The 132,579-nt window shown below is 60.7% G+C and overlaps 11 protein-coding genes across 27 annotated transcripts in view; 5 read left to right on the top strand and 6 right to left on the bottom strand.

Moving 5' to 3' along the window:
* The window catches only part of TM9SF4 (transmembrane 9 superfamily member 4), a 15,820-nt gene extending 3,299 nt beyond the window's left edge, over positions 1–12,521 (bottom strand). The window contains exons 1-12 of the mRNA XM_033002265.2: positions 12,432–12,521; positions 6,770–6,883; positions 5,055–5,154; positions 4,499–4,667; positions 4,289–4,418; positions 3,120–3,243; positions 2,169–2,287; positions 1,943–2,054; positions 1,382–1,452; positions 824–956; positions 187–268; positions 8–83 (exon numbers count right to left, since the gene is read on the bottom strand). Coding sequence (XP_032858156.2) covers positions 8–83; positions 187–268; positions 824–956; positions 1,382–1,452; positions 1,943–2,054; positions 2,169–2,287; positions 3,120–3,243; positions 4,289–4,418; positions 4,499–4,667; positions 5,055–5,154; positions 6,770–6,883; positions 12,432–12,521 — 1,320 coding nt within the window. The remainder of the gene's footprint in view (positions 1–7; positions 84–186; positions 269–823; positions 957–1,381; positions 1,453–1,942; positions 2,055–2,168; positions 2,288–3,119; positions 3,244–4,288; positions 4,419–4,498; positions 4,668–5,054; positions 5,155–6,769; positions 6,884–12,431) is intronic.
* Positions 12,522–13,793: 1,272 nt separating this feature from the next.
* On the bottom strand, positions 13,794–23,474 carry HCK (HCK proto-oncogene, Src family tyrosine kinase). Of its 2 annotated transcripts, XM_042800972.1 has the most exons (14): positions 23,389–23,472; positions 21,892–21,957; positions 21,697–21,811; positions 21,271–21,313; positions 20,913–21,012; positions 20,687–20,785; positions 20,427–20,530; positions 20,048–20,197; positions 19,456–19,608; positions 18,943–19,125; positions 18,537–18,613; positions 16,085–16,238; positions 15,683–15,814; positions 13,794–14,354 (listed from the first exon to the last, which is right to left on the bottom strand). In XM_042800972.1, the coding sequence occupies exons 3-14, from the start codon at positions 21,808–21,810 to the stop codon at positions 14,152–14,154; spliced, it is 1,512 nt and encodes a 503-aa protein (XP_042656906.1). In that variant the 5' UTR covers position 21,811; positions 21,892–21,957; positions 23,389–23,472; the 3' UTR covers positions 13,794–14,151. The 2 variants fall into 2 exon arrangements, with proteins under 2 accessions (XP_042656906.1, XP_042656907.1); XM_042800973.1 differs by lacking the exon at positions 21,892–21,957 and having other exon boundaries at positions 23,389–23,474.
* A 2,333-nt stretch (positions 23,475–25,807) lies between these two features.
* CCM2L (CCM2 like scaffold protein) lies at positions 25,808–30,508 on the bottom strand. 2 transcript variants are annotated; one of them, XM_042800965.1, is made up of 10 exons: positions 30,371–30,508; positions 29,378–29,545; positions 28,932–29,015; positions 28,626–28,809; positions 27,549–27,973; positions 27,314–27,449; positions 27,157–27,220; positions 26,813–26,960; positions 26,516–26,654; positions 25,808–26,363 (listed from the first exon to the last, which is right to left on the bottom strand). In XM_042800965.1, the coding sequence occupies exons 1-10, from the start codon at positions 30,398–30,400 to the stop codon at positions 26,080–26,082; spliced, it is 1,662 nt and encodes a 553-aa protein (XP_042656899.1). In that variant the 5' UTR covers positions 30,401–30,508; the 3' UTR covers positions 25,808–26,079. The 2 variants fall into 2 exon arrangements, with proteins under 2 accessions (XP_042656899.1, XP_042656900.1); XM_042800966.1 differs by having other exon boundaries at positions 27,314–27,404.
* Positions 30,509–33,844: 3,336 nt separating this feature from the next.
* On the bottom strand, positions 33,845–43,724 carry XKR7 (XK related 7). The gene is made up of 3 exons (XM_042800969.1): positions 43,290–43,724; positions 35,287–35,486; positions 33,845–35,192 (listed from the first exon to the last, which is right to left on the bottom strand). The coding sequence occupies exons 1-3, from the start codon at positions 43,718–43,720 to the stop codon at positions 34,240–34,242; spliced, it is 1,584 nt and encodes a 527-aa protein (XP_042656903.1). The 5' UTR covers positions 43,721–43,724; the 3' UTR covers positions 33,845–34,239.
* Positions 43,725–48,092: 4,368 nt separating this feature from the next.
* Positions 48,093–49,755, top strand: PDRG1 (p53 and DNA damage regulated 1). The gene is made up of 5 exons (XM_032997876.2): positions 48,093–48,250; positions 48,357–48,432; positions 48,557–48,631; positions 48,957–49,037; positions 49,366–49,755. Exons 1-5 carry the CDS (start codon positions 48,167–48,169, stop codon positions 49,446–49,448), a joined length of 399 nt encoding a protein of 132 aa, XP_032853767.2. The 5' UTR covers positions 48,093–48,166; the 3' UTR covers positions 49,449–49,755.
* A 10,987-nt stretch (positions 49,756–60,742) lies between these two features.
* DUSP15 (dual specificity phosphatase 15) lies at positions 60,743–68,136 on the top strand. Its single transcript, XM_042800979.1, has 7 exons — positions 60,743–61,269; positions 62,949–62,982; positions 65,108–65,190; positions 65,609–65,658; positions 66,297–66,371; positions 66,844–67,015; positions 67,178–68,136. Exons 1-7 carry the CDS (start codon positions 61,249–61,251, stop codon positions 67,388–67,390), a joined length of 648 nt encoding a protein of 215 aa, XP_042656913.1. The 5' UTR covers positions 60,743–61,248; the 3' UTR covers positions 67,391–68,136.
* A 3,889-nt stretch (positions 68,137–72,025) lies between these two features.
* Positions 72,026–75,427, top strand: LOC116962836 (interferon regulatory factor 4-like). 3 transcript variants are annotated; one of them, XM_042800968.1, is made up of 8 exons: positions 72,026–72,296; positions 73,110–73,299; positions 73,470–73,513; positions 73,672–73,772; positions 74,084–74,185; positions 74,305–74,700; positions 74,819–74,937; positions 75,038–75,427. In XM_042800968.1, exons 1-8 carry the CDS (start codon positions 72,123–72,125, stop codon positions 75,409–75,411), a joined length of 1,500 nt encoding a protein of 499 aa, XP_042656902.1. In that variant the 5' UTR covers positions 72,026–72,122; the 3' UTR covers positions 75,412–75,427. The 3 variants fall into 3 exon arrangements, with proteins under 3 accessions (XP_042656902.1, XP_032853769.2, XP_042656901.1); XM_032997878.2 differs by having other exon boundaries at positions 73,667–73,772; positions 75,038–75,277; XM_042800967.1 differs by having other exon boundaries at positions 73,667–73,772; positions 74,305–74,937.
* Positions 75,428–76,242: 815 nt separating this feature from the next.
* FOXS1 (forkhead box S1) lies at positions 76,243–77,639 on the top strand. The gene has a single exon (XM_032987441.2). It carries the CDS (start codon positions 76,243–76,245, stop codon positions 77,584–77,586), a length of 1,344 nt encoding a protein of 447 aa, XP_032843332.2. The 3' UTR covers positions 77,587–77,639.
* Positions 77,640–81,853: 4,214 nt separating this feature from the next.
* On the bottom strand, positions 81,854–95,520 carry MYLK2 (myosin light chain kinase 2). The gene is made up of 13 exons (XM_042800750.1): positions 95,347–95,520; positions 88,895–89,995; positions 88,311–88,828; positions 87,905–88,179; positions 86,927–87,032; positions 86,618–86,711; positions 86,355–86,464; positions 85,619–85,760; positions 85,271–85,341; positions 84,888–85,016; positions 84,392–84,544; positions 83,925–84,057; positions 81,854–83,413 (listed from the first exon to the last, which is right to left on the bottom strand). The coding sequence occupies exons 1-13, from the start codon at positions 95,518–95,520 to the stop codon at positions 83,333–83,335; spliced, it is 3,087 nt and encodes a 1,028-aa protein (XP_042656684.1). The 3' UTR covers positions 81,854–83,332.
* Positions 95,521–98,065: 2,545 nt separating this feature from the next.
* TPX2 (TPX2 microtubule nucleation factor) lies at positions 98,066–114,093 on the bottom strand. 6 transcript variants are annotated; one of them, XM_042800958.1, is made up of 17 exons: positions 114,075–114,093; positions 106,913–107,063; positions 106,527–106,652; positions 106,190–106,310; positions 105,512–105,643; positions 104,706–104,828; positions 104,144–104,277; positions 103,693–103,850; positions 103,088–103,259; positions 102,802–102,940; positions 102,053–102,269; positions 101,730–101,828; positions 100,816–100,992; positions 100,528–100,674; positions 99,863–99,974; positions 99,020–99,207; positions 98,066–98,469 (listed from the first exon to the last, which is right to left on the bottom strand). In XM_042800958.1, exons 2-17 carry the CDS (start codon positions 107,013–107,015, stop codon positions 98,359–98,361), a joined length of 2,259 nt encoding a protein of 752 aa, XP_042656892.1. In that variant the 5' UTR covers positions 107,016–107,063; positions 114,075–114,093; the 3' UTR covers positions 98,066–98,358. The 6 variants fall into 6 exon arrangements, with proteins under 6 accessions (XP_042656892.1, XP_042656890.1, XP_042656889.1 ...); XM_042800956.1 differs by lacking the exon at positions 114,075–114,093 and adding an exon at positions 113,665–113,720; XM_042800955.1 differs by lacking the exon at positions 114,075–114,093 and adding an exon at positions 113,665–113,711 and having other exon boundaries at positions 106,913–107,087.
* BCL2L1 (BCL2 like 1) lies at positions 113,077–131,421 on the top strand. 8 transcript variants are annotated; one of them, XM_032997891.2, is made up of 3 exons: positions 113,077–113,260; positions 114,181–114,838; positions 130,866–131,421. In XM_032997891.2, the coding sequence occupies exons 2-3, from the start codon at positions 114,284–114,286 to the stop codon at positions 131,001–131,003; spliced, it is 693 nt and encodes a 230-aa protein (XP_032853782.1). In that variant the 5' UTR covers positions 113,077–113,260; positions 114,181–114,283; the 3' UTR covers positions 131,004–131,421. The 8 variants fall into 8 exon arrangements, with proteins under 8 accessions (XP_032853782.1, XP_032853778.1, XP_032853779.1 ...); XM_032997887.2 differs by having other exon boundaries at positions 114,176–114,838; XM_032997888.2 differs by lacking the exon at positions 113,077–113,260 and adding an exon at positions 113,390–113,512 and having other exon boundaries at positions 114,176–114,838.
* The last annotated feature ends 1,158 nt before the right edge of the window (positions 131,422–132,579 follow it).

Raw genomic sequence — 132,579 nt, 5'->3', positions numbered from 1 at the left:
GACTCACACAAAAGGCTCCCTTCTTCCATCGATGTCCTTTCAGAGTCCGGTACAAGCGGCCAGCAAAGAATCCACCAAAAACCCTGGACAGAGACAAGTCAAGAGAAAAAAAAATTAGCTTTAGTTGTCGGGGAGATAAGGGGCGGGCAGGCCAGCAGTGCTGGGGGGAGCAGTGGAGACACCTACCCCATGAACATGAAGAGAAAGCAGGCCGTAGTCATCAGCGCACCCCGGCTAGAAGGTGAGAGCATCCCCAGCATCGCAACGACTGCAAGGGAGAAAAAGGACAAAAGAGCAGCTCTGATGGGTGTGTGCTAGCCAGCTTCTGCAGAGCAGGGGCCTGTCCCACCTGCCTGCCACGGCTGGGCTGCCTGGAATCTGCCTTTGGCACAGGCCTCATCTCCTTCGAAGCGTAACGCACCCACGGCCTCCAGCACTGGCCAGAGGGAGGAAGCCACAGCTTTGATCTCAAGCCACAGACCGGGCTTCAGCCTCAATCTCCCCAGAGGTCTGAGCGGGTCCAGCTCAGAAGGCGAGGCACACACCTGCCACAGTCTCCCAGCCCACTATCACCCACGTCTCCTAGCTTGGTAAGAGGAAATACAAATCCAAAAAGATGCCGTCAGCTGGGAAATGCTATCTAGAAACTCAGAACTGCTGAGCACAGGCCTGTCGCCTTGATCAGCCCCGCAACAGGAGGCAGCCTTAGGCGGCTTCACTCGAGCCAAGGTGAGCACAGGCTGAAGTCAACGGGAGCTACAGGTGCCCTTGAGCATCGTTCCTCCTCTTGCTACAGCCACCCCACGCAGCACGTGCCACTCACAGATGACGATCAGGATCATACAGAAGAGCTGAATTCCAGAACCCAGGAGGGAGCTCAGGATCATAGGATACTGCGGCGGCCTGAAGACATCTCCGTGCACAAGTTTCCAACCAGATTCCTCCATAGTATCTTCCTGCAGGAACAACAGGAAAACAAGGTATTTAGGTACGGTCTGACGGTGGGAATGAACATCCCACCACAGCCAGCCTAAGAGGTCAATCTCCCTGTATCCAGTTCTTCTACAGAATTTTATCATTCTCGTTAAACTTCTTTCCTCTTGGGGTTAAAACAGTTCAGGCCTGAACTGTCAGTGCTGGGGCACAAATTTATGGAACTGTCTGCAGTCATTACTTGGGTCTGAAGACATCTGAACCAGTGATCTGCCAGTGCAGAGAGAGCCAAAGGTGTTGTGACAGCACATGCCAGAACTGCCCTTCCCATCTTCGGGGCTCAAAGCAAAGCAGTGGCAAGGATATAGCCAATCCACCTGCGTCTTCAGACTAGATCCCTCCTCATCTGTGCTTCCCTCCCTCTCTCATCCCAGCTCCAAGAACATACGATGTCATCTTCCTTGTTGTAGTTAGCAATGTCCTTCCGGAGAGTCCGGATGATGATCATGCTGAGGATACCTGAAAACAAGCACAAACCAAGTTTATTTCAGAGGCTCCTACATGGCTGTGCTGCTCTCACGCTGTGCAAGCCCATGGCTCCCACCACCACCACTCAGTTCTGGCTAGCAGAGGAAGCCTTGAGTCCTCAGCCACATCCCCCGGCCTTCAGCAGAGCCAGAAACAAAACCCCAGGCAGTATTCCAGCAGGAACGGGGCACTGGGGATTTCCTGTGTTTTGTTTTTCCCTTAAATATAGACCTGCAAGATGTGTTAACCACATTCTACTGCCTCAACTCCCCCCACTCAGAGAGCAGAAGTGAGTAATTGTCTGATCCCGTGGGGCGCTGCCTGAACTGGGAGGTTTGAAGGGCTAATGTTTGTTTCCTGCCCCTTCTGGTCAGGTTCAGCCATGGCCACATCCCTCCTCGAGCCACCTCCAGCTGAGGCTTAAAGAAAGTTCCCTGCAGGTTAATGGCAAAGCCTTCTCCACCTCACACATCTCACTCACCTGAAAGGAAAAAGACGACCACAACAGAGTTAATGATGGAAAACCAATGAATCTGCACGTCACTCATGGTGAGGTAGGTGTCCCAGCGGGAAGCCCATTTAATGTCACTTTCCTGAAAGAACAGGAAAGTTCTTATCATACCAGCACATTCCCAGTGTCTTCCACAACACCTCTGTGACAGACACGGGAGCACCACCTGCCAGCCAGCTTCCCATCACTCCCTCACCTCCCAGTGGACAGAGTAGGTGAAGAGCAACTGGTTCTCTCTGGAGGGATCTATTTCCTGAGGGGCAGAGCCTGTAGCTTCAGGCAGGGTGCACATGCTCTTCTCATCAGCCTTCAAGTCTGTAAGGGAAAGCAGGGCAGGCACCAGGTGAGCCCTTCCCTCGGGCACCTCCTCTCCCACTGCCCACCCCCGAGGCACCGGGCTGCAATCCCTCCAAATTCCCCAGGGGAAGCACTCCGGCCCCTCTCACCCGCGCTGCACTTCGCACAGCTATTATCACAGGCAGCAGTGGAGCACCGTTAACAAACTTTAAGGAAAGCTAGGCACAGGGTTCTCCTTAACTGGAAGGGTAAAAGCCAGAGGCTCTGACTCCAAGGACTGAGACCATGAACAAATCCTCAGTTCCACATGATACACTGAGAAACAAGAGCTCTCCAGCAGAGCCTGCTGCCGCCAGGGGACAGTTGCACGGGACGATACACACGACGAGCAACTTGCCTTCAAGACACCTGTTTCATGTTGGGCTCACTGAGGTAGGAGTGCTTTCCCCCTCATCGTTATTTTTAAAATTCAACCCCCCTAGAACAGTTCCAAACATTCGGTGGGTCTCTAGACTAGCCAGTAGTGTCCCAGCCGGCGAGATCTGGGCCCCAACAAGAGATAGATGCCACACAAACCTCATGCTAGATGACACAGTGCAAAAAAAATCCAACCCCCAAACCTCAAACTCAGATCTTTTTATATGAATTAATTTTCCATGGATTGCACTTCTCCTGTTGGTACTTCCTTAATAACAAAGGGGTTTATTGTTTTTCTAATTTGGACCCTCTCATTTCTGTGCCCCGAAACCATAACGGAAGCAACAACTGGCACCCTGACACATCAGTGACATTCAACTTTTGGCCCTACAAGAGATTTTTCTCCTTTGTTCCCCCCCTAAGAGTCTCTCACCTTCTAGTTTAATACTTTGGGGAATCACTTCAAAGCGCACAACCCTGTAGGTGGGCTCCTGGTTCTCTTCCACATCCTCTCTGTGGTAGTAAAGGATGAAGGAGAGGTGGTTGTGCAGGTAGAACTAAAACAGATTGACATTAAATAAAACGTTAGCACCCCAAGGGAGGAACAGGCAACGTTCAGAAGCAACAACTGCAGAAAGCAGCTTCGGTGCAGAGAACTAAAGACTCCAACTGTTCCCAGATGCATTGTGCTACAGAGCAAGATCAGGCTAACGCCTTCCAAGGCTACAAGAACAAGAGGAGAGAACAGAGATGTTGAAAAGGTAACACCTCAACCACTCCAGGCACCAGGGACAATGTTTCAGTCTATTTCTGGCCTGGAAAATGTCATTATCTCTCACATCTCAACCACGACTCCAGTGGCAGCAGAATCACCAAATCTAGGTTGGAGAGACCTCAGTAGCTACAACCCCGAGCCTCTTGCCTGCTTTTTCTACCAGGCAGATGTACATTACCCAGATTCCGGGGGGGCCCACAGCTGTCCTGAGCTCGTGCTTTCAGAAGGCTCTTACAACACCTATCACATGAAGAAAGCACCACGAGCCCAAGCTGGAGCAGCAGGCTCACTCACCCGCAGGAACTTCGGCTCGAGCGCTCAGCGCTGCGTGTGCAACTGAACACTGAGCAGGACAGGCCCGTCTGTTAAGTCAAACAGCTAATCTGAGGGCACGCAGCCATGGAAAACATCTGCAGGAATACACATGCTAAGTTTCCATTTGCAAACTTAAGCAGCTGTTCCTCCCACAGACGCTTGACTGTTTTTTGGGGTTGATTTTTTTTTTTTTTTTTTAAATAGAAGATGCTCCAAGACCATCGAAGATTTGCCCGCCTTTGGGGTGCGCTGCCTTGGTTCTGCTGAGGGGAAACCACTGCCTGAGTTTGTCCAGCGTTACACAGCGAGACGACGCTAAGGCTCCTGGCTCTAGTACCAGTAGCCCAGCACCCACCCCCTTCTTCCAGTAAGAGACCCCTCTCATATATCCACTCTCTAAAACCTTTTGGTTGCATTCCTGATTCTGATATTCTCTGCTAGACTTCTAACGCCTTCTGACAGACACCCAGATCTCCTCCAGGCACCCCTCAGACAGCACCTGGATTCTCTACCTTGTTACCGTCCATAAACCCAAGCCTGTATCCATGCTCGAACTGCACATCCTTCTCCTTCTTCTTCTCTTCTTCCTCACGATTGGAATAAAACTCCAGCCGTGTTGCCACAGGGAGGTTATCAGCAATGCTGAAAACACAGATCTCACATCAAATTTGTCCACAACACAGAATCCCCACTGACACAAACCCACGCTCGAGGTGACTCACAGATGGACATAGTAATCCTCCCTGATCCGCTCGGCGATCAACTTGCTCTGCTCCACTGTCAGAGTGACCGGCTTATTGGGAAAGTTGCACAGAACTTCACATTTCTTCTCCATGTTCATGGAAACCTGGAAAGGTGTATTTACAATTCGGTCCCCCCGAAGAACCTCACCTGGAAAATAAGAAAATAGGGGCAGGGTTGAAGACTGCCAGGCTTCTCGGCACCGATCCCGCTGCTGGCAGCGCACCGTACAGCCGGAACGGCGACAGCAAGTCTCCCTTGTGACCACAGATGCAAGGGCAGGACTGAAGGGCAGTTTAGCTATTTTGCTGGAAGAAGCAAGCACCACTTATGAAGCAAGTAAGGCGTTTCCTCTTTCCAATAGATGGACATCCTAGCTTGCAAACAGCCAGCATATAAATTAGAGGAAGCAGGCTCTCCACAGTTTGTTAGAGATGACATTTGCAATTGCTTTTACTCCTGTAAACACACCCTCACGCAGCTCCTAAACAGCAGCCCACTTACTGCTGGGGAACACGCTGCTCAACAGATACGTACCGAGATTCTCAGCCTTGTATGTTATCTTGGTGGGCTGGCAGAAGGGCAGTGAGTAGTACTCATATGGTAGCTGGGTTCGCGAGCTGGTTAGCTTCACAGCCTGGAGGAAGAACAGAAGGATTATCCCCATGAAAGAACTCAGACAGTTTCCTATCCTCTCAACAGCAGGCAGAAGCTGAGCTTCCTTCGTGACTTCTCCCATAGAGCTCACTTTTGGAAGCTGCTGAATTTAAAAAAAAAAAAAAAAAAAAAAAAGACAGCTGTTCCTGGAAGAGCTCCGGCTTTCTGTTGTACATTCTCTACACTATGATTTAGTAGCAATTCATTTACAAACTGAGAAACGCTTGAAGAAAGCAGCATAGTGGATTGGTTTCACCAGTTTATGACTGAGTGGAGTCCTAAGAAACAACAAAGAGCTCAAAAGAGACTCAAGAGTCACATTTGTCACATTTCATACAAGACTGCAGGTTATTTTCTCAAAAAATAACTCATGTCACACTGGACCTAGAGGTCTGGCCTCTAGTGATATGAAGAGTTCAGCAATTTTTAGGTCTGTAGGGAAAGCCAGAGAGCCATCAGATCGGGAAGACAATGGGTGGTGACAAAACCCAAACTCTTCTGGGGTTCCCACAAATCACATGGCACAAGGGAAGTGCAGAGACATACCACGATAGCCAAGGCCACAGTTGCTCCGAAAACCAAGAGTGTTCTGCAATCCGCCAAGGTCATTTATTGGAAGAGCCCTGGCAAACACGCTGACTTGCCTTATCGCTTGAGGAAGCGTTTGGCTCATGAAATCCCTTTGAGAACAGCCATTCCAATACCCCCTGCTTCTGGGAAGCTCACTGTAGCCACAGGCAAGTCTCATTTGCTTAAAAATAGCCTACGTCTGGCAGCCTGTGGCCAAAGAGAAAATTGTGTTGTGCTTCATATGGGAGCAGCCAGCCTCGGCATCCCCAAGGGTGCTGGATTTTGCTGAGACAGAGGCCACAGCTTTAGAAAAATAAATTAAATGGGCTACAAATTGCTGATGTCTGGAAACAAAACCTGGCTTCTTCTGTATGGGTGAAGCAGTTCCATCATTCACTACCAGCAATACTGCACAGGAACAGCTCTTCAGCAAGCCTGGGCTGTAAGATCTACAGTGCTTAAGGACAAATGCCTGCACCAAACTGACACCAAAAGGCTTATCGAGGGTTTCTCTTGACCTGAAGACACAACATGAGCAAACTGGGTAGAAGAGAAAATTGAAAAGGTCTGATTCAAACCACTTCTTTATTCAACCATTCACCTACCACCTAAAGGCCCACGTTCTATAAGCTCTTTGAGAGTCAGTATAACGCTGGAGAAAAATCTCTGATTAAATTCACTTCAAAGCTACAGTGAGAAAGAAAGCCCTTTTCCCAACCAGAGCAACATCTTGAGGACTTTAGTGCAACTGCTGAAGGAATTTGGTAGAAGATAGCAGAAGCAAGAAAGAGAGTCCTGTTGGGAACCACAGGATAAGATGACGACAGTGACCACCTGAGGGCTTATCCCCAACACCCTACACAGATGTTGTGAAAAAGAGAAAATATCTGCCCCCCAAGTTTTAATAACAGGACCCTCAAATTTGACTTCCTACTCCCACTTAGCTGCTATAAGGAAGGAAAAAAAACAAACCACAAGAAAACCCAAAACAAACAGACCAACAGTTCCATCTAAGTTCATCCTACCTTTATTTCTACAGGATCATTGTGGTGGAAGTTGATAGGAGCCACACCAGGCACATAGAAAGACTCTGTACCGTGCAGCAACAACAGCAAAACCAGCATATACCTTAGCCTTTCCTGCAAAGAGAAGAAACATTAAAATACAACAGAAACACGGGAACAACATAGAGATGGGCAACAACACTGAAAGTGTTCACCCCAGACATTAGAAAGGCTGTACAGTCAGGTGATTAACCACAAACTAAATTCAGAAAAGCTAGTCTTAACTTTGTTTTGTGACTCTCATCAAGTCACTTTGCATTGTGTGTCTCGGTCTCTTCATCTACAATTAGGAAAACAGTCGCTTTGCTCAACCACAAGGAAAATGCACTTATCTAACACGCTTCCTCTGGCAGGCTGTCATCTGACTTTTCTCCTCCCACCCGTCTAACACCCCTGTGTCAGAAAGCTCCATGGATTACTTCTCTAGAGGGCCGTAGCCCTGACACTGGATCTGTCAGCTCTGCTCATCAGGAGCCACTTACAGACCAAAGCTCACGCGCCGCCACCTGCAGTGGAGTAGTTAGTGTAGGGTAAGGTCTGACACCAACCGAGCCGCTCGCTGCATCCCAAGGGATGGTCCCTCCTATCCCACTCTTCTTTCCTCCCCGCTCCGGGCCACAACACAGCTCAGTAACAAGACAAAAGAAGTTTTCACCCCTTTTTCAGGGAGTGGGGAGACGAGTCAGGCTGGGAGGTTCAGTCAGTGCCGCAGAGGCTCCAGCACAAACCAGACCCTGTACACCAGCGTGGCTGCAAACCCTTTAACGGACTTTGCTGCTTCCTCAGGTAACAGAGCCCAGTGCAAGCGCGAGCAGGAAGGCTGTGTGAAAACTGAGCTTTAGAGAGTATTAGACAGCAGCAGCTTGGCTGGGTTAGAGCATCGACTCTGGTATAATCTCACTGTGTTACTAGCTCCAGCCCGTTCTCCTAAACTCCCCGTGTGTATGGCACCACTGGAAAAATAAAAACAAACAAACCAACCCCAGAGTCTGGTCTGGGACAACTCTTGAGCTAATGCTGCAGCCATAATAAACCCAACTGCTGCCTTCCCCTGCATGTCCTCGGCAGGGCAGGCAGAGCCAGCCTCCGTGACTGACCACCCGTCCACCCGCACGCAGGAGTTCTGCAGCCAGGGGTGGGGAGACAAATATAGAAGGGAAAGGCAAGGGAAACAGCCTGGCCAAGCAAGACCGGCTCGGGCTGAAAGGAGCCAGCACCAGGCTGGTGCCTGCTCTGGCTCAGCAGGGCCTGGGGTTCAGCACTACCCTCCCACCAATCATCAGGTTGAGGGGTGGGAAGATAATCTGTATTTATTGCCCCCACACCCCCTTCCTCTTCATCACCTTCCTTTTGGCTTATTCTGAAGCTAGTAGGGTGCATTTGGCCCAGGCACCACTGAGGGTCAAGAGAGCATTCAGAATTACTGGCACTGAGCAGGATGGAGAAATAAAAAGTCATAAAGATTGGAGGGGTTTAAATCTAAACTGTATTTAAGATGCAAATGCTAGGCATCTACATGAAATCTGTTAATACTAAATTATCAGCCATATCATTTTTGCTTACAAGGGAGATTTTCAGATCCATTCTAAGCACATCTTAATGCAGCTAGAGCAGACAAAAATCCTCATCTGAAAAGCTACTGGGAAGCACTCTTACAATTGCTTGGGCTTCAATACTATCTTGAAACAACGTGGGGTTTGTGTTCTGTGCTCCACTAAATTTTGCCTTCTCTGATCTTGTAAGAGAATGCTCTGTGACTCTCCGACCAAGGAGGAAAAGGTCTCCCGGCCAGGTGAAGCACTGGAAGGAAACAGCACTCTTGTCCTACATATCACACTCCACAGCAGCCAGCGACCTGTAGCAATTATCTCGCTTCATTCGTCACTGAAGTGTCAGACATACACAGCACTATTACTTAACAAACACCAAAACCACACCACTGCCATCCTTGCCCTGAAGAGCTTACCAGATGACAAGGACAGAACACTGGAAGGTGCTCAGGAGACAGGCAAGCATGTAGAAGATGACATTTTTGATGACACCTTTGGCAGAAATCAGGCTCTTTGCATACAGATGATGATGACTCAGGCAGCACCAGGCAACAGAAAAGACAAGAGGGGGACTATGGAAAGCCTTTCCAGGAAAAAACATTTGGTAGCAAGAAGTGGGAACGCTGCTATGCAACAGGTGGGGGAGCTCTGGAAGTCGAATTTGAAGGAAAAGCCCAGTACACGTTCCTAAGGCAGCAGCTCACTCCTGGCAGAGCCCCTGCAGGATGAAACCAGCTTATCAGGATCTTTGCTTCCGTCCTGACAGATCTGCTTTGTCTTCCCCAAACGAAGGTAGCAGTTTAGCAATAACAACACGGATATGTGCCAAAACATCTGCAGAACTCACAGGCCTGGCCAGGAAATCGTCTTATCTGGGAGATGCCTCCAAGCTAAGTTATCTCCTCCGCAAGGTCAAAACATGCAGGATGGAGCTCTGCTTTAGTTCAGTCACAGAAGCCCCCAGACTTTCAGCAGACAGGAGAAACAGCCTTTGTGGCCTTTACCAACTATTTATATTGCAGAACACATGCATAAAAAAAAAAATATAAATCTCTCAGGTGACAACCTTGCATCTGAGGTGTCAGGAAATTGTACAACAAAGCAACAAGTAGCAAAACAAATATGCACGACTCCAGATGAAGCAAAACCCAGCTGCAAACCGACAAAAATAATTTGGATTGACTAAGCCTTATTATTTTACTATATGCATGCATGCAGACACACCCTTGCGAGACACCCTTTCTCGGGGGAGTACAACCTAAATGAGAGAAGTAACTGCAGAAGCACAATCAGCCCCTCCTGCCCCTGTCCCCCAAATCACAGCGCCCGGTGAGAAGCACTACTCACGCTGAAGCGATCTATCACAGGCAAAAAGCCTGCTGAAGGAAAGCAAACCTCCTGCTCTCAAAAAAGAAAAATCTCTTTCAGATGTCACTACATTCCTTTTGCCCACCGGGCCCTGACAGAAGTCACGCTCAGACCTCTCTCTCACACCAGCAGAAAGCAGCCCCGGGAGGTCAGGGCCCCAGACGAGGCGGAGCGGCGCGCCGGGACCCCGGCAGGGTGCTGCCAGCGCAGCCACACGAACAACCGCGCTGCCCGCCCGTCCTCTGCGGGCGACGGCAGCTACCCTGAAGTCTGGGCGATCTCTCTCGAAAGGTTTTGAAAATCCGTTCCTGTAATTAACTTTAGAATAAAGTACTTAGCTGTACGAATAAATTAACTCAAATCTTCCTTGCAGCCATTCTAACGGTATTTCTTGTCCTGTGCGCAGCAACGAGAACAGAACTTCACACACAAACCCCCTCCAAGAAGTTACTTCTGGATAATTATCACTAGACTAGATATTTGCAGACGATTCCAGGACACATTTTCTCTGATTTATCTCATTTAGACAGGCTTAAACAATATTGCCATTCGCTGTGAATTCACCAAAGGTTTACAAAACACGCTGCCAAAAGAGAGGAATTGTTTAGCTGAATCCCAGCATGACGAGACCCTACAATGTGCATTTATGCCACTGCCACACACACACGTGTGTCCCCCTACGGCTTGTGGTCCCTGAAGCTACCACTGCCAGAGTCTGAGCTCCAACATTTATTTAAGGGAAGGGGGAAACAGAAGCTGACAAGAAGCTTTTCCCTGTGGCACTCTGCCAACATGCTCTCACGTAGCCCAGGGGGCCTGTGGCCAGACCGTTCGCATCTGGGACATCCCTGCCTGGGCTACTGGCAAGTTTTCTACAGACTGACAACTTGAAGAAACCTTCGAGCAATTTCAAGCATTCTGCAAGCATTTTATTAGGGCTGGTACTGTATCAGGGCTGGTTTAGGTCTTACAGTTTCATAATCCACATAAGAATTTAAGAACACAATATAGTATTTGCTCAAAGGGAGGAAAAGGAAGTAAGAAGAAACAATGATGGGTATCATATGACACAATGGACATGGTCCCATTTCTCTTCATCAGAGAAAGGCACGAGGGGCATCCAATGGCCATAACCAAGAGCTTTTCATTTTCAAACACAGTTGAAAAAAAAAACAAACTGGAAAAAGACAACCTATGCAGAGCCATTTGTCCAGCCAGATTCACAAAGCTCTGATATCTCGTTCCACTTACCGAAACTCTTTAATACGGTGACAGAAAGGAAAGAAAGACATAACCTACTGCTTTGTGGGAGGAAACAAAAATTCCACATGTAACAGGGCAAACTGACATGTAACATTTATTCTGCCCTCAGGCACATTAGCAGGACACGCACCGGGCTAATGGCACCTGCTCTTCACCCCCTCTGAGGTGCCAGCCTGACACTTGCTCCCCTTTTTCCAGGGCTCCCTCATTAGATGTCCCTGACAACTGTTTGGACAAGCTCATCTTTATTGCATCTCTGCCCAGCTCACCCTTGCACTCAAAGGAGTCACAGAAAGCCTTTCGAAAAGAGACAAGTGCTGCATTCACATTGATTTCAGAGAGCTCCTTTGACACCAGGAGAGCTGTTAGCAGTCTTCTCTGCCTTTCATAAAAGAGAAGGCTACAAGGAAATTCCCAGTAGGACCATCTTCAGCTCTCAAAGCCAGCTCAGACTTTCCCTCCTCCCTGGCTGGGAGAAAGCAGCAGAGTATGAAGATGCTTAAAGCAAAATAAATTAAAACCTCCGCTCTTCCCATCTCCCTTCCAGGGTCTGCTGATCTTTATGCTACATGAGTCACCTCACATCCTCTACCCTGGCCAACAGCGACCTTTGTATCAGCACACATCATTTATTCATACAACTATTCTTCCAACACATTATCGAGGAAATATCCTTCTACGAAAGAAGGGAGGCAAATCCATTCTTCTACTACAAGACTTCAGGCAGGTAATTTACATTGCAGCAGCTCGTTTTCTCTTCTGGGAGGTGGCACGGATGCTTGCCTACCTTAGCAAACCCCCACCAGAAACGTCTTCAGTTCTGAAGGCCTCAGGGAATAACTCAACATTAACAATAGCGACACGGAGGCGTGGGGCGGTAAGTGGCTTTTCGCGCCCCAAGCCGATAACCGCTGCCAAAAACACTTGGGAAAACCGCACGCAAGGCAACAGCCTCTACCCCCGGCATGAGCACCGGGCTCGGGCCACGGCTGCCCTGCAAGAGAACGGCGAGGGGGGGAAGAGGGGAGGCCGGTTCTCTTCACAGCCGAGAGCACCCAAAGTCTCCTCCGGGCCGTGGCCGTGCCCCCCGGCCCGGCGCCGCGTCCCTCCCGCCCGGACAACGCCAGAAATCCCGCCAACGGAGCCAGTTTTGCTGCCGAGGGGGCGCGGGGCTGGCCAGGGCAGGGACCCGCTCCGTGTCCCCGGGCCCCGGGGACAGGCCGGACGGCTGCGAGGCCTCGGGAGGAACCGGGGAGCCCGGCGCGGGGACCGGCGGGGCTGAGGCCGGGGCGCCGCGTCCCTCCAGCACGGTGCAGACCAGACCCGGAGCCCCCTCACCGCCCCCCCGGGCCGCCCCGCCTGCCCGGCCCCACCGAGGCCGAGCGGGCGGCGGGCGGGACGCGGGGCCGCACCGGGCCGGGCCCCGGGGCCGCCGCACTCACCATCGCCGCCGACGCCGCCATCTTGGATCCACGTGTCGGGACGGACGTCAGCGGAAGCGGCGCGCGGTTGGCTGCGAGGCTTGTCGCCATGGCGACAGCGGCCTCGGCCCGGCCGGGCAGCGGGGCTCGGTGCTGCCGGTGCTGCCGGGGCCGAGGCCACGCCGAGCCCAGCCCAGCCCTGCAGCCGGGCGGGGCGGACCGAGGGCCGCCGCTCGGGTCTTTTAGGGGGTCTCCGGCCCCGCGGAGCCGGGGGGGGGGGGCGCGGTGGTGTCGGCCCCCGCCGCCATCTTTGCTGAGGGCAGAGACCTTCGCGCGGAGGGCGGGCGCGACGCCGTGGGCGCCATGTTGGTTGCGGGCGCCGAGGCGGCGGGGCTGGCAGGGCCCGGAGCGGCCCCGGCCGGTCCCGCCGCTCCCACCCCCCGCGGTCCCGGGACCGCCCGGCCCGCGCCCTCCGTTCCGACCCGGCCCCGGCGCCCGCCCGGGCTTCCGGGCCCGCTCCAAGGGGTGCAGCGGCGTTCCTCTCCCCCCCGCCTGCGGAACGTGAGGAAAGGCCGAAAGGCGAGAGGTTTATAAATACTTTACTGATTATAAAAAGCAGCTTCCAAAGCTGATATAAAAGCGTATCAAAGCGAAGTGTCTGCCTCGTTGCACGAGGAAGACGTAATCACGCGGGCCCAGAAGCTCCCTGCTGTAAGACATACAGGGCAATTTAAAAAAAAAAAAACACAAACAAAAAAAAAAAAAACAAAAAAAACCTACTTCCTCCTTTTCCCCAAAATAACCCATCGTTAAATACTAAAAATAAACGGCGTAAAATGAGTGTGTCAGGACAGGCAGGCTCGTTGCCAGCGCTGCAGATGCCCCCAAAATCACTGAGTGATGCCCACGAGCGCGGCGGTGGGGCGGCCCTTGGCCCCCCCCCAAGTTCCACGGCGGGCGAGCCGGGGGGCAGCGGCCCTGGGCTACCGAGCAGAGCAGCGTCTACGCCCGGCCATTGCCCACCTCCCCCCCAAAACTCGCCCTCCGCACCCGCGGCACCGCAAAAAAATACTTAGGAAGGAAACCCGGGAGGGCGAGGGGTGGCTTGTGGTTCTGCAACGTTTCACGGTCCGAACCCGGGATCCTGCGTCGAGGATGAGCCAACGTGTGGCATCGCAGCGTTCCCCGGGTGGGGATTCACTGGGATTTCCCCGACACGCAGGGACCGGGGGGACGTGGGCGTCTGGAGCATAACAGCATTTTGCCAAGGCCAGCGCAGCTAAAGCTACTTCTGCAAAACAACATGATAAGATCTTGGAAGGATTAAAAAAAAAAAAAAAAAAAAATCAGATTTTTTTTTTTTTTTTTTTCCTTTGTAGCTGAAACAGGCCTGGCCCCGTCCTTCTTTGCATGGTGCTTCCACCGTGGGCAACCACCGTCCAGCCAGCGCTTCAGGGAGCAGCTGCCTCGTGGGCACTCGGGCACGTGTGAAAGGCACAAGGTCTGGCCCCGCATCGCTTCTCCCCCCGTCCGGGGGGCTGGCCTCAGAGGGGCTTCCTCCGGCCGCTGCTGCCAGCCCAGGCCCAGCGGGAAGGCTCTGGCTCCTGGGCCAGGCTGGCAGAGGAAGGCGTGCGCCGGCAGATCGCGAGCGGGACAGGGAAGAGCAGGGTGCGTGTGCTCGCTGCCGCTAACACGGCAGGCAGAGCGCGGGGTCTCCGCTCTCTTCACCAAGCTTCCCGAGTTACGGCTGGTGCTGATACTGGCTCTCTGTCGCAGTAAAGAAATCCTCCAGAATGCTCTGCATGTACTCGAAGGTGGGACGATCCTCCGGTTTGGTTTTCCAGCATCTCATCATAATGTCATACAACTCCTCGGGGCAGTTCTCTGTGCGGGGCATCCGGTACCCGTGCTCCAGGGCCCTGATCACCTCCACGCTCGACATCCCTGGAGAAACAGGGCAGGAGAGGTGAACATTTCATGGTTTATCACTGCTTTCTTTAAAAGGCGAGAAACACCCAAAACCCAAAACTGCCCACCCTTGGGGCAATGGCACTAGGAAGAGAAAAGACAGGTTAGAGGGGTAGGGAAGGGGGAACTGCTCAGGGAAACATGCAGGCAGCTGAGATGCTGAGTTAGTTGTAGCATGCAGTTTTGTACACCATGTGAGGAGATCAAATAGGAATTATAATTGTTTTGTATGAATTTCAAAAAAATAAAGGCTATGCTGCTCCATCTGCTGAGTCTTTAATGAGCCATTCCTTCCCATAAAACGAAGTTAGTGTGATGACAGAATTGGTCGTCCAGAGGAACCCTTTATGCCTCACCAGATCCTTCATGGTCAGTTTGTGGCAACATTTACTTTTCTTACACAGCATAATTTCCCATTGAAAAAAGGTACCAAAGTAACAATTAGTATAAAACACAGGGGAGGTCCTGATGACGATTCACAGGTTGCTCAAGCCTTCCCAAAAATACCTGGCCCAGCTATCGGCCCTGAATTGATGCGCTACTTCCAAACATACTTAATCTGCAGGAGGCAGAAAACCCCGGGTTAGTGCTGTGACACAAATCCACGAGCCAGGAACCTGTGGTGTACGATACCCGCTCTCCGGGGGCCCTAGTACAGCCTGGGGCAAGGCAGTTATCCTCTCGTGTTAAAAACATGATTATTTTAGAAACAGAGAGACCAGATCTTTTAGACACCCTGACTACTGTTGGTTTCCCACGGCGCTGGAGGAGCTCAGGACCTTGCAGGCTCAGCCCCAAGGCAGTATATAGAGTAGCTGCCCTTCTCCCCAAAGCAGCGGGCACGCTGAAGTCATCACTACCTGCACCCATTTTGGGGGGTCCCGAGAGGAGATGTCCCAGCTCTGCTTTGTGGAAGCTGGGAAGTGGGGGGCCCATGTCACATCGGCGTGGATTTCGGGTCGGTGGAAACAGCCGGTGTCCACTGAGGACTCCCAGGGAGAAAATCCTCCTCATGCTCCACCCTAGGTGAGCGCTTGGCCAAAGAGTGGATGTACCTAAATGAGCAGTGCAGACCGCTCGGAGACTGCCTCGTGCTCTGGGCTCCTCTCCAGGGCTCACAGGCAGAATCGCCGCCGTGAGACCTCACGCCACCCTGCTCTGCTCCCAGCGTGAGGTTCAGATTGCTCACCATTCCCTCTGTTTTCAGCAATCTAACTTCGTGGAGAAACGATCCCATGGATGGGGCCCAGAAGGTGGAGCATGTCCTTTGGAACCAGAGCGGAGGAGGCATTTCACCTCCTTACCTGGGTATGGGATGCGCCCGTAGGTAATGATCTCGGTCAGGAGGATCCCAAAGGACCAAACGTCTGATTTTATAGTGAAAGATCCATAGTTGATGGCTTCTGGTGCAGTCCATTTAATGGGAAACTTGGCACCTGGACAAAGAGATCCAATGGGAAACGAGCTCTAACGCAAATGCTGAGAAACTGGTGATGAAATATGGGGAACAAGACGCAAATGAACAGAGGAGGAAGATGTGAGGCGATGCAAATGAGAGGAGCTTCCCTCATCTGCCCCTTTACACATCACGCCCCTCCCAGGGTCCCCACCACAGAGGTTACACATTGGGAAGCGGCTCCTAAGGGAATCCCACACCCCCTCCACCATCTCAGAAAGCAGCCAGCCACCCCCAGCAGCTCCCGCACCTTCCCGGGCCGTGTACTCATCGTCTTCAATGACTCTGGCCAGGCCAAAGTCTGCGATCTTGCACACCAGTATTGCTGAGACCAGAATATTGGCAGCTCTCAGGTCTCTGTGGATGTAGTTCCTCTTCTCAATAAAAGCCATTCCTTCTGCAATCTGTAAAAAGGGGAAAGAGAAAAATGCAAAGAGGCTGTTTGAAATAACGCAACCTCCCTGACACAACTGTTACCAGGAATGGAAAGAAATTATCTGCTGCTGGCTGGCGCTTGGGAAGGGGTGAAAGGAGCCTGAGTCACAGCAGGAGACGGGACTGACTTTCTTGAGTGGGAGTCACCCCCCGTGCAGGGAATCCCTTGCAGAAGAGGTCAGCACCTGGGTGACCACCCAACACAACTCTTTTAAGCCCACGTGTGAGAAGAGCAGCAGGAACTGGAACCCGAGGAGCTGACGTGCTCACGGCAAGTGTCCGTGGATGTCCACAGGGCAAGGTGTAACTGCTTCCTCCGGAGCCGTGCAGATGTGGAGTAGATCATTCTCCGTGCAGAGAAGATGTGAGACCGGTCTCCAAATACATCAACAACAGCTTGAGAGAAGCGGGGAGTGAACTAAACTATCCTCTCTCCCTACTAAGGGAACAACAAATGGACTTTAATTGCTGCCATGCAGAGCTTCCTTGGTGAGGATGGAAAAGCGCGGTGGTGGGTCTCCCAAGGAGGAGGGTGGGGAGGTTCTTCGAGAACAGTTTGTGAAGAGTGAGGCCTGCCTGGGGGCAGGATGGCCGTGACAACCCTGGGAGACCCCCCCGCCCCGGCTCCATCTTCAGAAGTCTCTGCACCAAGTAGCTGTACCAATGCAGAAACGACCTGGTGTGTGCACAACCGACCCCCAAACCTGTGCCAAATTATCCCATGCCTGGAGGGGACGCTCCCCCCACCCCCGTCACACCCGCAACCCCCCGGGGCCGGGGTAAGGTGCAGTTGCTCACAGAGCTCTCCACACAAAATACAGAAGTAAACAAGCGCTGCAAGAGCGGAAGGATTATTTCCACGGCCACAGACGCAGTTTTGCTCGCAGTGACTCAGCCTCAGCACGAGCCTGGGTGCCGGGCTCGCTGCCTGCCGAAACACCGAAGCGCTTCAGCCTTTGCTGCTCGGTGCTGCAGCAAAAAGCCCCTGGGAGCGAGGGAGGCGAGCCGGGCGGTTTGCAGGAGCCAGCTTGCTGGGAACAGATGGTGTGCAGGAGCGCACGGCGGGTCGGCAGACCCCGGCGCGGCCGGCTCCAGTAACCAGTGGTCTAAGCCCCCAGGGTCTGGGCTCCCATCCTGGCTTTCCTGTTGCTCGGGTGCCTCTATGAATTATTTCATCGTGGTACCAAGCTTGGCTCAAAGGGTCCCTGGATTTGGCCAGCATCTGGGGACACTGCAGAAGCAGCAAATGATTGCACAGACGAAGCTAGGTGTGTAACAGCGTGGTCGGATGGACTCAAAAATCTGCTCCTGAAAATATCCCCCCAAATGATTTTTACCACGTCCTCCTGCCTCTGCAGTTGCCTGTGCCCAGCCCGTGACAGCCCTTTGGCAGGCAGATGATTTTAATGAACCACAAACCTCCCGTAGGCATTGCTGTGGGGCAACATAACACTCTACGCTCCCTTCTAGAAACCCTGCCCAGCTCGATCTCCGAGGCACCGTGAATGCATCAAGACCGTGCTGTGGATTTCCTACAAAACCCACGAAACTTAACGCGGCCAGAGCCGTGGGTGGGTCCTGCCCAGGGGCACGGCCCCAGTGGGTGTGAGAGCTGGTGCTGGGGTGGCACGGGGTGTGTGGCTGCGCGGGATTTCGTGGGGCTTTGGCAAATTTTGCAGCCAAGGCTGTGTCGCACGGAGCATGGTGTCTGCGGGTGGCTGTCACGGCAGCAGCAACGGATGGAAATCGCCGGCTGTGCCATGGGGAGCCCCGGGCTCGGACCGGCCGTGCCGCCCAGCTCCTGCACGTCCTGGAGAAGGGACCGTGCAAATGTGAGCAACAAAAAAAAAAAAAAGCTCCAACCCTCGCCCCTGTAACTTCCACAAAGCACAGCGGCACCGCGGGCTGCGGCCGTGGGGCAGAAACCACGGTGTCTTAGAAAACATGAGTTTCCCAGCTCCTTGGGGGGAGCAGCCTGGCCAAACCCCCCGGGTTCCGTGCAGCTCCGGGCTAGCCGGCTCCGTGCTGCAGTTAACGGGCCAACACGGAGGAAGCCGCCACTTCTCCTTTTGCACCCCTGGGTCCCGTACAGGCAGCTGGCCGGGGGTGGCATCCCCACCACCCCCAGGCTTGGCCTGTTCAAACCAGGCTCCTGGCTGGCACTGCCCAAGCCCCAGGTAAGTTCTTGGGCTCCCCAATCCCCTCGCTCACCCTTCTTGGGGGCAAGAGGCAGCGGGGCGCTGCGGGAGGCCTGCTCCCCTCCTCACCTGGGCAGAGAAGTCGATCAGCTTCGGGAGCGGCTGCTTGTTCCCCTCGTCACTCTTCAGGAAATCCAGCAAGCTCCCTGCGGACAGGGAAGGGTGCGGGGGGGCTGACGGCTCAGCCGGAGCCTGCGCCCACCCTCGGGGTGACACGGGTCCCGTGGGCGCCACAGGGTCTGGGGAAGGGGGCTGAGCACGATGTGGGGACTCGGTCAGAAAACACACCTGAACCCCCCACCCCGCTCCCGGGGACCGGGCAGAGGGGCGAGCGCCGCTGCGGGCTCCCTCCTGCTTTGCAGAGCGCCCCTTCTCGTCTGCCCCCCATTCCCCATCCCTCTGCCAGGGCTGTCACCGCGTCCCCCCGCCCAGCACCCTGCCCCCGAGTGCTCAGACACGCAGCGGCGGGCGTCACCTTTCTCCATGAACTCGGTGATGATGAAGATGGGCTCCTCCTTGGTGACGACCGCGTGCAGCTTCACCAGCTTGGCGTGCTGCAGCGTCTTCATCAGGTTCGCCTCCTCCAGGAAGGCGTCCGCGGACATGCTGCCCGGCTTCATCGTCTTCACCGCCACCTTGGTGTGCTTGTTGTAGGTAGCTGCGGGGGCGGCACGACAGACCGGTCCCAGGCTGCCCAGTGCACTGGGAGCACTGGATTTTGGAGCCAAAGCACCCAGTCCTGCAGACGGAGCTGCTGTGCGAGGGCCGGAGACCTTACACAGCCCAGGGCTGTCCCCAGGCACCCTGCCTCAAGCCGTCCCTGCGTTACGGCCGGGGCCACCTCCCCTCCCCTGTGCTCCTCTCCCGCGGGTCGCTCCCTCCCTGCCTCTCCCCCCACTCCATCCCTCCACCTCCTCTCCCATCCCTCACCCTTCCTCCTTCACCGTCACCTTCACCATCCTCCCAGCTGCCTCCCGCTCGCTCTCACCCATCCACACTTCTCCGAACTGCCCGGCTCCCAGCTTCCTCTCCAGCTTCAGCGATTCCCGAGGGATCTCCCAGGCATCTTTCTCCCAGGGCTTCTGCGGTTTGGGCACGCAGCAGGGCTGGGTGAGCTTCTGGCACAGCCCGTCGCTCTGCCCTGCAGGGAGCAGCCAGAGCCATCAGCCGCCTTGTCTCACCGGCCGCTTCGTGCCTCCAAGTGGAGCCCACGGGAGCCTCCGTGGCCGTGGGGCACGTCCTGGCACCACACACCCCACTGGGGGACGCGTCGAACGCCGGCTGTCACAGCCTGGCCCCACCAGCATCGCTCTGCCCTGCCCGGCGTTACAGCACCGTGCCGGCGCAGCCAGGGCACCGGCCCGCCTGGGGAAGGGGGAGCCCCGGGCACCGTGGGCGTTTGGGGACACCCACACCACAGCTGTGACAGCCAGCAAGCCAGGCACCGTGCCACAGGAAGGTCTGGGAGCCACTGCACGTCACAGCGGGAGCCCAGTGGTGATGGGCAGGAGCCCCTTGGTCGCTTGGCTCGGGGACAAACCCCCTCTGGGATGGGGGGTCCGGGCACCCCCGGGGCTCACCCTTGTAGTGCTGGACCAGCTCCTGCAGCGTTTCGAAGCTGCTGCGCGGGGAGATGTAGAAGCCGCCACTATCCAGCGTCCGGATCTTGTAATGCTTCACGGTGCCGCCTTGCAGGTCGTCCCTGTCCCGCACCGACAGCGAGTAGCAGCCTGTTTGGGGAGGGGGTGAGCCGCCAGCACCCCCGCCCCCCCACCCACACACACAGAGCCCACCTCCCCAAACCATCCCGCGCGGTGCCATCGCTCGCAGCGGGAGTACAGACCCCCAATCCCTGCCCCAAAGCAAAGCAGACCCCCGGGCTGGGGACGCGTCTCCTGAGCTCCTCCACCAGCAAGCGAGGGCAGCCGCTCCCCCCGCGCCGCGGGAACCCCCCCGGACCTTTCGTTGTCTCGCTGTCCCGTATCATGAAGGACCCGATGGCGTTCCCAGGGCCAAGGAGCTGCCTCTCCGCGTCCTTCCGGCTGATGCCCTTGAAAAACCACCTGCAGCAGAAACCAATAAACCGACGAACGCTACCGGGGCTGGGAGGGCTAGCGGGGGCGTGGGGCAGGGCTGGGGGGCAGGCCGTGGGGCAGGAGCGGGGACAGCCGTGGTGGGGGAGCACGGGGCTGGGATGTGCCACAGAGGGATGGACTCACTCCTCTGTCTCCAGCGAGTCGGCTCGGGCAACGTAGTTGCTGGGGATGAAGCCTTCGCGCCCCGTTGCCAGCGACCGCGCTTGCCACCACTCCCCTGCCCTGTGACAGAAATGGCATCGGGTCGGCCCCTGGCACTACCAGCTCCTCTGGGATCAAAATCCAGAAAAAAAACCCAGCAGGGCCACGCAAGCCTGTGGGAGATGAGGGGAGCTCCATCAGCACTTACTCTTCCAGCACCTTCAGCCGCTCGCCTTTCTGGAAGCTCAGGTCCCCAGCGTGCATCGCCTCGTAGTCGTAGAGAGCCAGCACCACGCTGTCCCCCGAGTCTGCAACAGGGGAGCTCCCTGGGCACCCCCCCTCCCCGTGCTGGGACGGGCTGCCCGGCCCCCCCTGCCACGCGCAGCCAGGACACCGGCCAGGACCTACCCACAGCACCCAGTGCCTTCATCCTGCCGCGGCCACCTCTGGCCTTCGAGGAAGCCCAGAGCTGCTGGGACCGGCGGCGTTTGACCCAGGTTGGAGAGGACCCGGCCACGCTCCCACCTCGTGCACCATTTTGCAGCCCCCCCGCTCCCTGTACCTACCATCCTCAGGCGGGGACACGGCCACGCTGGGGACGTTACTGGTCTGGAAAGAGGGACAGAAACCAGAGAGTGATGTTGTGGGTGGCAGAGATCCGTACCCTACAGGGGTCTCAGCCCCACCAATTCCCCAGCCCCCAGCAGCTTGGCAGGGGCAGGATGGCACCCGAGGGGCAGCACCCGACTCGCCCAGCACCAGCATCTCCGCCCCCTCCCAAACACCTTCACTTTTCTCTCTCTTTTTCCATAATTCCTTGATTCCCATCAGGTTTGCTCTGTGCCTTCCCCAACACAAGCTGGGCCAGACTGTGCTCCCGTCCCACAGCCAAGCCCCCTGCTCGGGGGCTGGCAGCTCTGGCGAGGAGGGGGCTGAGCCCCCCACCATGGCTCACCCCGCCATCCCCAGCTCACTCGACGGCTCCCACTCACCTTGTTGGTGGCTGTGGGGTCCTTCACGTAGTGGCCCTGCTGGAGGTTGGGGCCGGGGTCAGTTTTTATCATCTTCTCTTGGACGTCAGCTTCCTTCGACTTCACGCAACCCATCCTGCAGCCAAGGGAGGGGAAGTGAATGCGTTGCAACCGAGGTGAAAGCCCCACTCCAGCCCCGCTCCCAGCAGCTCCCACCCGGCGCGGGGTGCGGGGGTGCCCAGCAAGGTGCACGGTGCTGTGCTGGCGAAGAGAAGGGGTCTCCTGTTGCAGAGAAAGGAAAAGTCACAGGAGGCAAATTTTGAGCAGGTGGCAGCGGCTGCTGTGAAGCAGCTTCACAGCCCTTCCCCGAAAAAGCCTTTCTGGGACGGGGGTGCAGGCTCTGAGCATCGCTCGGTGCCTTCTGCAAAGGGGGACCCTTGTCACAGGGCAGGGGGGGGTTCCCCCGCAGCTCGGGGCTCCCCACCCAGCACCGCTGCTGCTTGTGGCCCCCCCTCCAGTCCCTCGGCACGGCCGTGGCCCCCACACTGCCGTGGGTCACCGCTCCTCGCCACGCTCCCCAGCTGCTGGGCCAGGGTGGAGCTGCCTCGAACAGCCACCGGCCCAGGGCGAATGCAAATGCTCAATTTTCTCCAGCTCCCCGAGAAACAGCAGCAGGAGAATGTGGTGCAAGAAGCAGCGAGCGCGGGGGAAACCCCCCGCAAAGGCACTTCCCTTGGCCGGGGGAGACCTCGGCGCAGAGAAAGGAGAAGGTGCCGGCGGTGACAGCGAAGGAGGAAGCTCAGGGCTGAGCGAGGCCCCACGACGTGCACAGCACCACCTCGCTCCCACGGCCCTCGAGGGACATCGCTGTCACCTCCCAGCCACCCCCCCGGTCACTCCTCGTCCTTCCCAGCGTGCCAACGCCTCGGGTGGCCCCGCTCCCCAGGGCGGAGCAGGGGCAGCAGCGGTGGCCCCAGACAGCTCGTCCCCCTCGCAGGGATGCCCCGAGCTCAGGCTGGCAGAGCCCAGTGCCGGATCCCCTGGGCCGGGACTCAGCCACGGCCCGTGCTGGCACCGCAGCAGGGATTTGCTCTGCCCGTCCCGCAGCGGGTCGGGAGCATCTGGCCCTACAAAATACAAACCCCTCTGGGGGGTCCAAGCACCCCACAGCCACCCATTCCCAGCCCCACAGCATCCCAGCCCCACAGCATCCCAGCCCCACAGCATCCCAGCCCCACAGCATCCCGGCACACTACCGCACGCAGGGACCGGGTGGCCATGGCACAGCGCCGAGGCTCGCCGGCCCAGGGGACACGGGTGGGAGCAGCCGCTCCCAGTGCGTCCCACCCCGGAGAGCCGTGTCCTGCAGCCCACCTGGCTGTCCCCAGCCCTGGTGACCAGGCGGGGGCCGCGGTGGGACGGGGGGAGCCCGTCGCCCCCGAGAGCACAGCCACCCGTGCCCTCGCTGCCCGGGCAGGCGGTGGCAGGTCCCCGACGGCCACCGGCAGGCATCGCCTTCCCGGGACCGCATCGTGCTCCCCCCCGGGACACCCCGGCACCGCCTTCCCGCCCCCCCGGGCATCACCCCCCCCCCCCGGGGCACCCAGCGGGGCCAGCACGGAGATGAACTGGGGCAGCGGCGGCTGCCCGGGACCGGCCCCGGGGCTCCCCCCGCCCGGCCCCGCCGCTCTCGGGGCTCCGTTCCGCTCTCACCTCCTCCGCCGGCCCGGGGCCTGGCCCGGTCCCAGCGCCGGTCCCGGGGCTGCCGCTGCCGCTGTGCTCTGCCCCGCTGCGCTCCCGCCGCCCGCCCCGGTAAGGCCCCGCCCCACCCCGGTAAGGCCCCGCCCCTCCCCGGTAAGGCCCCGCCCCCCGGGACCCACCCCGGGGCCGCGGGACCCCCCGACCCCGCCGGTGCTGCCCGCCGGGGTGGGCGCGGCCGATCCCTCCCTGTACCGGCCCCGGGGGGGCCCAAACCGGGATGGGAGTGGGGACCCCCATCACGGACCGAACGGGCCCCCCCCCCCCGGTCCACGCGGGACCCCCGTGGACCGAAGGCGACAGAAGCAGCTTTCAAGGGCACTCGTGCTGCCCGCAGGGACATCCCGGCCCCGCGGGGACCCCGCTGCCGTCGGGGTGGCTTTTATGATGTCCCAGTGGGTGCCAGCACCCTTCAGTGCGCCCGCGGCCCCCGGGAGCTCTGGGGGGGGGGCAGGATTGGGGACCCGGCACCCCAGAGCGGCCCCCGGGCTGTTTTCTCACCCGCTGCGGAGCCGTGGGCGGCACTGGGGGGCACGGGGCGAGTGAGGGCTGGTGTGAGCCTGGTGTCCGTCCCCACGGAGGAGGAAAGAGGAAATCCCTGAGTGGGGTGCAGGGCGGGGGGGTGCAGGGTAGGGGGTGCAGGGCAAGGGGGTGCAAGACATGGTGGGGTGCAGGGCAGTGGGGTGCAGGGCGGGGGGGTGCAGGGCACGGTGGGGTGCAGAGCTGGGGGGTGCAGGGCAGTGGGGTGAAGAGCATGGTGGGGTGCAGGGCATGGTGGGGTGCAGGGCAGTGGGGTGCAGAGCATGGTGGGGTGCAGGGCGGGGGGGTGCAGGGTAGGTGGGTGCAGGGCATGGTGGGGTGCAGGGGGGTTGCAGAGCTGGGGGGTGCAGGGCACGGTGGGGTGAAGGGCATGGTGGGGTGCAGGGTGGGTGGGTGCAGGGTAGGTGGGTGCAGGGCATGGTGGGGTGCAGGGCGGGGGGGTGCAGGGTAGGTAGGTGCAGGGCGGGTGGGTGCAGGGCATGGTGGGGTGCAGGGCATGGTGGGGTGCAGGGCAGGGGGTGCAGGGTAGGTGGGTGCAGGGTGGGGGGGTGCAGGGCATGGTGGGGTGCAGGGCGGGGGGGTGCAGGGCATGGTGGGGTGCAGGGCGGGGGGTGCAGGGTAGGTGGGTGCAGGGTGGGGGGGTGCAGGGCATGGTGGGGTGCAGGGCGGGGGGGTGCAGGGCATGGTGGGGTGCAGGGCACGGCAGGGTGCTGCGCAGCCCAGCTCAGAGGGGCTGGGGGGAGGCCGTGGGCTTTGCTGTGTCTCTCCTGGCCCTGGTGTTCCCATACTAAAAGTCAGCCCGGGCCCCCTCCCCGCCCCCCGGCGCTCCAGCCCAGAGCACCCCTGAAGTTGGGACGGGGCCGGCGGCAGCGAAGGGACCTGCGGCTGCTCGGTGACACCGGCAGGCAGGCCCGGACCCAGCCCCTGCGCTGGAGGAAGCGATGGGATGGCAAGCGCCTCGCCTGCATGAAGATTTACATATGTAAATATTTTCATTAAAAAAAAAAAAAAAAAAATAAATTGCTGGAGGTAGCCCCAGCATCTGCCTGCCCAGGCTCTGCCCAGGGGCTGCAGCACATCCCCACAGCCCCCGCCAAGGGACGGTGACCACGGGCCATCGGCCAGGGCACGTCGGCCACGGGACATGGGCCGGGGGCTAACGGGCCGGCGGGGAGCGCGGCCCCCCCCCCCCCCCCCGTCCCTCGGCAGCAGGAGGGCTGCAGGGCAGCGCTGCAGGAAGCCGGGTCCCGGGGCAGGAACCTCCTTTGGTGAAACACCCGCGGCCCCGCAGCTGGCCGGGTGTCGCAGGGACGTCGCGCCCTGGGGACGGCTGCCCGCGGCTCAGCGACCCCCCCAGACCCCAGCACTGCCCTCACGTCGGGGCGCAGGACGCAGCCCCTCCCCAGAGCATCCCCGGGGCTGCGGGGGCTCACGGGTGCTTTCCTAGCCCAAACAGCCTTCCAACCTCTCCCTCCACTTTAAAAGGCTTTATCGGGGTGCGCCCAGACCGGCAGCACAGGCAGCAGCGGGTCAGCTGTGGCCACCAGCCCTCCCCTCCCCCCCCCATCCCCACATACCCTCGCTGGCCCCCCCCCACTTTGTTCTGAGCCCCCCCAGGATCTCACGCTGCCAGGAGTGTCCCCCGGGGCCAGCCCGGCACAGCCGGGAGCACCCCAACTCGGAGTGAGCTGCGTGTGGCACTGGGGTGGACAGGGTGCCCCAGCCCAGCAGCAGCGTGGTGCCTGCTGAGCAGCACCCCTCCCAACTCCCCCCCCACTGCAGCAGCCCCCCCCCCCCTCAGCACGGCCTTTCCCCAGGGAAGAATCTGCTCCACTCCCAGCCCCGGCATTTAATTGCAATCTGCAGAAATTATAGCACATGGCGTTGCCATCCGGGGGCTCCCCCGCTGCCACGGCTGCCCCGTGACGCCGTCAGCCCTGCCGAGAGTTGCCAGGGCGGTGCAGACCCCCTGTCCCCTCCCACGGTGACAACAGGGGGGACAACGTCCCCCCTCCCAGGCACTGGGGCAGAGCTAGGCAATGTGGGCTGGGAGGTGCAGCACCGCGTCGGTGAGAGGGGAAGGGACGGCTGGGTTTCAGCATTCCCTCACAGGTAGTTGTCCTCTTCCTCCTCCTCCTCCTCCTCTTCCTCGTCCCGCGCCAGCGCCTCGATGTCGTGGGTGATGTCCGTGATCATGCGGTTGAAGGACTCGGACTCGGAGCGCAGGGACCAGCTGTCGTAGCTGCGCACGGCTGAGGCCGAGGTGTTGCTCATGCTGCGCTTGATGCGGCCGAAGCTGTCGGTGAGGATCCCGCCCTCCCGGATCCCGATGCTCTCCAGGAAGGTCTCGAAGTACCCGATGTCTTGGTCGGGGATGAAGGGCCTCATTCCTGCCACGGGCACCGTGAGGCTCGGGGGGACCCTTCCCGGGGGGGAGCAGCTCATCCCATCCCCAGCGAGCAGAGGGGTCCCAAACCCCTCGGAGCACACCCGGCACCCCCATCCCCAAGGGGTGCGCGGACATCCCCGGGGTGACGCTCACCCAGGAGGAGGAATTTCCTGCGGTCCCCGTAGAGGCGCAGGAGCTCGGCGCAGTACTCCCGCACCGGCGTGCCCAGGCGGTACTCGCGGAGCAGGACGGCGAACTGCTGGATCTCCTGCGGCGACAGCTTGTTGCGCAGCTGCAGTGACACAGGGACAAGGTGGGCTTGGGGGCACCAGCACCACACAGCCCCGGCCCCCCTACTGTCTTCTCTCTGGCGTGGGGGGCTCAGACCTGCCCACTGCCCCCCCTCCCAAGCTGCCAGTGCCAAACAGGGCCCTGTCCCTGTCCCCGCACCGTCACCATGTAGTCCTGCAGCTGCTCCAGCCCCGCGCCGCTCTGGTCGCTGCCGCTGCAGGCGGTGGCCAGGCTGTGGTGGGACCGGTGGAAGGAGGGCGAGGAGGTGCCGCTGTAATACGCTTCGAAGGTCTCGTGGGAGCCGTTGCTGCAGAGTTGGGGTGGGGGGTCAGCGGGTCCCGGTGCCCCTCGTGTGCCCGGCTGCCTCCCCCCCCCCCCCCACACACACCCCAGCACCCACCATCGGGCAGGGCTGGGGCGTCTCTGCAGCTGGGACAAGCACCCACCCGGGGGTGGGGGCACCCACCTTGGGGCAGGGGCACCCCGGGGGAACCCAGACTCACCAGGAGCTGCAGCAGCTGAAGTCGGCATCGTAGCCGTACGTCCCGTCGGTGCGGCAGCTCTCACCTGGGGAGGGAGAACCGAGGTCTCAGCCTGCGCCCGAGCCCCCGCCATGCCCGGGTGTCACCCCGCGCCGTGTCCCTGCCCACGGCCACTCACTCCTGCTGGCGAGCCACGGCCGCGTGGGCGTGGAGGTGTAGTGGTACCCGGCGCGGTCCACGCACTCGATGCTCTGGTCCCCGTAGATGATCTGGAAGACCTGGCAGATGAGCGCGCAGGACTCCTCGGCGGCATCCTGCAAGCGGGAGGGAGCGCGAGCGGGCGGGAGGGTGGGTGGGTGGGTGCCGGCGGGCACCCGTGTGCCGGCGGCTGGGCACCCACGGGGGCCGCTCACCCTGTTGGGCACGGCGAGGATGATGAGGTTGGAGTAGGCGTCGGGGCAGGGCTCCTGGGGGTCCAGGGGGTTGCTGCCGGCGTGCCGCCGCTCCCAGCTGCCGAAGCCGGTGCCGCGCTCCCAGCTGCCGCCCGCCGTACCCGCCCGCCGCCGTTCCCAGCTCCCCGAGGGCCGCCCGCGCTGCCGCCGTTCCCAGCTGCCGCCCCGTCGACGCTCCAGGCTGCCGCCCCGCCGCCCCTCCTGCCCACCCCGGGCCGCCCGCCAGTCCAGGCTGCAGATGGTGTGCCGCCGCTCCATCGGGCCCCCCAACCGCCCGCTCTCCGGCCACGAACCCCCCGGACGCTTCTCGGCGGGGAAAAACTCCGGCACACCGGCCGGGGACGCTTCGGGGTGCGCTCCGGCGGGGACCGGGTCCACTCCCAGGCCTGGGGCAGCGAGGGGGGAGACTGGGCATCAAGACTTGGGGGGGGGGGGGGCGCTGCCCAACCTGCCCGGCCCCCCCAGACCCTGCCCTGGCTGCCCTGTCCCACCGGCCAGGCAGGATGCAGAGGGATGGGGGGTGGTAGGGTGGGGGATCCCCGGTGGGCTGGGGGACAGTGGGGCTGGGGCAGGGGGATTAGGGGACAGCTCCGCGGGCAGGCTGGAGCTCAGCCCCCCGCTCCCCGGGGACTGTGCCTGCGGCTGGCAGCTGAGCTCAAGTTTGCTGATCAAAGCGCCAGAGCCCCTCGGGGGCTCCAGAGAGGACGGGGGGTGCCACGGGGGTCACTTACATCCTCCTCTCCTCCTGCCATTAAGGGCAATTGGGGCTGGTAGCGCAGCTGGGACCCGCCTGTTGGGGCGGTGGGCACCCCCAGGCAGTTCCCCCCTCCAGCCCCAGGGCAGCAGACCCCCACCGAGCTTGGGCGGGGGGCAACACAGGTTTTTGTGCTCAGCCCCTGCTGCCACCCCGTCCGGACCCAGCACCTCCCCATCACCCCCCCACCCCCCCCAGGCTCCATCCCCTCGTGCCCCCGGGGGACGCGGGGCGCTCGGGGGCCAGCCGTGCCGTGACCAGTGGCCCCGGCCGGCCCCCCGCACCGGTTTTGAGGATGAGGAGGTGCAGGGCGTCGTCGCGCAGGTAGGACGCGGCGGCGATCTCGTGGGTGGGGATGCGCAGGATCAGCTCCTCGTTGTCGCGCCAGGTGAGCAGGAGGCAGCGCGCGGAGAGGCTGAGGATGCTGTCCTGCTCCGGCGTCGTCTGCAGCGGCAGCTCCTTCAGCCGCTGCGGGGACAGAGCGGGTGACAGGGGCGTGGGGCACCCAGCAGCGTGGGGCACCCGGCGCCCACCCTCTGGGCAGCGCTGGGGGGGGGGCACCCCGAGGGAGGAGTGGGGACCCCTCTTACCCTGGCCGTGTCCAACAGTTGCAGCACCTCATCCCGGCTGGAGGGATTCAGGGAGGCTGTCACCCATGTCAGGTGGCCTAAAAACTGAAGGGGGGGGGGGTCACCCACAAAACCCAGGGCAGCTTGGGGGGGCTGGGGCCAGGGGGATGGGGCACGCATCCTCCCCACCCCATGGCCCAGAGCCTCCCCCGGAGCACCCACGTCCCCAAGGGGAGGATGTATCTGCCTGGGGTGCAGGGAGGTCCTGCAATGGGGGCGTCCTCCCTGCACCCCCAGCCCTCCCTCCCCCTCCTTGGGTGTTTGCCTGAGCAAGGAGGGGACCAGGACCCCCCCCCAGCCACTGCAGGTGGTGGCTCTCAGCGTGGTACGGTGGCCTCACATCCCACCCCCAGAGGAGGCAGGGACCCTGGGCAACCCTGGGGACCACCCCCCCCGCCCCCCCTTACCTTCACCTCCTTCTCCACGTAGTCGTGCAGCAGGATCTGGGGGTCGATCAGGTAGTCGGGGGGGTAGAGGGGCACCGAGTGCAGCGGCCGCCGGTAGACGCTGCTGCGGGGTGCCGGCCTCCGGGCCGCCTTGGGGAAAACCAGCCGCTTGATGGGCGACACGAAGCCCTGGCAGGGAGAACGGGCACGGGGACGTGTCAGCACCGGGCACCCGACCCCAGCACCCACGGAGGCACTGGGCACCCGACCCCAGCACCCAGGGAGGCACCGGGCACCTGACCCCAGCACCCACGGAGGCACCGGGCACTCGACCCCAGCACCCAGGGAGGCACCGGGCACCTGACCCCAGCACCCAGGGAGGCACCGGGCACCTGACCCCAGCACCCACGGAGGCACCGGGCACCCGACCCCAGCACCCAGGGAGGCACCGGGCACCCAACCCCAGCACCCACGGAGGCACTGGGCACCCGACCCCAGCACCCACGGAGGCACCGGGCACTCGACCCCAGCACCCAGGGAGGCACCGGGCACTCGACCCCAGCACCCAGGGAGGCACTGGGCACCCGACCCCAGCACCCACGGAGGCACCGGGCACCCGACCCCAGCACCCAGGGAGGCACTGGGCACCCGACCCCAGCACCCAGGGAGGCACCGGGCACCTGACCCCAGCACCCACGGAGGCACCGGGCACTCGACCCCAGCACCCACGGAGGCACCGGGCACCTGACCCCAGCACCCACGGAGGCACCGGGCACCCGACCCCAGCACCCACGGAGACACCGGGCACCTGACCCCAGCACCCACGGAGGCACCGGGCACCTCTCTGCTCGCTGACCCCAAATTTGCACCGTTTGGGGACCCCACCTCTCTCTGCCGTGCTGTGGGAGGGGGCCCCAGGCCCCTTGTCCCAATGTCCCCGTGCGTTTCGCTGACTCCCACCCTCCTGCCAGTGCTCCCCCCCCCACCCGGGACACCAGCCCCAAGCCCACGCACCTTCTTCCCCTTCTTGGTCTCGCAGTCCATGGTGGGGCCGTGGTGCTGCCTCCCGGCACGGCCGCCCCCACCGCCCCGCTCGGCGCCGCGGTGTTTTCCTGTGTCGGAAACTCCACCAGCACAGCTGGGATGCGAGTTCCTGCCTCTGCTCGGGGGGGGGTGCTGGGACTGGGCTGGGCTGGGACTGGAACTAGGATTAGAACTGGGGTTGAGACTAGGAGTGGGGCTGGTACTTGGGCAGAAGCAGGGGCTGAAGTAGGCTGGGATGGGACTGGAGCAGGGGCTGGGCCTAGGACTGGTGCTGGGGCTGAACTGGAGCTAGGACTGGGACTGGGGCTGGGGGTGACATCTAGACTGGGGCTGAGCTGGGACCGGGACAGAAGCAGGGGCTGAAATAGGCTGGGATGGGGTCAGAGCTGGGGCTGGGACTGGGACTGGGGCCAGAACTGGGGCTGGGACTGGGGATGCCCGCAGGACCCAGCTCCAGAGCAGCCCTTGCCCCCCGCTGCCACGGGGCTCCCCGCCGGGCCTGGGGCCGGTCCCACTGCCCTGTGACCCCCCCGTCAGCCCCGTCCCCGTGGGGCAGCACAGGGGGCTCCCACCCTCGCTGCCCCCCGTCCTGCCCTCCCCGCACAGGGCCCTGGCACGGGGAACGGCACCAGCAGCACCCCGCGCAGCTGCACCCACACCCTGTCCCCATGGCCGCCCGTGGGGCCCGAGCCCCCCGTGGGTCTGGGGGTGGCCGGGGATCCCGCTGGCAGGGAGGAGGTCGGCCTGGCAGCCGGCCTTGTCCGGCGGTTTCCTCCCACGCCGCATCCTGCCCGCACACCCCTTCCCTGCCGGCCACCACAGCGGGGCCAGCACCGGCCAGGGCCACCGACAGACACTGGCCAGGCAGCCCCCCCTGCACCCATCCTGCTCCGTCCCCCAGCATCCCCCAAGCACCCTGGGACAGAGGAGCCGCGTCCTGCCCCGCTGCGGAGCCCAGGGCGTGAGCTAGAGGTGCTGGCAAGGACAGGTTTCCGCAGGCAGGGCTTATTGAAATGAATTTAATATCTCATGTTGCAGCAAAATTAAAAATATACAAAAAGTTTGTGGTATACAAAAAAGTCTCGGTACGGACCCCGGCCTCCCGCTTGCCCCCCCCTGCCCGCGCCGAGGGTCCCAGAGAAGGTGGCACACAGAGTATTTACAGTACGTGACAGTGGCTGCCAGGTCCCGGCGCTGGGGGGGGGGAGGGGGCTCAGGGACGTGGCCGAGACCCCCCCGAGCAGCCCCCGCCGGGAACAAACAGCCCCGGCCGAGAGCCAACGGGGCTGGGCCCTCGCCCAAACCTCTTCCCTCTCCCTGAAGCCAGGGCAGCCCCGCTGCCACCCCCGGGGGGGGACACCCCCAGGGACCCCCCCCATGTCCCCAGCGGGAGCTCAAGCACCCCCGGAGCTGCCCCCCCCAGTCCCGTAGCACCCGGCTTGGCCCCGGTTGTGTCCCCACGCCGTGGTCCCGGTGGGCAGAGCCGCCAGCCCGGTGCTGCCGCTGGCACCGGGGTGCCGGGTTTGGCTTCCCCTGCGGCACAGCCTGGGTGGGGGGTCCCAGGGCTGCCCCCTCACCTGAGCCCCACGCGTGGCCGGGCTCCCCACGCCGCGTGGGCAGGGGCTCGCCGCCGCCCGGAGCAGCCCAGGGCTGAGGGTACCGTGGCTTGAGTGCATAGAAAAATGTCCCCCCCGCCCCGCCGGCGCGGCCCCGGGGTCCCCACGCAAAGCCTGGGGGTGAAGGGCACGGCGGGGGGGGGGGGGGGTTGCAGATCGCCCCGACCAGCCGCTCCTCGCTGCCCTGGGAGGGGGGGGGGGGGGACACGGGGAGAGGGACCGGGGCAGGGGGGACAGAGCAGGACCCGGCGAGGGGCCACCACCCTTGGGCACGGTGCGGGGGCTGCGGCGACTCCTTCCAGGGTGACCCCCCAGCCCGGCTCCCCCAGCCGCTGCCCCCCAACCTTCCCTGAGGAAAAGAGACATCCCCCCCCCCATCCGCCCAGAGCCGCCCCCGCGCCCGGCGCTGCCCCCAGCACGGGGGTCTGCTCGTTATCGGCGGTGAAGGAGGGGCGTGGGGGGGGGGGGGGCCAGCCCCTGCCACGCCCTGCACCCTCCCCCAAAAGGGTTTCCGAGGCTTCCAGTTAGCACCAGTGACCCCCGCGGCCGCCCGCCCCAGCTCGCCGCCACCCCGGCCTTCCAGCTACAGAGAAACGGGAAACAAAAGCAACGGGATGGCACCCACGCCGCGCGCCCACCCGCCCCGGCCGTGCCACGGGGACCCCCGCGCCCCACCGCAGTGGGTGACAGCCAGGGCCGTTGCCAGGCGCGGGCCACCCCCCCACACCAGCCCACCCCACGAGGGTGCCTCGTGGCCCAGGGGGGGCCCGGTGGGGCTGCCCACGCTCTCGGCACCGCGGCCCGGGGCAGCCGGCGGCCGGGCCCCTGTGGGACTGTTGTGGGGGGGCACGAGGGGCACAGGGAAGGCACGGGAGCCATGGGTGCTGGGGGGGGCCGGGGGGAGCGAGGGGTTGGGGTGATGCACGGCAGTGGGGTCCCCTGCCCTGCAAAGCCCTGCCAGCCCCCCCTGTGCGCACACGCACCCCCCCTGGGGACACGCCTGGCTCTGGGGGACATGGGGTACATTCAGCACAGCCCTTTTTTTTGGGGGGGTGGACACGCCAACGGACCCACACAGGACCAGGGACACATTCAGACCCAGAGCCTGGGGCAGTCCCACTCCTCTGGGCAGGCTGGGGGCAGGCAGGATCCCAGTTCAGGTTTATACTGGGGAGCTGGAGGGGGGCTGATGCCAATGGGGGGGGGGGTCAATGGAAACGCTCCCGGGCGGGAAGCGATGCCAAACCCAGGAGGGGAGAACGGCTGGGGGTGAATCCAGCTTTGAGGAGCCCCAGGAATGCCGGTGGCCCCACATGCCCCCCCTCAGGGGTGCCAGCTAGGCACCCTCCCCCCCACCCCCCGGCCACAGTGGAGGTAGAAAATGTCACACAAAATGTCACCGTTCAGGTGAAAACAAACCCAATGAGATGAAGCGGTTCCCATGGGGACAGGGGGGGATAATGGGGTGCAGTTGTCCTGGCCAGAGCCAGGGGACCCCACCCACCCCAGGCCAGGGTCTGCACCCCACGGGGCAGCGGGGATCCCTGTGGGATTGGGGACATGGCTCGACCCCCGAGTCCTGGGGACGGAGGATGGAGGTGAAGGGGCTCCCCTGGGGCCGGCACTGTGGGGTGTGGGGGAAGTGGGAGACATGGGGGGGGGGCTGGTCGGACCCTGGTTGTGTGTGCCCCCCCCCCCAGCTCCCGGAGGGTGACAAGCCCCACGCACACACTGGCGCAGCCGCGCTCCAGCCCCACGGCGTGCCACGGCACCGGCACCCGTGTCCCCGTGGGCTGCCCACCCGTGCCCCACTGTGCCCCAAGCCCCTCGCAGCTGCCGGCCCCCCCAGCCCAGGCTGCCCCCGGGCCCCATCCTGCACCACTGACATGGTTGAGTGCTGAGGGGCCGCAGCACCCTCCGCCTTGGGCTCAGGCACCGGTGAGGTATTTTGGCAAGGACGAGCCCCGGGGGAACTGGGGCGGCCACTGCAGAGTGGGGCAGGGGTCTTGGCTGCAGGAGGGTGGCGCGGAGTGAGCGGGGTGGGGGGATAGCACCAAGAGACCTCCCCGGCCCCCCGCCCGCGGGGCGCTCGGCACGGCGGCACCGGCAAACCCAACGGAAAGGCAAATGGCTGCGAAGACGCAGGGTGGCCGGGATGGCACCGGGGTGGGGAGGGGGTGGAGGGGGGTGGAGGGGAGCCCCGCCGCGGCCACCCCCCCCGCCCTACACGGTGGTCTCATACTCCAGCACCTCCTGGGGAGCCCCGGGGGTGCGGTACTGCAGGCGCGGGGTGGTGGGCGAGGCGTATTCCAGTGCCAGGATGGTTTTCCGCAGGCGCCGGTCGATGAAGTGGGCGTCCCAGGCCGGGTACTTCTTCCTGGGCAGGTCAATGCGGATGACGGGTCCCTCTGTCCGCGGGGCGCGGGCGGCCGGCGCCGGCGGGGCGCAGGGTCTCACCTGGAAGACGGGCACGCAGCTGTCCCGCTCCCCCGGCGCCCCGTCTCGCTCCCCCCCTGTAGTCCGCGGCAGCGAGCGGGGGGGGCTGGTGACGGCGTCCGCGGGGGACCCCGGCGCCGGGGCTGGGGGCTGCCGGAAAATGCAGCCCCCGCCGCGGGGGCTGAACATGGGGCCGTTGGGGTGCAAGAGGCAGTAGTAGATGAACATGAAGAAGATGCCGAGGGCGAAGCTGGAGCTGACCACGCAGACGAGGATTAAGGCGTCGAAGTCGGAGGTGGTCTTGCGGTCGTAGTAGAGGAACCAGAGGATGGTGAGGGCGGCGTTCTCCGACAGCGTGATGATGTAGTAGATGCACATGCGGTAGCGGCTCCGTCCCTCCTTGACGTTGAACCAGCAGAAGATGTAGATGATGCCCACCACCATGTTGTAGATGATCTCCTCCCACTTGGACATGCAGAAGTCCGTCTCACCCTGGATGATCCAGAAGGTCATGATGCACCAGTGGGTGACGATGAAGATGCCGAAGTAGAGCTGGAACACAGAGGCGAAGAGGGCGAAGGCGATGGCGCGGGCGGCGATGGTGAAGAGGTGCCACAGGATCTGCACCACGGCCCCCTTGTAGGACATGGGCATCTTGTCCTCCCGCGAGTCCCGCAGCACCTTCTGGTAGGAGGCAATCATCCACGCCAGGGAGAGCAGCGAGGCCGAGGCCGAGAGCCCTGCGGGCGCGAAGCGGGGAAGGGCCGTGAGAGCCTGCGGCGGGCCGGGGTCCCCCCCCTCCAGCCGGCCCCGTCCCCCCACCCCGTCCCTTACCCTGCAGGGGCTCGATGCTGTTCTGCTGCACCATGATGCTGAGCTGCAGCACGAGCTGGGGCGCGCTCTTCAGGAAGGTCTCCAGCAGCCGCAGCATGCTGATGTCCGCGCTCTCGAACATCATCCGCCAGTAGAAGTGGCGGCGGCGGTGCTCGGCCTGCCACCGGCTCTGCAGCCCCAGGTACAGCGTGCGGAGGTACCTGCGTGAGGGGCGGGGGGGGGGGGGGGGCGGTCAGAGGAACCCCCGCCTGGGCTCACCTCCCCCCCCCCCCGTGAGCACATCTCCCCACCCCACCCCCGATTTGGGGCCACGGAAAGCGCCCCCCCCCCCCCCCCCCCCCCCCCCCCCCCCCCCCCCCCCCAAAACACCGAGGGTGCAGGGCGGCAGCGGTGCTGAGCACCACCCTGTCCCACCCCGGTGCCCCGAGGTGCTGAGAAGGGATGCCTTGTGCCATCACAGTGCCCACCCAGCCATTCCCCCCTCCCAGAGCTGCCCCTGCGCCCCCCACAATGCGCAGGGTCTGTCCCCCGCCCCCCCCCGCCAGCCGGGGATCCCATCTTTAGCCCCACTCTCCAGCCACTCATGGGTTCAGGGTGCCCCGACCCCAGCTCAGCACCACGTCCGGCTGCTTCTCAAAGGGGATATTTTTGTGCCGGTCGGTGCGGAGCCCCCCCTGCCTCCCCCTGCCCCGGCCAGGACGAGGCACCAGCTGGTCGTGCCGTGCTGCCGGCGGGAAGCTCCCGGGCGCTCGTGCCTCGGCTCTTGGCACATGCCGGCACATGCCGGCCCCGGCCATCTGGTCGCCGGCCGGGGGGCAGCGGAGGTGTGCGTGGCACCGACGCAGGCGCCGGCTGAGTCACCGCCACGAGGGACCCTTCCCCGCGGCACGGGGCCAGATCCGGGCACCGCAGGAGGGGCCGCGGGGCCGGGCGGGCAGGGCATCCCCGGGCAGCCCTGACGGCACCGCGGGCTGTGGCTCCGCTGCCCCGGGGGCAGCCGGGCGAGGAGAAAAAGAGAAAGATGAAGAGGGAGGACGTCAGGCCGTAAAACTTCCTCCCAGGCGAGTAAAACCCTCATGCGGAGCGACAGCCTCTCCATCAGCTCCAGAAAGCGCTTCCAGCTGACTCCATTAGCCCGGAGCGCTGGAGGAACCCTGATCCCAGCACTTTTGGCTCATCCATCAGCGGGGGGAGGCAGGAGCCAGCCCTGCTCCTGCTGCAGGGACAAGCGGGTGCTCCCACCCCTGGGCTGCACAGCCCCCAGACCACAGCCGGGGCCACCAAGGGCCCTGTGCCACCCCGCTGCCATCTGCTCCCACCCTGGGCAGCCTCGCTGGCTCCCTCGGCGAGCAGGAGGGCAGGGTGGGCACGTTGGTCCCACGGGGCTCCCGTGGTCCTCCCCAGCGAGGCCACTGACACCCCGGTAGCCCCATCACCGCCTGCCCCATCCCCTCCTGCCTGCCCTGCTGGGAGCCTTGAAAAGCCCCCCGAGACCTGGCCGCCAGGTCAGAAAATAACATAATTTTAGTAGCTCCACCCCAGTTTTGGCAGGTGCCAGTGGCTGCGGGGGCCAGCCCACAGCCTCACAGCCAGCCCAGCCCCCGGCCCCCGCCGGCTTCTTTGTGCCAGTATCAAAATGACATTTGAATGTCCACTTGGGCAGAGCAGCTAATTTTAGCCTTTGCTGAGGCTCATTCCTCTCTGCGCGGGGGGAGAGGCTGCGGCCACCCGCCTCCCAGTACAGATTTGCACCCCGATGCCACCCGGTCATGGGCAGCCAGGACAGACCCCCCCCACACACACACACACTCGGGGGGACAGAGGGACCGACACGGCGGGGAAACAACCGGCCCGGGATGCTGCAGGACATCACTGCTGTGCCCAGGGTGCCCACGCGCAAGCGAGACCTGGATGCCGGCGACCTCGTCCTCTCCCTGTAATCAACCTCGCTAATTGGGCTCGTCAGCGCCGCGATCCCACCGTCTGCGGCGCACAGCAGCCCCCTCCCCAGCACAGACCCCAGAGCCGCGCCGTCCCCAGCTCCTCGGCCGCGCGACGAGTGACCCGTGGCCTCCGCCAGCCTTCGGCAGGGGCACGATCACTCTCCCGTCTTCCCGTCAGCTCCATAGATCTCATTAAAACGAGATTTCATCTCCCATCAACTTGCCAGAATGAAATGTTGATTCTTATTTGTTATGCATTTGATCATCCCGTGGTGTTTCAGCCCAGAGAAACAGCCCCGCGCTGACAGCGCACGGCGGGTGCTTACCAACCCAGCGCCGCGGCAGCTGCATGGGAAATATGGAATCAATCACTTGAAAAAAAAAATCATTTAATTTTCAAAAAAACCTGATGATGAGGCAGAAACCGACCGCGAGAGCTCTCAGAGCTAATTGCTCCCTCCTTTGTATTACAAAGAGTAATCCAGCGAAATCCCCGCAGCGGGAAGGTGGTGGGCTCGGGTGGGCGCTGGGTTTGGCAAAGCCCTGCCACGGGTGGGTTTGCCACCAGTATCACTATTTGCCCCCAACTCCCAGCTGCTGACACTGGTTTTCAAGTGTTGGGAAAAAAAAAAAAAAAAAAAGAAAAGAGTGTGAGGAAAAAAGCCCGGCCCTAGTTATAACCAAATCCGCTAATTGTTATCCTTGGATGCAAAAGGACAAGGGACCCCCTGGTCTAAGAGCGAGCGATATGGAGTGTGATTTTCCTAGAAGGTAATTTGGGATAGCATCCCTTAATCCTTTATTTAAGAAAGGAGAAAATCGCTTCCCTGTTGCAGCCATTTTAAGCCCTGACACATCCCGCCAAGTCAGGTCATCGGGGAGAGCTGCACGTGCGCCCGGCTGGCACGGCACCGCGCTGACCACAGCCGCTGTGTCCCGCCGTTCCCCCCGCCCACGCCCTGCGTCCCCAGGGCGGGTGGGAGCAGCCAAGGCCCCTCGTGCTCAGGGAAAGGTTTGGCCCAGCCCTAAAAAGCTCTCCTTGCCCTGCGCACCGAGGCCAGGCGGGGACCCCCAGTGAGTGACAGACCCCGGGGCTGGGCGCTGCAGCGGGACAGGCTGACGCCCCGAAACTGGGTGCTCCCAGAGCTGAGAGGGCTCCTGAGCAGGCAGAGCAAAGCCCCGGGGAGCAGAGGGGCTGGGGAGGGGGGAAACCTGGGGGTCCCAGCTCTGCCACCCCTGCGGGGCTGCCACCAGACTGGCACCAGGACGGAGGGGTGGCCCCGGGTCCCCAGGCCAGCAGAGGATGGGGGGACGTGGGCTGACGGGGGCTTTCGGGGAGGAGAGGGCACCCTGGGTCTGGCCTCAGTGACCCCCAGGCAGCCAAACCAAGAGTGACCCTGGGCTAAGGCAGACACGGGGACACGGGCAGGGCTGTCCCCAGCGCAGAGGGACCCCCAGAGACAGAGCAGCCAGCGGCCAGCCCACGGAGGTGTGGCTGGGGCTCACGCGAGCACAGGGTCACGCAACCGGCCCCGTCTCCGGAGAGGACCCGTGGCGGAGGATTTGCATGCGCGCCGCGAGCGCGCTGATGAGTAACTTCAGCAGCTTCTCGCAGCAGCTCGAGTTCAAGATAATCTCCGAGCTGGCGCTCAGAGCTGCCTTTGCAGCTGGGAAGCAGCTGTATTTTTGTGATTTGGGAGGGTCTTTGTCCCAGCTGGGGCTCGGGGCTGCGCAGTGATGGATTTGGTAGGGGTGAGACCTGCAAGGCAGGGAGGAGGCAGGTAAAGCGGGGAAGGAGGAGATGTTTGGCAAAGGCCAGAGTGCCCTGGCCAGGGAAGAGCCTTCCTTTCACATGCAGCATTTATTCAAGACTTATTTAACTGCCACATCCACCTGCACCGGATCCAGCCTCACTAATGGGTTTAGCAAACTGCATTTAACTGGTCATCCAAGCTAATCCCAAATCCCGAGATTAGAAAGAGCCTCAGCTGCAGCTTGAGACCAGCGTGTCCTGGAGGGTCAGCATGGAGAGTTATCGCTTTAATTGGCTTCAGAGCTTCCGTGGTGCAGCAGATCAGGAGAGCGCGGCTGACACCACTGGGAGCAAAGCCCCAGACTGCAGCCTGGCCCCAGCTCAAGCCAGGATCAGGTAATTGCCCGCAGGGCACGAGGGTCAGGGCCGGCTGCAAGCAGGCTCAGCAGCCAGTGGGCCAGAGAACTCCTGTCCTCTCCCTCACCAGCTCCTGCAGCACACCAAGGCAGGGTTTGCACCCACCCTGCAGCCAGCGTACCCCGAGAGCTGCCCCGGGAACGGGTGGGATCGGGGAGGGGCAGGCGGTGGCTGTGTTGGGAGGGAAGGGGCAGGAGCCCCTCTAGCAGGGTGCACGCTGCACTGTGAGACAAAGTTAGAAATCCCAGGAGCATCCCAGGAAAAGCAGCAGATGAAGCATGCAAACAGGGAGCAGAGGAGCCTCTGGACTATGGTAACTCAGGAGGGGAAACAGCACCGAAACCCGAGCCGGGAGCGCTGCCTGCTCGGTGCATTATTCCGGGAATTTGCCATTGTCTCCACACCCCTCCCAGCACCAGCCTTCCCGGGAAGCAGCTCCCTGCCCGAGCCACAGCTCTTCCCCAGCGCCCCGAGGATGGAGCTCAGTGGAGCTGGGAGGAAGCTGGGTCGGCTCCACGGCACAGGGGAGGAAGGTGCCAATAAACTCTCAGCTTGGGCTTCTGGAGGGTCTGCGGGGACGCAGGCAAAGGGCCACGAGCTGTCGCCCACCCTGCCTGCACAGGCCCAGGAAGGGGCAGGCAGCGGCGCCTGGACGGGCGGGGATGAAGGGCACCTCCTCACCCGGGACCCCACGGGCTACAGCGAGCTCCGAGCAGGAGCACGGGGACACGCGTGGGAGGAGGACACGAGACCGAGGCAGAAGCACTTTATACACCCCAGGACCTGGCTGCCATGGCCAGGCGGGCCCCCCCAGCAGTCCCAGCACCACCGGCCATGGGGACAGCAGGCCCATGCCACCCAGCTGGGCTGCGGGCTCCTCACACCGGCTCCTGCCCACTCCCACCCGCACCCACAGCTCCTGCCCACTCCCACCCGCACCCACAGCTGGGCTCTGCTGGGGGCTCTCCCCGCTGTGCCCACCCTGATGTGGCTGCAGAGGGATTGATCCCCATGTGCCCCCCAGCCGCCTGGGCCCCTGTTACACCTCGCCATCCCCACCCGCTTCCCCTCAGGTCCTGCTGTCCCCACCCGTGTCCTCTATCCTACACCCTGTTATCCCCACCCATGGCCCTGCTGCTCCCTCCAGCCCCAGTGGGGCTCCACATCCCCCCGTACCCCCAGACCTGCCCCAGCTGCAGGAGGTGGATGAGGCCCTGCAACAGCCCCATCCCCACCCCTCAGTCCCCCCCTGTCCCCCCACATCCCCCCGTACCTCCAGACCTGCCCCAGCTGCAGGAGGTGGATGAGGCCCTGCAGCAGCCCCATCCCCACCCCTCAGTCCCCCCCTGTCCCCCCACATCCCCCCGTACCCCCAGACCTGCCCCAGCTGCAGGAGGTGGATGAGGCCCTGCAGCAGCCCCATCCCCACCCTTCAGTCCCCCCCGTGCCCCCCACATCCCCCCGTACCCCCAGACCTGCCCCAGCTGCAGGAGGTGGCTGAGGCCCTGCAGCAGCCCCATCCCCACCCCTCAGTCCCCCCACATCCCCCCGTACCCCCAGACCTGCCCCAGCTGCAGGAGGTGGATGAGGCCCTGCAGCAGCCCCATCCCCACCCCTCAGTCCCCCCCGTGCCCCCCACATCCCCCCGTACCTCCAGACCTGCCCCAGCTGCAGGAGGTGGATGAGGCCCTGCAGCAGCCCCATCCCCACCCCTCAGTCCCCCCCTGTCCCCCCGTACCTCCAGACCTGCCCCAGCTGCAGGACGTGGCTGAGGCCCTGCAGCAGCCCCATCCCCACCCCTCAGTCCCCCCACATCCCCCCGTACCCCCAGACCTGCCCCAGCTGCAGGAGGTGGATGAGGCCCTGCAGCAGCCCCATCCCGACCCGCCTGTCCCCCCCTGTCCCCCCACATCCCCCCGTACCCCCAGACCTGCCCCAGCTGCAGGAGGTGGCTGAGGCCCTGCAGCAGCCCCATCCCCACCCCTCAGTCCCCCCCTGTCCCCCCCTGTCCCCCCGTACCCCCAGACCTGCCCCAGCTGCAGGAGGTGGATGAGGCCCTGCAGCAGCCCCATCCCCACCCCTCAGTCCCCCCACATCCCCCCGTACCTCCAGACCTGCCCCAGCAGCAGGAGGTGGCTGAGGCCCTGCAGCAGCCCCATCCCCACCCCTCAGTCCCCCCCGTCCCCCCCCTGTCCCCCCGTACCCCCAGACCTGCCCCAGCTGCAGGAGGTGGATGAGGCCCTGCAGCAGCCCCATCCCCACCCCTCAGTCCCCCCACATCCCCCCGTACCTCCAGACCTGCCCCAGCTGCAGGAGGTGGCTGAGGCCCTGCAGCAGCCCCATCCCCACCCCTCAGTCCCCCCACATCCCCCCGTACCCCCAGACCTGCCCCAGCTGCAGGAGGTGGATGAGGCCCTGCAGCAGCCCCATCCCGACCCGCCTGTCCCCCCCTGTCCCCCCCCTGTCCCCCCGTACCCCCAGACCTGCCCCAGCTGCAGGAGGTGGCTGAGGCCCTGCAGCAGCCCCATCCCCACCCCTCAGTCCCCCCCGTGCCCCCCACATCCCCCTGTACCTCCAGACCTGCCCCAGCTGCAGGAGGTGGCTGAGGCCCTGCAGCAGCCCCATCCCCACCCCTCAGTCCCCCCCTGTCCCCCCACATCCCCCCGTACCTCCAGACCTGCCCCAGCTGCAGGAGGTGGCTGAGGCCCTGCAGCAGCCCCATCCCCACCCCTCAGTCCCCCCACATCCCCCCGTACCTCCAGACCTGCCCCAGCTGCAGGAGGTGGATGAGGCCCTGCAGCAGCCCCATCCCCACCCCTCAGTCCCCCCCTGTCCCCCCGTACCCCCAGACCTGCCCCAGCTGCAGGAGGTGGATGAGGCCCTGCAGCAGCCCCATCCCCACCCCTCAGTCCCCCCCTGTCCCCCCGTACCCCCAGACCTGCCCCAGCTGCAGGAGGTGGATGAGGCCCTGCAGCAGCCCCATCCCCACCCCTCAGTCCCCCCACATCCCCCTGTACCTCCAGACCTGCCCCAGCTGCAGGAGGTGGATGAGGCCCTGCAGCAGCCCCATCCCCACCCCTCAGTCCCCCCCTGTCCCCCCACATCCCCCTGTACCTCCAGACCTGCCCCAGCTGCAGGAGGTGGATGAGGCCCTGCAGCAGCCCCATCCCCACCCCTCAGTCCCCCCCGTGCCCCCCACATCCCCCCGTACCTCCAGACCTGCCCCAGCTGCAGGAGGTGGCTGAGGCCCTGCGGCAGCCCCATCCCCACCCCTCAGTCCCCCCACATCCCCCCACATCCCCCCGTACCTCCAGACCTGCCCCAGCTGCAGGAGGTGGATGAGGCCCTGCAGCAGCCCCATCCCCACCCCTCAGTCCCCCCCGTGCCCCCCACATCCCCCCGTACCCCCAGACCTGCCCCAGCTGCAGGACGTGGATGAGGCCCTGCAGCAGCCCCATCCCCACCCCTCAGTCCCCCCCTGTCCCCCCCTGTCCCCCCGTACCCCCAGACCTGCCCCAGCTGCAGGAGGTGGATGAGGCCCTGCAGCAGCCCCATCCCCACCCCTCAGTCCCCCCACATCCCCCCACATCCCCCCGTACCTCCAGACCTGCCCCAGCTGCAGGAGGTGGCTGAGGCCCTGCAGCAGCCCCATCCCCACCCCTCAGTCCCCCCCTGTCCCCCCCTGTCCCCCCGTACCCCCAGACCTGCCCCAGCTGCAGGAGGTGGCTGAGGCCCTGCAGCAGCCCCATCCCCACCCCTCAGTCCCCCCTCATCCCCCCACATCCCCCCGTACCCCCAGACCTGCCCCAGCTGCAGGAGGTGGATGAGGCCCTGCAGCAGCCCCATCCCCACCCCTCAGTCCCCCCCGTGCCCCCCACATCCCCCCGTACCTCCAGACCTGCCCCAGCTGCAGGAGGTGGATGAGGCCCTGCAGCAGCCAGACGCAGAGGCGGCAGCAGCCGCGGGGGCCGCGGGCGCTGTCCTTGGTGCCGCCGGCGCTGTCCTTGGTGCCGGCGGCGAAGTCGTACACGAACCACCTGAAGCTGAGCAGCTGCACCACGAGCGAGGGCAGCAGCACGAAGAGCAGCGTCAGCCCGAACCACCACCGCTGCCCCCGCACGTAGTAGTGGGCCGCCAGCCACAGGTCCGAGGCGCCGTCCGCGAAGCAAACCAGGAGGGCGCAGAGCACCCAGCAGCCGTCCCGCAGCCGGTACCGCCGCGCCGGGGGGGCCGCGCCGCCCCCCCGCCTCCCGCCGCCGCCGCCGCCCGCCGGGCTTTCCAGCCGCACGGCCGGGCCGCCGCCGTCCGACTTCGCGGCCATGTTGCCGGGGGAGAGGAGGAGAAAGGAGGGAGCGGGAGAGACTTCCGGAGCCGGCGAGCCCGCCCCGGCAGAGCCCGCCCCTGCCGGCCTCGCCCCGCGCCCGCCGGGCCGGTGCCCGCCGGGACCCCCGCCCACGCTCGGTCCCGGGAGCGCCCCCCCCCCCCCCCCCCCCCACCTCCCTAAACGCCGCCGCTCCCCTTCCGGAAAGGGCAACCGCCGCCGCGGGGTCCCCCGGGGGAGCGCTCGGTGCCGGGTGGGCGCGCTTCCCCGCGCCACCGCCCGTCGGGATGAGCAACCGACACCCCCCCCCCCCCCCCGCCTCTCTCCCCCGGGGCTTCTCACCGGCAAGGGTGGCCCGGGCCCCTCCGAGCCCCCCCCCCCGCCCGGAGCCAAGGGGTCCTCCCCGCATCCTGGCCCGGTCCCGCTGGGCCCCCCCCCCGCCCCCGGGGGCAGCGGCCACGCTGTCCGGCTGCCCCCCATCCAGCCTGTTAGGGACCGGAGCTCCCTTGGGGTCCCCCTGACCCCCAGGCTCAGCCCAGGGCGAGACCCCTGCCCGTGGGTCCAGCCCTGGAGAGGGCCAGGGTGATGTGAGCCCCCCCCCCCCCCGCCCCGGGCCTGGGGGGGTGGAGATGCTGCAGGTGCCTCTGCTCCCCAGGGGCCAGGCGGGGGTCACAAGCCACCGGGCTCCTGCCCAGAGGGATCCCAGCAGGGACCTGCAGGGCTGGACCTAAGCCCTGCTTTGGGGGGAGACCCCCCCAGCCGTGGGGAAGCCCCCGAGGAGCCGCACGAGGAGGTGAAGTGCCAAGGTCTCTGGGTGGCCCCGGGGCGCCGAGGTTTGGGTGGGCATGTGCCCAGATGCTGCCCCGCTCCTCGGCTCTGCCCCACCACCTCTCTGCCCACCCGGGGCATCGGCTGCGGCGTGTCTGGCAGAGCCGGGCTGCGAGGGGCCGGCAACCCCCCCCCCCGGGACACATGCTGGCACGAGGAGCAGCACCGTGCCGGCACCCCCAGCGCTGCTGGGAGGGAAAGGGCTTTTTCCTCCTTTGCAGCACGTCTCCAGGGAGGGTGATGGCATGCAGGCAGCTGCCTCGTGAAAGCGGTTTCAGCCCCCCCCAGCCCCGAGGGACGGACTCGGGCTCGCTGCTTCTCATCCCCCAAGGCTCAAGCCCTGCGCGCCTGCCTGCGGAGGAGCCACGCGCGTGGCTGGAGCCCAGCCCACGGCGAGCCCTCCGCAGCGAGGGGGGGAGCGGGGTTTATCCCGGGAAACACGGCCAACTTCCAAACTCCGCCTTGCAGAGCAGAGCAGAGCAGCGCAGGGGGAGCCGCACAGCCCCAGCGTGAGTCTGGGTCCCCGGTGCACAAACCCGAGGGGGCAGGCGGGGGGCAAAGCGGGGGGGAAGGCGTTAGTCAGCACAAGGGAGCAGAGTCAGGGCCCTGGCGAGGCTCTCCCAGTGCTGCATCTATTAGCATGGGTAATGAGACTTGCAGACCTAACCTTGAGATGCTCCTGACAGATCCCCTCAACAAATGCCTGCCTGGGGGAGGGGATGCTCCCAGCATCCCAGAGCCTGAAGAAAGGAGCCTTTCATCACCACCGGGCAGGGCCAGGGCCCCTTCTGAGGACAAGGACGGGCTCCGCTGGCCAGAGCCCCTGCCGACGCCTGGCCAGCCCCAGCCCTGCTTCGGCTCAGTCCCTGGAGATTCTCTGTCCTGGCTGGGAAATGCAGCAGAGCTGGCGGTGGGCACAGCAGTAGGGAGAGGGGACCTGGAGACCAGGGAGAGACGGACCCACCTTCCCTCACAGACCCTGAAACGCCCCTTCCGAAAGCGGAGTTAAACATCCACACCCTGAGACTGTGGGGACTGCTGTTTGAAGTCTGATTTATCTGAACAACAGACCCCAGCCGCCACAGGAAAAAATGAGAGAGGAAAAAAACCTATAAACATCCCTGAAGTCTTCCCGTGCAGCTGTCAGCAGGCAGGGAGGGCTTCTAGCTGCATACATAAAAGTGCTGCAAGGAAAAAAAAAAGGAACGTGCTGAAACCAAACCCCGCTCTTTCCACAGTAGAATACACAGCAAAGCGAAGCAGCCCTTGGCAGCGGGCGGGCGGCTGGGCCCTCTGACTGCCGGGTTCCCAGCAGGGCAGAAAAACATGCAACTGGTCCAAAGGGACCTCTGGTCCCTGGGCTGAGTCCAGCTTCCAGGCAAAAGGTCTGATGCTGGTGCCGGTTCCAGGAGGAGAAATCTTTGATTTACAGCTGGCTCAGAGCTGGGGAGAGGCCGCAGAGCGCAGCCCCCGCCGCCGCTCGCTGCCCTGCACCTCGTTTTCCTGGTGCCCGTGGCTTTGCGATCCCCTCCTGCCACAGCAGCTGCTGCTGCAGCTTCCCCCTCCCCGGGGGGAGCAGCCCCTGCCCCTCCGTGCAGCCCGACGTCCCTGGCACAACCCTGCCTTCACCGCAGCGTCACTGCCCACCCCGCACGCTCACTGTGCTTCCTCCTGCACGAGAACCAGGCGCTCTTCCCTCCTGATCCCATCAAAGCCACAAGGATCCAACGCTGCCTTTGCGCCCGGCGGAAAGCTGAAGCCGATCACTCCGTGGTGGATGCTCTGGCGTGAGGCTGCAGGAGAAAGGCAGAGCCACGTCCCGCACCCTGCGTCCCACATCCATCCCCATGTCCTACATCCCACCCTGAGGCCCACCCCGTGTCCTGCTGTGGGGCTCCGTGGGAGCCAACCCTGAGACGGTGGACGGGAAGCAGCCGGCCCCCACCCCGATCCGGCCTGTAGATCTCCAGCCAGCCGCCCCCACCAAAAAGAAAAAAGAGCATTTTCCAGCATTGGCATCCAACCCCAATCCTGCTGCCTCCTTTGGTTGATGTCAGGAAAAAATCCAAGCTGAGTGTGAATCACTGCCCGCCCGGCCAGGATGAAGTGCTCGCCCCCAGCGTGCCCCCGAGCACACGCTGTCGCAGACTGAGGAGACCTCCCCAGGTCGCTGTAACGAATGACCTTACGGGATTAGGGCCAGTAATCTTCCAAACGGGGTAATCTCTTCTAAGGGATTATTTGCCCACGGAAGTGTGGTGACCACCGGCCAGCCGCTCCCTCCACCCCTATCCCCCGCAGTCCCCGTGCAGCCACCCAAATCTCCGGCAGCCCGGAGGTGCCGCAGCGCTCGGGGTCACCACGCACTTTTTGGGGAGCTCCTCGCCAAGGGCACGAGCCAACAGGCCAGGTCCCCCGCCACCGCCGGTGTTTCTCCACTCCCCCAGCCCACGCTCGGTGCCTCGGGGATGTCACCGGGGCTTCTTCCCTAAAAGCGCCGAGCCAAGACAGACCGGAGGCCCCTCCACCATCAACGGGGAAGCAGCGGTGTCACCGTCCTGGCACGACACCGGGCGGCACTGCCGGGGAGGCAGCACCGGCCGGCGGTTACGAGCGGGGAGCTGCCCCGGCTGAAGCTCGGTGGGTGTTTTTGGGGCAATTTGAGAGCGCAGAGCCCCGGGGAAGCAGAACCGGCGGCTCCGAGCTGGGAACCGGGCAGTTTCACCGCGGAGGAGCAGCGCTGTTTCGGGGCTCTTTCCGAAGAGGGGACCCCCGACACAAAACCCCGCATCCCCTGTCCCCTGCCAGCCCCGGGTGGGCTCCCTGCACCCTTCTCCTCACCCAGCGAGGGTCTCCCAGCCCTTGCCATCAGTGCTGGGTCCCCCTGCACCCCCGACACCCCATTTCTGTGTCTCCTCTTGCTCACGGGATGGGGGGGGGGTGGTTACCTAAGGGGATAAACCCCGTTTTGTGGGGCAATAGTTCCCCCTCCCCACAGGCCGGGTCATTGACGCAGCCGCCTGGCAGAGCCTCCCGGCTGCTCCGAGCTTCCCCGGGGCTGGTCCCCGCCCAGCGCAGACTGGGGGGGCACGGGGGCTGGCCGAGGGTGAGCCGAGCCTTCTGCCGGGCCGTGGGGCCCCGTGGGGCCACCCCGTGGACGCGGAGCCGGCGCTGGGGTCCCCCACTCCTCGCCAATCCACACCCGTGGACCCGCTCACTCTGCTGTGCCGTCACTGCCGCGGGCGGGCGCCTCCCTCCCTGCCCACGCCCACTCCCTGCGAGGTCGCCCGCGCGTGGGGTCTTTTTGTTTTACATATATATCTTTTTTTTTTTTTTTTTTTTTTTTTTTTTTTCTCAGACGCGCAGCCGGCGCTAACCACCCCGCCCCGCGCCCCCTGTTCCGTCCCCACGAGCTCGCTCCTCAGCGGGGTGACCGCGGCCCCGTGGGCCTCCGACCCCCACGCGTGGGGCCGCGGCCCGTGGCGGCCGCCAGGGGGCGCGCTCCACCCCACCCCCACCCCCACCCCCCCCCCGCCCTTCCCGTGGCGGAACTCGCCTGCGCGGCTGCGGCTGCGGCCCGGCGGGGAGCGGCGGCGGACACGGCCCCACGGCCACGCCATGGCGCGGGACCCGGCCTTCGTGCTGCGCTACCTGGCCGAGGTGGAGGAGCTGGCTGAGGACGTGCTGGCGGCGCGGCAGCAGGTACGGCCGGGCCCGGGCCCCGGTGGGCTCCGCACCACCCCCCCCCACCCCGGTCCCGGTCCCGGTCCCGGTCCCGGTCGCCCCACGCGCCTCTCTCCCGCTGCAGATCGTGGACCTGGACGTGAAGCGGAACCGGAACCGCGAGGCCCTGCGGGCGCTGCAAAAGGAGCCGGAGCCCGACGGTGAGGCCGAGCTCCCCCGGTGCCGCCTCCCCCGGGGCCCCGGGAGCCGAGCGGCTGCCTGGCCGGGCAGGGAACTTCCTCTGATAAAACCTCTTCCTCTTCCTCTTCCTCCTCTCCCCGCCAGGCAAGGCCATGGTCTGCTTCGGGAACATGTTCATCGAGCTCCCCCACGCCCAGACCAAGGAGATGCTGCAGAAGGGTACGGCGGGCCGCCCCCGGGCTCTGCCCACGCGCGGGGAATGACATTTTAGCCAAATAAACAGGGTTCTGACCAGCGCCGGGCTCCCAAGGGCCCAAAGCCGAGAGAGAGAGAGAGAGAAGCCACAGGCAGATTCTGGCCGTCGCTCGGCTGTCCCCGGGCATGGAGCAACGTGGGGCTCAGCCCCGTGGGCAGGGTGGGACCCCGAGGCAGCTGGGGAAGGCCCTGGGGCTGGGCTCCCCCCCAACCCCGAGCACCCCACGGGAGGGTCTGCCCACACCCCGCGGTCCCGAAGTCCTCCTCACTCCTGTCCCGCTTCTCTCAGACCAGGAACATCTGGATGAGGAGATAAACAACCTCCGGAAAGAGCTGCGCGTGAAGGTCAACCGCCTCTTTGAAGCTCAAGGTAAACGCTCCTCTTCTGGAACCTTCTCGGTCTGTGGGAGCAGATGGTGTGTGGCGGGAGGGTCCAGAAACTCCTGAGCTCTGCGTGTTCCTGCAGATGCTTCCCCCACTGGATTGGCAATTCCTTCCTGCTCCAGGGAGCTGCACGGTTCCTGGTGCGGAGCCGTCACCCGCCAGCACACTAAACAGGCTCCCACATCACAGCGCGGTGACCCCACGTCAGCTGCCAGGGCTGTCCCTGCCCTCCCCGCAGCTCCTCTGCAGTTTAACGTGGATTGCTTCGCGTATTTCGTAGCGAAAAATCCTGATTTTTCCGTGTGTTTTCTCAGGTAAAGCTGAGCTGAAGGGATTTAACCTGAACCCCATGACCGCAGAGGAAATGAAGCTAATCAACCGCATCCTGGAGGGCTGAGGTGGCCGGGCCATCGCCACGGCACGGATTCGGGCTGTCACCCGTGGAGCTCGCGCTGCCACAGCCGCAGCCTTCGGGGTTTGCAGGAGGACATCGGCGTGCCCGGAGCCCGCCGTGGGCCAGGTCCCTGGCAGGCGCTGGGAAGCGTTTGGCTCCTCGGCTACGACGCCGCAGATTCCTTGGCTCACAAACCCTGTCCTGCTCCTTGCTGCCAGCCCCCGTGGCTGGGACACAGCGCTAGGCAAACCCCCCCATGGCCGGGGTGGAAGGGGGGATTATTAAAATCAGAGCAGCGGGACGTTCCTAACTCTGTGTGTACGTTCCTTGTTGGGTTTTTATGCGAGCCCTTCTGGAGTTTGGCTTCAGAGCTGGTTCATTGTCGTGTTGGGAACAGGAGTAGGAGGAATTGGGAATCCACAGCATGCCCGAGGCACAGAAGAGGAATTGTGCACGCCTGTGGTATTAAAACAAAGCCAAGCTATACAGCTGAAGCACGCCAGGAATCTCTTTAAAGATGTGTAGGGAGGGACAGGAGGAGGCAGCATCCTTCTAGTCTCACTGGGCAAACTTCTGCTGTTAAGTTGGAAGGCAAGAGACCACAGAAACGAGGCTTTTGAAACTAGGCGAAGGGATGAGTTGTAGGTATATTTTAAAAAGCAGCCTGAAAGGGCTGAGCAGGAATAGTCACCGAGCCTGTCTTGTAGTAAAAGGACAATTGATTCAACCAGTAGTAGTTTCTGCAAAGATTTTAAAATTTGTTGTCTTCTACACTACCTCCTTTAGTCTGAACTTACTACACCAGCACAACTTAGTTAAGAAGATTTTTAAAAATTGATTGTCACTAGTAAGGGACTATAGTGAGTTTGATTTTTTTCTGTATACAGGAAAGTGGGTCCTGCCAAGCCCCCTCTCTTTGAACTCCTGCAAAAAAAATTTCAGGGTAGAATTTAAAACCTTTAAGCGTGGTGGTTGTCCTTGTTTCTGTGGCTCCTGAGGTAGATCACCCATCCTGTCAAACCCCGCACGCCTGACGCAGAGCTGGGCCCGATCTCTCGCTCTTCCCTTCTGCGCAGCCGTGCGGATCCTTAGCACAGCACCAGCCTGGCCCCGCTGCCCGACCGCCTGCCAGCCCAGCAGGGCCGGGGTGCCTCCTCCAGGCAGCCCGGCACGGCCTTGTCCCATCCACACACACTTCAAATTACGCAGAGTTCCAAAAACGCCCTATTTCAGACTCCTTAAATCTGAGGTGTGATTTCTTTAAATCTAAAAAGCCAACTACCATCGCTTGATCTAGGTTTCAAAGTTCTGTAGCTAACGCCACGTACCTTACAAGTACAAGAGGCGAGGCTGTCCACTCCAGGCTTACGTTTCAGACACACGGATTAAAAATAATGTGCACTTACTACCTGAACTATCCTGCCTGTAGCTTTTTCAGAAAATCGCATCTCTTCTGGAAGCGAGCAGCAGTGCACAGTGCCAAGCCCCCGTGCCAGAGCCGCACTCTTGCATAACCTGGGTAGCACAGCCAGCCGTCGCCGCCGTAACGTGACGGCGAGGTTATTTTTACAGTATCATGGCAACAGGTTTTCCGCACCGACATGTTTCCATAGTAGTAGCAATAGGAGGATCGGGTGCCTGCCTTCCCTAAAAGCTTTGTTTTGCCGCGCAGAATGTGTTTGGCCCCTTTATTTTCTTACACGGCCTAGAACTATGCTCTCTGAGCGCCGAGGGACAGCCGAGCAGCCGGCATCCCCTGTGCCTCGTGTCACCCATTGTGCAGCATCTCGCTCGAGCCCACTGCAGCTTCCAAGCTGGGAAACCTTCAGAAGCAAGAAAGCCAGCGTCTTGTGCAGAGCCACCAGTGTCCAGAGAGAAGTGGGAACCGCTGCTGCCCGATACGGGGAAGAGAGAGTGAACTTCACCCATGGTGACCTCTCCCATCCCGAGCTTGGCATCAGCGTTGCACTTTCTGCTGTGCAGGAAGATTCCTGAAAAGCTGCTTCAGTTGTTTCCTCCTGCCATTGCAGCAGCCTGCACTGAAAGTGTTCTTACACACCACTTTACTCTTCAGCAGCCTGCACTGAAAGTGTTCTTACACACCACTTTACTCTTCAGCAGCCTGCACTGAAAGTGTTCTTACACACCACTTTACTCTTCCTTCCTGTAGGGTTGAGGTAATCTCCCACTCCCAGGTGAAGCTGTGCTCGCGTTTTGTTAGACACTACAGCCAGAGATGACTTGCAGGCATACCGAGCTGCGTGCTGCAAAATAAACTTACAGTACATCTCAGCCTCTAGGAAGTACGACTTCAGAAACCGAGTCCTACTTCCCGACAGTGAAATACAGAACTGGCTTCAGGAAAGTGCCCAGTAAACGGTCACCACGTGACCGCAGAACTGGTTTTGCAGCAAAACTGGCATATGAAGAACGCTGCTGTGGCTTAACTCTTGAAAAGCAGGACTAGGAACAAAACCGTTGCCACTAGATTTTCATGCTTGCTTTCAACAGTGCTTCTGCAGCCTGGTCGCTTACACCCACTTTTGGAAAGCATTTGCTGCTTTTGGTCCCCTCAATCCCGTAAGAGCTCACAGGCCCGTTCTTGTTCTTTCGTCCTCGAGTGAAAGGTGTGTGCTCTCGCTGACATGCAGGTGGCTTAGGGAGGCGAGCAGGGCACCCTGCCAGCCCTGGACGGGTACACACCTAAACGTGTGTTTGCCCTGACGTTCTCGTTCAGCGGGGTACCCAGGTCCCCCCTCCGCTGACAGGCCCGTTGTTCTGTATCAGGGCAAAGCCTCCAACACACATCTCCTTCCCCATCAGCCTACAGCATCAAATACACGTCCCGAAGTACCTGAGCAATGACAATTATCTGTCTGCACACAGGAATAAACTCCCGGACAATCGAGAGACAAAGCTGGACAGCTGAAAGCAGCGGACATCTTTCTACTATTAATATCTGAGGTTAGCACAGTCGTAAAGTCAATCACAAAATGCTGCAAGACAAGCTGCTTGGAACAGAGCGCTCCAGAGCGGCAAGTGTGGGAGGCACGATGCAGCAGGGCCTCTGCAAGAGGGCTCTTGTGCAAGTCCCAGCTCTGACACGACTCCATTCCCTTTGCAGCCCCGTGCTGCTTTGTTTCCCCACTCTGAAGTGGCAGCATGCTCGCCTACTTTGCTCTGTTTCTGGAAATTCATCATTTAATCGCTATAAAGGTTAGAGTATCATGATCAGCTGCCCAGAAAGACATGGAACCAGACCATCCACTCCGAACTTTTTTAATAAAACTCCTTAGAAGATAATAAACATCTTTGCCTGCCTGCTCTCCCTGTCCACAATATGAAGTGTGTCTTTGAGATGATGACACTTGAGTTCACAGTCTTCCTGGCTACAGGCAGTGAGGGAAGGTGAAGCATTTCCCTCCAGAAGCCAGCTGAGGAGACAGGACAACAGCAAATTAGGGAGAAACAGGCAGTTTTGCCAATGGTTCATCTAAGAGAAACGCCTGTCCACAAAATCATTACCCTGCTAGCAGGCAGGAGTAAGCGTGAAGCAATAGGAAATCCAACCCTAAATCTCTTTCCCATGTGCTGAGCCAAAGAACATTCTGAGCTTATTGCAAAGTTTCTATTCCTGTTCTCAATGGTACTAACGAAAAAAAATCCCTCTGGCTTCCAGAAAGACACACAAGTGAAAACCAAAGTCTAGCTGAAGCAGTAGACACTGAGGAGAATTCACAGAACGAGCGTTAACCCTTTTCAGTGGCGGAATGTGGGTGTCTCCTGGGAACAGTTTCCCAGCACAACAGTGTTCAAACAGCTCTCCTACGAGAGCCCGGCAGCGCTGTCTGAGCGCCGTGACGACATCGAGGACTTTCGTTCCGATTCTTTCGTTTCCTGACCAACTGAAGTTACTCCAACTCTTTTATGTGCGGGCTGCCTAAGCAGGATTTTGGGTTGAGGCTATGAACAGAGTAGATTGTGCAAATCAGAACCGCCCAGGACCACAGCCGAGCTGCATTTATTTGCTCGCTAGAAATAAAGCTGTCCCCAGTGGCACCGCATGAAATACTGGACTGAAGCTGACAGGACACAGAGCTGTAGCAGGTATACCAGCTACCATGTCCCGTTAGAGGGAAGAGTTAAAAAAAAATAAATTGGAGAAGACATTTCGTAGGAGAGAATGTCAACAGAAATCATATTGAAGGGAAATTTCCTTACCTATGGTACCGCTTGCACTTTACGTGATTAAGGCTGAAAGAATAATAATCCTATTTGCTTGTCATTTCGGAAGTACTATTTGCTGTTTCTGTTTTTCTCAACTCCTGTAATGACAAGGCAGTTGCACTCTCGGGTTCCTGCTGTTGCAATACTTGGGTCGTGTATGTAGCAGATGAATTCTGAGAATTTCGGCTGAACTTTAATGATACATATTTTTCACTTAGCCAGTGAGAAAACCTGTATTAAAAAAAAAAAAAAAAAGTCTAGAGTAAAATTATGTTTTCAAGGTTGTCTTCTTGCTGTTTTGTCTTAAGTACCCTCAACTCCCATGGAGCCCTTTTCACTGCAATTAGCAGGAGGGACCTCTTCCAGCTGGGGTCTGCCTTTTAGCCCGTGTACCACAGACACGGGTTATGTTTAGTGCTGGCAGCCAAATGGCACCGGCTGGAGGTTTATCGGTGCTGATGGGGCCCTGCTGTAAGATACACGGGCAGAAGAAGAGATGGTAGGACCCCTCCATCTCTGGCAAGTGCCGCGATACTTGAGATATGCTGATACTTGGAGGGGAACACATTGCAGATTGGCAGGGATTCACAACCCAGGGCTAGAGATCCTACAGACAGTTACAGGGTGCTGCACCCAGCTCATAAACCCAAATACTCCAAGCAAAAGCAGCCGTAGCCTTCCAGATGGCAGCTCCCTTCATGTAAAAATGTTCCAACCTCTCTACACCTCACTTGCAGTTCCTGACCAGCTCCCTCTCAGCCAGCCTGCAAGCACCTACCTACAAGATGCAGAAGCACCACGAAAGACCCCCTGTCCCAGGGAAAGCAGCTGGCCTCATGCTATAACCCCCTGCACGCTTATTAACACCCTCAGAGTTCCAGATCCTGATGGATCAGGATGTTGGAGCCATGGAGCTCGACGCAGTGCTTGTCATGGCTAATCACCTTCTGAACACTCGGGAGGCTGTGGATGCAAGCGTTGTCCACATCTGCAAAGAGAACTCCCACCAATCCTTCCCAAGCTGCTCAGTCACCCACTTGCAGCCCTGAGACATCCAAACACAATTATATGAAGCCGTTCCCAACAGATGCCCACGTGATTTTTTTCAATCATCACCCTACAGTCTCCACAGCCCAGCAAGAATTAGTAAAAAGCCAGAGACCAGAGGGTAGGGGCCACCAGCCCCACAACGCAGTTAAACTCTTCAGGCTTGACTACTGTACAGCTACAGGGGAAAAAAGGTCCCCAGGTCCCCATCAGAAGCTCCTTAACAGCAATCAACATCTCTTCTATCAGGGTACTGCAAAGACCCTCCTTTTCCTACAGATATAAGGGAGATTTATAGAAGGCAGCAGCCCACAAAATGGGAAGTTCAACACTATCCTCCATTACTCTCAAACACTGGCACTCATTTCAGATTCGCGAGGAATCTGACATTGCATTTACATTTTTTTTTCCTCCTTCTCTCAGCTGCCACCTCTTGAGAGAAGCAGCTTAACAGTGACAGTTGTGTGCAGCAGTGTCAACCTTGCTGGACTGCTGAGGTCTTAGAAGCGCAGGGCTAAGCTACAAGGTATTTCCATCTCAGAAGAGTGCTAACCAGAAAGTTATTGGTTTTAAGGTCAAAAAGATCAACCTTACAGATGAGCAGACAGCTGCAAAGCAGCATCAAAGCAGAACACTCGCCCAGCCTCTCTCCTAACGCTGCTATCAACAAAATCACGTTTGTGGGTATCAGGAGACACGGCAGCAGCAGGCACCCCCGGCGCGGCCGCGGGCAGGATGAGGCCAGCTGGCTCACATCTGCCCAAAGAGCCCCAGCAGCAGGCAGCGGGGGAACAGCCTGCAGACAGCCCCTACCCCTCACCTTCCCACCATCACAGTCAGGCTTTTGCACTGCCAGATCTGGGAGAGGAACATCTGGAATGAAGTAGAGATAAGGATCAAAGACGAGCAGACACAGAATTCTCACTCTAAACAGTCCTCTTCCATCCCAGTGCCAATTAATTATCTTCCCTGTCTGTAATCACAGGCTTCAGCCACCTGAGCTTAACTCCAACACTGCCTGATGATACCTTACTCAAAATTGCAGGAAAAAAAAAACCCAAAATCAGAAGTAATCAAGAGGGGTATCTAGAAGAAGAAAGAGTGCCAGCCCTGATCTAGTTCTGGCACGCAGCTCTTCGTATCACCATGTCTGCAAACCTCAGTGCACCTTCGCCCAAGGCAGCTTGCTGTACCCTCCTCCGGAAAGGCTTTTGATCATTCGGAGCAAGCATGAACTCTGCTGAACTCTCATGGAGAGGTGATGGATTTTCCTGTCTCCTAAGCCATCAAATTGAGCTGGGATACCTTTTGGGAAGATGTGTTAATCAAATGAAAGCTATCAAACCCAACAGAATAGCAAGCACGACACACAGGAAATCAAATAGTTCTCTCCCATGAATCACTCTGTCTTTACGCTCTGTGAAGCTAAGGAAGAAGAAAGGCTGCCAAAATTTAACCACTAACAATAAAACCAGGACTGACATTTCAGCTTTGGTCCTAGCTGATTTGTCAAACTGACATTTCTAGTGATCTGGTGACACCGATTTTCCAGTGAAAAAAGACTGGAGAGAGGCAGGGTGAGAGCAGCAGCGACAGGACGGGGGAGCCCTGTAGGTGTTTGCGGGAGTCAGAAGTGACGAGGTTCACCTGCTGCCTCTGATACCAAGCCGGAGAATGGTACAGTCCTCTTACCCTTCTTTATGGCACACACAGACGGGTCAGATACAGGGATCATCTCTGCTATTCTGAGTAAATCACATATTAGAAAAGAGAGCAAATCCACCTCTGTATAACCAGACTTTCAGTGGGATATACTGGGAGGAGAGGAAAGGAGCAACTGGGTGTTAAGGCAAGGAAATCCATCTCTGGGGTAATAATGGTGGTTTGCACTTACAGATGTCACTAGAGCATAAACTCTCAAGGCAACTTTCAACCCGTGAAGTGCAGAGAACTGTATCATATAACTCAGTTGCAGATACTGCTGCCCAGTGTTAGACGTACCTAAAATCAGAAGTTTATATAGAAATATGCACAGAAAGTGTAGGAAGTCAGATCCCAGATAAAGTATCCGACCACCTGGGAAAAGCCATGGCAAGAAACTTTTTTGTTGCCCTGGGGAATGCTGAAGGGGTATTGCACGAGACAGGCACAGGAAAACAGAACAAGTCACCGGCAGAAGGAGAGGATGAAGTAAGAGCAAACAAACAAAATGTCCTTCAGTTTTCAGAACAGGGAAATTCCTTCACCTTGTGACCTGCAAACCTACAGATGGGAGAGCGAAGTTACAGGCTTTAACATTTGCATTTCCCACAGTTTCCCAGAATTTCAGTGTAGAAGCCCTGCATAAACTGATTCATCAGCTGCTTGTATGCAAGCACATTTATTTAAGGTTACGGGGGGAAGGGGATCCAACAACAGCTCTCTAGTGCTAAAAGCTCAGATTTGTAAGTGTAAGGAGGATTCCTGGAGTAAAGGGCAGAGCAGGCAGCCAGCCTACGGGGAAGTTCCACAGTACCGAATAAACAAACTCTGTCACATGCTTGCAGAAATGGAAGTAACACAACATATGTTGTCAGGAATTTTGTTAAGTCACATTTTGAATTCATGTATGCTATAGGAGAACTTAAACAAACAAAAAAGTCACAGGTCGGAGAACTATGGCAAGCAAGAGCGGAAAAATCCCACAGACTGCCTGGGCTGCACGATGCGTTAAAAGCGGGCGGCGAGCGGCCCAGGTAAGCCACCCGAGAAGCAACGCTCCCGGGCACCTTCCCCTGGAGGTCCAGCCTCCTGCAGCCCCAGGACGTGGCACCATGCACGTCCTGACCTACTACTGCATCTGAGCGTGGGAGGAGGCAACCCGAGATGGCACAACACGGGGCTGCTCAAGAGCAGACCGACAGAAGGAGTACCATGGAGGTTATTTTTACTTGTCTGTGAGTTTTGAGGTCAGCCACAAATGATTTCATTTAAGTTGTTGGTATAATTTCAGTAATCACAGGCTTTTCATCTACCCTTGTTTACTGTGCTCTGGTTATTTACCATGTTAATTGAGGCTGTGGGCATAAAATCAGCTTAATATAAGGGGATTTTGTTGCCAATTAACACGTTCCCATTTGTAGCGTTAGATAATCACTTGCTGCTATCCTCCTGGCTGTAATTCACAGGTTAGTTTGCATAATTACCTCCCATCCACTTCTCCCTGGTGTGCCCTCACCGAAGGGCCTGACTGGCAGGGTAGGGCAAACCCTCCTGCCCCAGCCTCCTCACCAGACCCACTGCGCAAAGCAAAGCAACTGCTCGCTGGCAGGTCTCACAGATGGGTGTATTTTTAATTATGCACCACAGCACGACACTCGTGATGCTAAATGGCTTGAATCATCTGGCAGAAACAAGCCATTTCTCAGAGTCACGGTGCATTGTTGTAATTTCTAAAGGAAACACAATTTTCCCTTGGTCCCCTGGACACTGGTTGAAGTGGAAGTGGCTGCATTCAGCACAGCTCCCCGCAGCTACAAGTTGGTGGGGGGACACAAATGTGATTCAGAGCATGAGGTTACCCTTCAGGTCTTCAACTGCAGAACAGAGGGAAGCTAATGCCAACCAAATCCACCCCAACTTGCGCTCCAGGCTGTTCGTGGAATCGCCTGTGGTCTCTTCACTTTCCTAGGCTGGAATTCTGTGCAGTAAGTTGGCTGGACTTACACCAGCTGACATCTAACGTGGTGGGATTTCCCTAAAACCAAACAGATGTTTTCGTAGCTCCATCTTTAGGGGCTGCCCTAGAACACTGCTTAACCAGAAGCTCAGTTAGACAGCTGCCCTGCACCCACCTTCTTGCACACCTGCAGCCAAACTGAAAGATTTCAGAGGATGAACTTGGCCATAACCCCACAGCAAGAACCCCTGGGAGCACAATCCGTTCCTCCACACAAGAACTCTGCACTTTATCCCTTTGCCACTGAGTTAACTTCGGCTCTATAAATAAACTGAGCTGTCTTTCAACTGCTGAAATAAATGGCTACACAAGGAGAAGTGTTTTGGTAGTACGTGTTGACCAGGAAGCTGGCCAGGAGCACTCCTGCTCCTAGCCACCTCGCTCTGCCCAGCTCTTCCTGTGGATTTCCTGCATATTTTCCTCTCCCTCCGCAGAATGAAGGCATCCATTCATCTCTGTCTCACTTTCCCTGGGAGACCACATACTTACTGGTTTCATAATCCAAGAGATGCCAGGATTCTTGCAAAATTCTTCCACAAACAAATAGTACTCTGAAGGCACTCTGAAGGTCTTCGGAATAAAGGCACATTTTGTTGCCTCAAACTTTCCTGCTTCTCTTTCTAACTGCTTCCAAAACCAATTCTGATTCTTCACTAGGCAGTTCTTCTGACTCAGCTGGGTAGAAAGAGAAATATAAGGCTCAGCACAACAAATGCTCCCACAGTCTGACTCACTTTAATTGCTCTTGAGGAGTTTCTGGGGATCAACTGCACCACATACTTGGAGGAGAAAAAAAATAAGTAAACACTGAGAACTGCTTTTTCTCTGTAGAGGAGGAGGCTTGATTTAGATTTTTTTTTTTTTTTTTTTTGTATCTCTGCACGAAGGCAGGGAGCTGGAGCAGTGCAGGTCTCACAATCCACGTTCTACCCTTTCCTCCCCGGGGCAGGCAGGCGGCTCGGGCCCAGGGCCACAAACCACCTCGGCCTCCGCTTGTACCTGTTGCGACTCACCTGCCCAGGGACACAGACGGGACTCCCCGGGGCGCGGCCGTTTCGGAGGTCACGGGCCAGCCCCGGGTGGTTTTAAGGCCGAAGCGCCTTTCGGGGGGCAGAGGGGACCCAGCGCCCAGGCCGAGGGCAGGAGGCTGGCGCGGTGCTCGCCCTCCCCGACACAGGGCTTCGCACTTTGCCCCGGGGACGAGCCGGAGCCGGAGCAGGAGCCGGAGCCGGAGCAGGAGCCGGAGCAGGAGCAGGAGCAGGAGCAGGAGCAGGAGCAGGAACCCGGATTTGAGCCTGAGCCTGAGCCTGAGCCTGCGCCCGCTAGGCCGCGCCCGTCCCCATGGCAACCGCGCTGCCATGCAGCAGGGGGCGCTCGCGGGACCGGACACTGCCCGCCCCCCCCCCGTGTGCTCCTGCCCCCCCCCCCCCCCCCCACTCCGTGTGCCCCCCGGCCTCGGGGGACGGCACCCACGGGCACGGCCCCGCCCCGCCCACGAGAGACCCCCCCCCGCTGCCTGCCCACGGGCAGCCCTGAGGTGTGCGGGGCAGGGGTCTCCCACACCCTTCGGCGGGTGCAGGCAGGGGTGGGCAGGGTGCAGGCAGGGTGCAGGCAGGGGTGGGCAGGGGTGGGCAGGGTGCGGGCAGGGTGCAGGCAGGGGTGGGCAGGGGTGGGCAGGGTGCGGGCAGGGTGCAGGCAGGGTGCGGGCAGGGGTGGGCACGGTGCAGGCAGGGGTGGGCAGGCAGGGGTGGGCAGGGGTGGGCAGGGGCAGGCAGGGGTGGGCAGGGGCAGGCAGGGGTGGGCAGGGGCAGGCAGGGTGCAGGCAGGGTGCGGGCAGGGTGCAGGCAGGGGTGGGCAGGGTGCAGGCAGGGCACAGGCAGGGGAGGGCAGGGTGCAGGCAGGGTGCAGGCAGGGGCGGGCAGGGTGCAGGCAGGGGTGGGCAGGGTGCAGGCAGGGCACAGGCAGGGGTGGGCAGGGTGCAGGCAGGGTGCAGGCACGGTGCAGGCAGGGTGCGGGCAGGGGCGGGCAGGGGCAGGCAGGGTGCGGGCAGGGTGCAGGCAGGGTGCGGGCAGGGTGCAGGCAGGGGTGGGCAGGGTGCAGGCAGGGCACAGGCAGGGGAGGGCAGGGTGCAGGCAGGGTGCAGGCAGGGGCGGGCAGGGTGCAGGCAGGGGTGGGCAGGGTGCAGGCAGGGCACAGGCAGGGGTGGGCAGGGTGCAGGCAGGACGCAGGCAGGGGAGGGCAGGGTGCAGGCAGGGTGCAGGCAGGGGCGGGCAGGGGTGGGCACGGTGCAGGCAGGGCGCAGGCAGGGCTGGGCATGCCAGCAGGCGCTTCGCCGCCTGGCCGCACAGACCTCTCTTGATGGAGCGGGGACAAAGGTTTTGTTCTTCTCCCAACACTGCAGCCTTGTGCGGCCGCGGCGGGCAGCGGCGACAGGCAGCAGCCAGCGCGGCCCCCACGCTCCCACGCCGCGGCGCAGAGGGGGAGCTTCTCCTCCTTTGTCTGCTCCCGGCGAGAGCGGCAGCCGGTGCGCGGCAGCGCCGGAGCAGCCGGGGAAGGGCCTTGGCAGGAGCCGCGGAGGACGGCGGCCGAGGTCCCCTCTGTCCCCGCACGGCCACCGCCAGCTCGGCCTCGCCACGCTGGGAACGAGCCCACCCGCCACGGGCAGAGCCATCCCGGGGGGAGCCGAGCTCTTCATGACAGAAACCCAGCCGGGGAGCGTCCGGAGCGGGGACGGCGGCTGCGCCTGGGGACGGGGAGGACGGCAGCATTTGGGACAAGGACACCCGTGCCCCGTCCCCGCTGCTGCCGGCCATGGGGAACGGCATGAGCCAGGTAACGGGGAGCACTGGGGCGGCTGCTCTGCAGGGCCGGCCGGGCCGGGGTGGCTTGTCCCGGCGCTGGAGGTGGGACACCCTTGGCTGGTGGCTCGCTCTGCCCGTGCCAAGCAGCCTTTCGCCCGCCGGCACCAGCTCCGGCACAGGGCTCGGCTCGCGGGGAGCTTGTTTACCCGCCGGCGGAGCAAAATCCAGAGAAGCAGCAGGCAGGGACGCTGCGCCAGCCGGGGCTTGTCCCGACAGCCCCCCCCCCCCCCCGGGGGTGTGTAGGGCAGGGGTGTCAGCGAGCAACCCCCGAGGGAACGGGGAACCTTTCCCAACGCCTTTAAACCCAAAGCACCAGCTCCCGAGCACACGCCGGGAGCCCCGTGTGACCCCCAAACCCCGGGGGTCCAGCACCCCCCTGCTCAGCAGGGCCGGGCCGGGGCTCAGCATCACTGGGCGGAGGGGACGGGCACTGTTTCATGGTCATTTGATCTGTCACAGCTGAACAGATACATCTTCCTGCAAAAATCTCCAGGTCCTAAGCCCTAAACACCGCTCCCCCCCCCATAACCACTCATTTTGTGGGGAAGTGCCCGGGGCTGCAGACGGGGTTGTGTTGCCCCATTTTCTCCAGCGAGGACTAGGTCAGAAGGGCGCTGGGGACGGGAACGTGACAGTATTCATGGCTCAGCGTCCTGCCCTTGGGAGCTGCCCTTGCTAACTGGCGCTCTCCTACCCGCTCCTCTCAGTGCCGCAGCTGCAAGTTAAAGGTGCCCTGTCGATAGAAAATCGATTTAAAATCTTAGGAATCATAAAACCATCCCTCTTTAAGCTGTTCAACCAAGAGAAACGTTTCCAAATGTGGGCAGTGAGATGAGAGCTCAGCAGGGCTGGTAGAAGTCACCTCCTCCCACCCAGGTCCTGGGCACCAAACATGGGAGCAGGGAGAAGCTGGAGGGGGGTGAAGGGCCTGGGGAGCCTCGCTGCCTGGGCTGGGAGAAAGGGAAAATATAAAATAGCTCTGGGTAAGAAGGGGTGCAAGGTATCCTGCTTCTGCACCCGCAGTGCAATTAACAGAGGCATTGTCAAGTAATTATCTTCTCATCATGAGAAGTGGAATTTCACAAAGAAAATAAGATGAAGACATGGTGTCCAGAGCAGTCTGTTAGAAAGGGGCTCCCTGGAGCGCAGAGCGAGGGGAGCAGAGCTTGGGGCTGGGAGGGGGGACCATTGTATCCCCCCCCAGGCTTCTCCCTGCCTGTTGTTTCCCCGTCCCTTGGGCAGCAGGATTTCCACAGGTCACGGGTAGAGTCCAAGGCTGCACGGAGGCGTATGCAGCTCGCTGAGCTCAGATAATAAGCCCCGACAACGAATTTATTGATAATAAACAAGAGGAGCAATAAAAAAGCTGTTGCCGACTCCCAGCGCTGGGCGGTTGCGCAGGTTGGGGTGCCAGGGCTACATCCAGCCCCGGGGGCTGGGTGCTGGAGCAGCAGCAGCCGCAGGAGCCCAGGGGATCGGCTGCACTGGCACCGCTCCTGCCCCGGCGCTGGTGATGGTCAAGTTCACAGCAGAATTTTGGCCTTTCCAGCCAAGGTCGCTGTTTCCCGGGGGGGGAGGGTGGTCCCGGCGTGGTGGGCGCCACGGCACAAGGTCGCTGCTCACGCTGCCGCTTCTCCTTGTGTCCCGCAGATCCTGCCCGGCCTCTACCTTGGGAATTTCATCGGTAAGCAGAGCCCTGCCACCGCAGAGACGTGCTCCAGCCGGGGAACTGGGGCTCACCGGAGTTCGGGCTGCCCTGGCAGCGCCCACCGCACCGGCAGCAGCGAGAGCAGAAACCCCTCTGCCTTCCTTTGGTTTCCTTGTTTAACGGCTGCTCTGAGCTCTCGGGACACATGGGGGGGTGGGGGAAGGTGCTGAGTGGGGGGGGGTGTCACAGCCTCGCCAGGAAGGGTCCCAGCAAGATGTAACCCCAGCACGACCCCTCCAGCTGGGATTGGGAAGCCCTCGCAGCCCTCCCGCATCCCCCTGCGCCAGCTGGGCAGACTGGGAGGGGATGGGAGCATGTGGGGGTGGCACAGGGCGAGCCGGGCTTTGCTTTTAAACGCAGCCCCCCCAAAATCCTGGGGGGGGGTTCACCCGCCGCCGTGGGCTGTGCCACATGCCCGGGCTGGCACGGATCCTGCACCGGGAGCAGAGGAGCCGGTGGTGCTGCACCGGTGCGAGGGAGCGGGACCGGAGCCACTCGGGGTGATCCCCCCCCCCAGTTTCGCAGCTGTAGGAGATGCAGGAGGGGGCTGCCCACCCTCGGAGGAGGAGGGCAGGAATTTCTCCCAGAGGCAGAGTCACCCCTTCTCACACCAGTTCACTATTTTAAGGGGTTTTCGTTGTCAGGGGAGAATTCATGACCAAGTACTGGCATCTGCCACGACAAATCAGCATTTATTAGTGCTCCTGCCTCCCTAATGGCTCATTTCACAGCTTGATTCCTGCTGTAAGCGCTGAGGTTTGAAACCACTGGTGTGAATTGCTAAGAAAATATCATTGGAGCCTTAGCGGCAGCCCTGGCTGGGGCAGCCCCCTGCTCCCTGCACCCCAGGGAGCACCTTGGGGTGGGCTGGGGGGGCTGTGGCTTACCGGGAGCAGCGGGACAAGGGCACCCGGCTCCCAGGTTCATCACGGGGATTCCTGTGAGTCAACCTGACCTGGGGTCTTGGCCTGATGCCACCCAAGCGTCGCTCTACCAGGCGACAACGGAGATTTCAGGCCTGCCACATTAAGCTCTGACTGCTCCCGGAGACATTTTCTCCAACGGAAAGCTTTTCCAGCCGCTGTAAACCTTGACACCCCTGTCACTAATTGCTGTCGCCCTGCCTGCGCGAGGCGGGTGGGAAGGTGACGGGTGCTGTGCGAGTCCCCACGAGGGTCCCCGCCTCCCTCCACACACCCCCCACGGCACGGCTCGCCCCCGGAGCCCCTCTCTTGAGGCTCACCCCTATTAAAATTCACATCACGCCGTTAGCACATTGCTGTCTGGATTCCCGAGCCAAGGTTTTACACCACGTGAAAGTTTAGACACCCAAAGAGACGGGATGGGGAAATGTCACTCCTCCTCTCTGGCAGCTCACGCAGCATCCGCTGGTCGTGGCACGAAAGGGGGACGGCTACGAGGTGGCTCAGCCAGCAAGGCAAGCGTGCTCCCCTCCCAGCGTAACAACCACTGTGCTGGACCAGCGACCGGGATCGCAGCCAGGGATGCTGGAGCATCGGTGGGAAGCAGGTTGTTGCCCCAGAAAGCCGAGGGCGCCCGATTCCTGCGCCTGCGATGCAGAGAGGACACACAGGGTGCTGCAGGTCGCTGCTGGGGTGTTCCCTGCAGATCCCCCAGGTGCTAAAGAGGAGCTCGGGAGGAGCGAGCCAAACTCAGGGTTGGTACGAATCGAATCGCCGCAGCTCTGCTTCCACAGCTCACGAGATAAAGCGGATGCCTCAGGCTGCAGCAAGTCCCTCCGCTACACGCGTGTTTGCACAGGGAAGGTGCAGGCAGAGCTCACGTCCCCTCCCCGGGCTGGGGACGAGTACAGGCAGGCGGGAAGCTGCCTGCTTGCAAAGGAGGGAGTTTTTCCGTGCAGATGTGAATGCTCACCCCAGCACAAACAGCGAGGTCAAAGTGCCTTTGGAGGAGGGAGGTCTCTGGTTTGGTATCACGGGGTCTGCGTTCCAGATTTCCAGGGTGTGTTTGCGTATTTGCCTGTGCCGCTGCAGCCGATCCTCTGGAGCACGGCGGATGCACTTGTGGGATGAGAAGGGAAAGAAATGAGCACACACTAATATCTAGTTTTATCCTTCAGATGCCAAAGACCCGGAGCAGCTAAGCCGGAACAAGATCACCCACATCGTTTCGATCCATGAATCTCCCCAGCCCTTGCTGCAGGTAGGGGCCCGTGCCTGATGCCACCGTGTAGATCTCCGCAGATTCTTCCATGCTGCAGCATCTTCCTTCCCCCTCCAAGCACCCGACAGCACGTACACCTCTGCCTGGTCAGTGGGCCCAGAGGGGCAGGGCAACCCCCCCCAGCATGGGAAATGGGTCATTTTGTGACTACAACCCGGCCTTGAACGCTAATGGGAAACAATTTCTAGCTCTCCAGCCTCACCTTGTTCCCCACCCTGTCCCACGAGCCGCCTGTCCCCTCCCCGCCCAGGGAGGGAGCAGCCCCGGCCCCACGCAGGGGGGATGCTGTGTTGGGGGAGCGAAGCCCCACGAGGAGCAAAGGCGCTGCCGGACCAGCTGCAAACACATGCAACCCCCCGACCACAGCGCCCGAGCTTCTCCTCTTTGTGTCTTCCAGGACATCACCTACCTCCGCATCCCCTTGCCCGACACCCCCGAGGCCAACATGTGAGTACCCCGGGGAGGCCGGGGCCGGCTCGGGGCACACGGGAGGGCTGGGCTCTGCAGGGCCTTCAGGGGTGAAGGCTCGCGGCACCCCAAACCCTCGGGGTGCTGCCTCCAGCTCCTGAAGCGCAGCAACCCGCAGGCTGGAGGCATGATGCCCCGGTGCTGGGGACCACCTCTGGTCCCCGACAGCATCCCAGAGCATCCACCTCTGGGGAGGGGGGTCCCAGCTCTGGGGCGAGGCGAGGGGCAGCCCCTCTGCAGCACCGATGGAGGGAAGCAGCGAGCGTCCCCCCCCGGGAGGTGCCTGGAGAGCGGGGGGAAAGCGGGTAAAGGCGTGGAGCCGGCCAAGGGCGCTGGCGTGGCTGGAGGAGCGAGCGGCCGAGCTCCCACTGCCCCAGCACAAATCCCCCGAGGCCCGGGGCAGCCCCGCACAGCGCGAGCTGGCCTGTGCACCTTCCCTTGGGAAACAGCAGCACTGAGCTGCTCGGGCCTCGGCAGCTGCTGGCAGTCCCTGTAAAGCAACGGGCGGTTTATTTTAGCGTTTCGTCCCCAAATGCGCAGGGCTGCCCTGCCTGCAGCCTAAAAATCCTGTTTCCCCCCTGAAGTCCTTATTCTGTCCGGTTTATCTTTCCCGACAGCAAGAGGCACTTCAAGGAATGCATCAGCTTTATCCACCAGTGTCGCCTGCACGGAGGGAACTGCCTTGTCCACTGGTAACGCTTCTTTCCCCGTGCCTGCCGCCACGTCCCCCCAGCGCAGCAGAGAAGATCCAGCCCCTGGCCCCCCAGCTTTGGCTGCGGACCCCTGATGGACGCCAGCCTGTGCCAGAGGGCTCCGTGCCCACGGATCCACCCCGGATCCACCCTCGGCTGCGGCTTGTGACTCAAACCCCGCAGCATCCGGGCAGCCCTGGAGACGGGGCAGCTTTCTGCTGCAGCTGAGCGAGCGGGAAGAGCCGGGTTTGGGGCAGGCAGCCAGGCAGCAGCCGCTGCTCTCACTTCCCCGGGGGCGAGCGGGTATTTATAGGCACTGGGGGAGAGGACCTTGGAAGGGCTCAGGCCCCCCTGAGAGCAAGTTCTCGGAGAAGAGGAACCGAAATAGCTGAGGCACAGGGGTGGAGGAAGGGGCGAGCGTGGGGTCAGGGCATGCGGCTGACAGCAGCCCTTCTCTCCTTTCCCCTGCCAGCCTCGCCGGCATCTCCCGCAGCACCACCGTGGTGGTCGCCTACGTCATGGCTGTCACGGAGCTGAGCTGCCAGGAGGTGCTGGAGGCCATCCGGACCGTCCGGCCCGTCGCCAACCCCAACCCCGGCTTCAAGCAGCAGCTGGCTGAGTTCGGCGGCGGCGCAGCCCGCAAGGTGGGACCAGCCTCTGCCCCCCTCCCCAGCGCTCTGCCCCACGGCTCTCGGGGCAAGGACGAGTCCCCAAGCGACCAGGTTGCTTCCCCGTTGCCCTTACTGGCAGGCTTGGACCTGCCCTTGGAGACAGGCCCCTTAGTTTGCTTCTCCCTCCTTCCCCAGGTCCGCAGGCACCTGAAGCAGAGGTATGGGGCATCCCCTTTCAACGACGAGGAAGAAATAAAGGCTTTGCTGCCAGCGGGGAGAGGAGGATCATCCAGGACGGAGGGAGCTCTGCAAGGACTGGTCCCAAGAGCCAGAGACATCAGGAGCACGACTCCCTTCCTGCTGCGGGTGAAGAGGACGTTCTCCTGCATCCCGGCTTGTCTGAAGTGACCCCAGCCCAGGGAGAGCAGCGAGAATCACCCAACAGCCTGGGAGAGACGAAGGAGCCGCAGCACAGCGGGCCGGGGCAGCACTGTGCAGGGGAGCCGCGCCAAGCCCAGCTCCTTCTTCTCTTCTGGGGTGTGAGCGTGCCATCCTCTGTCCTGGCTCGCGGGATCTGTGCGCGCTGCCGGGCTTCGCAGCGCTCGGTGGGCTCAGCCTCTCCGCAGCCGGCGTTTTGGGGCTGCCCGGTGAAAGTAGCAGGTCGCTGCCCCCCCCAGGTCACCGCAGGCTCCGGCTTGGGGCAGAGTGATGGAGCTGGGGGGGGGGGGGGGGGGGGGTGTTGCTCCTCCACCAGCAGCAGCTTTAGCACCTGGGGACCCCACTGCGTGGGCCTCGGGGCGCGCAGGGTGCGGGAGAGCCGGTGCTCCCCTCCGAGCGGTTTTCCCACCAGCAGCACAAGCTCCCAGAGCCGAGGCGGCTGCGGAGCGGGGACGCGCGGGTGCTTGAGCCGGTAAATGCCACCGCACCAGCTCCCAGGCAGGGGTCCAGCTCCAGCCCCGCCAAGCACAAGCCCTGAAGCTTTAGGAGTCCATCGCACCCCACTCCCACCCATCCCAGGACACGATCTTTAGAAAGGTGGGAACTAAGCATTTAACCTGGCCAGACCTCACTAAAGCAGAGCCTTAAAGCCGTTTCGCTTAAAGACTTTCTATGTTTTCCCCCCCACCCCCAGTAATAAACACCTATTCTCCGTGGTCTGCCTGGGGCGTGGTGTGACTCCCCCGCGACGGCTGGATCGGAAGGGGGATGCTGAGGAGGAAGGGGAGGAAGATCCCGGCTCTCCACACCCCAAGGAGGGGGTGGCAGGAGCGGGCTGGGATCACCAGCACGCCTGGACAGGGGACAACCCTCCTGCCTCGCGGGAAGGTTACAAGAGAGGCCAAAACCCCGGGTGCCGCACCAGGGCTCTCTGTGGGGACAGACTCTACTCCAGGAGAGGTTGGGCACTCACGTGGAGCCTGGTTCACCCCAGCCTCTTCACTCACCGAGTCCAGGAGCCTCTTGGCTCCAGCTAGCACTGGAAACCTGGCACCAGTTGAGCACCCCAAGCCCCAGCTCCTCCCCAGACCTGTCCTATTTACACCTTTCCCTGGGGCAGCATCCCAGGTGGCGAAAATACTGGGGATGCGCAGCTGGGCCATCAGCATCTCCCCAGCTGGCAGCCAGGGCACGTTTCTGGGGTCCCCCCTTGTCCCTGCCCCCCCCTCTCCCACGGGGGAGGGTGTCCCCCAGGGCCAGGTGCCTGCGGGGAGGTTTCTAGCCCTGCGGATGATGGGGGGCCCAGCACGGGGTCCCAGAGCAAAGGAACTTCCCAGGAAGCAGGGACTGCCTCTGCCCTGGCTGCTTCCAGGAGACACCAGCCTGGGAGAGGGCGTGCCCATCAGTAATTAATAATCACTCATTTACCCCCGTGCGGCAGCTGTGGCTGAAGGTGAGCAGCCGGCTGGGCGTCCCGAGGGTCCCTGGGTGCTGTGGGGGTGCTGCGAGGGGTGCATGGAGCAGGAGGGGCTGGTGGCCGAGGCGGCGTTATCCCCGCCGCGCTCCACATTTTGGCACCCTAAGCCTTCCCTCTTGTTCACGCAGGGGGAATTTAGGAGGGTGCCACTGCAGCAGCAGCTCCTGGGAGCCCGGAGGCTCCTGTGGAAGCACACCCGCTCCTGTTCCACCTCTGGCAGAGCCTCAAGGCTGTGGTTCCTCCCTGCTGCCAGCTCCTGCCGGGCTGGGTGCTGCCTTGGGGTGACCCAGGCAGGCCGGGAGCGCGACTCCCCCCTCTCTGCACAGACACCGAGCCCGCGCAGTAACCAGGGGTGCATCACCCTCCGCTGCCCCCGCACCCTGCGCCGTGGGGTGCCCCTCTCCTCCCAGCTCCTGCCAGGCTGCTCTCCCCACTCCCTCACCCCCAGGTCAGGGCTCTCCAGCACACTCTTCCCCCCCCCCCCCCCCCAGCACCCAGCAGGGTGGTGGCCCTGCACCCCAGGACCACACACGTGGGATGGATGCGTGCCTCGTGCACGGCTGCACCCTCCCATCAGTCCCATGCTGGGACATGCTGTGCCAAGGTGTTTACACCCAGGGTTTTCCCTGTTCACGCTTTAAACCCACGGCGAGGCCATACACGGAGCAAAGGCACCTCCAGCCCGGCTCCGCAGCACAGCAAAATGTATTTATTTTGGCAGATCTGATTTGCACAACTGGAAAAACCCAGGCGAGGGCAGGGTTAGCTGAGAGTTAATGTTTGACTCCTTTTGAAGCTCATTTCAGCATGAAATGTTTAAGGGTTAAGCAGCTTCACCTTCCCTGCACAGGGAGCAGCACAACAGGGAAACCAGCTCCTGAGCATCTTCGCTGATGCCGGGGTAATTAGATCCCACGGGTCCTGCGCGTCACCGCGCGGCTGTCACACGAGATGAAATCCTTGGCTCATAAAAGCTTATCCCGTGGGGTTGGGGCTGGCTAACTGCCTGGCGGCCACGATGACTTCCCGACCTTGGGATGTAATCTGCGCGAGCCGCTGGGAGAGGCTGAGCGATGGCCCCTTGCCGTCGCCCCCCCCTTCCCAAGGCACAAAGGGGCGACGTGGATTCCGTCGGTGGGTCCCAAGCCCTTTTCTCAGCACGTGGCCCCCAGGCTTGCCCGGAGGAGGGGCGCAGGGGAGGCCAGGGTGCTGCCCCAGCATGGGCGCAGCCGGCTGGAAATCCCCTCCTCACCGGTGCGGTGCAGGGAGCAGAGCAGAGGATTCCTGAGCCACCCCGAGTGCGGCTGGGTGCCAGCCCGGCCACGGCAGCACCGAGCAGGATGGCCACGGGCTACCAGGAGGAAGGCAAGCATGGCCCAAGGCTGGCTGAGACAGGGCGGGTCCTACCTGCCACCCCTCTCCCCCTCCCCAAAGTGGGGCTCCTGCAGCTCCCGGCGCTCAGAACCGCAGCGCTGGTGTCGGCACCTCTTCCTCCTCCTCCCGGGCAGGGAGAGCCGTGCTGCCGGCAGACCCCGTGTCAGCTGCAGCCCCTCACCTTGGGCAGGGTGGGCAGGCTTCGCTCATGATGGCAAAGGGGCCGCGGACGGGCTCGGTAAGGAGGGCAAACCCCTGCCAGCGTGGCTGGCTTGCACAACCCTGTGTGGCCCCGTGTGCCCTCCATCCCCACATCCGTGGGGAAAGCCCAGGGCTGGGTGCTGCGCTGCTGCTTATTCATTTTGAGGCTTTGCAGCCCCCCTCCCCGAGCTCTCGGGAGCCTTGTCGCTCCTCCCCGTGAGAGGTGACTTTCTCTGACTCAGAGCTGGAAAGGAAACCCAGCAGGCTGCGAAAGGAGACCCGGTGGGCTGCGGGCCGGGCGGAGGAGCTGGGTTTCCCCATGCAGTGACACGTGGCTCTGCTGCCGTGATGGAGGAGCCGACACCGGTGTCACCCCGGCGCGGCCCAGGGAGCCCAGAGGGCTAAAGCCCACCTGGCCCGTGCCTTGCTGCTGGGGGGGGGACACCCCACCGCCAGCCCTGCTCCAGCACAGAACTTCACAAGGGCACCCAGGTGGTGCTTGGTACCAGCCAGCTCCCTCCCTGCTCTGCGTGGGGTGAAATCCCTCTTCCTCCTGAAAGGACGGCTGAGCTGGGCTCCTCACGGGAAGGAGAGCGGGACAGACCCTCGCGGTAGCCGTGGCCCTGAGGAAGGATGCTCAGGAGCCAGCTGGGAGCCAAGGGGCTGTCTGGGAGCCCGCGCTGGGCCCAGCCCTCTCCCAGCGCTGACGCCCGTCTCACCTACGCGTGCACCCACCTCCCCGCAGAGCAGCGCAGCCGCGGGATGCCGTTTCCCAAGGTGGGAGAAGGCCGGTGCCCAGAAGCGCCGTGAGCACGGGCACCGGCATCTCCCCTGCGGGGACGGCTTCTGCCAGGAACCCCGGGGCTGGAGGAGGGGGGGGAGCTGGCGTGGGCGCGGGATGAGTCAGGCTCCCTCGCCGGCCCCGGCAGCCCTTGGCACAGCTCATCTCAGCCCTTCCCACCCGGTTCCCGTTCCACTCAGCACCCGGAGCCCTGCGAGGCAGATGCGAGCGTTAGTGTGGAGGAGAGATTTGAGAAATGGGGCAGCGTCACTGCTCACGCCAGCCTGGAAACCCCGTGCCTGTGCCCACAGCTCCCCCACACCCGTGGGGCTGAGCTGCTGGTCCCACAGGACACAGGCCCCGGGATGGGGAGGTGCCCGGGTCCCCAAAGCAGGAGGACGGGGGGAGTGGGGTCCCTTGTCCCCTGCAGGGAGCGTGTGGGAGTCCCGAAAGTCTGAGGGTGGCACCCGGGAGGGGTGCAGGGGTGCAGGGGAGCTGCCTGTGCTTTCTGGTGCCCTGTCCCCTCTGCTGTGGGTGCGATGCCTGTCCCCTAGCCCATAGGCTGCTCTGTCCCCTCTCCCGTGGGTGTGAGTGTCCCCTCTCCCACGGGTGGCCCTGTCCTTTCTCCCGTGGGTGCAAGATGCCTACCCCCTCTCCTGTCAGCTGCCCTGTCCCCCCTCTCAGCGGTGCGAGGTGGGTGTCTCCCTCCCCCGTGGGTGGCCCTGTCCCCTCTCCCGTGGGCTAGCTACCCAGCGTCCCTCCCCTTCCCGGCGCAGCCAAAGCCGGTGGCGTCGGGCGGGAAAGGGAAAGTGAAAGCCGGAGCGGCGCTTTCGCTTTCGCCGCCCCTGACACGTTCCCGCGGGGCCGCGATGGCGGAGCCGGGGGTGCCCATGCGGCTCAAGGAGTGGCTGATCGCGCAGATCGACAGCGGCCGGTACCCGGGGCTGCGCTGGGAGAACCGGCACCGGACGCTGTTCCGCATCCCCTGGAAACACGCGGCCAAGCAGGATTACCGGCAGCAGCAGGACGCCGCCCTCTTCAAGGTACCCCGGGCTCCCCGGGACCCCCTAGCCCGGCTCCGGGAGCATCCCCGGGGGTCCCCGCTGCCCAGCTCCGTGCTCACCCCGAGGACCACCCCACCCCCCCCCGCCTGGCTCCATGCGCCCCCCCCCCCCCCCAGGACCTCCACCCAGCTCCACGCGCGGCTCTGGGGCTCCCCGCTACCCAGATCTGGGCGCAACCCCAGGACCCCCACCCAGCTCCAGCTGCACCACTAGGACCCCCCACTTGGCTCCATGTGCACCCCCAGGACCCTCACCCAGCTCCATGCGCACCCTTAGGACCCCCCCACCCAGCCCCATGAGGACCCCTAGGCCCCCCCACCCAGCTCCAGCTGCACCACTAGGAACCCCCACTTGACTCCATGTGCACCCCCAGGACCCCCACCCAGCTCCATGCACACCCTTGAGACCCCCCACCCAGCTCCATGCACACCCCTGAGACCCTCCACCCAGCTCCATGCGCACCCTTAGGACCCCCCACTTGACTCTGTGCACAACCCCGGGGCTCCCCACCCAGACCCATGCACACCTCTGGGGGTCCCTGCTGCCCAGCTCCCTACTGCACCCTTAGGACCCCCCATTTGGCTCCATGTACACCCCCAGGACCCTACACCCAGCTCCATGCACACCCCTGGGACCCCCCCCCCCCACACACACACAGAGCACCCCAGGGCACACAACCCTGGCTCCCCATCACCCCCCACCCAGCCCCGGTGACCCCCCTTGCCCAGCGGAGCGGGGAGCTGGGGCGCAGGCAGCCCCCCCCCACAGCACAAACCACCCTCTGCCCCCCAGGCTTGGGCCGTCTACAAGGGGAAGTACCATGAGGGGACGGACAAGGCTGACCCCTCCACCTGGAAGACGCGTCTCCGCTGCGCCCTCAACAAGAGCACCGACTTCCAGGAGGTGCCGGAGCGGAGCCAGCTCGACATCTCCGAGCCCTACAAGGTGTACCAGATCGTGTCCGACGGCGCCCGGGACACAGGTACGTCCCTGCCGTCCCCTCCTCCAGCACCAGACTCGGGGATGACGCCCCCACCCTGCCTGTACGAGCTCCCGTGTCCCTTCCTCCCCACTCCTCTTCCTCTGCGGGTGTCCTGGGCCAGCCAGGCGCCGTTTGCTGGGGGCTAACTGGGTTTTCCTTGCTCTCTGCAGAGAAGGACGGTGACACACGGTCCCCAGCTGGCGAGGATCGGCGGGTGAGCCAGCCCCCAGCCCCGTGCCCCCCGCTGCAGCATCCTGGGCTCGGGCAGGGGAGCTGCCGGCACAGAGGGGTCCGTGGCAGTGGCGGGAGCCGGCTCAGGACCCTCTGCTGCCGGCTCAGCCCTCACCGCAGCCCCTCTCCTCCCCAGGGCAGCGCTGCGGGGGGTCCGGAGGAAGAGGAGAGCCAGAAGGGCACGATGGAGATGGGCCACGTGTCTCGGCTGCCCCTGCTCCCTGCCCACCCGGCCGAGCGAGGTGAGGAGGGTCCCTGGCAGGGGGCTGGGGGCAGGGAGCACCCGGCAGGAGCGACCCCACTTTCCGCAGCCCCGTCCTGTGTTGCAGGCAATGCCCGCAGGGACGGAGATGGAGGCTGGGGGGTTCCCTCCCTGCCCCAGCGAAGCCACTTGATCACACGCTCAAGGGCTTTAACGAGGCTCAATAACAAGGAGCAGCGGGGGGAAGGACCCTGCTGCCCCCCTGGCCCAGAGGCTGGGACTGGGACAGCACCCCGGAGCCCTTGGGGACCGCTGCCCACGTCCCTTTATCCCCTTGTCTCTGCCACCCAGGGTACAACGTGAGGGGAGTCTTCTACAGCTGGAACCAGACCCATGGCCACCTCCTCCCCGGACCCCCGTCCTACCTCCCCGTGGAGGATGTCAACCACTCAGGTAGGAACCAGGCGGTGCCCTGGGTGGCAACCCCCCCCCCCCCGCCCCCCCCCCAAAAAAAAACCAGGCTGCCGGTAAACTGATCCCCCCAGCACCACCACCCCCCCTCCTCGCCCCAGACTGCTGGCTCCACGTCCGCCTCTACTACTGCGACGTGCTGGTGAAGGAGGTCACCACCCGCACGGCCGAGGGCTGCCGCATCACCTCCCGCGCCGTGCCGGCCGACAGCGAGCGCCTCTACGGCCCCTCCTGCATGGAGCAGATCGAGTTCCCCCCGCCGCGGGCGCTGGGCGGCGGTGGCCGGGTGGCCGGCATGACCGACGTGCTGGAGAGGCTCCTGCCCCACCTGGAGCGCGGGGTGCTGCTGTGGGTAGCGCCCGAGGGGGTCTTCATGAAGCGGCAGTGCCAGGGCAGGGTGTACTGGAACGGGCCACTGGCCCCGCACAGGGACTGGCCCAACAAGCTGGAGAGGGAGAAGACCTACAAGCTGCTGGACACGCAGCAGTTCCTGCAGCGTAAGTGCCCGCTCGCCGGCCCCCTCCCCGGGAGACCCCCATCCTCTTGGGAAGGCGGGGGGGCACGTCCTGCTCGGGGCTGTGGGGCCCGCGTGTCCCCTGATCCGGTGTCTTGCAGAGCTGCGTGGGTACCTGAGCCACGGGCAGCCCACGCCGCAGTACCAGATCCACCTGTGTTTCGGGGAGGAGTACCCCACCGGCGCCGGGCACCACTTCCAGAAGCTTATCATGGCCCATGTGAGTATGGCCCGGGGCTGGCGCCGGTGGGCCTCACAGTTTCGGGGGCCGGGGGGGGGGACACCCGTGCCCGTCCTCCGCCGGCTCTGTGCCTCCGCAGGTGGAGCCGGTGTTCGCGCGGGAGCTCTTCCATCACGCCCAGCGCGTGGGCCCGACGCTGCTGCGCCAGCCCCCCCAGCCCTGCACCCCCGGCGCCTCCAGCCACGTCATCCGCGTCCTCAAACAGCTCTGCCAGCCCTGAGGCCCCGTCGCGACGAAGCCTCGCAGCAGGATGCTCTTGCTGCCCCACGGCCCCGCTCCGGCCACCTTCCCCGGGGACGGGGATGGGGCGCTGGGTGCCACCCCCGCACAGATCTCTATTTATTCCCCAGGAGCCCACCCGGGTGGGGTTTGCTGTGTGCTTGGCCGCTGAGCCGGCTCCATCCTCGTGCCCTGCACCGCCGGGGACTTGCCAGTCGCGAACCTTGGAAATAAAGGTTGTGTTTCGGTAGCGCTGGCTCTGGTGGCGGGGGGGACACAGGTGGCTGAGGGAGCCGACCCCCCCCCCCCCCCAAACCCTGCGCTGGCTCCAGACCTGCCGTGCCGCGAGCCCCTTGGCGAGGGGTGCAGGCAGCGGCGGGGTGCCCCAGAGCTGCTCTGCCCTCCCCCGGCAACGCGGGAGCCTGTCCCAAAAGCACTCGCTGCCCGTGCCTCAGTTTCCCCTGGTGAGCGGGGCGAGGGGGGCTCCTGGGAGGTGGGGGCCGTGCCGCAGCCTGGGGGGGACATCATTCTGTCTGCGCCCAGCGCGGGGACCTGGCACGGAGCAGAGACCTGGCGCGGTGCACAGGACCCGGCACGACCCCGGGCTGGGGCGGGGGGCACTGGGGTGTGGGGGGGGGGGAGCCGAGGGCTGGCAGCCAACAGGTCCGTTCCACACCCCCCCCCGCCCCGGCTCAGCCCTCCCGCCAGCCCCAGCCGGCTGCGCACCGTGGGCAGGATGAGACCCAGGTCGTGGGAACCTCCCGTGGGAAGAGGGGCCGGGGGGGGGGGGGGGGGGGGGGACTTGGCCGAGGCCAGCGCTGCCCCGGGGAGGCCGCGGCCGTGCCAGCCCCCGAGGCGGCTGGCTGGCTGCTGTCCTCAGGCCTTGGCGGCGCGTCCGTCCGTCTGTCCGTCCGCGGGGACCAGCGCTGGACGATGGAGCCCCGCTCCGCCCTGGGCGGCCCCGGAGAGGAGGGGCCCACCGCCCCCTCGCCGGCCGGGCGCGGGAGGTTGGGCCGCCGGCGGGTTTTAACGGGCCGCGCCGGGGCCGTGCGGCAGAGCGGGAGGATGCAGCCCGACCTCCCCGTCGGAGACACGGCGCTGCGCAGCCCGCCGGCCCCAGAGCTGGCCGGTGGCCCCTTCCCCAGCTCCGAGGCCACCAAGCCACCCTACAGCTACATCGCCCTCATCACCATGGCCATCCAGAGCGCGCCCGAGAAGCGCATCACCCTCAGCGGCATCTACCGCTACATCATGGGCCGCTTCACCTTCTACCGCGACAACAAGCAGGGCTGGCAGAACAGCATCCGCCACAACCTCTCCCTCAACGAGTGCTTCGTCAAGGTGCCCCGCGACGACAAGAAGCCCGGCAAGGGGAACTACTGGACCCTCGACCCCGACTGCTACAACATGTTCGAGAACGGCAGCTTCTTGCGGCGCCGCCGGCGCTTCACCAGGAAGAGGGGCTTCCAGGATGTGCCGGGCGCCGAGGGGGACGAGGGACGCGGGAAACCCCCCCGGCAGCGGGCACGGGGGCCGCCCGCCGCCCCGCTGCCCGAGGAGGGGAAGGCGGAGGGGGGCTACGCCTCGCCGGCGGCTGCAGGGCGCCTGCCGAGCCCCAGCACCGCGCTGCCCGAGGGGGCCGGGGGGCCGGGGTGCGCCGAGCCCTGCGCCCGGCGGCAGCCACCCAAATCCAGGCAGCCCTGCCTGTACCTGCCGGATGCGGCGCAGCCCAAGGGGCCTTTCTTTGCCCCCCCGGAGAGCCGCCCGCCCAAGGAGACTGTTTTCGGGGGGGTCCCGGCGGCGCTGCAGCTACCCCGGCCAGGTCAGTACCCGCTGCCCGGCGAGCGCCCGGTGCCGCACCCGGCCCTGCTGCCCTCCCTGCTGCCCACCCAGCCCAGGGACCCCCCGCAGGACTCCCCGGCCCCCCCCAGCACCTCCCCGGGGCAGCTGGAGGGTGAGGAGCCAGCCACCCCAGGGCTGGGGCCAAGCCAGCCCTTTGGGCAGGTGCCCCCCACCTTCCCTGGCACCCTCCTGGGCACGGGCAAGCCCCCCCCATCCTGCTTCCTGGAGGGGGAGGGCTACGCGCAGCCCCCCCTGCCCGTTTTTGGCTCTTTCGGCCGGTCGGGGCCCGAGGCGCTGGGCAGCAGCTACCAGTGCCGGGTGCAGGCGCTGAGCTTCTGCGTGAAGGAGCGGCCGTGCGGCACGACGCTGGAGCATCTCCTGGCCGCGGCCCCCCCGGCCCCCGCCGCCCCCCGCCAGCCGCCCTTTGGGGCCACAGGGCCCCGGGTGGGCGAGCAGAAGGAGCCGTGGGGGCCTGGGGGCACGATCCCGCTGCAGGGGGGCAACGGCTACCCCCTGGGGCTGCCCCCCTGCCTCTACCGGACACCCGGCATGTTCTTCTTTGAGTGAGGGGCTGCTTCACCCCGGGTCCCCCCGGGTCCCCAATAAAGCGCATTCCCCAACGCTGCCTCTGTGGTCTCTGCGCCCCGCTCGGGGTGGGCAGCGGGCAGGGGCGAGCTGGGGACCCTCTGCCCCATCCGGGGTGCTGCCCTCCTCCCCTCTCGTCCCTCCACTGGTGGGACGGTGAGGCCGTGGGGGGACGGGGCACGGCCTCACCCGCATCCAGCTCCTGCGTCGCCGGGAGATGCTGGGGACAAGGTCCTGCCACGACGCGGGGCCAGGAGCCCCCGACGGCTCTGTTGGGGGGAAGCAGGAGGGTACCTCGTCCATGTGGGGCAGGGGGACGCGCTGCAGCAGGAGCGAGCCCCCGCAGAGCCCTGCTGCCACCGCTCAGGGTGTCTGGCTTCGCTTCGGGGTGCCACACGTGGCACAACCGGCACCAGGCTCAGCCCTGGCCCCGCTCTCGCACCCACACGGTCCCAGAGAGGTGCTGGGGAGGAGCGGGGGGCCGGGGGGCTCTGCTCTGGTGGGGACAGGGCTCTGTCCCCTCTCCGCCTCTGCTTGGGGCTGTGCCAGTGCCCGGCTGGGGTCCCAGCGGGTCCCTGCAGACCCCCCCAGGCCAGGGCACCCCCGAGAGCCAGGCTGTGCCAGGGGCTGCAGCTGCGATGGGAACGGCCGGGGAAAGCGGATTCCTCCGACCTGAATCACGCCGGGCGGCTGCCGGTGAGGCGGCACCGGCTGAGTCACCGCTGCCAGCACCGGGCTGGGCACGGGGGCCTGTCCCGGCCTGCCGGGCTGGGGGGCACTGAGGGGGGTCCCCACACAGCCCCAGGCTGGGATCTGATCGCCAGCCCCTTCCCACACACCGCTGGGATACCCGGGCCAGCGTCTCTGCAGATGGAGCAGGGCGATGCTGGCAAAGCGGGGGGCTGTGCCCACGCCCCTACCCCCGTCCTGCCCACCCCAGGCTGGGAGAGGGGGGGACCCCGGGAGCAGCAATGCCCGGACCCCACGGCACAGCCAGCCCCAGGGTGGGCACAGCGGGGGGACACCGGGCTGGCAGGGGCTCTCCACGCTGCTGTGGGGAGTGGGTTTGCCACAGAACCCCCTCCCCGGGACCCCAGCTTGGCCAGTTCTGGGGGTGCCTGCGGGGGCCACGCTGGCACTGAGGAACGGCGCTGGCGTCACTCAGGGACCGGGAGCATCGCGGCCGCGTCAGCCCCGTTATCAGCCCCCAGACAGCCGCTGCCGGGCCACGGCCACGTCCCAGCCCTGGGCAGGGCAGGGGGGGCCACCCTTCGTCATCAGGGACGGCCACTCAGCCCTGGGCCTCTCTCTTCTCCTTTTTCTTTTCTTAATTTTTTTTTTCTTTTTTTTTTCTTTTCCCCCTCCCCAATGGAAAACAATATTTGAGCGCCTACATCATGCTGGCGTCTCCGGAGCGGCCGGCGGCGAGCGCGGCTGACCTCAGCCCCCTCCTTCGCGCGGTCCCCGGGGGCGCGGGAGGAAGCGAACGCCGCAGCCGTGCCCAGGGGCCGTCTGGTTCCCACGCAGCGCGCCCGGGCCCATCGCCCACCCCGGCTCCTGGGAACACGACGCAGCCCCGGCCCCACGAGCTGCCCCGGGGCTGGGGGTCCCGTCCCTCCCCCATGCTGGGAGTGGCGTGGCATCGCGTGGCACACGTTCCCCCCCGGGGATGGGGACCCCCGCCCCGTAGAGCCCGGCTGCCTCCACCGCCCCGAGCCACCCGCTCTCCCGGTGCTCCCCTTCTCCGTGCCCACCGCGGCTCCCCGGCCACCGGCCCGCCTCCTCCCCAGCTCGCCGTGGGTGGCCTGGCCCCCCGCCCGCTCGCCCGCTCCCAGCATGGGCCGTGCCGCAACTGGGAATTGGGCTGCACCCAGTCACGGGGTGAACCCGGTGCTGGTGGTGCTGGTGCCGGAGGTTTGCCCACTCCCCTTCCCGCCCCGCGCTGCCTGCGGGGCCCCTCGCCTGTGCAGGCAGGGGTGGGGTGCAGGCAGGGACAGGGTGCAAGCAGGGACGGGGTGCAGGCAGGGACGGGGTGCAGGCAGGAATGGGGTGCAAACAGGAATGGGGTGCAGGCAGGGACGGGGTGCAGGCAGGGATGGGGTGCAGGCAGGGATGGGGTGCAGGCAGGGACAGGGTGCAGGCAGGGACGGGGTGCAGGCAGGAATGGGGTGCAAACAGGAATGGGGTGCAAGCAGGGATGGGGTGCAGGGAGGGACGGGGTGCAGGCAGGGACAGGGTGCAGGCAGGAATGGGGTGCAAACAGGGATGGGGTGCAGGCAGGGACGGGGTGCAGGCAGGGATGGGGTGCAGGCAGGAATGGGGTGCAAGCAGGGATGGGGTGCAGGCAGGGACGGGGTGCAGGCAGGGACAGGGTGCAGGCAGGAATGGGGTGCAGGCAGGGATGAGGTGCAGGCAGGAATGGGGTGCAAACAGGGATGGGGTGCAGGCAGGGATGGGGTGAAGGCAGGGACAGGGTGCAGGCAGGGACGGGGTGCAGGCAGGGACGGGGTGCAGGCAGGAATGGGGTGCAAACAGGAATGGGGTGCAAGCAGGGATGGGGTGCAGGCAGGGACGGGGTGCAGGCAGGGACAGGGTGCAGGCAGGGATGGGGTGCAGGCAGGGACAGGGTGCAGGCAGGGATGGGGAAAGGCTGCTGCTCTGTGCGGGTATCCAAGGCTCCAGGGACTGGGGACACACGTGCACACCCCCCCAGACTGAGCCACGAGTCCCTGGGGGTGATGAGGACCCCCCACCGGAGGGATGACACTGGCTGCGGTGACCTGTGCTGGACCAGGACCAGCCCTGTCACCGTGACCGTTGTCCCCAGCAGGACCGGTCCCCTCCCCAGGACTTTGGGGGGCTCCTGAACCCCGTCTTGCCCCTTTATCTGGAGCGCAGGATGAGGCCACAACCGCTCCCATGGGTGCTGGCCCTGCAGCCCCACTCCTCCAGCCCTGATGGAGGCACAACGGGTGCCCCCCGTGGGGTTCCCGAGTGGGAGAGGAAGGGACTGGAGAAGCCAAACCGGGCTGTGGGGTGGGGGGGTCCCCCCCTCCAGGCTTGGGGCACCGGGATGTGCAGATGCCCACGCACGCACAGGGCTGCGTGCGGGAACCGGTCCCCCGGAGCAGTTCGGGGTGCCAGGAGTGTCGGGAGGGGGTGACGACCCAGCCAGGACCCCCGTGGGCCACCCCCACGCCGGGGCCCTGCAGCCCCCGTGGCCCGCCGGGGCCAGTGCGACGCGCGGCTCGCAGGGCCAGACAGGAAGGAGACGTCACCGCCACGGAGCGTAACTCAAACCAGATGGGGCCGCGCTGGCTTCCAGGCCCGCAGGGTGGTCACCGACAGGAACCGGTCAAAGGCTGCCTGCAGGAAGCGGCTGGGAGGGACGCCCGCGGCGGGACCCGGCGGCCGGGCCCGGGCAACCTTAACCACTTCGGGGCCAGCTGCAGCCCCATGGGGCAGAGGGGCACTAGCCCCCACCCCCCTCCCCCGGCCCATGCCTGGGCATCCCACCCCCCTTGGGCTGATGCTGAAGCTGGGAGGACACCACTGACTGACTCTTCATCTGTCTGTCCATCCATCCGTCTCATCCCTTCCCATCCCTCCATCCATCCCATCCATCCTTCCATCCCATCCCATCCCTCCCATCCATCCCTCCATCCATCCATCCCATCCTTCCCATCCTTCTCATTCATCCATCCCACCTGTCCACCCACCCATCCATCCATCCCACCCATCCATCCATCCATCCATCCATCCATCCCTCCATCCATCCATCCATCCATCCATCCATCCATCCATCCATCCATCCATCCATCCATCCATCTATCCATCCATCCATCCATCCCATCCCTCCCACCCCTCCACCCCTCCGTCCCATCCATCCCCTTCCATCCATCCCATCCCTTCCACCCACCCATCCCTCCCATCCCTCCATCCACCCACCCATCCCTCCCTCCCCCTTTCCCCCGCCACCCTGGGGTGCTCGGAGCCGGTCGCTGCTGCTCACCATGGGGTGCAGAGCCCAGACCCCCTCGGTGCTGGGGGCTGCACTGGCCGGGCCCCCTCCCCAGCACAGCCGGGGCCCCTCTCTGTCCCCACCACCCTGGGGAGCGGACGCCACTTCCCGCCCCCTCCTCACTTACCTGCAGCCCCCAGCCCGCGGCTGCATGGCCCACGCGGGTGGGCACGGGGGGGTGGCGAGGGGGCTGGGAGCAGCCCCCCAGCAAGCAGGGCAGGCATGGGCTGCAGACAGACCTGTACATTTATTTACAAGAAGGCGAGAGCCGGGCAGGACTCAGGCATTGGGCAGGGTCCCATGAGCCATGTCCCCTCCCCGGTGGGGACAAGCCCAAAGCCCCTTCAGCTCTGGCGGGGCCAGAGCCTCCCCCCCCCCCATCCCTCCCCAGGGTTTCTGCAGCAGGCGCGGAGGGCACAGGTGACCCTGGAGCAAACACACAGCCCTGGCTTGGGGGGGGGGGCTCGGCCACAGCGAAAGCCAAAGCTGGGGGGGGCAGGGGGGAGCCCGGGATCCCTCGCCAGCCCCCCCGGCCCCTCCTGCAGCGGGCAAGGCTGGAAGCTGCAAATCCCGGGGGATGCTCATCCTTCGGCAGCACCGGGGAGCCCCGAGGGGCGCAGGCAGAGGGGAGGGGGCTCGGGACGAGGCGGAGAACCGGGGGCAGCACATCTCCCCAAGCCCGGGCGGTCCCGGGGAGCCCCCCACATGCGGCGGGGGACGGGGGGGGGGAGCTGGCGGCCACAGCTGCCGCCCAGCAGTTCCTGTGTGTTGGTGGTCGGGGCGGGAAGGATGCTCGCAGGAGCGGGGGAGCGCGGGCCCAGCTGCTCTGCATTAGGCCGCCTTGCTCATTGTGATCTGGCGGGGACGGGTGAAGCAGAGGTTGTGTTTTTTCCCCCCGCTGGCAGAGCCGAAGGGCAGGGAGGGCAGGAGGAACACAAAGCCTCCTTCTTCCCTCGCTGGCTCCCAGCTGGGGACGCCGCTGGAAGCGTGCTCGCCGCTTCCTCCCTTCCTGTGCGAGCAGCAGCTCGGGGCCAGCTCCGCTCCCGCACGCCCGCCCGGACAGGGAGGAGGCGTTTTGGCCCCAGCTCTGGTGCCAAAACGCCAGGGTGAGGGTCCACGCCTGCCCTCCGGCATCCCCGTGCCAAGCCACGGTGCCGGGAAGGGGGGGGTCGGGCAGCTCGGGGGTCCAGCGCCGGCGGAGGCAAGGCAGGGCTGCAGCATTTACAGGCAGAGAGCGAGCAAGTCTTGGTAGTCCGAGGCAGCAGCAAGCGTGCAGGGTGTCCCGGGCTCACACCGGGCTCACACCGGGCTCACTCCGGGCCGGCTTTTTTTCCTCCAAGGCCACGGGAAGGAAGCGTGAGCGGAGCGGAGATGTTGCGGGTCAGGCATCGCGTGGCCAGGCCAGGGGGGAGATTGGAGACCACCGCTCAGGAGCAGCTTCACAGGCCGAGGAAATCCAGCTGGGAGCGTTGGCTTGATGGGAACAGGGAGGGGGCTGGAGCCCTTGGAGGGGGGGAGGGCGAGGGGGGTGCTGCCGGCATCCCCAGCAGCGCATCCCCGGCGCAGCGATGCCGCCCGGGGTGGGATGAGCTCGGCGGAGCGAGGTCCTGCTGCCGTCCAGAAGCAAGGCTGACGCGGGACCCTCGCAAGCGGTTCCTCTCTGGCCTCCACTGACACGCGGCTCAGGCTCCCCCCGGGAGCCCCCGCTCAGACGCCCAGTGCCGTCAGCGACCCCGAACTGGTGATCTTCTTGAAGCGGTTGGCGGCGCACACCCCGATGAAGTTTTTCTGTGAAGGGGGAGGGAAGAGGAGAGATGCTCATCCTTCCACGAAGGCTGCGGGGCCAGAGACTGAGCCAGACCCCGCTGCGGGGGCTGGGGAGGAGCTGGGCTGGGGAGGGGGGTGGGGGGGGAGGGCAGCCCCCCAGGCACCCATTCAGCCAGGCTATGCGGGAGCGGGGTGCAGGGCTGATGCTGGGGATCATCTGTGCTGACACCAGTCTTGCCCCTAAAAAGTGCTCTTGGGATCGGCCCAGGGAAGACCACCATGAAGGGGCCTGTGCTTGATGGGGGTCCCACCCTGGGGGGCACCCACATAAGGGGACCCTGGTGCTGGGGGTCCCTCCCTCCAGGCTCGGGGGGCCCCGTCCCTTGTGTCCCAGGTGCCAGCAGCACCGCGAGGCAGAGCTACCCCCCCACATCCCATCTGCCATCCGCCAGGACAGGCAGAGGCTGGCAGCGCCCCCCCCCAGGCTCCCCCAAACGACGTCCCCATGCCGTTCCTCCCCCCCCCCCCGCACCTTCCAGCGCCGCCGCATGACGTATTTCTTGAGCAGCACCTGGGACTTGAGCCGGCGGTTGCAGCGCTTGGCTTTTTCTGCCAGGTTGTTGAGCCAGGGATGCTGCAGGCACTGACCTGCGCTCATCCGGGCGCTGGGGGCGAGAGGAGCCCGGGTCACCCCGACCAACCCCTTTCTCCAACTGCCCAAGAGCCCCGAAACCCCCAAAACCTGCAGGGGAGGAACCAGCCAGGGGGGGATGTGCCCAGGGACCGGTGGGGCTGGGCAGGACCCCGAGCCGCCCAGGGAGGGACGCGGGGCTCTGCTGGGGACAGGCAGCAGCCGGGGCAGGGCTCCGCGAGGCGCGTTTGGTGCAGGACATCGGGGGCTGCTGCTGGTCCCAGCGCAGAGGGCACCCAGGGGCTGGGCACGCGGCTCTGGGGGTGCCCCCCCCCCCCCGACCCCCCCGGCTGCTGCCGGCCTCGCACCTCTTCTCCTTGATGATGAGGTTTGAGACGAAGTCCTTGGCCTCGTCGGAGACGCTCTCGAAGGTCTCCTCGTCGAAGTACCAGTTGGCAGCCAGGACGTTGTTGAGCGTCTCGGTGTCATTGTCACCCAAGAAGGGGGAGAGGCCGCTGAGCCTGGGGGGGGGTGCGGGGAGGGGGGGGGGGTGAGGAGCTGGGTGCCCTCAAGCTGCAGCACCTCCAAAACCCACCCCCCCTCCCCAGAATGAAACCAGTCTGGGCAGCGCTGCCCCAGGGTGGCCCCGAGGAGGGACGTGGCGTGCGGCCGCTGGCACGGCGCTGTGCTCCTGCCTGTAGATGTGGGCACCAGCCACTCCCCAGCCCCGCTCGCTGCCCCCCCAGCCCCCCCCCCCCCCCCAAGCCCATCGCCCCCTCCAGCACCCGGGTGCCTGGGGCACCTTTACAGCTTGGGGCCGGCTCCGTGCCCCGGGGGAGCTCTGCCCCGGCATCCCCGACGTACAGCATGTAGGTGATGACGCCCATGCTCCACATGTCCGTGGAGTAGGAAACCTGCTCGTAGTTGACCACCTCAGGGGAGAGGAATTCGGGGGTGCCGAAGTTCACCTTCAGCTTCTCCTGGGGGTTGTACCTGCAGCCGGGGCGGGGGGTGAGTCAGCCGAGGGGGAGACAGGCTGCTCCCCCCAAACCACTGCCCCCTCTCCCCCGCAGGCACTGCTCTCCCCAGCCCTCCCGTGCCAGCCGGGGAGAGCCAGGACCAGGAACCACGGCCAAAGCCACAGCCCAGCGTGGGTCCTGGGGCTCCCAGCACCCCAAAGGCACGTGGGGCTGAAGGGTGGGAGGGGGACGGGGAGGAGGGATGGAGCCGAGAGGGGAAGATGGCACCTTCGAGCCAGCCCAAAGTCGATGATCTTCACCATGTGCCCAGTGGCAGCGACGCAGAGGATGTTCTCAGGCTGTGGGGACAGGGAGACCATTGCCCCACCGCCGAGGGGGGACGTCCCCAGTGCGTGGGTCCGGCAGCCCACCCACGCCAGAGCCGTGCAACCCACGGCTGGCTGGTGTCGGGGACACGCTGCCCTCCTGGGCACAGCACGCAGCGCTCCCCGCTTCGGTGGCTGCAAACACCCGCTGCCCCCCGTGCCCTGGCGTCACCCCTGGCACCAGCAGCAGCCGGCCCCGGCCATTGCCCCCCCTCCCCGTCCCTGTGTCACCCCCCCCCCAGCCCCACACCTTGAGGTCGAGGTGGAGGACGCGCATGTGGTGCATGAAGCGGATGCCCTCGCAGATCTGCCGGACGAACACCATGCAGTCCACCTCCGTCAGGTGGTAGTCGTCATCGATGATCCGCTCGAAGAGCTCACCGCCCTCCACGCTGCGTGGGGACGGGCCGTGGGGTCACCCCGGGGCTCCCTGCCCCCCCCCCCTCCACCCCCCCGCCACCCTCCTGCAGAGCCCCCCTGCCCGCCCTGGGGACCCTGGCCCAGTCCCACTGGGGAGATGCTGGTGTAGGGGCTGAGCGGAGCCACAGCGGGATGTGTGCGTGCCAGGGTTCAACACCCCCACCCAAGGCAGGCGCGGGGAGGGGGGTTTTACCCCAGGACACCCCAATTCCCCTGGGGTTTGTAGGACAGAACAGCCCCATCACAGTCCCAGCCCCCCCTGGAGCAAGCTGGCAGGGGGAGAAGGAGCTGTTGGGAGGGACTCGGGTCATCTCCACCCTCAAGGCGATGGAAGGGGATGCTGTCCCGGCTGGGCAGAGCCCGAGGCTGCCTCGGCACCCAGAGTGAGATAAGGGGGTGCCCAAGAGGGGCTGGGTGACGTGAGGGACATTCCCTGGGGCCAAACCCTTTCTGCTTGGCGAGGGGCTGCCACTCCTGCTCCCCGGCTCCAGCGTCCCCCCGCCATGGTGCCCCTCACCCAGGCGTCGGGCCCCACGCAGCGCTGCCCCCCGCCCCCGTGCACTCACAACTCCATGAAGAGGATGATCTCCCGGGGCGTCTCGATGGCGTCGTAGAGCTGGATGAGGTTGCGGTGGTTCAGCTGGTTCATCACGTCGATCTCCAGCAGCACCATCTCCTGCAGAAGGAGCCCCACGGCAGCGCAGGGTGTCAGCCCCGGCCGAGCCACCGGCACGGGGACGGGCTGTGTCACAGCACCGGCACGGGGACGGGCTGTGTCACTGGTGGCACCGTGGCCAGGAGGATTCGCCGGCCCCGGCATCGCTCAGACCTTGTCCTTGGCACCCTGCTTCCGGATCACTTTGGCCGCCAGCTTGAGCCCCGTCTGCTTCTCCGTGCACGTGTGGACTTCGCCAAATTTGCCCCTGCGGAGGAGGAAAGGGAGAGGTGCCAACACCATCAGCCCTCCAGGCTGCTGGGGACCCCCACATCGCTCCGGGGCGCTGCCCTGTGCCACCCACCGCACCCATCCTGCCCAAGGCACCATCACGGCCAGAGAAGTCCCACTGAGCCAGGACCGTTGCCCAAAACCAGATGGGAAAAGCCAGGCGTGCCGCGCCCTCCCGGGGCCCCTCCTTACCCCCCCAGGATCTCCTTGGAGCTGAGGTTGAACTGGGAGCTGACGTTGGCAGAGCGCAGGGTGACGATGCGGTGCGTGAAGGGCGCTGGCGGCGGGGGGACGTCGTCTGCCCAGAGAGGAGGGCTGGGGTGAGAAAGGGGGGGCTGCCCGGCCGGGAGACTCCACCGCTGAGCACCCCCGGGGTGCCCCAGGCTGGGAGCGCGCCCCGGTGCGGGGTGAAGGAGGGTGCTCAGCAGCGCAGCCCAGCCGAGCCTGTGGGTGCAGGATGTGGCCAGGTACCGAGTGCCTGGCTGCACATCAGGGTCTCCTGGCTGCACATCAGGGTCTCCTGGCTGCACATCAGGGTCTCCTGGCTGCCTGCTGCACCGGGGGATGCAGCATCCCCGCAACGGGTCCCTCACCACCACCCAGAGCATTTCCCCACTGCATGGCACCCACCCCTGCTCCCCCCCCCGTCCCGCATGCCACGCGTGCCCTCTCCAGGCCACGCTGCTGCCTGTCACCCTCTCCGTGCCACCACGTCCCGCTCGCCCTTCCAGGAGGGTCCCCACGCCCGCTGCACCCCCACGCACCCAGTTCTGGAGCTGGCCCCCCCGAGCACCCGCTGCCCCCCGAGCTCGGGGCAGCCCCAGCCCTGCCATCCCTGCAAGGACAGCAGTGCAGGACACGGGGACATGCTGTCCCCTGCCACCAGCCAGACGGTGGCTGTCACTCCCCTGGCTCCTCTTCCTCCCGGGCAGCCCCGCTCGCGGGGACTTTGCCAGGCTGCAGCCGGAGCAGCCCGGGGAGGGGACGCGACGCATTTAGCCCTGTTTACAGTGAAACAGGAGCTCGAAGGCCACCGGGCCGGCAACGAGCCAAGAGCATGAGCTGGCAGCACGGGAGGGCAGCGCAGGCAGGGCCGTGGGGGACCCCGGGGCTGCCACCCCGCAAAGGGTCCCGGGGTGCGGGGACGAGGCAGGCACCTCCCAGCCTTACCCAGTATCTCAAAAGGGTCTTCCTTCCCAAAATCGGCGGTGAGGTAGGGGCTGGGGGGTGGCTCTGCCTCCACCAAGGACGGTTGCCCCCCGGGGCCAGGCTGCCCCACGGCACTGGGCAATGTCCTGTCCTGTGGGGGGCTGGGGGGCTCGGGGGGCTGCAGGTCCCCCGGGGGTGGCGGAGCAGGGCCAGGCTCTGCCGGACCCTCTCTCGGCTCCGCCGCTGTGGTCTCCTCCGGTATCATCTCCATCGCCTCCGCCCAGGGCTGCTCCCCCCTGGAAGCAGGAGCAGGAGGTGAGCAGAGCCCAGGCAGGAGCCCCCCCGTACCCACCTGCGCCCAGAGGGACCCGGGGCTCCCCGGGGAGCGGCGAGGGGAGGGCACCCCGGCCCAGGAGGGTGCGGGTACCTCTGGCAGGCGGCCGGGCAGCTCAGGCTCTGCAGCAGAGCCGGGCGCGGGGGCTCGGAGCCCTTCGGCTGGTCCATCTTCTCCGCCTTTGCCGCTTTCTGCCCTTCACCCCCAGCCTTCCCAGCCGCTGCCTCTGCGGGCTCCGCACCCCCACGCCCAGCCTCTGCTGCAGCTGGGGGGGTTTCCACCTTTCCAGCTTTCTTCCCTCCATCCTGAGCCCTCACAGCGGCCGGGGCCTTCTCCTTTGCAGCCGCTGGGATCTTCTCCTTTGCAGGCTCTTCTTTGCCTCCATCCTCAGCCTTTGATGCAACTGTGGTTTTTTCCACCTTTGCGGCTTTCTTCCCTCCATCCTGCACCTTCGCAGCAGCCGGGGCTTTCTCCTTTGCAGGCTCCTCTTTGCTCCTGTCTTGAGGCTTCTTTGCAGCTGGGATTTTCTCTGCCTGTGCTGCTGCCTTCTCTCCATCCTGAGCCTTAGCAGCATCTGGGGTCTTCTCCTTTGCAGAAGCTACAGCTTTCTCCTTTGCAGGCTTTTTATCAGCTGGGGTTTTCTCTGCCTGTGATGCTGCCTTGTCTCCATCCTGAGCCTTGGCAGTATCTGGGGCCTTCTCCTCTACAGGAGCTGCAGCTTTCTCCTTTGCAGGCTCCTCTTTGCCTCCCCCTTGAGCCTTTTTTGCAGCTGGGGCTTTTTCTGGCTTAGCCACTTTACTCTCTCCATCCTGAGCCTTTACAGTAGCTGGAGCCTTCTCCTTTGTTGGGGTTTTCTCTGCCTTTGCTGCTGCTGCTGCCTTGTCTCCATCCTGAGCCTTGGCAGCATCTGGGGCCTTCTCCTTTGCAGGAGCTGCAGCTTTCTCCTTTGCAGGCTCCTCTTTGCCTCCCCCTTGAGCCTTTTTTGCAGCTGGGGCTTTTTCTGCCTTTGTCACTTTATTGTCTCCATCCTGAGCCTTTGCAGCAGCTGGAACCTTCTCCTTTGCAGGCGTTTTTTTATCAGCTGGGGTTTTCTCTGCTTTTGCAGCTTTCTTCCCTCCATCCTGAGCCTTGGCAGCAGCCGTGGTTTTCTCCTTTGCAGGCTCCTCTTTGCCTCCATCCCGAGCCTGTGCTGCAGCCAAGGCTGTCTTCTCCACGGGCTTTGCCTTCCCTCCTTCAGCCTCCGCTGCAGCCGGAGCCTTCTCCTCCGTGGGCTTTGCTGTCCCACCACCCCCAGCCTCTAGCCCCCCAGGGGCTTGCTCCTTCTTGGGCTTATCCTTCCCTCCATCCTGAGCCTTGGCAGCAGCCGGAGCCTTCCCCTCCACGGGCGCTGCCTTCCCTCCTTTGGGCTCTCCTGCAGCTGGAGTTTTCTCCTTCCCGGGCTCACCCTTCCCTCCGTCCTGGGCCTTGGCAGCAGCCGGCACCTTCCCCTCCGGGGACGCTGCCTGCCCTCCGTCCTGAGCCGCCGCAGCACCCGGAGCCGTCCCCTTCCCAGGCTCATCCTTCCCTCCATCCTGCGCCTCGGTGGCAGCCGGCACCGTCCCCCCTTGGGGCTGAGCAGCCTGGGGGGCTGCCGGGGCTGCGCTACCCTCTGCTTCAGGGGGGGCCACGCCACCAGCCCCCCCAGCGCCGGGCACGCTGCCCGCCCCACCGCCCTGCTCCATGGGGACTCTCGGGGCAGGAGGCGGCTGCCCTGCGGTGCTCCCGGTCCGGCGAGGCTCCTGTGGGGGAGAAGACAGGAGCTGAGGGTTCCCCAGACCCGACACCCCGCAGAGGGGCACGGCGGGACGCGGGGCAGCCGCTCTGCTGCTGCGGGAAAGGGACGAGCCACTTGCCACCCAGCTGGGAGCCGTGGCCGGGCCGGTGGCACCGAGCCGGGGGGGGGGGGCGAGGCGGGGGGGGGGGGGTCCCATGTGGCCGCCGGTCCCTTGCGCCATCCCATTGCGCCCCGGGGATCTGCTCGGCGGTGACGGATCGACGGCCCGACGCCGGCACCTGTCACCGCCGCGGGGCCCCCGGCAGCAAACAGCCGGCGCGGCCGAGGTGCCAATTTAAGGCCGCGTCCCCCCATGGCGGGACAGGAGGCGGCGGCTGCGGCCCCAGGCCGGCGCGGCGGGGAGCAGGCGAGGTGAGCATCCCCAGCACGTCCCACCACCACCCGCCCCGAACCGCGCCGGCAGAGCCCCGGCTGCTCGGGGGCCACGCGGACCCCGGCCCCGGCTGCCACCAGCGCTGCCCGTTCCCCTCGCCCGGGGGGTCGCCGCAGCTCCCCACCCCGGTGGTCCCCGTGTACCTGCGTGGGCTGCCAGCACGAGCTGCTGCCCCGTCCCCTCCAGCCCAGCGCCTGTTCCCCAAATCCCTGCTCTGCCCCGGGCTCTGCTGCCGTCCCTGCCCAGCCACCTCTCCTCGCTTCGTCCCAAAACACCCTCCCCGTTCAGCCTGCGCAACCGTCCGGAGGCTGGGACAGCCCAGCCCCGAAATAAAAACCCACCAGGACCATCCCAGTGACATGGGAGTCACTTGCTGGTCTTTGGGACAGGAGCTACACGCAGTTCCCCGCCGAGCAGCCCCACAGCTCAGCGCGGGGACAGAGACGTTCGTCCCCAGGCTGGGGGCTCCCCTCTCCCTGGGACCCCCCCCTAACTGCCGTCCCCGAGCGGGCAGCCACGGGGACCCCCAGCCCCCGTACCTGGGTGCCGGTGTGAGGGCGGTCAGGAGGGCAGCATCCGCACTGCGGCAGCGCCCCGGGGGAGCAGCCTCTTCTATCCCGGGTGTAACGGAGCCGGATTAGTGCGGGCAGAGGAGGATCCCTTACAGCGGCGGGAGCCGTCCCGCTTCGCCTTTCCCAGCACCTGTCGCTGCTGGAGCCCGTTCAAAGGACACGCCACTCTCCCCTGTCCCCCCACGGGCCGGGGACACGCGGACACGGGGCAGGGGACGGGGATGCAGCCACCTCCTGCCCCAGCCCAGAGGAGGGCTGGAACCGGCCACAGCAGCACCCCAAAAACACCCCACGACGGTAGCCCGGCCGAGCTGGACGCGATCCAAGTGGCCAAGTGCTTCCAAGGCGCCCGTAGATGACATGAGGCGGCCGCTGGCCACCCCCACGGGGATGGTGGCCACCCCACGGGGATGGTGGCCACGCGCAGCCAGGGCCGGTGCTGGCTCTGCCCGCTGGTGCCAGCAGCTCCCCAGGACCCCGCACTCCACGAGCACAACGTGGCACCCAGGGGCACCGCTGCCAGTCCCTGAAGCAAAACTGACAGCAACTGGGGACCAGGCGCTGGCCAGCGGCCGCAGCCTCCTCCAGAAACCAGTTGAAAGACTCGTTTTCCGCAAAATGAAGTGTTTTGGAGAACAGGGAAGAAAACAAGGGCTCTAGGGGCTCCCGGAGGGGTCAGGCTGTGCCTGCTGAAGGTGCAGTGCATGCTGCTGGGGTGCTGCACCCCAAGGCACGGCCCAAGGGACTGTGCAGGGGCTGAACCCGAGCATGGAAAACCCCTGGGGAGAGGGACACCGTGTGCGGGGCTGCAGAGGGCACGAGCGGAGCTGGGTGAAGGCCCGGCCACGCAGGATCCTGAAGGAAGAAGGATTCTCAGTGGAGCCCCATTTACTTTAAATCTTTGAACCTTAAGGTGAGGAAAGCCTTGCTCAGCAAGGGCACGCAGACAGCTCGGGTTGCTGCTGGGGGAGGAGGGGGTGTGGGTTTGCAGGAGGAACCCCTGGTAACTGGACCCAGCCCTGCCAGGCAAAGGCACTCCAATAATACCAACTATTAAAAACCCAGAACATCCATTTATCACGTCAGGGCAGGAGGAAGGCCGGCACGGCCAGCGCAGTGGGGAGGAGGAAGGGCTCAGCCCCTCGCCTGCAGCTGGTGCTGCTTTTGGGGGGGGGGACAGGGGGGACAGAGGAGGCCACAGCTGCCTGACAGGAGGTAACGCAGCAAGAGCGGCTCATGGCGAGAGAAAAAGAGATGGCAGAGGCTGCCAGGCGCCTGCCCTGCACCAGGAATCCTCCTGGCCCCACTCCCCATCGCTCTGAGCGGTCCCAGCCGGGCACCCTGCTCCTCCCCGGGCAGCGCAGGGCCGAGCGCTGGCACTTGGTCAGGGACTGGGGGGTGGGGGGGGAGTCCCCCCAGGGCCAGGCTGGCCGGGGGGGCACCCACGGAGGCTGAGATTGCCACGGGCTCCTCCAGCCTTGGCCCCGGCCAGCTGGGTGTCTCCTCCCCAGCCCTCCGTCCCGCAGCCACACGGAGCAAAAGTGCTGCCAGACCCCGAGCCCCCGGGGGGCCGAGCTGAGCCGGGGCCACCCGCACAAGCAGCGGCAGTAGCCCAAGTGCGAGGAGGATGCAACGCTGCCCAGGCAGGGACACGGGCAGTGCTGCTCCACCTCACCAAATCCCAGCTCCCAGCGAGCCACCAGCTCCTGGGCACAGGATCCAGCTTTGCTGTGGTTCACGCGAGGCCTTGAGAGCAAAACAAGCCAGGGTGGGGACACGGCTGTGTCCCCCCGCCCCGTGCTGCTGCCCTGCCTGCCCCTGGCCTTGGGCAGCTCCTGGGGGGGAAGCGGAGGGGCCCGGGGCATCGCACAGGAGTCAGCAGGCAGGACTGCAGCTCTGCTCGCTGCTGCAGAGGAGACCACGAGTGAACAGTGCAAGGGGAGGAACAAAAGATCCTTCCCCCCCCCCCCCCCCAGCGCCCTTCCCCTGCCGTGGGGACGCTGCTCCGGCCTCAGGGAGCACGGGAGGGAGCTGGTGCTGCCACGGCTCACCCCGACAGCAGCACAGACCAAGGGAGCCTTCCCCCATCCTTCGCTGCAGCAGAACATCCATTTATCATCACGTCAGGGCAGGAGGAAGGCCAGCACAGTGTGGAGGAGGGAGGACTCAGCCCCTCGCCTGCAGCTGATGCTGCTTTGGGGGGGGGGACGGGGGAGGCCAGAGCTCCCCGACAGGAGATAACGCAGCAAGGCAGCCCGCAAGCAAGGATTCAGCTAAGGAGAAAGCAAAACACGTGGCTGGAGCTGCCTCCTCCTGGAGCCTGGTTAGTCCTGACAGCAAAACAGGGAGCCCCCGGGGCACCCAGCGCCTCAAGGCAAGAGCAAGGTTTGCTTGGCTGGGGGCTCCTGAGCAGACCCTGGGTTTTCCTGCTCCAGCCCTCGCAGCTCAGACTCAGCGAGCGCGACTCGGCGCTGGCCAGCCCCCCTCCTCCCGAGGTCAGGGGCAGGACCCGGCCTGGGACGAGAAGCGAGGAGGGGGGGGAACCCACAGCAACGGGCACACGGCTCCAAGGACGATGCGGGCTGAGGTTGGAGCATCCCTGGCTCTCGGGGACGGCGCCCCCCCCCCCGCCCCCCCCAAGCAGGAATAACTGGCGAGACGTCGTGCCTCGGGCGGCGGGGACTCTGCCCACCGACTGTCATCACCAACGTACAGTTTGGAATTGCCTTTCCCCTCCTCCAGCCCAGGGCTGCCAGGCATCTGGAGGCCACCAATGTCACTTTAGGCAGAGGCTGCCACCCTCCCGGCAAGCCCCGGGTGGAAGGAACCCACCCGCCCCCCCAAGCAGGGGAGCGGGAACCCACCCGCCGCAGCCCTGGCCCCCCCAGCCCCCTCGGGGCGGTTGGATAAAATTCCCCAAGGAGAGGTGCCTGGATGTCAGCCAGCCTTCCCGGGGCACTCGCAATCTCACCCGCTCACCAAGAGGCAGCGGTGGTCCTGGGGGGGAAAGAAGCCTCGGGACAAGGTGAGGAACCAAAGAGCTTTGAGGGGGGACGGCGGTGCTGGGGAGCCCTGGGGATGGTTCTCCAAAGAGGGGGGGGGGGGTGAAGGAGGAGTGTCCCGTGGTTTGACACCGTCACAAGACAAAATTCATTCACAGGCAAAGGGAAATAAGCTGAAAACGGGCCCCTCGCAAGAAGGATGGGTAGGATTGAAGGGCAAGAGCTGCTGCACACCAGGGTTTTGGATGCCTCGGTGCAAAAACCCACACGCTGCAGCGCATGGAAGCAAACCAACCGCCACCAAGGTTTCTCAGGCTGAGTTGTGGGTTTGTTTTTTTTGTTGTTTTTTTTTTTTTTTTTTTTTTTTTTTTTTTTTTCCCTCCCCATTCAGGAACTTAAGCCAGAGTCCACACTGGCTGCAGCTGGAAAACAGCCTGTCCTGGGGATATTTGGCAAAGGCTCAAGCACGCCCGTTCCCTAGCTACGGGGTTGTCACAACTTCAGCAGCACACTTTAACCTTTACGCTTTGCACGGGTAAGGGAGGCTGCTCTGAGCAGCCAAGCCCTGCCCGTTCTCCAGGAAACCCTACACCCCGTCTAAATCGAGTGGCAGGGCAGGCGAGAACAACATCCCCACCTGAATCCCGGCCATGCCACTGTCACAGGAGGCGGCTGCTAGCCTGTCCTGCTGAGGACCAACCCAGGCACACGGGCGGCAGCTTAACCGCTTCCATCAGCGCCCAGGACTTCCCCGGCCGAGCTGTTATCGTCCCGTGACGGGTCCCATCAAGGTGATGGGGAAAGACAAGGGGGGGGAAATCCCAACAACAGCAAAAGAGCTTCCAGAGCGACGCAGCAGCTCGAGGACAGCAAGGTGGCTGGCAGCAGCGAGCCCGGGGAGCACCGGGACGTGCCCAGGCACAGGCTGGCAGTGCCAGCTTCACGCCAGGCCAGGCCAGCAGCTGACAAGGTATCCCCCCCCCTCCCCGAGATGCTAAAGCTGTGGTTTTGAGAGCATCATCAAGCCTTTTTCCTAAGAATCTCATTCACCAGCTAATCAGGTCTTACAATGCTCAGCTGCTCTTCGACATAAAGAGTCCAGGAAAACTTCAGCTGCGTCTTAGTTCCAGCTCTAGTCAGAGTTCAGCAAATTACTTTGGTAACAACTCGCGTAGAAATGAATCAGAGGCAGATTTTGTACCCAGCTCCAGCTCTCCTCGATCACGCCCCTCACCCTCAAGGCACAGCTCAGAAGGGTGATGAGGTTTGAGTTCTTGAATGTTCAAGCACGTTTTTGCAAAATCCACACAGCAAGAATACAGATTTTTATATCACTTTGTCAACCTACCCTGACTCTAGAGGCATGTGCTGAAACAGCACTCGAGTAAATCCCGGTCTCCTGCTCCACTCCTGTAACTTTATTCTCCCACTTCTGCTCTACTGGGACTGGGGAAATCACCGGCCTCTCTTTCCCTGTTGGAGCCTTAGCAGAACCCCCGTTCAGCTCCTCCAGGACACCCATCTCTCACATTTCCTACACCAGAGCAGTTTCCCAGTGTTATCACTCCTTTCCTCCTAATTAAGAGGGCGGGTCACACCAAGCACCCAGCCTGAGAATCTGCTGGGTGACTCCCCAGAGCTCTGCCAAACGCCCGATACCCTTGCAGGGCATGGCAGCCCCAGGTTCCCTTTCACTGAGTTTGCAGTGTATGAGGAATGGAAGAGGCCGTGTTTGGGGGAAGAGGTAATAGCTTTTATTAGACCCAATGATACCGCTGGGAAAAAAACTGACAAGCTGTCAGGCATACAAACCCTTCCTCAGGTCTGAAGCAGAGGCCATGTAGGGCTGTCACGGAAATCCAGTTGCTCCATCCTTCAGGGATCGATATCTGCTCCAGCTCAGCAGCCTCGTTATCTTGCTTGCCTTCACATTCCTCTGCAGCTCGTCGCCATGCAGGCTTTCCTCTGACTCACCAGAAATATTTGCCACTCCTGCTGCCCACACGCTGCCTGCTCCGGGGGAGCTGCACTCCAGGTTGCAGCAGAGGTTTCCTTGACTGCACACCCGAGGTCCAGCCGTGTGCCCGTCCAGCAGATCACACGGAACTGCTCCACTGGGGCAGAAATAAGGTTAAAGCAGACCGAGGGAAAAATCTGCACGCCTTTGCTCAGCTCCTCACAGAACTTTGTTTTCAAGAGGAGGAAGCCCACCAGTTCCTCTTGCTCCCGTCGTTCCCGTACGCCAGACAAGCAGGTTTTTGGGGCAGGCTGTTGCTGCTGATGGCCCCCCCGTTACGCTCAGCTCAGCGACACGGGGCTGTCAGCAAAGGCAGCCCAGCGCGGCCGGAGCCATCCTACGTGTGACTGGGTCAACCTTTCGGGCCCAGCTCTGCCACAGCCACATAACGATCCTCAAGAGAAAGGAAAAGCTGAAGCTTTGGCAAAATGGAGCCCTTGTCCTCCAGTTCCTCCGTTACTAACTGCACAATACCTTTAGTTTTTTTTTTAAATAATCCTTATGTTTCAGTGCGGGTGATTTTTCTTTTTTAATCCAAGCAGAGTAGAAGTTTGAGGCTGTTGCTCTTCCAAGCACCAAAGTTCAGTACACCCACACAAAACGCTTGCTCACCGCTGGCTGCAGCTGCTGTTCTGTTAGGATATCCCTTGAGCACGGCACTTTCAGAATTCCTGCAGAAACATCATCCTCAGGTACAATACGTGTTTATCTCTGAATGTAGCTCTCTGAGGACTCTCTGACACCTCTCAGATTAGGAGTAAACCACTAGCAGTTGCTTGAAATGCTTTGGCAAGGGTGAGATAGTCCCTCACCATACCCCTCGGCTGGAGCCCGACACCCAACAGGTTTGAACTCACTCTCTTCTCCACCCAAATGAAAATCTGAATAAAAGGCCGCACACTCTTAAGACTACTTCAACGGTATCCAAATTCAGAGGAAATGAAAGCAAATGTTTGCCCTAACGCTCAAACAAGAAACAGTTTGTCCTACTATTAATTAATCCCATTTCCCATGTTTTTCCTCTGTTCAGAACGGCACAACAGCAGTGAGCAGCCCAGCTCACACCAGTTCCAGCAAGCGATAAAGGTAAGAAACCCATAAACACGGGAGAGGCAAAGCCTCTGTGTCTTACAGCCCTGAGAAGCCAAGCCTGCCCCGAGAGCTTTAAGCATTTCCAAGCCTGAACTAGAGACCTCGCTCTCATCCTTTCTGCCAACAGCCTCACACCGGGCGTCTGCCGCACCAGCCGTTTTTTGCCAGTCCCTTTGCGGGTCAGGAAACGGCACCGGAGGATCACCTGAGTTACCAGAACAGGTAACAGCAACAGACATGTCAGCAGGCAGCAGTCGCATCCCAGAGCATCGCTGGGGTGTAGTTGTATCCCTAAGCCCTTCTGGCCCTCACACGGCCTTTTGGAGTCATCTTTCTCGTTAGGACAAGTCCAAGGAAAGGCCTAAAACACAGTCTTAGGAGGTTAGGAATCATATCACAATGCTAAGGTAAGGAATCATATCAGTCTTAGTAAATTTTAATCTCAATTTGATTCTCTTCACAATGGTGGAAGTTTTGTCCTCCAGCACATTCGAGTGCTTGGTCTATATTTAGTTCTGCTAGCTGCGCTAGGCTGGCTTGGAGACGATGAGTCTTTGGCCAAGAGAACTGCGCTGGCAGGAGCCAGGGAGGCAGCTTACAGCAAGTCACTTGGCAGTTAAGTGGTTCCCCAAATAGAATGACCTCAGCTATAAAACAGCAGAAGGTTTAATGCTCTAATATACACAGGGAGCTACTTTAAAAAGTGTAGGCAAGATTCATATTAGCACTCATCTAAACATCAACAAGAAATGTCAGACCTGCAATATGCTGGCTTGCAGAAGCCTCACATTACTTAACACAACTCGAGCTTAATACAGACTAGAAGCTTAAGAAACACACTTGAAACCAAAACTCAGGTGTACAAAGACAAGGCAGCTCCTTCCAGACACACACATCCTGGTATGCTCGAGCGCCCTTCCGCAGAGGAGGAATGCGGCCCACTAGCAAGAGACAGCTATCAGATTAGGAATTTTTATTTAGTTCAGGTACACAATATTTGTATACAATATCAAAACCTGGTTTAGTTTTCAGAGAAGATGTCTAGATGTGAAGCAAGGCCATAGAGACTGTATGGCACTGCCTGTATGCTGTGCCTCAGCCACCTGCCTCATGTGGAGTTAAACTACTCAAAATAATGGAACTAAGTGCAGGAATTAAGACTGAGCAGCCACTTAAAAAAAAGTTTCCTCTCTGCCTACCAAGAGGGTGGAAAGGGATGGGATCTCCCTCCTACTATCATGTGGATGTATATCAGCACCGGAATCTATCCGAGAAGTTGGGAGACTTTGGCACAGTCAATGGCTGGTCACTGGACTTCACTTCTACGCTGCGGTATCTACGTATTGGGTTTGCTTTGTGAACCTGTAAAAAAAAAAAAAAAAAAAGAAGGACAAAATGAAGCAAACAGTTGCAGTTCTGGTCAAGCTGAAAATCACAGGTGAGCCATCGGTGAGATGAAGGCAGGCATCTGGGTACAAGACCACCAACACTGCCTGAGGCATTGGAGCAAGGCAGCGGGAACACGCGCAGCACGCTTTGGGGCTGTGGATTTCACAGAGATCATTCTACTCCAACGACTACACGTGTGCAGCTCCAAAGATCAGACATCTCAGAGCTGCCTTTTTTGTTTGGGTTTTGGTTTTGGTTTCCGAGTTTGGTTGTTTTTTGTTTGGGTTGGGGTTTTTTGTTGGTTTTTGGTTCTTTTTGGGGGGGGGGGTGGGTTGTGAGGTTTTTTGTTTGGTTTTTTTTTTTTTCTTTTTAAGATCAGTTGTAAAATTAGCAAGTCAGTTTGCAACATGGAAACTTGAAAAGACAGTCTTAATGCAGCTCAACACTGACGTTAGCTCATTTAGTATATTCACATATCCCTTTAGGTTACTTTACAGCCCTTGTTCAGAAATAGCTCGCTTACCATTTCTTGTCTCAGCTTTGCAACTTCTTCCTTTTCACGCTCCTCCTGTTTCTGTCTGACCTGTTCTTGATTCCTCTCCTTTACGGCTTCTATTTCTGCCAATCGTTTTTCAAATTCTTGCCTCTCTTTAGCTCTTTTTTCCGTTGCCAGCTCAAAGTTTTCAGGAACTACAGAACCAGAAAGGCTCTCTAAGTTTAGAAATAGAGGAAATAACATTGGTGCAAAGACAGCCAGGTAAAGCAGAGCAGTAAGAGAGTCAAATGGAAGCGTCCGTCTGGAGCGCTTCACCTCGCAGGGGTAGTTAGTAGATACCTCCAGGCTTCAGGAAAAGAGAAAGCCTTACACCCAAACGTGAGCAGTGCTAATGCAGACGTTACCCCAACACAGGTGTTCTCCTCGGAGGGAGCAAGCACACAATTGTTAGTACAAGCAAGTTTTTGGCTGGTTCTATACCCTAGAAAGCTTAGTCTACCCGAAGCTGTAGATGCCTTCATCTCATTAGAAACGGGAGGAAGAGACTGGCAGCTGCTGCAGAAATGCCAGCTGCCTCCACAGGGAGCTCGGGGCATGCTATTTACCCTTACCCCGAGCTGGCACACATCAATCAACCCCCAATTGTGGCATAGCTGTTAAATACAGCTGCCACGGCAGGGCAGGGGGGCAGAGAGGAAACTCCCCCGCTCCCTGGAGACACAAGCTGTTAGGGAATTAGTTGATTAAGTGCAAGGCACTCACTATTGGCTGTGGTGATAAAGAAGAGGCAACAGCCAGTCTAAACATCATTTAATTGCCTCGGTTCTGAGTTATCAGCCAACCCTGTGTAGCAAGTACTTTTAACTCTACCTGATAACAGCTTATATTCCTTTTTGGGCACAAAAGGCTCCTGGTACACCACTGTGTTGGGACGAGCTTTAAAACATGCTGCCTCTTTCTGCCTTTTCAGGTCTTCTTCAAGCTGCAAGAGAAGAGAGCCCATCAAGTGCCAGGCATAACAAAAAGACCATTTCCCCCTGCCCAGACTTCAGCACTCCCAAAGCCAGAAAAGCCAGGCTGACTTAGATCAAATCATTTGCATAGAAAAATCCTATTAAAGCCAAAAAATTGTGTCACTTGTCGCCTGCCAGTTACTTTTGCCAAAAAGAGCCTAAACAAAGTCTCAGGTGTCCACTGTAGACTTCACATGAGAAAAGCAGTGTAGTATTTGTGTGTCAGTCAATCCCCAAGCACAGAGATGGTCAAAGGGATACAGCTGCACCTAGTTGCTGCTTAGAAAATACCCCACAGCTGGTCATGCAGTTGTGGTAAATCCCATCACTTACCATAAAGGGAGAAAAAAACCCAGCAATCCACCAATCCTTACCCATCGCCCAAGCCTCCTGCCAACAATGGGATAACCCACTGCTCAAACTCAGATCCTGAGTCCACTTCAGAAAGTGTCCTGCCTGAGCTAATCACAACTCCCCCAGCTGCTTTAAGCCTGGTCATACCCATTACTCTTTTCAGCCTACCTGCTGTTTCCAGCTCTGTAGCTTGGCAGCTCCCCGTTCATCAATCTGCAGATTGAACGGTTCGGGCTGGGTTGTGGTTTTGACCTTCTTTTCTGGCAGCTTAACGTGGTCAAAGTAAGGCAGAGGTAGTGCTTTGAACTTTGGCACCTGAAAGAAACAATTTGAAATATTTCTTGCCCTTTCCTCAAAGGCATGAAGTTTTGGAAGTAACAGCCAACAGCAAGAGGCAAGTCCTGCCACACCCTTTTTATTTAAGGAATGGAATTCGAGGTAGCTTTTAGTTCTTACCTCTTCCTTCTGCAATTCTTCTATTTTTTTCTCTTTCTGTATTTGCCGCTCTCTGTCACGGGCATCAAAAGAGAAGGGGCAAACTTCCACATGCCTCTGTTCTGGCATTTTAGGTTTGAAGGGCACTCCATAATGTGGCATAGGGTTAGCTTTGATCACAGGCACCTCCTCTTTTTCCTAAAGGGATATTAGTGTTAGGACCTGACACAGCACCTGATTTTTGTAGAGAGACTACAACTCCTGCCAAAGCCATGAATATTAGAGTTCCTTTAATAAATACTACAGTTCCTTTAATAAGGGTCACAACAGCTTCAAGCAAACATTCTGGACACTGCAAAAATTAGTAATCCAAAGAGAACCAATTTACAGGCATCCTGAACCCCTGGCAAGTTCTTCCTCCTCCCAAACCACTATCAGCTCCTAGTACTCATCCAAATTAGACTATAGTTTTTTTAATGTCCTCTTCACAGGAGGGAAAGGAAGGAGGACATGAGACATTCTGAATGCCGCTCCCCACCTCCAGGGACCTAGCATGACTGCAGGGAGAAGAAAGGTCACGTGCAATGCCTGCCCTTCTCAATAAAAGAATAGGGAAGGGCAATGCCCTTTAGAAATCTAAGCAGTTTACTCCCCTCATTCATAGCAGCAACACCTCCAAAACCATAGTCAGTGCCCTCATGTTTAAATGGGGTTATTTCATTTTGTAGGAGAATTCAGCTTCTGTAAAATGAGTAGCAGCAACTAGATCGTTAGAAGGGAATGGCCCAGAGAAAGATGACCACTGCAGGAACAGGAGGGAAGGGGCTAATGCAACCAAAGCATCACACCCAACCGGCGGAGGTACGGCAGGCTGGCCAAGGCAGTCCCTGTGGTGGGACCAGATGGCTTGACCACAGCCCATTCACAACAGTTACCTTTTCTTCACCTCTGCTAGGCATTCGGGTTCTGCTTTTCAAGGTGAAGACTGGAGACTTGGGGACTGTAACAGGAAGCACTTTCTTCTCTGGAACACCCTGTTCGGAAGAGCCAGTAAGGAGTTACCCAAGCTTAAGGCCAAGAAAAAGCACCACAGACAAACAACCTGACCTAGCACAGTACGTACTCATTGCAGTTCCTGATGACAGACAGTGTTTACTGAAGATTATTAAATACATAATGCAACATAGCTACAGGTATTTTGAAGCTAACTGCCACCTCAGTCCTAGTTCCCAGGTTTGAGTATTACTAAACTTCTTACCACAACGTCCTCCAGGATTTTCGTTGGACATGGCCTGGAACGGAATTCAAAGTGCTCCTCCTCCTGCTGCTGCTTATTCTCACGCTCCTGAATCCTTTTTTCTACTTCTAGCTCAAAGCCAATGGGTTGCGTCAGTTTCTTCACAGGGGGCTTCTTGGGCAGGAGTGGTCCACCCTCAAAGATTTTGTGATCAAGTTCTCGTGCTTTGAATTTGTACCTACGCAGGAAAGGTGGAGATAGTCACCAACATACTGTACATGGCAAGATGCAGCTTCTAGCAAATGGCTCCTCTCAGAGCATAGAAGAGCAAGGGTCAGGTACAGAAGCAGTTGTGCCACACACATTACATCCTGTGCAGCTATAGTTATAGCACCTCAACTCCTCCTTTGCTTCTGAAACAGCAAGATGTTAAGGAATGTCTTATGGATTGCTGTCTTGGAAACCCAAAACTTTCTCTACAGGACTTTTGTACGCAGACTGTACTGCTATACTGGGTTTGCTTGACTAATCGTAAGCTGTACTCAACCCAAGATCAGCTCTCCTAAGAGCACTTTCTTCAAAGTGAGTTGGCTGCTTCTCACGTCCTTGCAGTCATAGCCATAGGATCATGCACAAGCTAGAATGTTTTTATGCTACTTATTCTCTTATGCAAAAAGGGTGTTCCTGACAAAGAGATATTTCGGCAGCTGAAACATATTTCCAGTGCAGTACAATTCCCTCTGGAAGGACTAGAGTAAACCTTTACTTACTGTTGAATCTTCTCAATTTCCTCTGCTTCTAACTCTGCTGTAGTTTTGCAGGTGACCGGCCTGAAGCGCTGCTTTGTTAGAAGCACTGGTGTTTTAGGGTGTGTAAGCCGAGCCTTCACCAACTTTCCTGGAACATGGCCTATAAATTCAAGTCACAGAGACCAGCAGTTAATGGCCAGGCCTGCAACAGACACAGACTGCTTGCTCAGTAATCAAAGCGTGGTTCTTGCTCTACCACCGCCTCCTGTGCACAGCCTCCTGGCTGGACACAGCCAGGACTGCTCACCTTCTTCAGATTTCCTGCTCCTCAGGTGGTAACGAGAGGGTGTACGTTTTTGGAATGCTTCTACCTGCTCAGCAAGGGACACATATTCTGATGTGGTTTCTTCGAGTTTTCTTTTGTTTCCCTGGGACAGATTGAAAGGTTTGGGGACAGTGGTGCCCTTTGGCATTCGCACCTGGAGAGAAAAAGCCACAGTCATTACGGCCATTTAACACAGGCTGCTTCGATGACATTTCCTTCCCCCACTGATTCACAGTATCTGTCACTTCTTTTTGAAAAGGGGATAACACTTAACATTAGAGGTAAGTCTTAGCTATCTGAACATGCACAAGCTAGTCAGATTGGGAAACTGTATGAAATGGAATATTAAAGCATGAAGCGTAATGACTGAAAAATGTAATATTAAAGGGCCCCTTTTTCCAAAAAGGCCCTTTAGAATCTTGTGGCAGTAATGACACACAGTGAGGCAACAGTTACATCTGCACAACGCTCGCCTCTCCTGTGGTAACCCTCTTGGCTGGTTACCAGCAGCACGTGTGTTGCAAAAGCAAAAAGAAAGTGATGTCAAGAATCAGCCAGCTGACTGCTGGCAATATGCTGGTTCTCACCGGAGAAGGAGGATGCTTCCTCAGTACTGCTGCAAAATCCAGTTCCTTGTACTCATTCACGGGCTGGCTTTCCACATGCTGTTTAATTCTATTGTCTGTGCAGAAGTGGAACTCAACTGGTTTTGTTACTTGATCAACACTTCTCTTCATAGGTTGTCCTAAAAGAAAAAGAGCATGTAAGGTCTGGAAGACTTTTGGGTGGGCAGGGGAAAGGCATTTACTTTCTAATAACTTGAACAGTTTTTAGGGAACTCATCAGCCTTTCAAAACATGACAAAAACCAAACTTGTTCCCAGGCAGTTTAGGGGCTGATCTACATTAAAAGCCACCTAATCCTAATACTTCCTACAAAATCTAAAATGTTTGTTTTTAAAGATATTTGTACAGCTCTATGCAGCACTCTCCAGCTGAGCCCAGTACAGCTTCAACTTGCAATTCAGCTAGAGCCCACCTGCTCCAGCAATAGCTGCTTTCAGAGACTCCTCATTCTTCCTCCGCAGCTCCATAACCTCCCGCTGCAACTGCTGCATCTTTTCCAGCTCCTGCTCCTCTGTACTCTTCAGCTTGCTGGAAAGATTGGTCCTCCTGCAGAAGCACATTAAAGACTGAGATATGCCTTCGTGCTTCACAGCACGGTGTTAGTGCTAAGGAACACGCTTATCTCTGACCTCACTGCAGAAGCACCATTCATTATAAAAAGTATATTCTTTAGAAAAGATCTGTTCGGATTTTGTTTGCTCAAGACAGCTTGCAGCTAACTGCTATCCTGCATGCCCATTTGCTGTATGCGTGCTTCATCCATTAGCAAAAAACCAACTTTTTCCTCAAATTGAAAGCAAAAGCTTTCCTTTGCAGTTGGTGAAGTACATTTCATCCTAATAATGTTGTCTTGATCTGGTGTTTACTAAATGTGATACCACCACGTGCTAAGTTGAACTTGAAAACACTCTAGCCAGGGCTATCGCCTGAATCAACAGTGATGAGCAAAGACAAGGCACAAGAAAGCTACCTACTTTAACATTGTTGGTGTGGAGGGGGTGGTCAGCTTGCTTTTCCCTCTCCCTGGGGAGAGGTCAGGATTCTGCAGGGGCTCAGGCTTTGTGGCTACTTCTCTCCGCTTCTCTCTGCTGCCAGAACTAGGGGAACAAGTTGTTACAGCAAACCACTCCAATTAACTGTGCTCTAAATGAAGGGTCAGCCGCAGCTCTCACCACCATGCACAACACCCCAACACCTGGTGAGTTCAGAGGTATGCCAGACTGGCCTTACCTCACCACAGGCCCAGATCGTCTAATTTTCCCCGGTACTCTAAGGCTGTAGAAGGAAAGATGAATTACTGAGTTTTTGGAACTAAGGCTTTTCTTGAGGAGGTAGGTGTACTGTAGTTCAGCTAGGTACAGCAGCGCTCAAAAGATCGGGCTTCAATTTCCTGACTTCAAGCTTATCACCATATGATATCTTAGCTGTTAAACTAATTTGAGAGATACTTTAGCTGCAGCTCTTTCATAGCTTAGGACTGCCTGATGACTTCCCGATGGACCAGTTAAGCCAAATTAAAAGGTGGCTGACAGACACTGAGTATGGAGTAAGAAGCTTAAGAAACACAAGCTAATTTCATTCATACCTCCACCTTCAAATAGAGCGTTACCTACAGGACTTACGGACATTTCTTCTTGTTCATGAAACCAGTATCAGGAATCAGGTTTTGGTCACCTCCCCTTAACCTTCCTGTGGTAACCCTCTTGGCCATGTGGAAATACTTTCCAAAGAAACAGTTGTATCCCCCTTCCCAGCCCCAAACAGGACTTTGATGACATACATTCTCATTTTTTTCAGGGGTGGAACCTCTTCCTTATTAACCAAGGCATTAGCATTTCTCTCCACTTTGATTCTAGCCGGCTGTTTGCGTTGGTGTGTTTTTCTCTGCATTGTAGCCTGTCTTCTACCCGCTCTAGAGCAGAACAGAAAAGGGACATTAGCTTCCCTACAGCTCTGAGAAAGAAGATACATGATCTGTAGAACACTCTTTATGTCAGGGCATCACCTAACACCCACATGCCCCCATGCAAATTGTGTGTTTAACGCAACAATCCAAATGCAGCATGAATTATTGAAGTTTAACAATCCATAAACTTAATATTCTTTGATACATGCAAGCATACCAAGCCCCTTGAATTCGTAGCAAGAATGAGTTCTGCCCAACTCAGACAGATATAAACAAAGACATTTTATAAGCCATTTCAGATATCCTCACATTCCAGAAGCTCCTAATGCTACCAAGCCTCATTTGACAAATATGTGAGACACTGTGTTACATGTCCAGCCCTAGAGATTGTCCCTCCAGCTTAGCAAGCAGATCAGCTGTCCCCATACACAATCTCTGTGCTGGAGAACTTCAGAGCCATAGGATGGCCCAAGAACTGCAGATCCTGAGAGCAAAGACCTGCTTAATTACACCGCCATCAATCTTCACACAAACTGAATAAAAGTATTTCACCTCTGAGAGGCCTCTGCAGGAGCAGCAGCTCTCCAGCTCGTCAGGGATCCAACAATATTCTGAGGAACCACGCTGGCCTGCACACTTTCTGCTTCACCGTCCTCTTCAGCATGGCTTTCACCTGAGAACAGTGACAAAGGTCAACTCATATATATATATACACACATATATACACACACACAGAGGCACAGAAGAATGGGAAAGTGAAACCACATGAGACCTTACTAGACAACAATATATGAAGATGGCCCCACAAAACCCAGACAGAGGCCTTTTCATTTTGCCAGTGAAAAGCACATAAAATTTATTTTCTCCCACCCATACCACATCAGCTTACTCATTGTTATTTCTTGTGATGTGACAGAAGACAGGATAATGTCAGGCTTTGAAAAAGCAGGGCTGTTCTGTGAGATCTTTGCCAGATTTTCTTCAGGAGGGACATTCTCCAGATTGGCTTTCTGGTCTGTAAGGAAAGAGAGACTTTCACTATACATACGTTAGGAATATTAAACAATACCTCAGAATCTTCTTATGATGTTAATAAAGCAATCTGTCAAGTTAGAGATGACAAAGTTTAAATGCAAAACCAAAAAACCCCATGCACAGTGAATGATGCAGTTAACAACATGGCTAAGCCACTGGCACAGAAGCCAAGCCCAAACCAAGCATCACACCAAGCCCTCAGCCAAAGAGAAAACAAAGCAAGGAGTTGATGCAGCTTACCAAACCAGGAGTCTGCATTGTGTACATCATCGTCGCTCAGAGTCGCAAAGTTGATGCAAGGGTTTGGGACGTCAAAGGAATAGCGAGATTCTGGGCGAGACATCTTCACCTTCACGCTGCCCCCGAGTCCTCCGCTTGCACCGCTATGGTCCTTTAGACAACAAGCATCGGTGACCTGTTACACCAAACCCAACGCAGGTGTCAGCTAAACTATTCTCCCCCTCTCTTCCTCCTCCCCCCTGTTTCTAGAGATGGGCGCTGGCACAGCCTTTGGTACATTTTCCTGTCGTGTAATTCACAGCCTTTGGCCAGAATGCTTCATAAGCAACGCAGGTTTTTTTTATTCTACTGTCGATTAAAAAAGCTAAGGGGATTTTACCACTGTGGACATTTGCAGGTTCAAAGCCATCAAGAAGAATCAAGTTCTTAAGGTTTTCTTTGTACCTGTAGGTGCTGGGATTGTGTTTTTCAAAAGGAAGCACAAAGTTTTTCCGGAGAGCGACTGATTTGCCCTTCCCTCCCTCACCATACACAGCAAAGCAGAGTCCTTACCCTTACCCGGGCACAGATTTATGAAGCAAGATGAGGTTGCCTCCAGAGCACTGCAAAGCACAGCCTTTCTCCCTCTGAGGGGCTACAACCAAGAACTAGCAACACAAACATGCTCTTCTATAGAGTAAATTGATTTTCAAAGCAACAAGAGAATTCTGTAGAGTATTGTTACTGGCCAAAAGCAGGAAGAAGGGCAGCGTAGGGCCCTTGCTGCATTCCATGGCACTACCCTGACACTGGCCAGGCTATAAACAAACCAAAGACTGTGACCATGTCACGAACAGTCCCTGCAGTTAATTAGTGGAGCACTGACAGCAGGAGGAGTCCCTGTGTCAACAGGTGATATTAAACTCAACCCAACAGGAATAAAGCCAGCAACAAAGTTATAAACCCTTAAACTGTAATAAAACCTTTTCGCAAAGGTGTTTTCATGCTTTCATGATGTCTCACACAGCTGCAAGGCAAAGCCCATGAGGATGTGTTATAAAACACTCCCGAAGGAAATCACCTGAACTTTGTTTTTATGAGTCCAATCAACTCTAAAGCAGCATATTCTTAATCCACAAAGTCTCAGACCTAAACCATCTGTCTAGGCAGACCACACATAGTTCAGCCCAGACAGTACGCTCCGTAAATAAGAAAATGTTCAAGAGCAAGTCACCAGCTCTCCCCCCTGAAGACGGCTGCGCCGAGAAGCCTTCAGTTCCCCAGCACAGAATTGCAATGGTTCAGGGGAACATGTCAGTAGTGAAGCATCAGCGACACGACCGTGAAGATGTCATGGTAGGACCCAAAGAAGGCAAACAGAAGAACTGGAGCCAAAACCAACTGTAACCGAGCTCAAGACACGGCAGGAATCGAATGCTTTCCTACCGCCCTTAATCAAGATAGAGTTTCTGTCAACACGATCCACTTTTTTAAAAATCAAATGCGTCATCTGCATTCTCCCCTCACCCTCCCCAGTCGGTCCATCGAGTTGAAGCTGCAGGCATCGTGTTTCACAGATACTTGTGTCCACTGCTATGCTGCTGCAGTTTCCAGCTTTTTACCGTGTAAAGTCCGTATCCTTTCACTTTGTCAGCAGCACCCTCATGACCGGCCTCACTGCCAACCCTCTCTCCACCTCCCTCCATTCCAGACAAAAAGCAAACAGTCATGAAAAAAAGGGAGCACATCAATGCCACAGTTTCATTCTTGCCAGAACCAGTGGGGAGGTAAAAGTTATTGTGACTGCACTCAAGAGGGTCTGTTTCAGTCAGATGAACTCACAACACCTGCTTTTCAAATCCCTACGTATCCTCCAAGCCCTGTGCAGAACTGGATTTGCTGTGAAGCAGCAGTTCACTGAAAGGCATCTTGCTCCTCCACCCGTCAACTCAGCTTGGGACTGAGCTCCCGTCAGTTAGGAGCATTACGGTGATTTATCACTGCAACATGCTCGCTGCAATGCTTCTGCAAGCAAAACAGGCTGGGCCAAGTACAGCCCACAGCCTGCGGCCCCAACCTTTGAGGCATTTTAAAACACCTGATGGTGATTTTGATGACAGAACCACCATTATCTCAGTCTTTTCTTTAAAGACAGGAGGCAAAATTCTTTCTCTCCACCGTGGCACTCTTCCACCAGAAGCAAGGCGCAAAAATTTCTTCTCATTAATAGGGATGTTACCTAATTAGCAGGCACTACGTGCATTCACCAGACCATGATTGCGGGCACACTGTAATCCTACATAACTACAGCGTGGATTTAAAGCGTAACCCTGCTCTCCCCCACATCCATCACCTCCTGTGTCGACACTGGTGCTCGCAGAGCTTCGCCACGAGCCAGCCAGGGAACCCTCACTCCCGTCCTGCAGGATCAACTTTCATCTGGTTCATAGAGAGCTGCTCACATCACCGCTGGTGCAAGAGAGAAGGATCCGGTCCTCTCCTTTCAAAAACAGCCCAAATTCCTTCAATAAAAGTGACTGCCCAACTAAAACCTTAATTCTCTTTCTAGGCCCGCTCCTGTCACTGACCTGAACGTGCCTCTCAGCCACAGCCCCATACAGAGCAGCACAACCGTATCCACAGGAGGAACAGACAGCAGGTTTCGCTGCACATCAGGTTTCTTTTGAGTAACTACACTTTGGCACGTTCCAGAAGAGTGCCTTGGCCAGGTTTAGATTAGTTAGCTTTGAAAAAGGATTAAGCTAAATTGGAACAAGCATTCCTATCCCAGAATAAGACTGATCCAACAGCAAGTGCAATAGGTATTTCAGAATAACTTCACACCTCACTCTAATCCAAATTAGCTTTAAAATTCTGACACGATTCCATCGCAGATGTGCTCAGATTCTTTTTCTCAATGCAGCTGTTAATTTATTGCCAAAAAACATTTAGCCTGGACAAGGCTGGAGAGGAGTAACTCCCAATAAGACCGATGCAGAAGAGGCCTAGCTGCAGTATGCAAAATTCGGCACTGGCCACATCCTAAGAGAGCACTTTGCAGTTCCGACCTAACCACAGGAGACTCTTCTTTTTAGAGCAGCAACCCAGCAGGGACTGATGGTTATCGGGCCATACAACAGCACCCACTGCCTGGGACAAAGGACCCTCCCAGCCGCACCTGCCTTTGTGTTAGAGAGAGGAAGCGGCTTCCCAAGACGAGAAATTAGAGGTCAGAAGGAAAGAGAATGGAGGAGTTTGGGGGAGCAGCAAGGCACAAACAGAAAGAGGGTGCAGAGAAGATCTGCTCTTTCTTGCCAGCTCACAATGTAGTTAGATAAGCCCCTGGTCAAGTTGAGACAACACCTTATCACTCAATACACCACTGGAGCTTCATAAGCTACAGCTGTTATTTACTCCAAATCCTAACAGGATCAGAAAGCAAGGAAACAAAAAAAAAGTACCAGATACACAAAAAGGATAGTCAGAGTTACATCAGCAGATAAATCCAAAGCCTGTTGATCCACATGCCTCAAAACCCAAGATATGCAATCAGGAATAAACCAGAGAAGCTCCCCCAAGGCTGAGGAAGCTGCAGGGCAACGTGTTGCAGTAATTCCAGTGCCTTCTGCTGGGCGTTCAACACCGACTGCTATTTAAACACAGGACACTGCACTAACGAGGCAACTTGTTTAATTCAGCCTGGCAGCTTCTTTATTGTCCTACAGTCCAAAGCTTTCCATCCCTTTTACAGGGATGATAATCCAGACAAAGTACCCAGATGCTTTTTGGCAAAATGTAAATTTAATGTAAAATTCAGTAAATTGGACTATTTCAAGGGGCTGGAAACCACCTCTCTCCAGGTACAGTCCTGTCACCACAGCCATGTCGGAAGCTATCCCACCGCAAAGCCACCATCTGAACTCCCTCAGCACAACGCCAGCAACCACTAAGAGTCATCCTTGCTGTCCCCTGAGCAGGGTTAAGTGAACACTTTTAACAAATTCCAGATCTCCAGCTTCTCCTTCCTGTCTGGTGCTCCTCACCCAATGCTCAGGCATGCTTTTCCACAGCACAGAGTCAACACTGAATTTATTATTCTGAGTACAGAACCGAGGCAGCGCTGCTGTTCCATCATATAATACTCAAATTGGGAGACAAAAGCCTTTAACTCCAGGCAGGCGAGAGCTCAGCACGCAGAGAGCTCCCCAAGCTGCCATCATGAGCCTGCAGCAAAAGGAGGAGAGGTGCTGGAGCAGCAGCTTCTCTCCCAAGCAGCCTTTGCTCTGCTGACAGCCCAGACCCACCTCCCTTCCAACAGCCCAAAATAAACAGCCTTGACATCCCATGCTCCATAAGTGAGATCCCTCAAGTTTTAGAGGACATGAAGATGGGACATTCTAAGAATAGGATGGGTCATTCTAAGAATGTTCAAGGAAAAGTAAATTATTTTTAGCCAGTATAACCTCAGTTTGTTGTTAGATTAAGTTGAAGCTCCTATAGTTTAAAAAAAGCCACCTTATAAAAATAGCTAACAAAACCTTTTCTATTACTTAAGACAGGTTTTGCCTGGTTTTCTTTCCTCCTTTCCCTAGGAAGGATTTGGTTTGAGAATAACATCATTTTTCTCAGCTTCAAAATTAAGATGCACGCATCAGGTTGTGATCGGTGAGTGTGAATGGTTGACACTGCAGTGGGCAGCGTGGTCCACGCTGGCATTAGCGCAGAGCTCTAGGTTGTATTTTATGGTGAAATAAATACATCGTTTCATCACGTCGGATGTCGTGGTGGTTTGAAGACTCGCAGCTCAACGCGCAGTTTTATTTGTACTCACGAAGCTGCTCCCCCGTCCTAAGGCTCATTTCAGCGCTTCCAAGGGAGGGAGCCCCCCGCCACGGCGGCTTCGCCCACCGCCGGCTGGTCCCAAGCTCCGGCTCCTTCAGCCCCACGGACACGAGGGGTTTGCAGTGACCCCGCGGGGATTTAGGCCCACGCCGCGGCGCGATCCCGCCCTCCAGTCACCGTAAAAGCGGCCCCGGACGCTTCCTGCCTCCGTTTTCCAGCCGCGCCCTCCGGCCTCGCAGTGCTGCGAGGAACCGGGGCCGCGTTACCGGGCGGTGGGCTCGGAGCGAGCCCAGGGCCCAGCCACGTCCCCCACAGCCGGAGAGACCCGGCCGGAGCCCGCGGGACGGCAGCGGCCCGGGCCGCCGCTACCGGACGGCGCCTACCAGGGAAGGGGGAGGAAAGACGATGACGAAGCCAACAGCAAGGAGGAACCAGCCGGTAACCGGTGCCCGGTAACCGCCGCCCGCTCGCACTCACCTCAGCACCACAGCCGCCCTGCGCGGCGTCTCCGCCCGCCGCCGTTAACGGATTTCAAACGGGACGGGTCGATCCGAACCAACCAATCAGCGCCTGGACCACGCCCTCGGGTGCGAGATGATTGGGCAGGCCGCCGGGAGGCCAGGAGAACCCGGATGAACAAACGCCGCCCCCACGCACGCGAGCGCTGCCCGCAAAGCCTGACGGGAAACATGGTTTCCAAGCGCGCAGCAACCCTCCCTCAGGACGCGACCGGCAAACTACAACTCCCATAACGCACTGCTCTGGGCCCGTCCGGCCAATCAGACGACGCGACGCTGTGTGCGTTGTTTGGGGGCGGCCTATCAGCTGCCGGTAGGCGGGACCCCCGAGCAGGGCCGGGCCAGGCGGTACCGGTAACAGCGGGAGGGAGCCCACCGGAGCCGGGGCTTCGTACCGCGGACTGTATGCTACCAGCTCCTCTGACTGGCCGGACGCTTTCCACCCGTTTTTACCGCCCAGCGCTCCCAGTAAGCGCAGCCAGCCTCCTTGCTGCCGGGGGGAAAGCGCCGGTTAAGCACCATCAGCTCACAGCCCTGCCGCACACTGTGGAGATACCACAAAGGAAAAATCAATTTTTTTTTTTTAAAAAAATCAGACGTTAAAGCGCGAATTACCGTGAGGGGACGTACCCCGCGGAGTCGGCGGCCCGCAGCCCCGGCGGGAGCCGACAGGGGGCGCCAGAGTCCCGCCCGCGGACGGGCACCGAGCGCTCTGCGCATGCGCCGCCCCCGCTCCCAACCGCCGCTCCCGCCTCGTCCGCCGCGCGCACGCGCGCCGCTCCCCGCCCAGCTGCGCGCCGCCCCTGCGCATGCGCGCCGCTCCTTCCAGCCCGCACCCCCCCACGCACCCTCCCGCACCCCCCCCCGGTGCGGCCCGGCAGCACGGCGGCCGCTGCGGAAGGAGCCCGGGGGCTGCTGAGCGTGGACCGAGGCCCGGCGGGGCTCCCGGCGACGCCGCCAGCGGGGCAGGGGGCGGGAAGGACCCGGGACCCTTCCACCGGCCGCTGAGGTGAGGGGCGGAGTGGGGCAGGCCGTGAGCGACGCGCGGCTCGGCCAACGGGAGAGCCCACCGCTAAACCCCCGCCCCCGCGGCGCTCTCCCGGCGGCTGATTGGCTGGCCGCTGAGAGGCGGTGCCGTGCCTGCCCCGCGCCCACCGCCCCGCCCCGCGCGGGTACGGTGGCCGGGCGGCCCTCCCGCCCGCCGCGCCACCGGCCCGGCCCCGGCGGCAGCGCTGCCAGCCGCACCGAGCGACCGGAATCCGTAAGAACGCAGGGCCGGGTGGTGGCAGCGGTCGCCCCGGTGACAAGGGCGAGGAATCGCCGGTTTTCGGCTTTTTATCACCTCGGCTTTCCGCTGCCGGTGGGCTGCGCCGCGGTTACCGTCGAACCGGGCCCCGCACGGGGCTTGCTTACCATCCCTCGGGCTGCGCCGCCCGCTTCGCTGCCGCCGGCCGCCGTTGGGCAACCCCGGCGGAGGGGGCGGGGGGGAAGCCGGGCCCTTTAACGGGCGGGGCGGGGGCGGGGCTGCCTCCGCCTCCGCGGCACTCCGGGACTGGCGGAGCGCGGCCGGGCCGGCCCGTAGCTCCGGCAGAACGAGAGCCGCCTCCGCCCTGGCCCGGCCCGCAGCCGGCCTGCCAGGCGGTGCCCGTACCCGGTGAGACCCCGCGGCTGGGGACCGGGGGGCTGCTCAGAGCCAACCCGGGGGGGGGGGGGGCCCCCTGCGGCTGGAGGTTGGGGGGAGGTGTTGCCGTCGGTTCCCTGCGCGGCTTCAATCCGGTGGCCCTGAGTCCCCGCATAAAGCTGCGGGATGATCTCGGTCTTACCGATGAGGTCTTGGGGGGGGGGGGGGCTCGGGGGCATGTAAAAGCTGTGGCGTTAACCGTTTCTTTGCCTCTCTCCTCCTCTGGTGTTTGTCTGTGCAAAGGTCAGATGTTCCCATCGGTCGTGAAGAGGAGCGGAGCTGGGACCTGCTAAGTGCTGATCTGCTTGTGCTCTGGACCATGGACTCATTGAGGGTGTCCCAGGTGTGAAAATGTCCAGCAGTAACCGGGAGTTAGTGATTGACTTTGTTTCCTACAAGCTCTCGCAGAAGGGATACAGCTGGAGTCAGCTGGAGGAGGAGGATGAGAACAGGACTGACTTTGCAGCAGAGGAGGCCGAGATGGACGGCGTCCTCAACGGGAGCCCCTCCTGGCACCCGCCCGCCAGCCACATAGTGAACGGAGCCGCCGTGCACCGGAGCAGCCTCGAAGTCCATGAAATCGTTCAAGCAGCCGATGTGAGGCAGGCGCTGAGAGAGGCGGGGAATGAGTTTGAGTTGAGGTACCGGCGGGCTTTCAGCGACCTCACCTCCCAGCTCCACATCACCCCCGGCACGGCGTATCAGAGCTTTGAGCAAGTAGTGAACGAACTCTTCCGCGACGGAGTGAACTGGGGTCGCATCGTGGCTTTCTTCTCCTTCGGAGGAGCCTTGTGTGTGGAGAGCGTTGACAAGGAGATGCGGGTATTGGTGAGACGCATTGTATCTTGGATGACCACGTACTTGACCGACCACCTAGATCCCTGGATCCAGGAGAATGGCGGATGGGTAAGAGCTCCTTGCCCCGGTGGGGGTGGCTGCCGGTGTCCTCCCTCGCTCCAGGCTGGCAGTGGTGCTGGTCAAACCGGTGCACAGCTCCCTGCAATGTTTATGCTAGCGCATGTCCTAGACCTTGCAGGGAGATAAAAGGGCCCGTGGCCTTTCCCTCTGTGCTCTGCCCCAAGAGGGTCGGTCCACTGTGATGACACAGGCAGTTTATGCTCAGGCGTGTCCTTCTCCATCCCTGTTTCTTCTCCTTCTCCCTGGATGTTACGTAAAAGACATATTTTTCCAAGAGCCTTTGGAAATCTAATGTCATCCAAGCTTGTTCTTCAAGCGGGAGCCCTCGCTCTCAGGCATGTTCTTGGTGTCATTTAACAGCAGGGAGTGGAGCTTCCTCCTCCCCGAGTGTGCAGTGCTCTGGCAGGCCGGCCTGCGGTCTGCCGGGTAACAGCTACTTCTTCATTCTGGAGACAGGACTTTGCCTTCTGCTGTGCTCACGGTGAAGTGAATCCCACAGCAGATCCTGGTGGGTGGGTGGGTGGGTGGGCTGCTGCGCCTGTCTGAGCTGGTGCGGTGGGAGCCAGGGCTGAGGTGGGGGCAACCTCTGCGCTGAGGAGCTGCTAAACCTGCAGCTGCTTTTTGCTTGGCAGGGAGCAATGCTCCCAGCTGCCCCAGCAGCAAACCCTGTACGCTTTCAGTGGTGAGGTATTAACATGAATAAGCATTTCTTCAGGAAGCATTCTTGAAATGCCGGGTCCGGCTGTGCCGTGCTGCCTGGGACTGCCGGCGGGAGGTATATGACCTACAGATGTCTGAGTTTTCTTTTTGCTTTGCATCTTAGTGATTCCCTGCTGGTGTAACCTTTACTGGTGCCCACTATAAAGAGTTCACGCAGTCATTTGTTAGCATCTAAACGGTGGGGAGTTGCCTTGCTGGGGAGCTAAGGCCTCTTTGAGCCCTGTTTGTCTCGTAGTCCATCAGCAGGCCCCTGCATCTCAAGAAAGGGGCAGGAACCTTTGAGCCCAGTGCTGTGCTCTGCACCCTCCTGACAGAGGAGAGGCCCAGGAGCCTCGCAGAGCTCCCCAGCTCCTCGCGCCTGGCTGGCGATGCTGGGGACCCCGAAGAAAGGGACCCCAGAGAAGATGGGGAGCTGGTGCACCCAGGGAGAGGGAGCGGTTCACCCAGGGTGCAGGAATCCCTGGAATGTGGCCGCCCTGGGGCACTGCCTGGGTGGGGCCGCTCAGGCAAAGGAGCTTGGTTTCGATTAATAACCCGGGATCTGCTGGCCATTTCATCAGGCTGTATCTGGCCCATTAGCTCTCTCATCCTGCAGATAACCCTGGCCAAATGCTGAGTTCCTTCCCCCTCCCTCTGGCTTTGGTTTTTAAAGCCACAGATTAGTCTTGGAATTGAGTGATCAAATTGAGGTTTCCAAGCTAGTGTGGCTGTTGCTGTTAGTGACGGATTGGGCTGTATCCTGGAGACCTAGGCGATAATGCAATCTGATTTTTTGTAAATGAACTCTCTGGGGGATTTAGATTAAATCACTGGTGGAAAATCACTGGTCCCTGCTTGCGGGGAATGAAATATCTCCTCCCTCTGTTCCCCACCCCCAGCCACCATGGTTAAGACTCTTCAATTTTTTTGTGTCTGTCTCTAAATTCATTGTTTGGAGCAAATATTTGTTCAACAGATTGCAGAAGGGTCAGGATTCCTCTCTATCTGACCCGCCCACCAGCTCTCGCTTTGAAGATCGCCGTTAGCCATGTTTCCTACCCAAGGGGAACAGCCTTGCTCTCGTCTTCTAACCTTGAACAGGGTTTCTAACTCCACCGCCTGGGCTGTGCCGGCAGCCGAAGGGGAGCTGCCGGGCAGGCTGGTAAAGGCCGTAGTGGGGCAGATCCACCCCACCAGCTACTAAAAAAAAAAAAGGGCTGTGCAGTGTGGCTGCTGCCAGCCTGTTGCAAACCCCAACCCAGTGCTTGTTTGGGGTTTCAGCTGTAGCTTCCCTGTGCGCTCAGGTTTCACCGCATCCCTTCTCAGGGGGGACAGCTTCTTGGGGGGAAGCAGCTGGCAGCGCAGGGGCCGTAAGAGCTCCCGAGTGCCTCATGCGTGGGGATGCTCTGCTTCGCTCTCGCACGACTCCAGCTGTGGGGAGAAAGCTGCTGGCCTGCTGCCAGCTCTCCCTGCAAGAGGAAAGTGCCACCCTGCACTTGCTGTGACAGAGCAGTCCCTCTCCTGCTGCCCTGTTTGCCCAGGGAGCCCGTTTGGTGCATCTGAGCTGTTAGAGCCCATCCCACGCAAACAAAGCTCTCCCGAGAGGTGCAGCAGGCAGGTCCAGGTGAGAGGGATGCAAGTTCTGGCAGGCCTGCTTGGCAGGGACCAGGTAGTTTGTGTTTTGGAGCACGGCAGCACTTCTCTTCCTGGAAAGCCCCTCTGAAAGAGGGAAGGAGCGTGGCTCCATCACAAGTGTTGCACAGCCTGGTTGTGTAGGAAGTTCTGTTTCATTCCCCACCAGTGGAACAAAAGCAAGTGTAGGATGGCTGTGGGGTGCAGGTTGCCTTTGGAGGGACCTGTTAAGGCTGCTGTCTGCTGGGCTGGAGCAGTTTTCTTGAGAAACCATTCTTTGAGGTGAAGGGGAAATGGTAAATCTTGCTACACAGTGTTAACACGGGTGTATTTTGTCACATTTACTGGCTCTGCCTTGGTTTGCCCTTCTCTCCGCAATGTGGCACTGAGAAAACAAACAAACAAGAAGAACCCAAGTGGGGGCATTTAATAACTAATCAGAAGAGAGCTGCTTCCTCAGTGAACCATCGAAACCAAAGAGGAGGCTTTCCTGGGACAGTTGCTTTGGCCAGGACCAGATTCCACGGGCTGTGAAGTTCAAACAGTGATCCCAGTGGGGATCAGGAGTTGGCAGGGAGTCGGGGAGAAATCTGGTGAGGGGCAAGCGCGGGGTGAGCAGGAAAGAGCCTGGCAGGCAGAAATGTACTGGCCGTGCTTAACCTGTTTGAGAAAGGAAAGTGAGCAGTAGTTCCTCCTGGCTGTGACCCTCCAGTGGATGACAGCTTTTCCTTCGAGGCTAAATCTGCGTTCAGAGTGGGATTTGAGGAGGGTGTTCTGTGGGGGCTTGGAGGCAGATCTGTGGACATGGAGGCAAGAGGTTTCCTGTTTGCGGGGTGTGTGGTGGGGACCAGCACGAAGGGGCTGTGTCAGGCCAGGACTGAAAGCATCTTTGTCACCAGTCTGACGCATCCGAATCCTGAGAGATTGGGCTCAGCTGATGGAGGATGGACTGTGTCCCATGGTGGTTCTGCGTGTCCCAGGCTCTCAGCTGGCCCCGGCCACGTGGGGCTTGGTGTGCCGGGACGTACGTGTTGTGTTGCTCTGCGGTGGACTGGAAGCTTGTGGTTCTGTTTGGGGAAAACCCTTAAAAGATGTCAATATAGCAAACTCATTTTCTATCTCTTTAATTTTTTTTCTTGAATGATAGGAAATGACTCAGCCTGTGTCATATGACAGAATGCAGCTGGGATTTCGTCCTGTGCTCGTGCTCCAGCCTTCTCAATGGTTTCAGGTTGAGAGCTAGACTTTGATTCTCAGCTCTTCAGAAATGCTTTTTAGCCTTGTGCCATTGACCAGGTATCCCACGCAAGCCTTCCCCGCAACCACCACATTATCTAGCTGATCCCGGGTGCCCCAGGATCCTCGTGCTTTCTTAGGTGTTTGGGCAGTGTGAGATAAGTGCAAGGTTGAATTCTGCTGCTGTTGTGCCCCGAGGAGCGCCGTGCTAGGGGCGCACAGCACGCGTGGAAGAGGCACAGCCGTGCGTCGCACCGTGTGGGGAACGCGGCTCCCTCTGGGGTGAGCGCTCTTTGCCAGAGCTCTGCCATTTTGAGTGGTGACACGTTGGGGTTTGGGGGTGCCCCGGTGCTGCTGATCCCACTGGAGATCACAGCCGTCGGTTTCACTCGCTGGCCAACAGGCAGCAGAGCTGGCCGGAGGAGGCGACTGTGGATAGCCAAGGCCACACTTCACTGTCTTAGAGATGAATCCCAGTCAGTGATCTGCAAAGCTCAGCTGGGCTATCGCTTTCCACTCTGTCCTCTGTAATTATTTTACAGTCTGGATCCCTCACAGCTGAGATGATGCCCCCATTGTCATCATCTGCTTTCCTGCCAGCTGAGTCCCCTCGTGTCCCTTCGCATACCGGGTGTTCTTCCCTGGCCGTGGGAACTGCCTGCCTGTCGCTGCCGCAGGGTCTTGGCTCGGGCTGTCCTGCCTGGCGTGGCTGGCCCAGGTAGCTGTATCCTCGCTGGCGGCTGGAGAACTGGGCTCAGCGTGCAGATCTCTGGCAGCTTCTCACCCTGCCTGCGACCTGGGAGGCTTTTCTGCACTGCTCTCCAGGAAATGCCATTGGAATGACTTCCACTGCAGCTTCCTGCCCGGCCCGCAGCAGCATTCCTGCCGCTAGACCCAGAACGATGCAGAGGCGAGTTTTCAGAGCTTTGCTCTTCGCCCCGTTTACTCAGTCCTCCTTCTTTGGGGCCCTGCCTGTTTTCCTTGCTGCCTCTCGGTGTGCTGTGCAGTGCAGTTTGATTACGTTCCTTAGATCTGTGATTAGAGCAGGCGCCTGGAAGGCAGAGCTGCTGCCCATCGCTGGCTGGGGCTCAGAGCAGCCCACTTAACCCCGTGGTCTTTCAGCAAAAGGGATAGCGTTTCTTTCCCTCTCAGGGGAGCCACTGGGAACTCAGATTCTTAAAGCACTCTGAGGTTCTTTAATCCAAAGAATGGAGTCTCATTTAGGAGAAAGAAAAAAAAAAAAAAAAAAAACCCAAACTGTGAAATAATTAACAAACTGTTTCTTGCTGCTTTGTGTTCACAGCTGCTCTCAGCAATGTCAGTCTTCCTGATCATCCTGCTGCTCTCTGTAACTGGAGCTGGGTCCCCCTGAGCGCTGCCCGGGGTCTCTCCCCATTTTAGCAGCAAAGGTGTGTCCCACCGCAGGGCAGGGGTGGGAGGGAGCATTGTGCTCTTTTTTCCCTGTGGAAGCTGGAGCTTTCTGTACGTGTCTGGATGCTGCACCTGATTTCCGTGGAGCTCCTGTGCAGTTGGTGTACGTGGTTTACCCCCGGGAGCAGCGATACGCCTGCACCGGGCACAGGCTGAACGGTGGCGTGCTGCTTCGAGGCCTTTGCTTAAGCTTCTCTCCTTTGATTTTTACCAAGCTGCTGACGGCTGTAAGCACGGTCCCATCTTGGCATTACAAGGAGTATTTCTCTAGCAGCTCTTTCCTCACTAGCTGTAAACCCGGAGTATTCCCAGGAGGAGCTGGGGGAAGGGACGGATATCAGTTGTAGGAGTGTTGCAGACCTGCTGAACCAAGAGGCGAGGGATTAATGGTGCCTTCTGCTGTGGGAGCAAAAAGGGGCCGGGGGCGGCCGCTCTGCTGACCCCGATGGCAATCAGGATGTTGACCTACCTGCTGGCTGATTCAGTGCCAAGGTACGGGGTGGTTCTGCCATTGTGTGGCAGGAGAGCAGCGACGCTCTCCTCCTCCACCCTCCCGAGAAGGATGTTACCCTTAAACTCTATTGTTCTGAGCAACCAAAGATTAACGCACGTAACGAAGGCATGAAAGGGAAGCGGTGTCCCTCTGTGCCAGGGCACTCCTTCATTTGCTGCCCTGTCCTTGGACAGGGAAACCGTTCCTCCTCCCTGCTCCCCACCTGGAAGGATGTGCAGAGGAGTGTTGGGTGCAAGATAGCTCCGAAGTCCTGCTTCTAATTGTCCTTGGGATGCCAAGGGCTTAAATTAGAGGATGTGCTTTCTAGAGGCGTGCAAGAGCTTTCCCCACGGTGCCCCCGTGGAGGGGGACCCGAGGGCTTTGCTGGGTGCACCGGGGCAGCTTTGGGGCGTGGGCTGGCCCTCGCCACGTTCGGGTGGGGAGAAGGGTTACTCTTTGCCACAGAAGCAGAACAGCCCGGCGGAGCGAGGGGACGGAGGGCTGCTGGGGGGCAGAGCCGTTAGCAGATGGCTCCAGCTGGGCTTACCGGGGCGCAGGTGTGGGTTTCGGGAGGCAGCCTTTTAAGAGAGATGTCAGTTTTGAACCCAGGAGGCTTGAGGGGCTGAGCCGTGGCTGCCACGGCTTGCATGCTGGGGAGCTGTGACCTAGTTGTGCTGTAGAAATGCTCGTTTTATTTTTTTTTTTTTATTATTTTTAGGTATTTTGCTTATTTTATCTTCATGTTTAATTTAGTTAGCAAAAAAAAAGGAAGAAGAAGAAAAATCCGAGGGCTGAGCAGTGCTGTGAAGGACTGAAGGACTGCCTGCAGGCGGGAGCGCCCGCTGCTGCAGCTCCTCCATGCAGCCAGCATCTCTCCAGCCGCCCATGTCTTCTCTCGGACACGTGCGCACGTGTACCAGCCCAGTGCTGTCTCTCAGGATCTCTTTAATGGGAAACCCAGTGCACTCAGCGCTGCTGCCTGCCTCCAGGGTGGCGAGGGAGGGAGGAGTGGGATTCGGAGCGTTAAGCAGAGAGGCTCCTGCGGCCACGGGGTCTGTTTGAACGTTGTGCTGTAACTGGTCTGCCTTCCCTCTGCTACTGGGAGCAGGGAGCTGGGTGAGCGGGGTGTTTCAGGAGGTTTTGGGCTGGTTGCTCTCTCAACCACCGCTTGCCCCTGTATTTACACAGCGTGCCCAAGGAAGGGTAATAGGCTGTATCAAAAAAAAAAAAAGGGAAGTTTCAGGGGTCTGTGCAATTCCCTTGGGAAGAGCTGCTTGAATTTATTGCATTATCCTCCTTCCTGCTCAAGCTTGTGTTTCAGCTGTGTCTGCAGACGTAGCTTCTGATTTAAGTAGATCCAATTAGTAGCTAGCTTCTGGCATCAGTCTCCTGCTCGGGGAGATGAGCCCTGGAGATGAGGAGCCTCCAGTGGGAGCGGGGCCAGGCTCAGCTTTTCTGCCCCTGCTCCTGACCTAGGATGGACCTGGAGCTCCCCAGCTTGCAGCCCCTGTCCTGAGCTTAGAGGGAAACAGAGGCAGGTGTCCTGTGCTCCACCTGGCCAAGAACAAAGAGCAGGCAGGTTCTCCCCTGCCTGTACCACTGCCAGGCAGGTGCTCTTAAGACTGAAATCAAATACTCCAAAACGTGACAGTTTGGCAGCAGGCAGGGCTTTGAGCAGGAGCTGCTCATGCCGGGAGGTGTGCGGGGGGCTGATGGGCAGAGCTGTGCAGGGGCCTGTCTGCACCCGAGGCGAGGGAGCTGCTGGAGCTGGCTGCTTCCTGAAGGAGCATGAAAGGGTTTTATTCTCTGTTGGAGGGTGAAGGGCTCTTTGGGAAGCTTGGAGAAGAGGCCTGGGCTGGCATGGAGCTGGTTTGGAGGCAGCTAAGGCCACGCTCAGGTGGAGCGGGACAACTGACTGCATCACTTCATTAGTTCTCCAAACGATATTAGTCCCATCTGCACATCTCTCTGGTTGCGTGGGGGGTTTGGTAGCAGGGGAGAGGGCTACCGTGGTGGTCCCCTGTGAGAAGCTTCTCGAAGCTCCCCTGGCTCCAAGTTGGATCCACCTCTGGCCAAGACTGAGCCAGTTAGAGACCAGTGGCTGTGCCTCTGCGATAACGTATTTAAGAAGGGGAACCTGAGAGGAGGAGTTGGAGAAAGACACCTATGCAAACACGCAGGTCGGTGGAAGAAAGGAGGAGGAAGGGGGAGAGGTGTGCTGGAGCAGAGCCCCCCTGTATTCCATGGTGGGAGGGCAGGACCACTCCCCCTACCACCCATGCAGATCTGTGGTGGAACAGAGGCTGACCCAAAGCCTGCGGAGGAGCCCACACCAGGACAGACGTCTGCAAGCCAGGACTCTGAGGGGAGAAGCCCCCGCTGTTGTAGTTCAGTGCTGGGAGGACTGTAACACGCAGCCGTGTCCCCGTGGGGAGGACTCACTGTGGAGACGGTTCCTGAAGAACTGTCTGCAGTGAGAGGGGAGCCACATGGAGCAGGGGAGGGGTGCGAGGAGTGCCCCCCACCCCTGAGGAGGAAGGAGCAGAGGGACTGACTGCACCCCCCGTTTCCCTGCCCCCTGCACCACTGCGGGGCAGGAGGTGGAGAGATCGGGAACAAAACCGAGCCTGGGAAGAGGGGAGTGGTGGGAGAGATGTTTTTAAGATGCTCTCCCACTGTCCCACTCTGCTAATTGTTGTTGTCCTTAGTGGTTGAATTAAAGTGATGTTCTTTCTTCCTTCCCTAACAAGCCTATCTTTTGCCCATAACAGCAATGGGTGTCACCCCTCCCTGTCCTTGTCTCATTCCGGAGCATTTTACTTTATATTTTCCTTCCCATTTCTGAGGGGGAAGAGGGGAGTGAATGGGTGTGTGGTGCTCACCTGCCCCCTGGGCTCAAACCCTGACACTGGTTTTTGCTGTCGTTGAGGCTGGGGACGCTACAAGCATCGCTGTGGCAGTACGTGACATTACTCTGTGTGTGTAACTCATGGCGAGCTGGCTCAGGGAGGTGGGAGCTGGGCGTGGATGTGGCCCCGGGTAGTGTCTGGGTGACATATGACTTGTGTATGGAGAAAATGAGGCGTTGCTACCTGTAAATGAGCCTTCATAGCAGTGTTGCAAGCGCTTCCATCCTGTAATGGTATGGCTCACCAGTGTATTAAACTTGCCGAAGAGCTAATATCTTTTATTAGAGCGACTGACCTCATTTAGAAGCTTCCAGTGCACCAGCCAGTGATTATTTCATGCAACAACACGTATGGAGGAGCCCAGGGCAGAGCACAAAGTCTCCTTCTCGTGCTGCACCGCACGCTCTCGCGTTTGCTGCATCAGCTGCCCGCTGTGCTTCCTGCCTTCAAGTCAGCAAGGATTTTGCTAAAAGGGACTTCGTGGCCTGAATCATTTGAGATTTCATGTGGACTAACAGGAAGTGAAAACAGAATGAGCACATCTTCCTCCTCTTCCTGCACCTCCACCCTTTCCCCTTTTTCATTCAAGTGGCATGTAAGAATTACAGCAGCTTTGTGAGGTGCTGGGGCTGAAGTGGGAAGGGGTGAGGCTTGGCCGGCGCTCCTCGGGGATGCTGGAGGACGAGTGGCTTGAGGTGGGAGAACCGGGTGCCCCTTCCCTGGGACCCAGCTCCCTGGGGACCATCCCTGCACCCAGCCTGGCTCCCTCGGGCTCCGGTAATGCCACCGTTCCCTGCAGGATGGGTTTGGGGTAAGGCTCCTGGTGCGGTCGAGAGCCTTCGGCATCGCAGGACTCAGCCCCTGGGTAGGAGGGAACGTGGCCCTGCAGCCGGGCACACGTGAGCATGGCACGTCTCCTCGGCGCAGGTTTCCCCACAATTACACAAGGGCACAATTGCACAGGAGCGGTGACGTCTGGGGAAAAAGCAATGACAAGGTGAAAACTGGGCTTCGCTCCCTGGGTGCGGGGGACCCTGCCGAGGCGCTTGTCCGGTGCAGCGAGCTGGCTGCACCACTCGGGCTCCCCAGCACCACGGGCAGCACATAACCGTGAAATTAAAGCAGGAGTCTTCCCCTGCCCCCCGAGCGTGCCCCTCGCACAAAGGCAGGCAGGCTGCTCTGCCTGCCGGGGCTCAGACACCATCTGTCCGGTGGGGAGAAGCATCAGAGAGACCGTCTTTCCTCGGACTATTCCACTTAATGCCCTTTGGAAAACAATCCCATTCCCAGCAGGTGCTAATCTTTTGAGTGGATCCGGCTCAGCCAATGTGTTCTTCGCTGTGCCTTTGTACCGGAGCCTTGTTGCCTGCCAGCCGGCCCGCTGCCCAGCGCGCCCAACGCCGGCCGGGGCTCCCGCATCTCCAGGAGCCCTCAGCCCGGTTCCTTCTGGGAAAAACACTGATGAAAGATGGGTGCAAGTAGATTAGTCATTTGTACCGTCTCCTGCTTTAATACACATGAGTGTTTCGGCAGATTTCTGGAACGGAGAGCACAATTCCCTGCTCTCCATCTCATGCTGTGCACAGCAGTCTCCCGGGGCAGGGATGGGGGGTTCCAAGCTGTCACCGTAGCCCCTTTCATGTATTTGGAAAATGCTGAAATTGTGCTGAATGGTGTGGGGTTATTGCAGGTTCCCTGGAGCTGGTGATGAAACCAGTTTGACAGGAGGCTGCCGCGGCAAGGATTAGGGCTGGAATGTGCTAGTGAGGGTTTGTTTCTGGTTAGAAAAGAGCTGGCTCTGCCCTCACTCGACTGAAGCCCTGCAGGTTGTTGAGCTGAGGCCCCAGGGACAGCTTCCCCAAGGCCTCTGGGAGAGCCAGGCAAGGATGTGCTGATTTAATTAACCCTTCTGAGTTTACGGCTGCATCCCTCCCAGTCGCAGGTTTCTCTGAATGCGGAACCCTGGAGCTCAGCCCCGGAGCAGGACCCCAGTACCGGCCAGCAGCACCCCAGCACCAGCACCTGATCCCAGGGCAGGCCGTGGGGGCCGGTGACATTCCCTGCCATTGTCATGGAGATCACCAGCTGCTTCCCTGGAGGTCACCATTTGCATAACAGTTAGAGCTGGGTCTCTGGAGCGTTTGCACCTGCGAGTGTGCTGTCCCCAGAGCCCCTTCCCCTCCCCGCGTCCCCAGAGCCCCGTCCCCACCCCATCCCAGGCCTGCCGGGGGTGCTGCTGGGGACCAGAGGGGTGAAGCTGGGGAGATGGAGAAGCTCTGGGACCTCTGCCTTGGGTGGCAGGCTTCCTTGGCGTGACGTTGGCCTCCAGTCCCGATACTGCAGGCAGCGCTGTGTGACCGGCGCAGGCACGCTCGCTCTCCCTGCTGCCCTCCTTTGGGGCCTGGGCTTCGGCCAGGACTGGGGGCCACACGGGGATGTCTGGGGGAGCAGAGCAGAGGGAGGACCTTCGGGATGTCTCTTCCACTTCCACTGCACGGAGGGACACACCAAGCTCTGTTTACAGGATCCTAGCAGCAGCCTTTGGGAATACCGATGTTTTCTTTTTTTTCTGAAAGATCTCAGCTGCCTTCTCCCTACTGTGCTTCACCTCCAGGTTCACATATGCCAGTCCCATGTGGTGAGCTGGCAGCCCGAAGGGGCTCTGGGAGCAGGTTGCTGTCGATGCAGGGCTTTGTTGTGGTCTGTGCTGAGCTGCTGCATTTCTTTTTCCGTGCTTGTCTGGCTGCTCAGCACAAAACTGTTCCCAGCATCTCATTAACAAATGTCTGTCTGTCCGAATGACTCCACTCATGGCCAGCGTTTGGTGTTAGACCTCTTAGCGGTAACACAGCTGTAGTTATGGTGAAGGTATAACAGAAACAGCCTTGTTTTCAAGTGAAACATTGCCTCATGACAAGAATGCCGGGATTGGGAGTCAGATGCTGTGGCTCACACTGCTGGCTTGTACGCAACTCTGGGCGAAGCACGTAACCTCTCCACACCTCTGCTGATCTGTCTGGGAACAATGCTGACTTACCCCGCAGGAGGTTTTGGAGAAGCAACTAATTCTTTGTAAAACACATTAAGATCCTTGGGCGGGAAAGGCGCTTTTACGTGCTGAGCTGGTTGCTGTGGGTGTCCGTCTCAAAGACAGGCTGGCTGGGTGTCGGGGGCGTGGGGGAGCTCTGGGGCTCCTGCTGGAGTCGGAGGCTCTGTGCTGCAGTCAGGCAGAATGCCACTGGTTCACCGTGAACAGTCCTGGTAGAGCCCAGCTCTTCGCTCCTGGTTTTCAGAACATCGTGCTGGTGCCTCGGTGACCTCCATAGCCTTCACCTCCCCGTGCAAGGGGAGCTTTCAGCACCCAAACTCTGCCCTCCCCAGCAGCTGCCACCCTCCCCTTTCCTCTCTACCCCTGACTCACAAGAGACCAGATGGGGGATTCGCTGCCCACATCTGCTTCCTTCACCTGCCCTCATGGCCCGGTGTCGCTTACTGAACCCTCTTCCCCCAAGCATTAGGGCTTATCTTGAAAGAGGAACCCAGTCTGTGCCGCTCGCCGTGAATGGGATCCAGCAAGGGCTCTCCCTCCCGCTCGGCCGGGGGAGCTGCTTGGGCAGCGCTGGTGAATGAAACCAGCTGAACCTCCGGGGGTGGGTACCAGCGACAGGCTGAAACTTCGGGTGTTCCCCTTCCCTTTTCCAGGCCAGGCTGTAAACGCTGTCTCGGCCAGACTGCCTGCTTGGTTAATCTGCTCTCCCACTCGAGACAGAGGTCAGACCTACTCCTCTTTTCTCTCTGCCACAGTGTCCAGTGTTGTCACTGGGCGGTGTTTAAGCGGCTGCTGCCCTTTGGGGCACTGCAGAACCTCCCTGCCCCAGCTCTGCGGGCTGGTGGGCACTGGTGGAGTCTGGATCTCCGGGTCCTCCGCCTCCTGCAAGCAGCAACGTGCAGCTGGAGGGAAGCTCCCCCCACGCAGCCCCCAGCAAGTGCTGGTTCGGGCTCCAGCAAGAGAAACGTCGTGTCCTTCCCCAGCTCTGGGGGAGGAGCAGCGAAGCCGGGGGATTGCCTTTTGCATAGGCATGACCCCTCACTGCTTCCTCATCGCCTGCCCCAGAGCATCCTCCTCTTAGACGTGTGTCCGTCACCCAGGGTGGGGAAGGGGATGTGACGGATTTTTGGCAGTGGAACAGCTTGTCCTCCCCGGGGTGGAAGAGGCCCACGGGCACGTGGAGAGGGCGGTTGAGACACTGACGTGCTGTTGCTACCACAGTCCTTGTGATCGACTGAGGAATTCCAAATATTTCCTCTCAGATAAAGGTGACTGGGGGAGGCCAGAAATATCTGGACGTGTCTGGACAAGCCTGAGATCCCAAACACCAGGCCAGAGAGGTCAGAATCGGTACTGGGAGTGCTGGGCTTCAGGTGCAGAGCGGCCGAAGCCCGGGATGGTGTGGGAATGGAGCAAGCTGCCTTTCCCTAACCTTCAACCCTCCCCCAGGACCAGGAGGGAGGATGCTCCTGCCTGTTTTCCCACTCCCCCTGGTCTGGGATCGCCATTCCCAGGGGACACATCTGGGATTGCAGTTGTGCAGGGGCTGAGCTATCGCTGTTCCTGGGGATGGCCTCCCCGAGGAAGGCCAAGGTGCTCGCCTCCCGCATCCCCTGCAGCCCCCGGCTGCGTCTCCAGCAGCTGCTGCTCCATTCCCGGGGGAAGGAGAGGGGCTCACGTCCCCTCCCTGCCCACGCAGGGCTCTTGTCGTGCTCTTCTCCGTCTGTAGCACCCGATAGCTCTCGCTTCACCGCATGCCATTTATCTCTTGTTCAGCAAACACTTCCTTTTCTTAGAAGTAAGAGCTTCAAAACAGGCTTCTTGGAACTGCCTTTCCCCAATCTCGGCAGCACATGCCATGGAGAAGGCAGCGCGGAGGCTTGGCTTCCAGCCCTCCCCAGCTCCCTGCCCAGGCTGGGGGGGGCCCTGTCCTGGTGCCCTCCCCTCTCTGCATGGCCCCTTCCACCTCTGCAGCCTTCCTGGGGATGGTGGGGACGTCCCCTCCCATGGGTCAGGAGGAGCCTGCCGAGACGTGTGGGGCTCTCGGTGAGGCCTTACTGAATCCCCCAGCAAAGTGACTTTTTCTGGGGAATAACATCAGGAGGGCGCAGGCTCCTTCCTCCCACAGCGTCGGGTGCTGTGAGTGCGTGGCTGGGACGTGTGTCTGAGGGAAGAACCTTCCCCGGGGGGGCGAGGGCCCTGCTGCGGAGGGATGTTGTGGGGATGTTGGAAACACTCCACAGCTGGTGGTTTTGGTGCCTCCTGCCCCGGTGCTCCTGCACCCTCCATCCCCGCCAGCCTGCTCTCGTTTTTTTTGCTGCCACTCGCCACGCTCTGTCACCGCTCCGCTGCTCATCACCACCTATCAGCAGCGGGATTTCCTGTGCCGTAATTAAAAATATCCCCTCCTTGTGGTTTGAGCTCTCCTGCAGCACGTCGCTGGCTGCTCCCGTGGCCGTCACCCTGGGCGGGCAGAGGGGCTGGCAGCGGGCGGCAGCTCTCACCTTCCTCCCTGGGCGGCACCGGCGTGTGAGCCGCCGCCGTGCCCATCCCTGCGGGGCCGGGATGGATGCAAATCCTCCACCTCGGCCGAGCCCATGCCAGCTGGCAGGGCCGGTGGGAAGCAGGCTGCCTTCTGCCGCTCCGTGTAGTCGGCGAGAGTCACGGGCACGGTTCTCACATCCCTGAAGAAGGCTCCGAGTGAGGCAACAGCAGCGACGTGCCCCGAGGTGAGTTAGCAAAGTCGCTGTTGTCCCAGCGCCCTGCCCTGCCAGGGCTGCTGATGCCTCCGAGGGGGCGCGGAAGGCAGCCGGGGGGCAGGGGGGGGTTGTGAGATGCTGGAGATGGTCTTTGGTGGAAGAGCGTTGGTGGGGCAGAGGTGGGTGCTGAGGTGCACAGCTCACCCGGGTGGTTGTTCGGGCACCTGGGCCCTGTGGGAGGGAGGCCTGGTGGCCGAGGAGGGGGACGCAGCGCGGCTCCCTGGGAGCGAGCGTGCGTGTGTGTTGCACGCCTTGCTCTGAAAAGCTGTGCGAGGGTCCCTCGTGTGTGGGGGGGGGGCAAGGTGAGGAGGTAGCCCCAGCGCAGCCACAGCTTGCAGGGTGGTTTTGGGGAGCTGGGGGCCTGGCACCGAGTTTCTGTGAGTGATGGAGAGGCACCTGCCTCAAGAGCCTCTCGATCCCAGCCGGGATCCGGGCACCAAACCCCCGCCCCTGCAGATCCTGTGCCAGCGGTTGCGGCTCATCACAGGCTGTGCGCGGGCAGGGGAGGCAGCTTGCAGGCAGAGCTGCCAGCCCCGGGCAGGGGGGGATGCTGCCCCTGCCTCCAGGGAGGCCGCGTTGAGGCGTGACACAAGCACGGCGTCAGCCGGGCTTATCTCTCCTTTCCCAGAGCAGCCGGGTTACTGGAACTGCATTTACTTATCAGGGAACAGGGGGACCTTGGCGGGAAGATGGGCTCGAGGTGCGACAGCGGCGAGCCCCTGCTGACGCCGAGCTGCTGGCGATCCCTGAGCCTGGAGCTCACAGCTCCAGCTCCCTCCAGCCCTGGTGCTCCTGCTCGGCTCTGATAAACCTGGGAGCTGCTGGGGTGTAAAGTCCCCTGTTTCGCTTAGCCTGCCCGCAGACCCGAGCAGCTAGCCTCATGGTGGCCCCGGGGGTGCAGGAGGGGTGGCATCGTGCCGTGGGGGTGCTGCCCAGGTGCAGGGGCCAGACGCGCTCTCTCTGAGAGCCTGTTTTGGGGAGCAGTTCAGCTCTGGTGGTTTCTCTCTCTGCCCTCCATCACCCCCCGTCCAGGCCAGGGCCATCTGTCCCCAGCCCTGTCGCACACCTCCCTCGGAGGGAGAGGGGCTGTGGCAGTTTGCTGCGCAGGGGCTCTGTTGAAATCTGCCCGGCTCTTGCTGATGAAGGACTGGAGGTGGCCAGCTGGGACGAGCCAGGCCGGAGTGACTGCATTCCTGGCCAGGCCTCCTGCTTGGCCCGCTCTCCCGAAGCCCGGGGGGGAAGGCAGGAGTTCCACGACTCCACTCGGGGAGCGTCTGCCTTCGCCACGGGAATTCATGAAATCCAGATCGTGCTGCAAAGCGACCTGCGGTGCCCGGGACGCGGGAGTGCTTCTCCTGGGTGAGGGAGGTGGGACGCGCAAGCGGCGGGGGGGATGTGCAGCGTGGGCTCCTGCTGCTGCTCCCCCAGGCCTCGGCCGTGGAATCAAGCCCGGCGTTTTCCTGCTGCAATGATTTCTATCACACTTTGATGCTAATTTTAGAGAGCCTAGAGCACGTGACGCATCTCCTGCCCTGCCCGCGTGGTATTCTCCTCGCAAATCCTTTCTGGCATCCACTTCTCTCATGACTGGTCCTGTGCTTCCCCCATCGCCCTCTGTGCGTGATTCAGAGCGAGGAAGCACAAGGCATCTGTCATCCACCCGGTCCCCAGCACCGCTTCCCTGCCGCCGGGAGCCCGGCAGCCTTCCTGCCCCTTCCCACCCAGGAGGAAGGAGCCCCGGCAAGCGGCAGAGATGGGCCCCGCTCCGCTCCCACCCCCTCCGCTCACCGCTCCTCTCTCCCCACAGGAGCGGTTTGTGGACCTCTACGGGAACGATGCTGCTGCCGAGGTGAGGAAGGGCCAGGAGACCTTCAACAAATGGCTCCTGACCGGGGCGACGGTGGCAGGAGTGCTTCTGCTGGGATCCCTGCTGAGCCGCAAGTGACCCGCCGCCGAGTTCCGCCCCCCCCCCCCCCCCCGTCGCCAGGACGGCTGCGCCTTCACCGCCACATCCACTACACTCCGCTCCCCAGCGCCGGCACCGGTGCGGGGGCCGTGCCCGGGGGGGGGGTAGGGGGGCAGCCCCTCCGCCTCCCAGCCGAGCCTCCCGCTCCACGGAGCTTTCTCCCTCGTGCCGCCAGCTCCTTTTATTGTAGCCTGTCTTATTTACCGTTCCGTTGTGTTTTAAAGGCGCTGAGACCAATGCAGCACTTCAGCCGACAGCTCCCAGCGCTGGGGGGATCCAGGCAGCTGGGGGCTTGGGGGGGGGGGGGGGGGTTGGGGAAAGTACTGGCTAGAAGGTGTCCCAGCACTGCAGGGTCCTCTACATCACTTTGAAGAGAATAAACAGACTTATTTTTGCATGTGTGAGTGCGTGCGTGTGTGTAGATGTGTCACTAATATAAGGTTCCCCAGCCAGAGCAAGGGTGGAGGCTCCGGGCCCCCGGGAAGAGGCAGGCTGCCGGCCGGGACGGAGCTTCCCTGCAGCATCCCCAATCCCATCCCCGCTCCCTCCAGGCAGAGCTTGTCCCCGGGGAGGGGGGATGGCCGGGAGGAAGAGGCAGAGGCTGGGGGCAGCGAGCTCTGCCCTCGCATCCCACCCCCCCCCCAGCCCCCCGAGCCCCTCTCTCCCTGGACATCAGTTGCTGGGAGCTGAGGCCGGTGTGTCAGGCCCAGGGGCTGTGCCCGCTTTAAAGGGCTCCCCCTCCTCTTCCTCCTCCTCCCTCTGAATGTAGGTTGCTGTGGGGCAGCGCGTGTGTCCCCCCCCTTCATACCTGCCCACCCCCGGGCTGGCAAAGGCAGGAGAGGGGGGCGAGCGCTTTCCCCGGCCCCTCGCCCTGGCTCTGCAGAGAGCTGGGGCCGTGCAGGGACACAGAGGTGGGGGGGGGGGGTGTGGAAGGGGCAGCGGGGGGAGCGATGCTCCTGCCCTTCCCGGGGGTGGCAGCAGGGGAAGGCAGAGCCGTGGGGGGGGAACGAGGGCCGAGAGCCATCCCCACCGCCGGGGCAGCCTCCCTGGGGACAGCCGGCCTCTCCTCTGCTGCCCCGGTTTCGCCGGTCCCCGTAGCGCAGGCAGATCCCTGTCCCCGTGGCGTGGCTGTGACGGGTGTGTGCGGTGGCAGAGGTGCCTGGCTTCCCCCTCCCCTGTGACACCCCCCACCCCCCCCCCCCCGATGCTCCCGCTGTCACCGGAGCAGGGGGACCTCCAGGCTTTGAGCTGAAATTTAGCTTTGCAAATAACCCCCCCCCCGTCCTTCCGAGCCCAGCACCACCGGCGGAGCCAGCAGCCCCCGCGGGCCTGGCTGTGTACATACCCACCGCCCGCGCTCTGCTGTACAGATCCGAGTAGTTTTTAATTCATTTGTGAATACTCTTAATGCTATTTTTGTTATCTTGTCTGTCCGTATTTATGTGTGGGGCCGTGCTCCCTGCAGAGGCCAAGGTGGGAGGGAGGTTGGGGCGAGGGGGGGTGGGGTGGGGGGGGTGGCTGGTGACCGGAGCCTCCCGGGGGTCCCGCCTGGCCA

This window comes from Tyto alba, unplaced genomic scaffold (assembly GCF_018691265.1).
Source record: "Tyto alba isolate M040663 unplaced genomic scaffold, T.alba_DEE_v4.0 Super-Scaffold_33, whole genome shotgun sequence".
NCBI classification, from domain to species: Eukaryota; Metazoa; Chordata; class Aves; order Strigiformes; family Tytonidae; genus Tyto; species Tyto alba.
Note: the sequence above shows the minus strand (reverse complement) of the source record. Positions and strands in the feature narration are given on the sequence as shown.

Coding starts and splice junctions, on each gene's coding strand:
- HCK (XM_042800973.1), bottom strand. CDS start 21,810: ATGGGTTGCGTGAAGTCGAAGGAAGCTGACGTCCAAGAGAAGATGATA. Junction 21,013..21,270: donor CGTGTCCCCGCCTGAGGATG/GTAGGTACAGGG, acceptor CCCCTGTTGCAG/ACTCGGGGGACAGCGTGGTG. Junction 19,126..19,455: donor GTTCGGAGAAGTGTGGATGG/GTGAGAGCGAGC, acceptor CCGCCCCCGCAG/CTACCTACAACAAGCACACC.
- CCM2L (XM_042800965.1), bottom strand. CDS start 30,400: ATGGACTGCGAGACCAAGAAGGGGAAGAAG. Junction 29,546..30,370: donor AGACCAAGAAGGGGAAGAAG/GTGCGTGGGCTT, acceptor TCTCCCTGCCAG/GGCTTCGTGTCGCCCATCAA. Junction 27,450..27,548: donor TCCTCGCCGTGCCCAACAGG/GTGAGCGGCCCC, acceptor TCCCGCTTGCAG/GATGCCGCCGAGGAGTCCTG.
- XKR7 (XM_042800969.1), bottom strand. CDS start 43,720: ATGGCCGCGAAGTCGGACGGCGGCGGCCCGGCCGTGCGGCTGGAAAGC. Junction 35,487..43,289: donor CAGCTGGGGCAGGTCTGGAG/GTACGGGGGGAT, acceptor CCCCTCACGCAG/GTACCTCCGCACGCTGTACC. Junction 35,193..35,286: donor CAGCATCGAGCCCCTGCAGG/GTAAGGGACGGG, acceptor TCGCGCCCGCAG/GGCTCTCGGCCTCGGCCTCG.
- PDRG1 (XM_032997876.2), top strand. CDS start 48,167: ATGGCGCGGGACCCGGCCTTCGTGCTGCGCTACCTGGCCGAGGTGGAG. Junction 48,632..48,956: donor CAAGGAGATGCTGCAGAAGG/GTACGGCGGGCC, acceptor CGCTTCTCTCAG/ACCAGGAACATCTGGATGAG. Junction 49,038..49,365: donor CCGCCTCTTTGAAGCTCAAG/GTAAACGCTCCT, acceptor GTGTTTTCTCAG/GTAAAGCTGAGCTGAAGGGA.
- DUSP15 (XM_042800979.1), top strand. CDS start 61,249: ATGGGGAACGGCATGAGCCAG. Junction 65,659..66,296: donor GACACCCCCGAGGCCAACAT/GTGAGTACCCCG, acceptor CTTTCCCGACAG/CAAGAGGCACTTCAAGGAAT. Junction 67,016..67,177: donor GCGGCGGCGCAGCCCGCAAG/GTGGGACCAGCC, acceptor CTCCTTCCCCAG/GTCCGCAGGCACCTGAAGCA.
- LOC116962836 (XM_042800967.1), top strand. CDS start 72,123: ATGGCGGAGCCGGGGGTGCCCATGCGGCTCAAGGAGTGGCTGATCGCG. Junction 73,773..74,083: donor TGCCCACCCGGCCGAGCGAG/GTGAGGAGGGTC, acceptor TCTGCCACCCAG/GGTACAACGTGAGGGGAGTC. Junction 74,186..74,304: donor GGAGGATGTCAACCACTCAG/GTAGGAACCAGG, acceptor TCCTCGCCCCAG/ACTGCTGGCTCCACGTCCGC.
- FOXS1 (XM_032987441.2), top strand. CDS start 76,243: ATGCAGCCCGACCTCCCCGTCGGAGACACGGCGCTGCGCAGCCCGCCG.
- MYLK2 (XM_042800750.1), bottom strand. CDS start 95,520: ATGGGTGTCCTGGAGGAGCTGAACGGGGGTTCTGCTAAGGCTCCAACA. Junction 85,761..86,354: donor ATCATCCTCTTCATGGAGTT/GTGAGTGCACGG, acceptor GTCCCCACGCAG/CGTGGAGGGCGGTGAGCTCT. Junction 83,414..83,924: donor TCATGCGGCGGCGCTGGAAG/GTGCGGGGGGGG, acceptor CCCCCTTCACAG/AAAAACTTCATCGGGGTGTG.
- TPX2 (XM_042800955.1), bottom strand. Junction 102,270..102,801: donor GAAATTGAGAAGATTCAACA/GTAAGTAAAGGT, acceptor TTTCCTGCGTAG/GTACAAATTCAAAGCACGAG. Junction 98,470..99,019: donor CAAAGCTGAGACAAGAAATG/GTAAGCGAGCTA, acceptor TTTTTTTTACAG/GTTCACAAAGCAAACCCAAT.
- BCL2L1 (XM_032997891.2), top strand. CDS start 114,284: ATGTCCAGCAGTAACCGGGAGTTAGTGATTGACTTTGTTTCCTACAAG. Junction 114,839..130,865: donor TCCAGGAGAATGGCGGATGG/GTAAGAGCTCCT, acceptor CTCTCCCCACAG/GAGCGGTTTGTGGACCTCTA.